The sequence below is a fragment of the Eretmochelys imbricata genome, chromosome 7 (genome assembly GCF_965152235.1).
Source record: "Eretmochelys imbricata isolate rEreImb1 chromosome 7, rEreImb1.hap1, whole genome shotgun sequence".
Taxonomy (NCBI): domain Eukaryota; kingdom Metazoa; phylum Chordata; order Testudines; family Cheloniidae; genus Eretmochelys; species Eretmochelys imbricata.
Window position 1 is genome coordinate 100,015,230 of NC_135578.1, and position 109,130 is coordinate 100,124,359.

Here is a 109,130-nt window from a genome sequence, read left to right on the forward strand (position 1 = left end):
GACATTTTAATGCCTCACGTTTCATAGCCACATTTCTGGAGCTGTGTGCATTACATATACACCAACCTGTGTTTTTTTTAGATCAGTACATGTGTAGGTATTTTTCTCTTTGTTGTTCAGCATGGAGAGGTAGGGCTAAGGAGGTACATCATGGTGCCATGAGGAATGTTGGGGGATGTAGGGAGTGCAACCATGGGGATCTTTGGGCACGTAGGTCAATGACACTCTGCAACATTTGAGTTTATTCCCTGAGCAAAGCCATTAGGTTCTGTTTTATTTCCTGATGCATCTCAGTTCTTTTGCCTCTCCTGCAACAACCATTCTCTCCATTTTTTGGTCCTTCTCCATGGTCATGTTCAGATGGGCTCTCCAAACCCTGCACTTATAGGCTGGAGCTGTAAAGAATTGGAGGATCTTCCAGAACATATCTTCCCTAAACCTCTTATTTCTCCTCCTGATCAGGGTCAGATGTTGAGCAGGCATGGAGAGGGCACCTGACAAGACCATCATGCCAGAGGCTGCTGATTAAAATGTACAGATGCACCATTAGATTTACAATCACAACAATCAAGGAAAGTTAGGTCTCAAAACCCCCAAACATTATTCCCATACATAGGAAATGCTTATTGATGCTTTAGCTTTTGAGCACCTCATTACAGCACCACTCTGCAGCTCAAACTATGGTGAGTATAGCCTAGTGGGGAGGAATGGAGTTGTTCTGTTCCATGAAAGCTATAAACATTGGGTGCCCCTCCCTGCGTATGGGCATAAAGAAAGTGTAATGAATACTGGCATTGTTTTCACAGGCAATGGTGATTTTGATGATATCTCACTCCTGGGGGTGACAAAGTCACAGAGGACCCAGCTGCTACTGGTGTCCCAAAGCCACCTGTGGCCATATACTGCTAACTTGTTTACTGACATGGTGCCAGGCAAACTCATCGTAAAGTGGTCTGGGAAATCTCCAATTGCAGTGAAACAAACAAGGCTGCCATCCCTAGAAATCTTCAGGAGAGGACTGCAGAGAATCTCTATTAAAGTTTCATTGAGATCTGTCAACAGGATAAAATGGACATCTCTATTCAGATAAACAAAGAACTCCACATGCCCTTGCCAAGCCCAGCAAGCCGAGTAAGTGAATAACAGATGCTGACTCTGCTGCTGTTTGTTCTACCTCTGCCCAAGCACAGGACACTAGTCTGATGTGGATTGTGTAATCAGATCACCATACCACTCTTTTTTAATTTATTCCCTAATATTTTATTTTGTAGCATTAGATCTGTAAAGCAACAAAAACTCAATATGTTTGTTTTCTAAAATTACACGTGGGGTGTGTGCTATTTTTAAATGGGGAGAAAAGATGGTGGGAGGGACATGAGGTTTCATGGGGGAAAAAACATTATAAGGAACATTGATGTACACACTTACTCAAGCACCTTTCCCCTACATCAGAGGGCTCATCGGCACTCACCTATCAGGACTTCAGCTCTTTTATGGATTTTTTTAAAGGGGAGAAAAGGTATTTGACTGTGTAGAGTGGCCTGGGACACAATTAAGGCCTTTATAAGACCAAACAAATAAATCTGTTTATTAACAGTAATATATGTCTCTCCCTTTTAATCAAATGGAACCTGACAAAGACTATTTTATCTAGTAATTGGGCCATTTGTGGAAACTATGACATGTTTCAAATTACTGGAAATGAATATGAGTTAGCAGTGAGATTATAAAATGGCATTTAGTCCAATGAACTCTTCGTGTTTACTATACAATCAAGTCCCTCATTCCCAACTACAACTATCATTTGGCTAGTATTCAGTTTACATACTGAATTTAAACAAATCTGTAGAAGATTTCAACCTGAAATAGTGGTCCAATTTAAATCCCCCCAAGATGGAATAAATATTTGAGGGCTAAAGTGATCTTAAACCTAATTCAAAACTGAAAATTAATCCCATGCTATTAAATTTTAGGAATGACTCTCCCCATAACAGTTATAGGAAGGCTGTTGCTTCTCAGAATAAATATCCTCTCTAATCTCCTATGTCTACCACAACTGTTTCAGAGAATTTAAAACCTCATTCTTTAATAAGCTTCACAAGACCTTTTCAAGGTTCATTTGGTAGGCAAAAAACAAGAATTGCTGTTAAAAATGTATAGGCCCATTGAGACATCGGAGAACTAAATCTCCCTAACTTAGGCTATATTTCTGGGCATCCCATATGGAGTCTTTGGCAGCACGATCCCAGGGAAACCCAGGACTTCAATGGCTCCAGATTGAACAACAGGCAGCAGGCCAAATTAATCTGGCAAACCTCCCATCGTTCCCAGCTGATCTACTACTCCCCTCAAGTCACACACAACCCAATTACAGAGTCAGTATCAAACTCAGAGATAAAAAAAATTAAAGATGCAAAATCTCTTAAAATGGGTAGTTACTCTGGACTGTATTACTAATTTTTCTCTGAGCATGAATAACTCAGTCTACAAAGAATTGTTATTGCAAACATTTACTATTAATAATATTATAGTGCCCTTTGAAGCACTGAAACATATTCCTGACAGACACAGGTTTTATTTTATTATATTCAAGCTAGGAATTCCCCATTAAAAATTAACACAATTAGACAGAATCCTAGTTTTATACACAGCAAGGAATCATTTTTATGTGGAGCAGGTAAATATGATGTATTTCTTTTGGCTGTTAGGTCTTGAAACCACTTCCCTGACACAACCTCAGACAAAGACATCACAATGAACAGAGGTAATACGTAATTCCAGTTCACAAAGGAGAAGAAATAAAAATCCGGGGAGAAATTCATAATGTTATGGTTAACAATAACTCAAGGCAGATACGTTATATTGTGCACAGAAATATTACTTCTCAGTACTTGTATGATAAAATATGTAAAATTAAACTATATAGATGTAAGAAGGTCTCCTATGTAACTCCACTTTTTTTTTAATTCTATCATGTTACTTCCTGTTCCAATTCTGGTAAATTATATGAAGCACTAATAGGAACATATTCACTGTCTTACTCCAAAACACCGTTTATTAAGCATTAATCTGGGAACTCATTTATACAAACCTATTAAAAACAGTATTTTTGTTAATGTTTTCAAACACACACAAAAGACATCTTGATTTTCTGAACTAGTGAGACTACCTAACTGTACAAACCTTGATCATGCTTATTACAAAATAATAATCACCTTCCACAGGGTGAAAAGAGTACACACTTTCAAAGACAAACAAGTACTTCTTTATAAAAAAATGCTGACTTTTATTGGCAACTTTATTTCCTTGACTTAGGGTCTTGACCTTATATGATACACGGGGCGGGGGGGGGGGGTGATGAGCATGTAAGGAGCCTTCCCCTCTTGCAAGATCCTCAAGGTAGAACTGCAGTTAGGGGAGTCCATGGGCTGCTCTCTCATTACTTCCCAAAGAAACTTGATACCCCAAAAGGGGCAGAGATGGGTAGGAAAAGGGTGAGACCATGGTCCTGCCCCCTCTCCACAGCGACTCCGGGGTCAGGAACAGTACACAGAATGGTACACAGAGGTTGATAGCAGGGGGCACTCCCCCAGTGTGCTGGGGAATGAACTTGAGGAGGAGGAAAAGGAGAGATGGTGCTGATGGGAGAGGTTCGTGACATGATGGGGATGATGGGCAAAGAGGGTAATCATAGAAGGCACACTATAAATGGACTGGGGTCCGAGTCCACGTGGATGTCAGAGGGTGCCAGGGAGAAGACAGTGGCAATAGTCAAAACGGAGATGACAGCAGAGTGAAGAAATCTTTGTTGACAGATGCTACGGAGGAAGGCCATATTTTGACACAGCCTGGACGTTCAAGGTGAGAGAAAGGGAAGTATCAAAGAGAATATTTGGTTGTCGGTAGAAGCATGGGCTTCAGTGACTTGGGAAATGGTCTTGCAGTGCACATTGACAGAAAAAGAGAAGAGTGGGAAGATTCTGGAAGAGAAGGCAGGATTTCAGCTTTAGACATACCAGATGAAATCCTGACCCCATTAATGTCAATAGGAATGGGGAGTCAATTCCCACTGACTTTACGGAGGTCAGGATTTCACCCATTAAGTTGAAGTTCCTGACAAAGCATACAGGATGAGATGTCAGAGAGACAAGTGAAGAGGTAGGGTTGGGTGGAAGGAGACAAACCAGAAGCAGAGTAGTTCTGTAAGTCAATGGCATAAAATTGGCAACTGAAGCCATGGGTGGATTGGGTAGATGAGTGGATAAGTGGGAAAGGATGTGGAGAGAGATAAGAGGAGTGGACCAAGGATGGATCCCTATGAGACCACCCTGGAAAGTGGGACAGCTGAGTAGGAGAACCCACCAAAGAAGAAGGTGCTGAAGGAATGATCAGAGAAGTATAAGAAAACTAGGAGAGGACAAAGTCATCAACGACAAGAACGAGAAAGGGAGGTGAATACACAAAGGAGGAAAATATGAGTGACAATGTCAAAAGCAGTGGCGAAATCAAAAAGGATGAGAATAGAGGTTCTGAGGTTTAGCCATGCTGCAGTTGTTAGCCGTCCTGATGACAACAGTTTTAGTGGAGTGGAGAGGGTAGAAGCCAGACTGGAGGGGATCAGAGATGTGAATAGAAAAGAAGAACTCAAATAAATAGTTGTAGGTGGAATATTTGACAAGTTTAGAGATGAGGGAAGTAAAGAACTGAGTGGCTGAACAGGCAAGAGGGATCATTGGTGGTTTTTTGAGGTTGGGAGAGAACAGATCGTGCTTGTATTGTGAGGGCAAAGAGCCAGAAGAGAGAGGTTAAGGAAAAGTTGAAGGAGGGAGTAAGAGTAAGTGCAAGGGAGATCATGAGTCAACAGGAAATAGGGTAACTGAGACAGATTGATAGATCAGAGGAGAGCAGGTAAGAAACTTCAAAATTAGTAAGTGAAGAGAAGGAAACGGTTGTTGCCCCTTTGGCTGAGTGGTAACCAAAATTCAGAGCTTTACAGGATGGTTTCCATTTGTATGGGATATCTGTGAGATGTACTCAAGGTATTTGCTTCGTGCAATTTATTTATTTTTTACAAAAATGTACACCAGTCCTGTTTCCTTGAACAGCATCAGGAACAAACTGCATACAGACAGTCCTCTTCTGCAGAAATCCAAGATAAGGCACTCCAGCCCTTCTCCTAAGAAACATCTACCTTTTTGCCTTTTCTCTCCAGAGACCCACAGAGACTCCTTCTGTTTGCTCACTCCAACTGCATTCTTCCAGTCTCCGGCCGCTGTGCTTGGAACCTAGAATACCCCATTAGTTCCAGGCTCTTCCATTGGGGCCCTCTGCCTCCAAAAATGAGACTGGGCCATAAACCTCACAATACCTTCTAACAACACTCTGGGTGGTTACCTGCATTGCATCCACTATTTCTATAGTTTCTCCTTGAGTGGCTACCTCAATGATTCTTAATAAGAAAGGCATTATATAACAAAGTATAATGGGAGAGGAGGAGGATAGAGGTCAGGACAGATCTGGTCAATCACACTGAAAAGGTTAGCAAGATCTTGCACATGTAGTGGAAAATATACTTTCTAACTATAAGGATAGCTAAGCACTGGAATAGTCTTCCAAAGTGGGTTGTGGAATCCCCATCACTGGAGGTTTTTTTTAACGGGTGAGACAAACAACTGTCAGGGATTGTCTAGGTGTATTGGATCCTCCCTCAGCACACTGGGATGGACTAGATGACCTCTCAAAGTCCTGTCCAGGCCTACATCTTTATGGTTCTGTGCAACACAGGAGGGAAGAATTATAGGAGGAAGTCTAAGGTGGCAAACAGGTCCTGAGATTGTGGGTATAGGATTCATGAGGTTTTCAAAAGTAGTGCTGCTTGACCAAGAAAATGGCAAAACTAAGGTCCTGATCCAAAGCCCACTCTTGTCAGTGGTATCAAGCTCTAAACGAAGAGAGAACAAATTTGTAAATCGAGGAAGTCCACATGATCATGGGCGTTTCTCCACAAGCACTCAGCAATGCAGTCGAGGAAACGGATGTTGTGGGTTATTGCAACAGATTTTGTGGTGGAAGGAGTTAAGGGTAGTGGAGAGATTAAAGAACAGGAATTCAATTGACTGAACCAATGAAGGAGAGGGAGAATACTTTTGGAAAGAGGAGGCAGAGAAGTCATCAACATCGATGGATTGGAGGCTATGGAAATGTTAGGTGAGGGATGTGGACCAGGAAACTAGTGTGTAATGATGAAGAAAATTATGTGAGTTGCCAGAGATAGGGAACATGGTGATACAAAGATCAGAGACAGAGCAGTGCTTAATGAAGACAGAGGTTAAACTTACGTTAAAACATATCTCATGTGACAAATTCATCAGGCCACTTCTTTAAATCCAAAACACTGTTGTAAATCCTTCAGTTCCTCGGAAGTGCACAAAACATCCAAATGTGACAAAGCAAATGCTTTTTGAATACAGCGTATTTTTTTTTAAAAGGCAAAAAGAGCACAGTCCTCTGAGTCAGTGTCAGAATAGGTCTCCGAGACAAAGGTCTCTGTATGAGTTTAGAAGCTGTAGAAATAGCTGATAGTCTGTAGGTGGCATCAGCAACCTCTGAAGACTGATGTAAATCTATATCCCTTTGTTGGAATTTTACTTTATTAGAAGCATTATTTAGAATTAGTGCCTGCCTGAGACTGACCAAAATATCTGCCTTGTTCTTTTTCTATCAAAGGAAATTAACATCTGTTTAATGGAATAAAAAAAGAAAAGTCTATACACAGATATGAAATAGTCATTCATGCTAGTAAGGGGCACTGATATAAAAATATAGATTTTTTTTTGTTATACATGGGATATTGTAACTCTGAGCTTTACTGGTGCATTATTCCCTAATGGCACCTGAGCGGCTGGCTAGTATCATTATCACATGTCCTTGTTATTTCTGTCATTATGCAGCATAAGCTTTAAATACTGATTGAGGGGGAAAGAGTACTTGTTTTGGTTAAATACACAACATGTCCTCTGTTGAAAGGACTACATAATATACTTGCAGGGGTATGGACTTAATGATTTAATGGATCTCTTCCATTTCTAACTTCTTTGTTCCTATGATGTACTGTACCATGTTCACATCTATCAATATTTAAATTGTTTATAAGTTATATATCCTCTACATTTGCTACTGAACACTTTAAATCTTACAACTGCAGAGTTTCCATTTATATTTGAGGCAAACAATCCTCTCAGTAGTAGGCAATTAATACTGTGTTATTCATTTTACAGCACTAACATCCTCTGTGGTTGATGCATAAAAACTGCAGGTAGTTTCTGAAACTTTCTGCTGTACTACAAAAAGATTCAATTCTTATCACAACCCCTTTGCAAAATAAACTTCTTTTTGTCTAGTAGAATATCCATGCATGACAAGAAATTACTATTGATTGAATATTTTCAAATAGTTATTGTTTAAGCCACTCTCTACAATTTGTAAGCTAAGTATTTTTCAATGGCTTGGTCTGAAAGAAATATGGAAAAAAGCACCTTTAAACTGAGACCCACAAACCAATCTTGTGGACTTAGGGATGGGATAAAACAAACTAAAGTTGCCATGGCCTTTTGGCTAAGATCAAGTGTAGTATCAGGGAAATGGAATAGGAGCTTGCTCTCACTATACTCTGCACCTGAACATAGCCGTTATATGGTAACTTACCCCCATATCTCAATGTCTGTACTCTGACCGGTTAAACTATTACCCCCTGTCGGGGAGATTGCAGATTATTATGTAATCCTTACTCCAGCAGATTATTATGTAATCCTTACTCCACCAGCTCCTAAACCGAATTTCGCACCCCTTGATAATCTGTACCTTATTCCCCGACAACCAGAAACTTCTATGCTTGAATTCTGTACCGTTTTTTATTTCAACATTATCTTAATAAAATTATTAAATCAGTTCTTATCAGTTTAACATATAGAACTTGAAGCTTTTCATGTACCTTCTTCTGTTTTCTTAATTCCATTGTGGAATGATGTCTGGCTTATTTCTTTGGAATGATAAATAAGAAAATAAAGCCTCTGTGTTACTGAGGGATTTCTTATGGAGTGTGTAATTGAAGAAAGAAACTACTTCATCCATTAGCAATTCCTCATGAGAAGAATCCCTGAAAAAGAAGGGAAATGGCATCAAGGAATGGAATTAAAGAACATATTCTTTGTGAATATTTTGTAGGTCTTATTTGTCAAAAAGCAACTCTACTCCATGCCATAGAGACTATTTCCATATGACAATATGGAGGAGTGGACATCCTCTAGATTTACAGAGAGGCTCACTGATATTACATCAAATTTACTACTCATTAGAAGATGCTCTGGATAAAGCGAAAGATGAGGGCTTTGACTTTTCCATGATTGCCCTTCTGTTTGGAGAAAGGCTGTTTCTTAAGAAGCTGTTGATCCAGACCTCTGCATTGCTGGGAAAAGGACTACCTCTGTTACACCCGAATGGAGTGGATTTCCTCTTCAAGATGGTATGCAAAAGGCTCAAGGACTGAAAGGAGGAGCACATGTCCGTTATCTCAAGAGTGTCTTCTATTTTGACAGTTGTCATAAATATAAAGGGAAGGGTAAACCCCTTTAAAATCCCTCCTGGCCACAGGAAAAATCCTCTCACCTGAAAAAAGGTTAAGAAGCTAAAGGTCACCTCTCTGGCACCTGATCAAAATGACTAATGAGGAGACAAGATACTTTCAAAAGCTGGGAGGAGGGAGAGAAACAAAGGGTCTGTGTCTGTCTGTATGCTGCTTTTGCCGGGGATAGCACAGGAATGGAGTCTTAGAACTTTAGTAAGTAATCTAGCTAGGTATGTGTTAGATTATGATTTCTTTAAATGGCTGAGAAAAGAACTGTGCTGAATAGAATGACTATTCCTGTCTGTGTGTCTTTTTTGTAACTTAAGGTTTTGCCTAGAGGGATTCTCTATGTTTTGAATCTAATTACCCTGTAAGGTATCTACCATCCTGATTTTACAGAGGTGATTCCTTTACTTCTATTAAAAGTCTTCTTGTAAGAAAACTGAATGTTTTTTCATTGTTCTAAGATCCAAGGGTTTGGGTCTGTGGTCACCTATGCAAATTGGTGAGGATTTTTACCAAACCTTCCCCAGGAAGTGGGATGCAAAGGTTGGGAGGATTTTGGGGGGAAAGACGTGTCCAAACTACGTTTTCCAGTAAACCCAGATAAAGTTTGGTGGTGGCAGTGGATCCAGGGGCAAAGGATAAAATTAATTTGTACCTTGGGGAAGTTTTAACCTAAGCTGGTGAAAGTAAGCTTAGGAGGTTTTCATGCAGGTCCCCACATCTGTACCCTAGAGTTCAGAGTGGGGAAGGAACCTTGACAACAATGAACAGGTTTGGGCGTTCAAATACCCATGTCCTCTGTTTTAGCCTTGACCTCAAAAGACAGGGTGGAGTTCTTCAGTCAAAATTAAGAGTGCATTGTAACTATTACAACTGAGTTGACCTCAATGTCATGAGTGAAATACACCACTATGAAGTATATTTTCCCATTCAGAAACTAAGGCTTTGATATTCTCTCTCTCCATCTCTAGAAGGTGCTACAATGATAGGAGAAGCTTGTCTACAAACAGAAGTAATATTTCACCAACAACACCTGAAAATTTGCAATACAGTTGTATAGTTGTTTATGAATATATGCTTCTGAAAGCATCCATACTCTTTGCTTCCTTTTCTTGTGGCATAGATGTTGAAGCTCTCCCAGCTTCTGATCCTCTTGCTAAAAAGTAACACAATGAGTGATTTTGGAGGAGTGCTCATAAAAATGCTTTAACCCATATTGAAGAATCTGATCTATTTATCAGACTAGTGTGGATGCAAGAGTGAGCCAATATCCCTTGCCAGCTGCAGGAGACATTCACTTACTCTCTTTCTTATGTAGCTCTAGGATATAGATTCATAGATTCTAAAGCCAGAATGGACATCCAGTCTTGATTTAAAACTTCTCAGTGGTGGAAAATTCACCACGACACTGAGTAAATTGTTGCAATGATTAATTATCAATAGGCTATCAACTGATGGATCTTTTCCTGAACTACCAAAAATTGGATATCCAGATTTTCCACCACCCTTCTTGGAAGGTCTTAAAAGCTTCCGAAGTCATAGTGGCGAGATCAAAGAAGATCTCATATTAACATGAGTAGAAATAGAAGGAGGACATTCTAGCTGTTCTTGTTCTCCATCCACCAAATGATCTGCATCCCCAGCAGACAATTCTGTTGTGTATAAATGAACCTCAGGTGATGATATCCACACTAAGGCAGCAGATGGTTTCAGTAGATTCTCAGAAGAATGAAAACATTCTCTTTGTGCCTTTCAGAGGAAAGCTAACCTTACATGACTTACTGCTGAGGGTGGAGCCCACATGAGCCAATCTGCCCATGAAGCACAACACCCAAAGGGATGCGGTGGTACCAGATGACAGAACAAGGAGTAATGGCCTCAAGTTGCAGTGGGGGAGGTTTAGTTTAGATATTAGGAAAAACTTTTTCACTAGGAGAGTGGTGAAGTTACCTAGGGAGGTAAACCTTCCTTAGAGGTTTTTAAGGTCAGCTTGACAAAGCCCTGGCTGGGATAATTTAGTTGGGGATTGGTCCTGCTCCTGAGGTCCCTTCCAACACTGATATTCTATGATTCTATGACATACTTTGAAAGTGGTCACAACCATAACACTTCAGAGTAGGAAGAAGGTTACCACAATTCAAGGGCTTTTGAGGAGGGTTCTTGGGTACTCCCACACACCAGTGCATTTAAAAAACAAACAAATAAAAAACTGGTTGTACAGTTGGATGACTTTTTATCTTTTAATAAAAATTATATAGCTGCCTGTGGGTCATAAGTGCTCCTTGTGCATCAAAAAGCATGGAAAAGGCTGAAATGCACAAAAATACTCAAAAACCAGTTATAGGAATAACTACTGCAGCATCCCTCAGATTGTCAGTGAAACCCTTGTGTTGAAAAACACACGAGGACTCTAGCCACATAATACTATTGATCAGAGTCAGGCAGCTACATAGCACCTCATATCAAGATGACGGGTGACAGCACGTACTTAACATGCAACAAAAAAAGGGAAGTGAACTGTGGGTGTTTAAAACCTCTAAATGCCAAATGGTTTATTTGTATGCCTAAATATGGGTTTAGACGCCTGGCTTGAGGCCTCCAGGTTTGAAAATTGTGGTCATTTCCCTTAGTGCTCAGTTTTGTACCACCTGGGATACACATCCTATTTAAATATGTCCCTACTGGAGATAGGTAAAATTGTTCTCAAAAAATAGGAAGCAGACTAAACATTTTCCTTCCTATTCAGTAATGTGTTCTGTAATTACACAGAAGCACAATAGAAAGCTGGACTTTACTCCCTTGCTTTGCTGTTTTATCTCACCATTAACATGTATAATTTTACAATAATCTTTCCATTAACGTTATGTGGAAGTTGGAGTTTACTCCTAGCTTTAGAATACAGGTAATTATAGACTTAGTTTTGTTTAATGATTGAAACAACCTTGGTCTCGTAATTAGATAACTAAACATTTACTGCTAGTGATAAAAATAAGCTAATAAAATACACTTTACAAATAAAAACAAGGTGGATGGTCATATATCTTTTATGGTGCCTTCTTCAGGCTGTGCATAAACAGAACAAACCTTTTTACTTTTTTCCCCCAATAAGTCTTCTTACCTTATTTTCTACACCTAGTGAATCATTTATAATCCTTTCTATTTTCAACCCACAGACTAATGCAGCATCAGTTATACTTCCACATGGATTTTGTTTTTTTTATGTTACAGCATTACCAGAGCTTGAAGGCACAGAAATTAGACCACCGTGTACATTAAACCACACACACACAACCTTTTCAAATAACATTTCCAGTTTGACTTAACACCTTCAAAAGCGAGAAAATTCAAAGTGAAGCCTGAAACTCCATCCTTAATTCAATGTATTGTTCCAAGCTACTGCAGAATTTATGGTATAGTATATAAGATCACACAGTATTTGAAGACCATGCAATGAAATTTCAGGTTCAGCCTTTAATTCCCTTACTTGTACTGGGTTAAGGAAGGCTCTTAATGTTAGGTTAAATTAAAGCACATATATACTTATAGTTTTTTGTTACAAATAAAAAAAATGATCACACTAGGCCTGTCACAGGGTGGCTGGCTCCTGAAACTGAAGTAGATCCAGCAACCTGTGTCAGAACAAGTGCTCCCAGTTGGGCCAGTTAAGGGGGAAGGCTGTACCTGGGGCTATAAAAGGTCAGAGAGAGAGAGAGAAAGAGCTGCTCTACACCTGAAACTTAGCTATGTCACTCTTAGAGACAGAGTTAAGCTGATCTAAGCTGCAGTGTAGACAGCACTAGGTTGACAGAAGAATTCTAGCTACCAGCATTTGGAGAGGTGGATTTATTACAGCAACAGAAGATTCCCTTCCATCACTGTAAGTGTACGCCACTGTAGAATTTCTAGTAGAGACATAGCACCAATGAGGGAGAATTGGCTGAAAGAGGGAGCAAGCTAGTAAATTGCTGAAAGCAGAAGTGCAAGACTGCCAGAGTCCCCTGTGAGAGGAAGTGTGCCACAAGACAGGGTTTCTCTCAACCTTGCTAAGGACTTGCTGCCATACCCACAGTCTCTTTTAGGCAGACTTACTGTCCAAACTTGAACAAACCAGTTCCTCAGCTCACCCTTTACATTTTGGGCTCTCACTGCCTCCTCTCTCATGGGACTTTGGCAGTTCTGCTACCGTAGGGGTGGGCAAACTTTTTGGCCTGAGGGCCACATCTGGGTATGGAAATTGTATTGCGGGCCATGAATTCTCACAAAGTTGGGGTGTGGGCTCCAGCTGGAGGTTTGGGCTCTGAGGTGGGGCCAGGGATGAGGGGCTTGGGGTGGAGGAGGGGGCTGGAGGTGGAGCAGAGGGGTTTGGAGTATAGGAGGGGGCTCTGGGCTGAGGCAGGGGTTGGGGTGGCAGGGGGTTCGGGCTCTGGGCTGGAGGTGTGGATTCCAGGCTGGGGCCAGAAATGAGAGGTTCAGGGTCCGGGAGGAACCTCCGGGCTGGGAGTATGGGGGAGCAGGCTCTGAGGGTTGGGGTATTGGGGAGCAGGCTCTGGGCTGGGGCTGAGGGGTTCAAGCAGGCTTCAGACAGGAGAGGACTCCGGGCTGGTGCAGGGGGTTGAGGTGTGTGTGGGGCGGTGAGGGCTTTCGCTGGGGGTGCAGGCTCTGGGGTGTGGCTGGGAATGAGTGGTTTGGGGGGCAGGAGGGTGCTCTGGGCTGGGACCGAGGGGTTCAGAGGGCGGGAGGGGGATCATGGCTAGGGCAGGGGTTTGGGGTGCAGGAGGAGGTCAGGGGTGCAGGCTCCAGGCAGCTCTGCACTCTGCTCTGTCTGCAGGCATGGCTCCCGCATCTCCCATTGGCCGTGAGACATGCTGGTGCTTCTGGGAGCCGCGCGGCACAGCGGGACCTCAAGGGCTGTGTTAAAGAGTCTGACGGACCAGATGCAGTCCACAGGCCGTACTCTGCCCACCCCTGTGCTACTGCCTGCAGTTTTCTCTCTCCCAGCCAGTCCCCTCTCATTGTGTCTCTCTCTGACCCTTTATAGCCTCAGATGTAGTCCTGCTCCTTAATTGGCCTAACTGGGAATACCTGTTATGGTACAGTAGGCTACTTCAGTGCCCAACCCTCCTATTGCTGAAGACAATGTCAAAACTCCCTTTGACTTCAATGGGAGCAAATTGGATTTCATGTATATGAGGCAACAAAGTAGATCATTTTTGCTGATTTGTGTCCGTTGTAATTCATTACTATAAGCAAACACATAACTATATGTAAGAACATGGAGCTGTTGCCAAGGATTTTGCCACTTGTTTTGTATCATATAGGCCATAATGCAGATGTGTATTAATATTGATATGTGCGTTAAAATATACTTTTAAAAATGAAATCCCTCTACTTGTTCTATATTTTAATAATGTCTAAAAGGCCAGGCCTACATTATAAACCAATTGTGAAAAGGCTCACTGAAACAAAAGCATTTTGAGTTGTAGGAACACCAATGATTTTGAAAATAAAAGAAAAATGGACCTGATGCTGCTTCCATTTAAGTCAATGGTAAGACTCCCATTAGACTTTAGTTTCAGGGTTCAGCAGATCAGTTTGAAGTGCTTAAATTCAAAGCAACACTATATCAACTCCTTTCAGGAATAAAAAACAAACAAACATACAGTAGGAGATGACATGTCACGAGATCAGAACTATGATTCTTGGTAAAACATGCATGCAGTTGAACTCCTGGCAAAGTAAAACTACAGATCTCAATCCATTTAGGATAAAATAAGAAGCTGCATTCACAGTAACATAAGCTTAGAGGTTACACCCTGCTGTAACAACCTTGTGTGTTATAAAATAAAAGGCATAAGCTGAAGGTTAAAGTCCTAGGAGACAGTGTAGGCTGTCTTCAGTGATTTTTTTTTTTACTAGAAAGTCTTTTGTTCTCTGTCTCAAGCTCCAAGGTTTATCATTTTTATTTTTGTAATTCACCAATTTTTTTGCTGTGCTTTAACTACATAATGCAAATTCCTAAATATTCCTCTTTTTAAAGAAATCTCAGTAAGGAGGGAATTAATGTTAATAGGCTACATCATACCTCCTGATCAGAGTGCGGAAGGACCCCCTGTCAGGTGTGGATTGTATCCCTCCTGTGCAGATGGGACAGTCGGATACACATGGCAGCCTGGAAGAGAAAAGGAGGTTCCATGTTGTGGGTTAACACTGGAGGAGGGAAACAGGGCAATATCTGGAAAAAATATTACAATAATGTGAGTCCCAAATCATGTTGCAGCTCCACCAGACGCAACAGCAGCAGGGTCAGTAGTGACCACCCCTCTGCAGAGAGCCTGTTCAAGCAACATCGTGGTTAAAATGCTGGTAGACAGTGATACTTCAACAGCCTGTTGCTACACTGGTACATGCGTACAGAAATCCAGCCTTGGACAACTCTTGTGTAATTTGCCAAAGCGAGAAAGTATTTCTCAGGTTACTTTAAAAGTAACTTTTATGTAGCTGATGCTGGTGGGTCACAGGCACACGAACGAAGGTGTGTGCGTGCGTGCAACGGCAATGCACTTCGAGAAGAAAATGTTTTGGAGAGGGGTTGAGTGAAACAATTATAATGGTTTTGCTTGCACAGCCTGCCCCGGAAACCAGGCACTGTACTGCCCAGAAGGGCAGCTGCTGTGCGGGTGCAGGGTGGTGTTTGTCCATCCGTGTACGTGCATAGCCTGTGCTTGGCCGGCTGCTTGTCTGTGCACGGCCTGTGCCTGGGCTCAATCTGCACCACAACGTTCCCCTGGCCCAGGAGGCGGGGCCGACCCGCCCTGTTTCCGCCCAGCCGCCCGGCCCGGGGGGACTCGCTGCCGGCCCGGGCGTAGACCGCGCGCTTCGAGCGGGATTCTGCGCACTGGCTGCGGACCGAGCGCCGAGCTAGGGAGACCAGCGGCTGGCGCTGGGCCGCATGGAGCTGCTGGCGCTGCACACGCGGCGGCGGCGGGGGGCGCTGGTCCCGCCCGAGCCCGCGGGAGAACCGGAGCGCGTAAGTTCCGCCCGCGGAGGGAGGGGGGAGGAAGGGGCGCTGCGGTTTCTGGCGGCGGGCCGGGGTGGTCCGTGCCCCGGCGCGACTGCGGAAGACTCCTGGCTCCCCGGGCATGTTGCCAGGCCCGGAGCGCTCTGCTGCCACCCGGCAGGTTCCCGAGCGGCGCTCGCAGCCGCTAGCTCCTCGCGAGGGCCCCGTGAGTTCCTAAAACAACTGCAAACCCCGCGCTTCCCCCTTCTGTTTACACTACTCCGAGTTGTGCTGCGCGCTACCGCTCCTTGTCCTTTCCAGGGAGCTCGCTCGGCGTCCACGCAGGTTTGAAGCCCCCGTCACTTTTATTGAGGAAAGATAGTGATGTCAGCTGTATAAGCCTTCTGCTTCACCTTGGGGAAATCACTCCCCCCTTCCCCCCGTACCCTGACTCAGTTTCCCGAGCTGCAAAATGTGGATAATGGTATTGACCTCTTTTTGCTATGGAAATAGGTTACTTACGCTAAAGGGATTAGTCCACCATGGACTTTTAAGTTTCCTGCAAGTTTTGGTCCCTTGTGTTGGACCTTTGCATACATTTCGCCCTTGAGAGCCACTGAGATATGGCCCTATTGAAGACGCTTCATGTAGCTTAAATTGCTATATCCAATATTAACTGTATGTTGTGCCAATTCTTGCAATCTTAGCTGAAGCAAATTTCATAGCTACAGCTCTAGTCCCAGAGACGCTTGTGCTTGTAACTTTACTCACATAGCTTCATGGGACTAAAGTTCCACATCTGCATATTTGCAGGATTGGAGCCCAAATCTACAAGAAGCAGTTTGTTTGTGTAAAAACTGCAGGACTGAGTCCTTAACTCCAGAAAAGCCCTAAAACGAAAGTTTTTGTGATAGTACATGTATAGTAATGGGTGTCTCCTCTAGAAATTAAATGAATATTTGTGTTTATAATACAGTCATGTTCTAATTGTTAGTTGTTGCTTAACCTTGAGTAGATACTGATATGAGAAAGAGATTTAAGGATTGTGGGCATTTTGCTCTCAAGACATTTTCAGGAGGAAAAATGGAAAAGTCTCATTCATTTTGTTGTAAATGAAGTTTTTCATTGTTTAAGTAAAAGTACTATATGGTTTGAGTGATCCATTAAAGTTAATTTGAGGCTTTCCTCCAAATGTAATAGGCTTTGGATAGGTTTCTTGTAAACTACAAAGTTTCTAACAATTAAAAATGTAGTGTCTTAGGTTAAAATGAGTTGTGAACTTTCTGAGCTATATGCCACTAACTCTTGGAATTTGAGTTTATTTGGCTGGAGTTTTGGCTGTTAGCCCCGTAGCGTTAGTACTGAAATATTACTGAACTCTCTAGAGGCCCAACCCTGCATAACCTTCCACACCAGTGCTTTCACGCACATGTGAAAGTGTTTGCAGAATTTAGCCCTAGCTGAAGTATTGATTTATTTGTTTATTGTTAGCAAAATTAAAGTTGTTAAAATTGAAAGAGAACTGCATGTACGCTGATAGTTTGGTCAGACAAACACCAAGTGATGAGGATTTCACAACCTCCCTGGGAGGCCTGTTCCAGTGCTTAACTATTTTAATTAGTAGAAAGTATATTTTCCTCTATATATGCAAGATCTTGCTGACCTTTTCAATAAGAAAACTGGTAAGATCTGTCATGACCTCTGTCCTCCTCCTTTCCCATTACATACAGGCTACCTATCCACCACTTCAGGTTAGTGGAACCTATTCAGTGCAGAAGCAAACATAAAATTAAGCTGGAGGCAAAAATTATATAAGGCATTATGACCCAAAGCCCAACAGCAACTTAATAGGCTCACTGAGAAAATCGTCATTAAGTAAAGAAACAGGACTAACAAACTGATAATTGCTGTTTGGAGGAGTTCTGAACCTCTGCTCATGTCCCAAAGTGTGCAGTCACAGGCAGCAGTCAGTATCGCACAACTCTGCCAAGGGATATACATACACATGAACATTGATAACCATTCTGTGGTGAAGCCAAAAAAGTAAAAAGCTATCAATAAATCACCATATCTAGATGTTGGTTAAGAACTGGCCGTCCCTCCCTCTGCAATACTGACTGAGCCAAGCAGACATTGCACCACTTAACACTGATTAACTAAGACATGGGCCTTGAGCGGGGAAAACTGTACCAGTTGAATCAAAATAGTGGCCCATAGCGTCTGCCTAGAGCCCATACGTTGCCCATAACACTAGCTCATAAATATCCAGCAAATAAACCATCTGAGCCCTGTAGAATGGGAGGGCAGCACACAGGTCAGCCATGAAGACAACGGGGCTTGGGTATGTGTGACTCCCCTGGCTGTGTGGGCAATTAGGTCCCATAGTTCTCACAGTATGCTAGTCAACTGCACAATGGAAATGATACATCATAACCAATTATTGCCTCTTGTACTAGAAATCCATGTGTTATGTCAAGCACCCATGTATCACTGGGAAGGCATGCTACTAGTATTAGAGCAGTACACACAATTGTGCAGACCTGTAGCGCATTACTACCAAGCAGCCAGCATGCAATATTGTTTTCCACAACACTTCTCATGGTGGGAGGAACATGCTATGGTTCTTCTCCTCTTTCTTTTGGTAGTGAAAGTTAGGAGTAGTTAGCTAGGTTAATTTATATTGCAAATGAATGTCAGGATCCATGACTGCTCATCCGCCTAAACATGAGAGAATAATCTTTAGCAGTTAAGAAAAAGGACATAGTTTGACACGCAGACAAAGCATGTTGATGCAGATACATAGCACCCTACAGTCAGAGGAATGCAGCAGGGCATACTGTAGAACAGTAACACTCAGACCTCAGTAATTCAGGAGCCAAATTAGCAATCAGCGTTACCCAAAGGACCACAGTAGTGTGAATTAGTTATTTTATATATATATAAAAATTATTCTCACAGCAAAATGACTGACCAAGCATTATTTTATCAGCTACAATTGATTAATAACATAGTAAAAGCATCCCAATTGGTTAATAATTAACTCACACAGTGTTTTAATATCACGTGCTGCATAGAGCCACAGGAGGTACATTAAAGAGCCACTTGCAGCTCACAAGCCTCAGTCTGAGTATCACTGCTGTAAAACAGAAGTCATCTTCTAAATTACCAGCTGCTACCTCACTAGCACACGTCCCCACATAAGTGCTCATACCATTTTGAGGCTTTCCTTCTTTATGAATCAAGACCCTGGGAAGAACAATTGATACAAGTATTGGCCAGACTTGTATCCCCCACTCAACCATCATTCACAGCTGCACCCACAAACCATGTACCATCCCGTATGTGTTACAGAAGCAGTTGTTAAACCAACAGCATAGGAACCAATGACAAGATGTGATCTGGCTACACATCCCCCAGTCCCAGGTTAACATCTGTCATAAGCCAAGAGTCATAGTGTATTAACCTACATATGACTATGATGTACATTAAAACAGCTGCTTCCACAGTGCTAAAATATCTGGATGTGTGAAACCTTCCAGTCACTAAAACATACACTGAACAGGCACACAGACCATTTAGATTCACACTCTCTGAAAATGTCCATAGGATGATATACTTTTGCAGCCAATGTTGCCCATGGTCAGCACAGAACTGATATGGAGTGCTATTAAGTGGTTCTACGTATATACTATTATTAGCCCTTACATGGCAGACACACATGCTTCTACTCACAAAGCTTTCCTCAGTATTTGTTCTGGCTTTGCAGCTTGCGATGTCCCGTATGTATTAAAAGAGATTGTTGTATCCCATATAGTTATTTTCTGAGTGGGTAAGGTCGGTCTGTAGACCGTTTTACTTCTAAGGGTATGTCTGCACTGCCCCTGTGGCAGCACTATGACATAGACAGTGTAGATGCTTTATTGCTGGGGGGAGAGTTCTCCCAGCGATTTAAAAAAAAAAAAAAAAAAAAAAGGCCATCTTGAATGAGGGGTGGTAGTTTTATCCTGGTGATAAAGTGCTGTCTATACTGGTGCTTTTCAGCACTAAAACTTTGTTGCTCAATAGCCGCACTTTAGTTGGTATTCTGCCTTATTACCAGTTGGCAGTACTAACAGTATTCACTTGCTACTGGCCTAGTTCTGAAATGTCTCACGAGGAGAGTCTGTTAGGAGTTTATTGTTGCTTTCTCAGGATAAAAGTTTTAAGCTTGAGTGAGTTCATTTCTCTAACCAAATTCATTCCAAGAAGGTGTCTCTCACCTCCTAGCTTGTAAGCATTTTTCTTTATAGTGAGTGCCAGGGCATTCACTTCGGGGAAATTAACAGGAGCCTCAAGACAACTTGTGTTGGTGCTCATATGCTCTTACTCCATTGGTTGATGATGCCTGTTCGAGTGTGACATGAGCAAAAACCCATCTAGTTAGAGGCTAACCTTGTCCATCAGAGAAATCCATTTACAGGTAAGAAAGAAAAAAAAATCTGTTAGTGAACTCTTGCTTTCAAGCCCTGTCTGACTATAAGTGAGTAGAACGCATAAGAGAAAAAGGACTTCTCTTTGTTCCTTTTTGAGGTTACACAGCCAGATAATGACTTGTCCTGGCTCAGTCATTGTAGTTTGTCCATGTGTGGTAACAAATAAGTTAGAGAGACCATTTTTCAGAGATGAGATAAAATTATCCTCTCAGATCCACATGCCAGATCCCAACTTGCATATTCTGCTCTCTTTCCTGTGAGAGATCCTTGCATCTAGAAAGCAAATTACTAGACACAATCCGAAAGGAGAATTTTCCTCTGAAGGAGCAAATTAGTAGCCACTCATGACTGCATCACAGGTGTTCTGTGAGCCAAGGAAGTGGAACCTGGTTTCTGTTTTAGACTTAAACTAATAGTAGAAGCCTTAAGATTACCCCTACTATTAATGCTGGGAAACTGGTCTTGTTTTATAATTTGCAGAGCACTGTACATAGCTCTACACTTTGTTTTTAAACAGCAAAACTCTTCCCTTTTAGGTTCCCTCTAACATGGAATCTTTGGGCCTGACTGTGGCTATTAAATTGCTGCCAACAAAGGGTGTAGTGTGCATCTCTACGGTTCGAGCAGGATCTTCTGGAGGCATCATTTTTGTGGCAGTCAGTACCCAGGGGAAACTCGGACACTGACATCCTTTCAAAGGGCATGGTGGGCATTCTGCTGCATGGGGTAAAAGTGCCATAATGTTGTCCTCTCTGGAAAGGCTAGCACCACTTTGGATACTAGACTTCCTCATTCTTTGTACTCTAACTGCAAAAAGCTAGTTGCTAGGTTCCTGTGCAGGGGGAAGATTCCTTGTGTCCTCTCTTCTCTCCCTCTTGTCTTTTCTGAGCCTCCCTCACACTCCTTTTTACATTATTCATCTATATGGTTCCCTTTTCCATATCTGGGTAATTCTTCCTGTATATTATAGGGGCTTGACTTAAGATAGACCTCTAATTTTTGAGAAGTTCCTTATTAACTTTGTATTCATTTCCAGGTACTTTGACTTGAAGGTTAGCAAAGGGCTTAGCATTCTCTAAGACTGCACATTGGGAGCCTGTTTTGTACATACTTGCTGTCATCCAGCTGGAACACAGGCTGAGATATACTATAAACAAAAGATAAAACAAAACTGCCAGTGTGGTTCTTAGTATATACAGGAGAAAAATGTTTGGCAAAGAGAGAACAAAAGAAAATAGGAATAAGCACTTGACATTGAAGCTTCTAAGATGTTATACATCTTTCTGTTTGCGTGTGTGTGTGTATATATATATATTTAAAATTATAAGAAAGCAGTTGACAGTCTCTCAAAACCATCTGCAATTGCATTTAGCTCAGTTAATTTTTCATATTAGTTCTTGCACCGCCTGTATCACCCTTTCATGATCAGTGCGTTCTACAAAGCTAGGAAATAAACTTGTGGCAACTTCACCAGTACTCAAGGGGAAGAGGGATTTATCTGGAAACCTTCCTCTTTCTCCTCCAAACACTCACACCTACTTTGCTCCTAAAAGGATAGGTTGGTGTGTATCTTCTCTGTAGAAGGATCTGTTCTTTTCTGTCTTTCCTAGGATAGAATATGACCTTGTGTTTCTTGTCTTGAGCCCTGGACCCACATTGGATATAGTGCATAAAGCGATCATTAGATTGAGTTTACCATTCCTGGTAAATAAAGGGTCATTCTGATGTAATCTTGCCTAGTGGAAACTAGGCTTTCTGAACAGCTGACCTGTTGGGCCTTATTAATTGTAAACTTAATAGATCTTGCATTATTTGGATTCTGTCCACAGTCAGAATTGATTTATTGGTTTACTGTTCTTCTTCCCTGAGATGATGCTCTGCTTTCATATAATTTCAGTATAGTTTAGTCTTTGCAGCCAACCTCTCTAGAAACTTCAAGTTCTTTTGGCATCAGTATGATAAGATTTTGTCAGCCAACTACTCTGTATGCTAAATTTCCCTCACTGATACTAAGTATCTTAAACCCAAAAAACAATACCTTGAATTTATTTTTGATAAGCCAAATTTCTTACAATGCATAGCAGTAAATCACTTTTTCCTTTTATCCTTCATTTCATACATCTTGTTAGTTACGTTGCTGTACTGATATGCCATAGCCTTTAATAAAGGACAAATTCTACAACAACAAAGGGAAAAGGATGTTTTCCCAGTGGAGGAAAGCCTGTCTTTAGAGGACCTTCTCAGGCTATGTTATTATATTATTCACTTTCTTAGTACAATACATATTTTACTTTTTGATTTACCTCCCTTACAAATATGCTTTATTCCTCAGTAGCGTTCTTGTTTCAACTGTTCTCCACTGAGGTTCCTGGCGTATTGATCCATTTTATTTTTACATAACAGGATTTTTTTATATATATTCAAATTTTAAATTTAGTTTCCATGCTTCAGGAGCCTGGTTAGTTTGCTGGCAAGTCATCTCCTGCCTATGAAGTTCTTATGCTACTGGGAGAGAGAGAATATTTCACTTGGTATTCATTGTGAAGATTGACTCTGTCAATAGACAGTACTGGAATCTGCAAAGCAATCTATGCTAATGGGCCAATATGTAACACTGATCAACACTGGGGTACGGAGAGGAAAATGTAGATTATTGTACCATGATACCACGTATTAAAATGTTGCTATTCCTAAAAACAAAGTTGGTTCAAAAAGATATTGGGGAAAATTTTCAAAGCTATGTTATTTAGAAGCCTAAGTCCTATTTTCAAAGGTAACTTAGAGATTCTGAATAAAGCATGAAAGTCAATGGGACTTAGGATCTGGAATGTCTAAGTCATGTTTGAAAATGGGACTTAGATGCTTTTGAAATTTTTACCCATCCTCATCTTGTTCTGTAAAGCCCCTCAATATAATCGGGCTATGGAAATTTTGCACACTTGAGAATTGAACTCAAGATTCTTATCTGTTACAGGTTTTCAGGATTTTCTTTTTTTAATTGCAGTGGACTCTGCTTTATGACTATAGGTACATATTGCTTTTTATTCTTTTAGAAACGAGTATGCAAGAGTTTAGAGCCCATTCCAAATGAGAGTGATTTTTGCCACCAATTAAATGAATGTGCTATGGATTACTGGACTATGGAGCTGGATTCTATACAGAAAGGTACCACAGAACAATTTATTCCTCAGACCCCTAAGGAAAAGCCAAATTCAATGGTATGTTTACATCACCAACAATAACTATTTATTAGTAGAACATGTTTAAAATACATTTTATAATAAAATTGCAAATAATTGCTTTTTTTGAGAGTTTTGTATATGTTTTTGTTAGATTTTTCAAAATCATGGAAGCAAAGGTACTGCCCAGCCTTGCCCAAGATGTATTGCAGGAGAATCTGTAAGTATATTAACCTTCTTACTGTGACATAAAAGATAGACTTGTTCTTAAATATTAGATCCATAAAACATAAAGTTAATAAAAATCGCAGTTACATTTCTCAGGAATAAAGCATGTAAATAAAAAAGGCAGATTGATTTAGCTTTTCCGAGGTATGCTAGCAGAGTACAAACTAATATGTTTCCACAATCAAGTTGAAAATATAGAGATTGCAAGCATATTTTTCAAATTCACTCTAAAAAGCAGTTTACTGAAGTAACTGAATGCATTTTTAAGTAAAAATAATGCCTCATCTCCTCTTTTTCACTAGTATTTCTCATTAAGATAGTTAAGAAGAGTAGAGTCCCTGAACATTTTATTCAGATTTTTAATAGGTACCTGCTTACTTTTTTTTAGATATTGTGCTGAGTATTCCAGTGATGGTGTGATGCTTTGGGAGTTCATACAGGCCAGTAAGGCATTCTGTCACCTCCTGCCCTGTAACCTTGGGTGCCTCTGTGCTATGCAGCTTTGGCTCAGAGTCCTGATACCTGCAACATGCTCACAGCACCATGGTCTCCCCTGGCCAGCCCAGTTACTCCTTGCAGGATGACCCCCAAAACCCTTGCAGTTCAAGTCTCCCCAAAACCATTTCCCCTGCAGTGTCCGGTCCCTCTTACTGGATATTCGCAGAGGTAACACTGAGTTCGCTGCCTCCAAAGAACCAGTATGCGCAACAGCTTGTTAGGTCAGCTGGAGTTATACCCAAAACCACCGTATCACCCAAACACAGATGGTGTGTAGTAAAACTAAGAAAGAGCATAGGTTTAAGTGATTTCAAGCAAGAGTGAAAGAGATATGAAAGGGTTACTAACAAAAACATCATGCTCTCTAGTGTATAAAACTTAATTCTAGCAAAGTATAGCTTTGTCTAACAAGTTTCAGAGTGGTAGCCGTGTTAGTCTGTATCAGCAAAAAAACCGAGGAGTACTTGTGGCACCTTAAAGACAAAAAATTTATTTGGGCATAAGCTTTCGTGGGCTAAAACCCACTTCATCGGATGCATGCAGTGGAAAATACAGTCGGAAGATATATATACACACAGAGAATATGAAAAAATGAGTGTTGCCGTACCAACTTTAAATGAGACTAATCAATTAAGGTGGGCTATTATCAGCAGGAGAAAAAAAAACTTTTGTAGTGATAATCAGGATGGCCTATTTCAAACAGTTAACAAGAAGGTGTGAGTAATACTAGGGGAAAAAATTAGAAGGGGAAATAGTTTTTACTTTGTGTAATGACCCATCCACTCCCAGTCTTTATTCAAGCCTAATTTAATGGTGTCCAGTTTGCAAATTAATTCAAGTTCTGCAGTTTCTCATTGGAGTCTGTTTTTGAAGTTTTTTTTTGTTGAAGGATTCCAACTTTAATTGAGTGACCAGGGAGGTTTTTTTTAACTCACACCAAGTTTTTTCTAACAGTTTTTTTTAACTCACACCAAGTTGTCAGCATTCTCCAGCCTGTTTAGCAGGACCCATCTTTCATGAATACAAAGTGCTGACTTCTTTGTTCTCTCAGCTGATGGACACCCCAAAGTCTTTCAGCAGTTCCTTATGTCACCAAAGTTTATCTTTGTCTTGGAGGTCAGGAAGCCCTCCGAGGGACTCTAAGGTGCCACAAGGACTCCTCGTTGTTTCAGCTTTCTGTGTCCATCAGGGAGCCTGTGCCATCTTAATTTTGCAGTCCCCTCTGATTTACAGTGCAAATGATCTTCCTGAAATCTGCATTGCAAATGAATAGCCCAGTTGTCCTTGTCTCTGGTCACACCTGGCTTGATTTGCAGTTGAGCTGAAGAGGTGTTTGCAGTTCTTCTTTGCCTGATTTGCCTTTGTCTATTCACAGACTATGAAAAATATAAGATTTTTATTTTAAAAACAGCATTGTAACATGCATTTCACAGTGATATTAATGTCTAGTTTATTAGTTTTCAAATGATATTACAAGACACCTTTTAAATAAATATAGTAGAACCTCAGAGTTATGAACACCAGAGTTAGAAACTGACCGGTCAACCACACAGCTCATTTCAACCCGAAGTATACAATCGGGCAACAACAAAGAGAGACACAAAAAAGGCAAATACATACAGTACTATATTAAACATAAACTACTAAAAAAAATAAAGGCAAAGTTTAAAAAAATATTTGACAAGGTGAAGAAACTGTTTCTGTGCTTGTTTCATTTATATTAAGATGGCTAAAAGCAGCATTTTTCTTGGCCTAGTAAAGTTTCAAGTCAATATTCAGTTGTAAACTTTTGAAGGATCAACCATAATGTTTTGTTCAGACTCATGAACATTTCAGAGTTACAAACAACCTCCATTCCCAAGGTGTTCGTAAGTCTGAGGTTCTACTGTATTATGACAACAGTGTGAGAAATTTACTGTTACATACGAGGGCGGCCGTAGCCATCTAGTATTGGGTGCTTTTCGGGTCCCAGATGGGCAAAAGAGGAAGTGCTGTCTCTACAGTGTCATTTCCTACCAGATCCCACAGAAGATTTACCATCCATTGGACATCCACACACAAAGCTTATAGGGAAGCCCCTAAAAATGTATTACTCTGAGAGTTACTGTTAAATTGTGTTTGCACCCTCTACTGTTGAATCCATCCAAGCAGAGTTCTGCAAGAGCAGCCAGTAGGAGAACGGGAGGGATATGTGAATGAAGTCTCAATCAATCTTGAGGAGAAGGTTGAACATCTAGGGCAGTGATACTCAGGCTGAGGCTCGCAAATGGTTCTTTAATGTGTCTCCTGCAGCTCTTTGCAGCACATGATATTAAAACACTGTGTGATTTAACCAATCAGGATGCTTTTACTATGTTATTAACCAATTGCAGTTGATAAAATAATACTTGATCAGTCATTTTGCTGAGAGAATTATATATATAAATATTTCCCATCATACTGTTTGTTTAAATATGAATAGACCATACTATAGTAAATGAAACAAACAATGAATTCACACTGCTGTGGCTATTTTGGGTAATGTTGATCGCTAACTTGGCACTTGAACCACTGAGGTTCACTGAGTATCACTGATCTAGGGTGAAATCCTGGACTCCGCTAAATCAATGGGCAAACTGCCGTTGACTTCAAGAGGGCTAGGATTCCATGCCTAGAGTCAAATGTTGCAACAAGCATCTCTTGTAAGGCATTGAGGGCCAGATTTTTAAAGGTATGTAGGCACCTAAAGGTGCATCAGATTCCTACTGGGATTTTCAAAAGCACACAGGTATCTAACTTCTGTTGATTTCAATGAGAGTTAAGCAAGTAGGCACCTTTAAAAATCCCAATAGGCACCTCTGCATATCTGTAGACACCTAAATATATTTAAAAATCTGCCCTTGACTATCTTTCCCTCCCACTGAAGTCACTGAAAATTGAAGAATGTGTTCTATTAATCAACTTGAATTATCAAGTTTTATAAGCTTTTGTTGTGAACATATTGCGTATTCTTTCTCCACATGCAAACTGTAAAATGCATCTTTGGATCAAAACCCAAATTGTTTTAGAATGTTACTTCCATTTTAGAGAAGTCACTCTTTGACCTCTAACTTTTTAAAATGGTTTTCAGAATTACAAGTGCCAGCATTAGTGTAAATAAGATTCTTCAGTTTTAATGTGAAACTAATTTTTGATGAATTACACAGTTGCAAATTAGTCCTGGAATACATTATACCCAGCTTTAGGTAATATTTGTGTATACCTCATAATTTCAAATAACTTAATTTCAAATAACATAATTTCTATTTTGGCAGTAGTATTAGAAATGCAATAGTCTTGTGCCTCTCTTCATTAAATTTTACATCAGTAAATGTAAGAACAAATTTATGAGCCAAAAAAAAAACAAAAAACTTGCCAGGTAAAATTCAGCCCTTGTGTAAGTGGTTGCATCTATGAAAGGCTAATACCATGGATGATCTGTTCATGTTGTTCTTAAATTTAGTGCATTCAGTAGACATATCTAATAGTGGAAAAGAGAGTTTTCTTTATCCCAGTCTCTTCTTATAGCTCTAGTTTTCCTATATAGGAACACCACAATTTCAAAACTAAAGATCTATTTCCCACTGTATATTTCAGCTTGCAAAGCATAAGAATTTCAAATTATAGCTTTACGGGGCTTCTCTTTTACTCTTCTAGGTAGGTTTGCCCACCCAAGAATGGATAAATACTTTTCCCAGTTAAAGCAGAGCAACTTTAAAATGTCTGGATCAAGTGAAACTATGTCTTCAATGTGCCATGAGGCGATTAAGAACAAAAGCATTTGTCCATGCTTGATACAGGAGATCATATTGTCAGTGGAGGCAGAGGTCAAGGATTAAAATGTAATGGGGTTGACATGGATCATTTAAAGATCAGCATGTATAGACTCACTCATTACGTTCTGTTTGACTAATCAGCTACTTCTGGCCAATATCATAAGAGAAGAAAATACACATATTTTGATCAATTGATCAGGAACCAAACTGGTACATTATTTTCATTCACAAAACAATTTAAAATTTAGTGTATCAGACTACAGTATAAAGCCTTGCAAAGGTGTTACTAGCTCAGCTAACTAGTAACTTTCTGCAGAGATCAAATTTCACCTTAAAATATTTAAAGGCTTGTCATTCACAGAGATCCAATTCTGATACCTTTCAAAATAATTACCCTGGAAACTATACTCCAATATGGCTTTAACAAGGAGGAGGAGCCCAGATGTGGGAAGAGATAAAGCATGCCTCTATTGATTTTACAAGGAATAACATAAGATATGTTAAAGTCACATAAGAAGCTGTACATTCTACAGTTTATAGTGGAGTACAAATGAATTAAAGTAAAATATGGCAGCTAGATTGAGGTAAATCAGACACAAAGCCTAATGGGCTGAGACAACCCTTTTGTGGTTATTGGTGGGCCTTTTATAAGCACTGTGTTTTGCACTGGGAAATCCTGATTTTATGCAGTGTATGAGGAATGTAAAGAACTTGACTAACATCAGCAATTCCTGAATGCTTCCACTTTTAGGTCTGCACTTAAAAGTGTAGAGAGGACAGGATTCAAGCTTAAACTGGTTAGCTAATATAGGAAGGGGCAAGGTAAAAATTACATTTAAATACTGTGCTGTGAAAAATGCAACTGAATTAAACTAGTACTAGGGGTGGGGTGAGGAGAAGTTTTTATTTCAACAGTTTCTACTTTTAAGCATTCTCTGGATCAGAGTTTGAATGTAAGAGAAACAAAGGGTGGGGGGGGAATGCACAGGTGAAAAGTTTTGGGACAAATTTGTTTGAATTACTTTAAAAAAAATCCTTTATATTAGGCTACACAGTTTGAGAGGGTCATTTTTGTTTGATCTGTGTGTAAAATATATACCCACAAATAGTTTATTTAATCATGTAAAAATGTATACATAAAAATGAACAAGATAATTTAAAATAAGTCCCCAGCCAGAAAATAAAACCTTAACCCATTTGGACTGTGCTAAATTCTTTTATATTTAATCAAAAGAGTATGATTTCTAACATGCTAACAGTTAACAGCAATGGGATGTTAAAATTGTCAATATATTGTATGCAATTCTGTTGTTATGCATACAAAAAAGTATACATTTTAACCAACATATGAAAGTCTTATCCAAAAGAGAACCATATTCCCAATAAAAATGACATTGAAAACTTCCTTGATTATCCAGATTGATTCATTGTCCGCTATGTCATTCAGCTGCTCAAGGTATGATGCTTTTAGTGGTACAGTGTATATTTCTCTTTGACCAAAGAGTTTCACTGCACAATGACAAAAATGCTGCATCAGTTTTGTTTTGTTTTGTGACGTGTGCAACTTTGTCATTTCAGGGACATTTCAACCATATTATGGGCTTCTAGAAGAAGAGAGCCTGCAAAGCAGAAATGTTCGATTTCTGTTTTTAAAACGTAAGAACGTGCATGTGTAAACACCATACAGCTGGATTTCTGTACACACCCATTCAATTAATGTGGATCTAGATTTGTTATACATTATATAAGATTTTGTGCGTTATGTTGTATTTTTAATACAAAATCCATATTCCTTTGTTTTTATAGCTTAAGAAGTTATTAGTGCAAATAACTTCCATCTTGATCCTTCCTTCCTACTCCCTCCCTGAGGCCCTTCACACAGGCTAGTGTTTCATTCAGACATAGGTGTTTTTAGTAATGGGTAAAGAAAGTCATGAAAGTAGGTCTGATTTTGCTTTGTTATAAGAGTTTAGTTAGCCCAGTGTCCAGTCCTGCAAACCCTTAGTTCTCTTGCTCCACTCTCTGTTCCTTTTGGGCACCTGTTGGGGCACTGGTAGTGACCATCCCTGTGCTCAGATGAGAACAGGGACTGCATTTGTAGCCAAGCTTTTTCTAGAAGTTTATACAGATTGACAAAGCAGAGGTTCTCTTTACACACCCACAGCCTCTGTACATTTGCACAGAGGCCAATAACAATCTGCTCCTAAGCTTTCCATTGTTTGTTACTCACCAAAAACATATTCCCCCATCCATTTTAAGAACTTTCTACTTGTTTATAAATGAACACAGTTTTACACACACCCCCATCTCTGAAAAAGCAATACTATTTTTGCAACATTCCAGCATGTGAAATTGAATGGTAGCACCTGTGCTATGCAGTTCCCTGCTCAAAGCTGCCAAGGACGCAACCAGTTTGCCACTGCTTAACTTTAGTAGGGAAGACTCACTTGCTTTCCAGTTGTTGGTTTGGTTGCTGGATCTTGGCCACTGCTGAAATTGTTTGAACGTTATTTTAATCTCTATTTCTTGGCAGTATTCATTATTTATATTTCATTTTTATCATATGTATTATATTAAAGTTTTCAGGCATCCTAACATAGGGCTCGATAATGCTGTCAGAGTGAGGATGAGGGATGGGTGCACTGTCCCAGAGGTTGCTCTGGGAGGAATTCACTGGTGGAAGGTTCTGGAGCAGAGGAGGTATAGCCAGCATATTGGGCAACTGCCTGGGAGACTGATGGCATATGGCCCAAACTCTTTCAACTTTCTTTTGCTGTGTCATACCCCAGAAGGTGCACACAGAGAGAAATCTCTGAGCTACAGTTGTACCTAACTGCTGCTCAAGGGAGGGCTTCCTTTAAGCAGCCAGTCAAATAGGTTAGCCCAAAACAAAGATTATGGGCCAGATCCTTCACTCTAGTTAACCTATGATCAGCACAGGGGCAGCAGGGCAGAGTTGGCATTAGAACAGTATTCTGCCTCCGCAGTTCTAGGAGCATCCAGGGACCAGTTCAACTCCCAGAGCATCTTAGGACTGCAGCCCTGAAGCTGCAAGTACACCAGGCTGGTAATAGCTCTCTAAGGGCTAGTATTCAGACAGGAATTGACAGGGCACAAGACATTCAAGCCAAGTCCCCTTCAAACCGCTAGAATGCCTTTTGTGTTGGGTGGAGGTAGAAGGAGCACGTGGTGTAGGGATGGCTGTTTCTTAAAAATATATGAATCTTAAATAAATTGATACCACATTGATGGACACCATCTAAAGAGCAAAGACAGGCAATAAGCATGAGTAGGTATGAGTTTCTCTGCAGTTATAGTACAAGTAGATGGTCGAAGGTACAACGGCATCTGAAAGTTCAGTTATTGCACAATGACTCAAACGCTCTTTTGTTTTATGAAATAAGGTCTGGTCCACACCTAAAATTTATGTCAATCTAGCTATATCACTCCAGGGGTGTGAAAAATTCTCACCCCTTAGAGATGTAGTTAAGTCTGTTTACGCCCCTGTGTAGAAACCACTAGGTCAATGAAAGAATTCTTCCATCAACCTGGCTGTTGCCTCTCAAGGGGTCGCCTCTCTACAACTACTGAAAAACCTTTTACCTCACTGTAGTAAACGTCTACACTTTCGTGCTACTGCAGCACAGCTGCAGCACGATAGCTGTGCCCCTACAGCACCTATAGTGTAGATGAGCCCTAAATTTAATCATGGGTATAACAATATATAGCTAAAGAAAAGATCGGGCTGAAACAACGTGTAACCAAAGAAGAGATGGGGCAAAAGCAGACTTGACTCTGCTCAGGAATGAGTTTGTGCCAGTACATATTATAGCAATAGTGTGTCACCAGTTTTAAAACATTGGAAGATATGTCTTTATGTATTATCAGTTTGGAGAGATGCTTATTTGTTAACAAAGATATGAATTCTTTCAGTGAATTATTGATAATGTCCATGCATATTTCTTCTGTTTGATCTAAACTGCTGAGCTTTAATTCTGTTATGAGATGTGGCAAAAAATGAGGGTCCAAGTATTGTTCACTGTGCCATTCATAATTTTTATATCATGTTCCCACTAACTCTTCTCCCTTCAGGCTATACAATACTTGGTTTTTGTAATATCTCACCTTACAGAAATCACAAGGATTGGTCCCAGTCCTTGGCGGTATTACAGAGTGTTGATTAAGTTATACTAGTGTTTGATTATAATGGGTTTTTTATCACTGTTGCTGCACAGTGGGAAGGTATTTCATTATGTTAGCCACAATGACTCCCAAGACTTCATCCTTGGACTATACTGTACCTGTTGAGTCCAACAACAAGAGAATTTTAGACTGTTCTTACCACTTTTGCTTGTAACATGAGCATGGGCCTGTTTCACCATTGCCCTGCATCTTGTGTGGTCACTTACCCCAGAGCAGAGGAATAATATGCTAGCAAATCAGACTGGTAGCATTTTACATCTCTTTGCACTGTCTCATCCTTTAATGTTTCAGCGATAGTGTTATTCATTTGAATAGACTTATATGTACTGAACATCTAAACGCTACAGTTCGGAAAGTAAATTGGAAAAAATCATAAAAACTGTACACCAATTTCAGAATAGGTTGTCACAAAAATAGTTAATTTATAGTTATCTTTTGCACTGTATAGCAACAGTATGAGACTTCTTTATTTAGGAACAATACTTGGGCTGTCAATCGCCGTTAACTCATGCGATTAAATCAAATTAATTTTTAATTGTGACTAATCAGTTTTAATCGCATCATTAAACAATAGAATACCAATTGACATTTATTAAATATTTTTGGATGTTTTTCTACATTTTTAAATATATTGATTTAAATTACAACACAGAATACAAAGTATACAGTGCTCACTTTATATTATTTTTATTACAAATATTTGCACTGTAAAATAACAAAAGAAATAGTATTTTTCAATTCACCTCATACAAGTACCGTAGTGCAATCTCTTTATTGTGAAAATGCAACTTACAAATGTCTTGCAGATTTTTTTTGTTACATAACTGCACTCAAAAACAAAACAATGTAAAACTTGAGAGCCTACATGTCCACTCAGTCCTACTTATTCAACCGATTGCTAATACAAACAAGTTTGTTTACTTTTACGGGAGATATTGCTGCCCATTCCGTATTTACAGTGTCACCTGAAAGTGAGAACAGGCATTCACCAGCACTTCTGTAGCGAGAATTGCACGGTATTTACATGCCAGATATGCTAAACATTTGTATGCCCCTTCATGCTTCAGCCACCATTCCAGAGGACATGCTTCCATGCTGATGCCGCTCGTTAAAAAAAATAAATGTGCTAATTAAATTTTGACTGAACTCCTTGGGTGAGAATAGTATGTCTCCTGCTCTGTTTTACCCGCATTCTGCCATGCATTTCATATTATAGCAGTCTCGGATGATGACCCAGCACACGTTCATTTTAAGAACCTTCACTGCAGATTTGAAAAAACCCAAAGAAGGCACCAATGTAAGATTTCTAAAAATAGCTCCAAAATCTGAGAGGGATGAGGTGTGGATCATGCTTTCAGAAGCTTTAAAAGAGCAACACTCCAACATAGAAACTACAGAACCCAAACCACCAAAAAAGAAAATCAATCTTCTGCTGGTGGCATCTGACTCAGATGATGAAAGTGAACATGTGTCAGTCTGCACTGCTTTGGATCATTATCGAACAGAACCTGTTGTCAGCATGGACACATGTCCTCTGGGATGGTGGTTGAAGCATGAAGGGACCATATGAATCTTTAACGCATCTGGCATGTAAATATCTTGTGACACTGGCTACAACAGTGCCATGCGAACGTCTGTTCTCACTTTCAGATGACACTGTAAACAAGAAACGGGCAGCATTATCTCCTGCAAATGTAAACAGACTTGTTTGTCTGAGTGACTGGCTGAATAAGTAGTAGGACTGAATGGACTTAAAGGCTCTAAAGTTTTGCATTGTTTTATTTTTGAATGCAGTTATTGTTTGTACATAATTCTACATTTGTAAGTTCAACTTTCATGGTAAAGAGATTGCATTACAGTACTTGTATGAGGTAAATTGAAAAATACTATTTCTTTTGTTTTTTACAGCCCAAATATTTGTAATAAAAAATAAAGTGAGCATTGTACATTGTGTTCTGTGTTGTAATTGAAATCAATATATTTTAAAATATAGAAAACATCCAAAAATATTTAAATAAATTGTATTCTACTATTGTTTAACTGCAATTAATCGCACGATTAATCGCAATTATTTTTTTTAATCGCTTGACAGCCCTAAACAATACTATAAAACTGTTGGAAGAAAACGCTCACTTAGCTAAGTGATGACGATTATGAATTGATCTAATCTACTGTGCTTTAACAAATTAGAGAATGAAGTCCTTCCAGCCTATTTCAACCCTCACCTGCCACTGTGAGTTTGCAAAAAGTATTAGGTAAACCAGTTGTCTCTGCCAGTTCACATAATACATATGGTTGTTGTAAAATACGGAATAGTTGTATAAAGCAGAATATAGTGTTCCCTTCTGTTCCTCAGAGAAAGACCCATTAAGAGAATTTCTGCTTAGACCTTGCCACACTTCTCCATGAATGAGGAATGTCATTTTAACTTTCGCATCCCCACACTCTTACTTAACAAGCCAATTTTCTCTAGTCCTTTAAACACCATATGTTATTACTGTGCTTTAGTTCTGGATATCACCTAATTCTCTTGCTGCTTAAGTAAACCTTAAGACCTGAGATTACAATTTGCACTGAAATTATAGGTTATTTCAGATCTGCATTTTTAGTCATCTTGTAATTCTGATGCTTCCACCTTTTTTCATAGTCTGCAAAACAAACAGAAAAAATTGGTCAGCTATTCCTCTGATGCTAATCAACAGTCTTGCTACTTTTGATTAGCATTGGTGGCTTTACTGTACAGGTGGCTTTACTGTACTCCTTCACTAATCAAAGTCTTATCAAAATTACTTCTCAGATTAATTCACATTGTGAAAGTACATTCATCCTAACTTCGTAATGGCATCTACTAACAATCCCCTTAATACTTTTTTTCTTAATGTAGTTTACAATAAAATATTGAAAAACTTCTGTGATGTAAAATTATAAGAGGAAGGTATGCAGCGTATTTTTTAAAATCACAACAGTCTAGGATCCACCAATCTAACAATCCACCCATTGTTTTGAACTTGTAGTGTACTGCACATAGCCAGAAGCCCTAAAATTAATTCAGCCAGCCTACTTGTGTTTCTGGGGATGTTGCTAGGTGCTGTTTAATAAAATACTTCTGTGTAGATTCAAATCCAACTTTTATGTATAGTGTCCATAACCATTTGTGAAACACCTAGTATAGTTAAGCATCACTTTCTGGGGCCCTATCATATTCCCAATCAATTCAATAGCAAACTCCTAATTGTTTCATTGGGAGTAAGACATGGCCCTCTAGGTGTCCCTGATGTTCTTCCCTTGGCCTTTTCACAGGACAGTCACTGTTGTTCAGTATCAGATACCAACTTTGGCTGGTTCTTAGTGGAAACAATGTAATTTCTCTTGATTTTCATGAACTAGAAAATATGTAAAATTCCATTGCAGAAATTGAGTGGGTGACTTTTCATTTCCGTATCTGAAGCTTTAGGGCAACTCTGGGCTGCTTTGTAGTATGTTTACATGCTAGAATGGTTTTGAAATTTTTTTTCCCCCAATGGAATATGGAATGTGTGTCTAAACAGGCCAGTATAAAAACCTTTTGAAAGTGAGATCTTTTAATATATTAAAGACATAACAATACTAATTTTTTTAATGTATTGTATTTGTCATCCAGTTCCAGGCTTGCCATCGGTCAGAATGGTAAAGCTGTTGTAATGGGTACAGACAAATACAATACAGATTTGGCGAGGTAAGCATTCTTCAGCGAAGACTTGTCTTAAATCTGCACTAGAACCACAAAATTATTGTTTTGAGAGTTTTCCTTACCATATAATGTAGCACTGTGGTATTTTGATTTTATTGGTAATGTTATATACACTTTATATTTCCTAATGTTTATGCTTTTGTACACAAAATAACCTGTAGGAGGTACATTTGAATGTGTATAGCAATACACAGACTTGTTTCCTGGTTTTAATCCAGATATAACTGATACAATCTAATATTTTTATCTGATCTTTTTTAACTTTGTATTTTGTAAATTGCTGTTCACAAAAGCAGTAAACACCATCTTGGCTTAAAAGTGTGAAAGTGACTGTTTTTCCTTCACAATTCCATTCATAATCAAGTTACACTCTTCAGATGGTTGAAGTATGTAGATAAAAGTACACCATTGTTATTTTGTACACCACTGTAGAGCCAGGTGCCGTTTCCCCATCCCATGCCAGACAGTTCAATCCCTGGTCTAGTGTAATCACATATGAAACTACTAACATTTCAAAACAAACTCACTTCCCTCAAGCTCTGTTTTAGTAAAGTCCTGAACAGCATCACCCTGCCTACACTCTGGGTCAATGGCAAAAGAAAATGTCTCCAGTAAATATACATGAAGCCTTCCATCCTAACTTTCCCCTTACTCTTGGTTTCTTTCAGGACTCTTTCTAGACTGACACCAGTCTTTTAGTCCTCACCTCAAGCTTAATTGCTCAAGATGTTCTATAGTGCCTAGAGAGATCTACAACAGGTCTTCTCCTTCACCAACTGCCATTTTCTTCAGGTCTCCTCAGAGGAGAGACCACAAATCTGTTCGCTCCACGTCTCTCATTACACAATGAAAGGGCTTTATATCCTGCCTCTTTCCCTATCATACAATGCTACAAGTCCTAAAGACCTTGGGAAATTACCAGTTCTAGAATGCCCTGTGCCTTGTTTCCATCCAAAGCAAAGTAGCAGCTGTCTTTGAACCCCTCTTTAGGATGCCAGCGTTATAGAGTTATAAATTAAACTGTAAATCATGTCTTATAAATGAGAAAATATTTTTTAAAAAAACCTGATGTATTGGCTTGCATTCATGCCAGTTATGGTGCAGATTTATTTTAAAAGGAGCCCTAAGAAAGGGAACATTAAAGGAATTACACTTTTCTGATTTTTACTATTGTATATCAGAGTATTATTTATTTGTATTATTGTAGCAACTAGGAGCCCTAATCATGGACCAGAATCCCACACTGCTGTACAAATGCAGAACAAAGTCCTGAAAACTCACATTCCTGAAAAAGGAATAATCTTACTTAAGAAGTTAATATTTGAAGCCAAGATGGGCGATACAAGACCTGATTTTTCCCTGCTTTTCATCTTGTGTAGCCATTTACACCTGTGTACAGTGGGTGTAAAATACTGACATCAGTGCAAGTTAATCATAGAAATGTAGGACTGGAAGGGACTTTGATAGATCATCTAGTCCAGTCCTGACTCAATGCAGGGGACTAAGTATTATATAGACCATCCCTGGCAGTTTGGTTTTGGGGGTGGTTTTGAGGATTGGATGAAGGATTCTGATTTGGTTGTGTTTTACATCCACTCTGCATGGATGAAAATTGACCACACACCATTCAAGAGAAGAGAATCAGGCCTCTACTACCGGCTTGATGTCTGATTTGAGCAAGTAAGAGGGGCTGATCCAATGTGAGAGTGAACATGAAAGGGCCAGGATAAGAATAATACATTTTTATGTTAAAATAGAGTTTACTCAAAAGGTTTCTTTTGTTTCTTGGGACAGGGGATAATTATCAACAAACTGTATTGGCACTCATATTCTACTTGGCTGGATGGTGCTGGCCATTCATGAAACTGCGTCATCAAAACTTAGAGGCATTTTCATAGGCTTATCAATGCCAGCAGGTGAAACTCAGAAATGAATACAAAAAGTTACAGTATATTTGAAACTTGAACAAGAGTCATGCTGTAAATTACCAAGCTGACCTTTTACATGCAAAACCAAAGCAAATCTAATGCTGATAACCCTATCACCATTTGGTAATACTGTAAGAAAACAATGTAATTGAAGTATTTGACCTATATTAAGTCACATTTCAATAATTTTGTTTTTATAGTAATTTCAGATTTAAACGTAAAGTGCACTAATAGCAAGTCTAACATTAGGACTCGTATCTTAACATTAGTCCATGTGGAACGCCCGCTGAAGTTAATGGGAATTTTGTATACAAACTAGTGGCACGATATAGTCCTAATGAGTACAATATCCTGAAGTTTGATTGATGCAGCAGATTTTATTTTACCAGTTATTTCTGAAAAGAAAACTCTAAAAATGTGTACCAGTTGCATTATAGGTGCTATTCATATGCTTAAGTACTTTGCTGAATCGGGGACCGAGTGAACATGCTCAGCCCATGAATTAATTTTTTTGTTTATATCACACTTGAACAAAAGCATAAGTGGCCAATATGAAATCTCAAGAGTTTTGCGGCACCTGCTGAGGTGCTGAGGCACCTCAAGTATTTTCCAAGTCCCAATTTGCTCTTTCACACATTGAGTGAACTTTCCCAGCTTGTCTTCCCAGCTACTAAGGCCACCACAAAAAGGACACGTCTCTGTCAGACACATACATCTAAAAATGAGAGAAGGAAAAGAACAAAAATCTTGTGATGAGGTTCTGCCATCCAGGGTTCTCCACATCTCCTTACCTAACATGTGGGGCTCTAGAGTGCCTACTATGGTTTCTGAGGCCAGTTTCTACAGGTCAAGGGAGTAGGTATGCCAAGGTAATACTAAAGGTCTAGCTTCCCTAGTTCTTTTTGCAATGGTCTTCAGGCCAGAAACGGTCCAAATGGAAAGCAACACATAAAAAGCCAGGTGAAGTTGTTGTTGTTTTTTTTAAAGCAAGTGTTAAAGTTCCTTCCATCCTACCTGTTAAGGTCAAATTAGTTGTTACTGAAGTCACTACTGATGTTTGAGCCTAACCTAGTGTCAAAGCCTGTGTTGGTTTTTCTAGTCAACCTTAGATCTCCTCTGACTTGAATTTATTGTTAGAAGTCGCAGACTTTGTAGATATGCTGTTTCAGAATCTAGTATTGGAAAATAATATTCAAAAGGTGGATAGGAAAAGATCCAGTGTTTGACTTGTGTTAAGAGAACTTCCTGGTTGAGATTTTCAAAGCAGTGCATCATCTTTAAGGGAAGATGTGTGACTAAATCCACTGCACTGCTTTGAAAATCTTAGCTCCCATGGTTATCTTCAGATGACAAATTGTTAAGAGTGAAAAAAAATGTTTAACATGATTTTAAGAACTGCTTATACATCAGGCCAACACAATTGACACTAGCAAATCATCAGAGATTATTTTCGCCCATTAAACTGAAGTTCAGAATATACGAAGATCATTTGATGAGCAAGATCTCTTTAAAAATAAATAGAAAAATCGTCAAGATCATGAATCTATCAAGGGATTAATTAAAGCCCATGAAGAAATGTTCAAGAAAAGGTTTGCTCTCTGAGGTGCTTATTTTTCTTGTCTCAAAGACTTTCTCCTAGACTTGACTTTTTCTCCTGTTAAGCAGATCATCCAGATATAATTAATGTATTTCACATACACTCAGGTTGAACAGTGTAACATAGATGGCATTGAATTTGTAAGCGTATTTTCAAATGGGGCTACATAAGCATTTGCCCAAGTTCAAATCTCTTTGGCAGAGCTGGAGCAGGCAGCTGGGAGGACCTCCACCACCTTCTGCTTGAAATGCAAGAAGCATTTATTTGACCTTACCTTCTCTAACATAAGAGTATGTGTATTAGTGTCGTTTATTTTTAAAAAAAAGAAAAAATCCAAAACAAAATAGTCCCCTGCACACACTTCTCTCCCTTCAGGAGAGGTTGAGAGAACAAATGCATGGCAGATGTTAATCATGTTGTTTCATGCATTACTGGAGAAGGTGCTCAGATACTATAGGGATGAACAGAGTGTAAGAACCTGAGTAGGACAGAACAAAGGGAGAGAGCGAGCCTGTGGCAGCTGGACTTAAAATTGGTAGATCATTATTCAGTGCCTACTTACGGATTAGGGGGCCTAAATTTAGACACCCAAGTTTGAAACTGTTGCTTTGTTCTTTCCTATTCTTAATTAAGCAGTGTTTCTAATTCTGAGTTTTCAAGTTATAGTTGTGGCCTTCTGGAAACCCCAGATAAAGGGTTGTTTGATGTTTGGGGACAACGTGGAGGATGGGACCTGTCAATATAAAGAATTGGCTGTTTTTTGGACCAACCATATATTGAATCAATTAGGTGTTGATACTAATTAATGCCATGTCTTGATATGTATGTGTGATTATGGTGTTGTTACTAAAACAATGTGGGAATCACTGCATGATATTTGCTTGCAACACAAGGCGTCATTCATGAGTTATACATAAATGGCAGCTTTACATATTTAAAGGGAACATGGACTGCTTCATATCTGAAGTACGTTTCCCAGGAGATACCACCACCATTTGATCTATTTTGATTAAAATGTAAAAATTAAAAATTAAATCAAATGGTAGTATAACTCCTTTGGGAAAACATACTTCAGTTATGAAGTATTCCCCATAGTAACCTTGAGAATCTTATACTGTATTCTCAGCTGTAGGTGGTCTTTTTATGTCACATGTAATTAAAATGAGAACCATACAACTGCATACAGATTTATGAATCTTGAGATTCTTCCATTCAGATACAAACAATGATATCAGAAAGTGTGAGCAGATAAGCAGCATGAGGACAGGAAGTGGTAAGTAAGATGTTTGCTAGTTACCTGGGCCCTGAGAGAGTAGACCAGGTACACACTGTAAAACATTAAAGAAACAATGTTTTCTGGAAACAGATAATATTCAGTGTGGTTACATTATACTACATTTTGCTGTAGAGCTACATTTTGCTGTAGAGCATAGTTCTGTCTTCTACAGTTAAAATATTCTAATACCTTTTTATATACTAAGAAATGGCTAATATGTCACCAGAAAAAAAATTGTGGAATCGGATTTACTAGGAAAATGTATTTTACAAAATCTAATGCAACTTGTTTGTATCAGCCTACTTTATCAGACCTTCTCAGAATATGTGAATGTATATTTGATAAGATTCGAGAGTAGCAGGGATCAGAAAATAAGACTACAGAATTTGCATTCACATTTTTACATATCTGAAGGACAAAATGTCATATTTATTTTTATATTTGGTTTTGATTCTGTCACATCAACACTGTCCATAACACTGATTTGTGACTATGCATTCCATTTTACTTTAATTAAGTCTGATGACATATTTCCAAAAATGTGAGCTTCAAGAAAAAGGCCTAATTTGAATAAACATAGCTAAATTCTTTGTTTAATACAAATATATATCATGTAAATTTAATAAAAATTCTATATCATGTAAAACATTTTCTCAAACCTTTGTAATAAGCAGTAGGAAACAATGTAATAAAAAAGTAAAAGAGAATGTCTCTGATCTTTGAGTGTGGGAATGTTTCTTTCTAGCAAGGGTTATTTTTAATGTATAATAAAATATCTGAAGTTACAGACAAAACTGCAGATGGAATATTGACCTACAGAAGCAACGGGGTTTTCTGAATCAATAGAACTACCAGTGAGAAGCCAACCTGAGATTTTCTGGTGCATATGTTCATAATATGCCATACGGCATTGGTGTTGCCACAAGTGATTGCAAATAAAGGCTGCAAATAGATGCGATGGTTAAGCATGAGGGGCAACTCTTAGGAAGCACTCAAAGTATCTGTCAAAAATCTTAGAATGGTAATGCACAACCAACAAGGCCTCTTACTGTTCAAATCATGGTCTATCAAGCTCGTATGTGATGAAACAACACCATGCACTCAGTCATTTGGTAGTCAGCTCCTCGGGCCACAACATCCTGATTGGCCATTCAACTGCAAGGGAATAGTACCCACAAATGGCATAGCCTAACTCTGTGCAGAGCACATCCCTCCATGCTTCTGTGCTCACACCACTTCAGTGACCCACTTACTCTCATTCCTGTGCTTGAGTTTAAGGTGAGCGATGAAGCCAACCAATGCACCATGTTGTCTAGGACTCCTGCTGTACACAGCAAAAAGACACTGTCTCTAATGTTTCTGGACCTGCAGATCACTATCAATGCTTATCCTCGTCCAATGTCAAAAACATTTGAGAATCCAAGCCTCTAGAAACCATCTCCTGTCTAGTCCCCCATGTTTCGAGGTCATGATGACATTGCTCATATCCACTGTGTGCTCATAGTACAGTGATGAATGACCTAGAAATGCCTATGTAAATATATTTACTCTAAAGGTTAAAAAAGTGTCTCTAAAGCATTGCAACTGCATACCCAGCTAAAAATCATCTTGAAGAACAAAAGAACGTAATGTTAAATTTAAGGCTCCAGTTCAGCAAGGTACACTCACGTGCTTCAAGTCAGGTATGTGCTTAAGAACCATGCCAAAGCGGGGCCTTATTTAATAAATAAAGGTGTTTCCATATAAAACAGGAGGGTGGAAACTCTGTAACTCCCTCACAATCTGCCCCTTCCTCTATAAGACCTCAACCCGATTAGACCAAGGGGAAAATGAAGAAAAACCACTAGTGAAATATAGACACACGTGCATGCATCTCACTGCAGACAGAAAGTCATCTGTGCATTATAAAATGCCACTATCTAGAAGACCCACCTACAGCCAACATCCCATTATGATGTTTTAATTCACACAAAATCAAGTTCCTCTTTCCCAGCAGAATATCCCCCCACACTATCACACTTTCCCTCAGTCTCACTCATCTCCATGCCCATAACATCCAATTAATACAAAATCCACTGCATCTGCTAAAATAAGAATATAATCCTTTAAACCGAAATTTGAAACAAAGGAAGTGACATACACACTGGGCCAAGACAGTGCCTGACAGAGTCTTGAGGCTTGGTTTGGTTTTGTACCATCATTGTAAACACAGACATTATAGAATTGTGCTGGTGCAACTGAGCAGAATTTGGTTATTAGAGTCTCCCACACTTTTTGACATTATAAACGGCAAAACCAGCTTCCCCCTAAAATGTTAGATAAAGAAGCCCCACTTCCCTCTCCACCTCCATGTCCTATGGGTTTGTGCATGTGTTATTTTTATTCACTCACTTCCACCTATCCTCAGCAGTAGCAGGCACCCTCATAGATGAGTACCTCTGATGAGTCGTCTACTGTCTAGTAAGACCCATCCTATTAATCTCTCCTCTATCTGGATGGTGAACAGCGGTCAGGAGTTGTCCATGTTAACAAATACTGGTTTTAGTGACTCCTACCTGGACGATGCTCACAGCAGTAGTCTGAGCTTTGGATGGTGAGCAGCTCTAGTTATTTGTGTTGTACTTTTAGTTTTAAAATTATATACACCACTGGGAAAGACGCAGGAAAAGAGTATAGAGCAGTACTCACTGTGAGTTGACTGTAATCTGTAATGAAAATACATAAACTTGCTAGGCCAGATGCTCATCTGGTGTAAATTCACATAGCTCCATTAATAGCTTTTCTGTATATCTTAAGTTTGTAAGGTTACTTGTATCAGGCTATTGCTTTTCCTAGGAGAAGGGTTTGGGGCTATGAGAATGACTTTGTACTCAAGTATCTACGCATTCAGAGCATCACAGTCTAGTGAGTCTATGAAATTAGTGGGAATAAATGCAGTGTGCATTTTCAGTGTGCCATCTGAAAAAAACCCATATGAGTTTATGTCTAAATTAAATTTCTTCAAACATGTCAAAAGTATTAGTTCTCATTCAGGACTCCATAATTTAATCTGATGAAAATAAAGCCACTGTGAGCTATCCGAACTCAAAAAATTTGTCTGAAAAATGTCTGACCAGGTGAAAGATTTTTATTTCATGACTGGATAACTCAGAAAGGCTTAACTGATTTTATGAGATTGTCCAAAAATATTCACTTCTGAGCTAAAACCAAGTATGAAAAACTTCAGACAAAGGATTGGATTATTTTTAGATAAGGACTCTGAAGAGAGGCCTTGAGTGTAATTTTAACCTTAGTTATAATGGGCAAAAATTGTTGTTACTATAATATTACAATGATTGCTAGTCAAAAATAGGTAGGAAATTCTGCTTAATCAAACATCACATGTATTTTTATTTAACTAACCATAACATTTACCTAAAAGGGAAGTTGTTATAATTCAATTTTTGTAAAGATCATGAGAGCACATTAAAAAAACAGGTTTCAGAGTAACAGCCGTGTTAGTCTGTATTCGCAAAAAGAAAAGGAGTCCTTGTGGCACCTTAGAGACTAACCAATTTATTTGAGCATGAGCTTTCGTGAGCTACAGCTCACTCCACGGTATGCATCTGATGAAGTGAGCTGTAGCTCACGAAAGCTCATGCTCAAATAAATTGGTTAGTCTCTAAGGTGCCACAAGGACTCCTTTTCTTTTTATTAAAAAAACACTAATCTTTCACTGTAACCAGTCTATGACTTTTCTTTAAGAAAAGCGGGAAAAAGTTGTTCTCTAACAATTTTATAACCTAAGTGTTGATATGCAGTGTCAGGTAATTCAGTTAAGATTTTAACCTTTAAACACACTTCACTATTATGGCGAGGTATTTAAGATTTTTATTAGATAATGTTTTAGTCATAGCTGCCAACTACCTCTTTCTGAAATAGTTTGTGGATTATAGCCCTGGTTTACTTCAGCAGATCCTTCTGAGCCATCACTATCTATTGAGTGCCAAACATATGCAGGATGCTTGTATGCTAAAAATACCTTTGGAATTTTGTGGGAATAAAAAATTAATCCACAGGCCAAATGCTAATTTGCTTTAAATACAATTGTGATAATTCTCAAAATAAGCAAAGCAATTAGTTCACATTGATAACAGATTCTTGATAATAATGTTACAAATACAATATTGTAAAATGATCTGATGCATTATTTTACATTAAAAATAGCAAGTGTCTGTTTTTGTCATCATTCACTCTTCTTTAATAATTCAGAGCCTTTAATGGCATCATGTTCCACCTGCCCAAGTGTTTTTGCACCAAAAAATTAAAATAAAATGGAAAGCCAGACATTGGGGATTTTATGGAATTTAAGAATAATCAGGTCAAAGTAAAATCATTTGTTTGGATTTCATCTCCTGTTGCAATTCAGATACAGAATTTCATTTAGCATTCTCTTAGAATAGCATCAATGGTTAAAGCAAACAGTGACAATCATCAGTAGAACGCTAAGTTGATAGTCATAAGAAATGAAGCAAAAACGAGGAGTCCTTGTGCACCTTAGATGCTAGAGGGCTTATTCCTTCACCCACTTACTTCCCTGGTCCTTCTCGCATGAACAGAGAGCAACAATACCCGAAGTCCAAAGGTGCAAACAATTCGATGTTTATTGGAGTGAACTTCCAGCAAGCATGATTCCAGTTTCCTTCCTTAGTATCCTCCTTCCCAGCTCTGACACCACAGAGCCTTACACCTGTGTCCCTGTTCCCATTCCTACCCTTAGCCAAACATGATTCCAACTTCCTTACTCCCATTCCCTGTTCCCATTTCCCCCTTTAGCAAAGCATGATTCCAATTTTCTTACCCCCATTCCCTGTTCCCATCTCCCCCTTTAGCAAAACATGATTCCAATTTTCTTACCCCCATTCCCTGTTCCTATCTCACATGCTCATGCCCACCCCCAGTCACTTCCTCATTGACTACAGATTATATAGTAAAACTTGAGTTCTGCTTAGCTATACCTTAACCAATCATTTTCCTGAAATTTAACTAACCAATCCTAACATATTGTAACATGATTATGTAACCAATTATATCCCACCACCTTAATTAGTTTACACCCAGCAAAATTAATTATACAGCAGACAGGAACAATCACAAAACCAGACAGAGATTATACAGACAAACAGCAGGAAAGTGGGAACTATAATGACAAGACAATACAGAAGTGAGGATTTCACATCCCAGCTATTGATAAGTGAGTTCTTGCCAGACAGGATGCTATCAAACTAAGTTTCCTTTTACATTTTCTAGGCACTTCCCTTTCTCTGGAGGTGATAGGAACCATCAGGACAGGATTGTATTCCTAACAGCCGAATAGCACCTTATTTCAGTGTGACTAGTTTGGAATGTGAGGATGTGACTGTTTGCTTCCCAGCTTATGGCTGCCTCTGCTGCTTAGCCAAAGGCCTTAGCCTAAGAACAGGGCCTCAGACTGTCACAGTAAGAGAAGGCCCTTACACCAGCAGACAGTGATTTTGATTCTTTCTTTTATACCTCTATCACTAGCCAAGTGATAAGAATACACCTAAATTCTTAGAGTACAGGCCTTTGCAGACAGGCCTGAATATCTATATCCTAACATTAGAGACAAACAAATTTATTTGGGCATAAGCTTTCATGGGGTAGAACCCACTTCATCAGGTGCATGGAGTGGAAAATACAGGAGCGGGTATAAATACTCAGCACATGAACAGATGGGAGTTGCCTTACCAAGTAGGAGGTCACTCTAACAAGGCAATTCAATTAACAGTAGGATACCAAGGGAGAGAAAATTACTTTTGAAGTGGTAATGAGAGTGGCCCATTTCAAACACTTGAAAAGAAGGTGTGAGTAACAGTCGGGGGAAATTACTATGGGGGAAATTAGTTTTGTAATGACCCAACCACGCCCAGTCTTTATTCAGGCCTAATTTGATGGTATTCAGTTTGCAAATTAATTCCAGTTCTGCAGTTTCACGTTGGAGTCTGTTTTTGACGGTTTTCTGTTGAAGAATTGCCAGTTTTAGGTCTCTTATTGAGTGACCAGGGAGATTGAAGTGTTCTCCTACTGGTTTTTGAATGTTATAATTCTTGACGTCTGATTTGTGTCCATTTATTCTTTTGCATAGAGACTGTCCGGTTTGGACAATTGGCAGAGGGGCATTGCTGGCACATGATGGCATATATCACATTGGTAGATGTGCAGGTGGACGAGCCCCTGATGGCATGGCTGATGTGATTAGGTCCTATGATGGTGTCACTTGAATAGATATGTGGACAGAGTTGGCATTGGGCTTTGTTGGAACGATAGGTTCCTGGGTTAGTGTTTTTGTTGTGTGGTGTATGGTTGCTGGTTGGTATTTGCTTCAGGTTGGGGGGCTGTCTGTAAGCGAAGACTGGTCTGTCTCCCAAGATCCGTGAGAGTGAGGGATAGTCTTTCAGGATAGGTAGTAGATCTTTGATGATGCGATGGAGAGGTTTTAGTTGGGGGTTGAAGGTGACATCTGACATCAGGAATCATAACTTTCAAAAACCAGTAGGAGAACACTTCAACCTCTCTGGTCACTCAATAACAGACAAAGGTGGCAATTTTGCAGCAGAAAAGCTTCAAGAACAGACTCCAACGAGAAGCTGCTGAACTAGAATTAATTTGCAAACTAGATACCATTAACTTGGGCTTGAATAGAGACTGGGAGTGGCTGGGTCATTACACAAATTTAATCTATTTCCCCATGTTAAGTATCCTCACACCTTCCTGTCAACTGTCTGAAATGGAACATCTTGATAATCACTACAAAAGTTTTTTTTTCTCCTGCTGATAATAGCTCATCTTAACTAATTAGCCTCTTAGAGTTGGTATGGCAACTTCCACCTTTTCATGTTCTCGGTATGTGTATATATATATCTTCTTACTATATGTTCCATTCTATGCATCTGATGAAGTGTACTGTAGCCCACGAAAGCTTATGCTCAAATAAATTTGTTAGTCTCTAAGGTGCCACAAGTACATCTGTTGGACAGTAGAATACCAGCAGATCAGAATTTACTCATGGAGGCTACTAACAGTCCTTAACTCACATAATATATTAGCATGTGATAGGTCTTACCCTCATAAGTCAGACATGCCATTGATATAAGCACAGTAGCAGGAGAGCTGCTGAACAGCAGATAGGAGAGGGAGATTATATGTAAGCTTGTTTTGAAGGGAGAGCAAATGGAAAGAAGAAAATGTAGCTGAAAAACAGAAAGAGGTAGAAAAAATAATAACGGCATATAACTTAACAAGGAAATATGTAAGACAGACATTCCAGATTGTACCTAATCAAAGTTTAGTTTTTTTGTATATTTAAAAGCAAAGATTGGGCACCACTACACTGCAGCAATAATGTCCGCTTCCAATTAGAGATGGAGGAAGCGTCAATAAAGAACATGATTGCTATCTTTGAGCACTTTTCCTTTAGGCCACCATTCCCAAGTTGTCTAATTGTCCTTGATGGGTTTTCTTTCCCCCCAGCAACCCCATCCAGTATCTAGCCGTTCTGGGCACCTGTGCAGAGACTAGGCATACAAATTCCCGCTATTGCCTCTTATTTTTCCTGCAAAGGAGCTGAAGCTTAGAAAGAACATTACTTTAACAGGACAAGAACCTGTTAAAGTTTGGTTTGTATTTAAAACTTTTTAACCTCTCTAGACATGGCACAAACATTGGCTATTGCATTTCATAAATCCATTAAACTGCTTGTTGGAGGGAGGATGACATGGGCTAAATCTTTTGGTAAAAAGAAGGTAAAAAGTTGGAAGGGGAATTAAATGTGATGGGATTACTGATTAAAACTTGCCTGGGTAACTTACAGTTGAGTGCAAATAGGTACTATCGGTGTCTTCCTTCTAAATGTTCATTTCAAATACTTCCAAATTCAGGAATTTTTTCTCCACAGCGGGCCACTGGTTAGTTTTTACCCCATTAATTTATTTACATGTCAGAACAATCCTGCACTGGCTTTTCCAGTATTAAATGTGATGATTTTAGAACTCCATGGTGTAGAGACTTTGGAATAGAGAATTAGGTCCTATCGTGATAAAAATGAAGAAAATGCAGAGTTACAGATGAAGCACCTGCATTAAAAAAAGTATTAAGGAAGTAGTCCACTGTTCCTATAGTTTGGGTTTTCCCCAGGACTCTTCTTTGCTCTTTTTGTTCTGAGTTGTATACATGGGTAAAATATTTTTAGTGCATAGACTAAAATGTAATGTGCACACTAAAAATCTCTGTAGAGCCCATATTCAGTGGATCCACATACTTAAAACAAATTAATGTTTAGATTTACTAGTTGTACATGCTCATTAATGAAGTCAAATATGTCCACAATTTTAAAAGTGACCTGTAGAAAAAATTGTCAGAATGGAGGATCCCAATACTAAAAGGCTACCCAAATTAAAACTGCTCTTTCAATTGAATACAGTATTATTCACTTACCTCCTTTCATTTGGACATACTGTTGTTTTATGCTGATAAACAGCTGCTGTGTTCCACACATTTCAGCAGTGGCTGAAGTAATTTTTCAAAACAATATATTGGAACACCTAATTCTTTCTGTCATTCTTTTTCTCAACCATAGTATCTAGGCACTGACTCCAATGGAGACTGACAATTCAGACACTGTGTAGTGTGGTGCGTGTATGTATCTATGTGTGTGTAAGCGTATAGTTTTATAAATATATATTATAATATTTTGGAAGCAGATTTTCTTGAAACAATAAACGTTTAACTTGCTGTGTATGACCTGTGTTTTGTTCTTTCTTCTCTCCTCTTCTGTCTCTCTTCTTCAGCCTCTGTGTCTATTTTCCCATTTCCCAACTGCTATTTCTCTGCCACCCTGGCCCTCCCTTAACCCTCCTCAAGCAGCTACTATTTTAACCCCAGTTCTTTCCCAGCCCCTCTATAGCTTTCTCTGCACTGTGGAAATGACATTGTCAATAAATGCTGACAATGGATGCAGCTGAATGGTTCTGAACACAGTTAAACTGCAAGTACAGTCAGGGACAAACCATGCTCAGCACAGTCTGAGCACCTGTTGTCAGCAAGGGGTAGACACACCCATGGAATCCTTGATCTCCTTCCAGCTCCTGGCAGACCAGCAAGGAGAAGGATTCCTTGCACAGCGAGTATTCATCACAGAGTTGGCTTGGAGCATTTACAGACTGAGGCAGGGAGTGCCATGCAGAATGGTGTGTTGTGAAGGGGGCTGTTTGATCAGCAGGCCTAGTGATCAGGGCTTGCTGGTCCATTCACTGTGTCCCCTGAATCCCCTGAATGGGGTTCAGCTAGGTCAGCTTCCTTGTAAGTAACCCTGCAGTCCTGCCCATGTGCTAGATGCCTTAGAAACAGAATACGTATCACTGAGCCTACCTTTCTACTCTCCCAAAACAGTCCCCTTCTGACTATAAAAAGAATAAAAGAAACAGTCCTGACAATGATAATAAATCAACTTTGGATTTTGAAGCAATTGTTTATTTACCTCTTAACAGAAATTCCTGGGTCCTGAAAAACTCTAAGATCAGCTCTCTCATCCTATGCTTGAAATACTTACAATGGTCTCCATCTGATCATGGCCCCTTCCTATGCTGGTGGAGCTACAGGCCAATCAGAACCAGTGGAGTAGCCTCCTGAGACTGACAAAAGAGACCCAGCTCAGGCAGCTACTTCCCTACTAGCAGCTACTTTCCCACTGCTGAGCCTGGAGCCACCCATTGCTGGGGAGCTGCAGAAGCCACCGATGCCACCAGAGTCCCATCTCTAAAGGTGTAAGGGTAGCAACAGGAGCAACTCAAAGGAGGTATTGTTACTGACATATTCCTGCTGCCTGCCTGCATCTGGGAAAAGAAGCAGCTACCCAGAAAGAAGAATCTGCCCCATCCCAAATCAATGCAGGACCCCAGTGCCCAAGCAAGGAGTTCTAGTACACCTCAGTACTAGAAGAGAGACCCCAGTGCAGGACTCCAGACCTGGTCCCTAGCACATGCCAGTAATTTCAGTGCAGGGCCACAAGCCCCAGCAGAGGACTCTAGCACACTCCAGTGAGAAACTCCTGAGCAGGTCTCCAGCACACTCCAGCGTGGGACTCCAGAGAGAGACACCTGAAGCCCAGTGGGAAACCCCAGTATCCTGTCACTGGTATCTGCACTCTGCAATGTCTAGGTGTTTAGACTGTACTCACGATACCATTAGGAAAGTTGCAGAAGACTGAAAGAAAGCTAGTGTTGTGCCAATATTTAAAAAGGGTAAATGGGATGACCCGGGTAGTTATAGACCTGTGAGTTTGACATCGATCCTAGGAAAGATAATGGAGCTGCTTAGGTGGGACTCAATTAATAAAGACTTAAAGGAGGGCAATATAACTCATATCAATCAACATGGGTTTATGAAAAATAGATCCTGTCAAACTAACTGGATATCTTTCTTTGATGAGACTACAAGTTTGGTTGATGAAGATAATGATATTGATGTAATATACTTAGACTTCTGTAAGGCTTGGTACCACACAACATTTTGATTAAAAAACTAGAATGATAAAAAGTTAACATGGCAGCCATTAAATGGATTAAAAGCTAGCTAATGGGTAGGTTGCAAAATGTAATCGTAGTTGGAGAATCATCAGACCGATGTGTTTCTAATGGGGTCCTGCAGGGACTGGTTCTTGGTCCTATGCTACTTAACATTTTTGTTAATGAGCTGGAAGACAATATAAAATACTAATTTATAAAGTTTACAGATGACACAAAAATTGGGTAAGTGGTAAATAATGAAAAAGACAGGTCACTGATACAGAGCAATCTGGATCACTTCGTAAACTGGGCACAAGAAAACAATATGCATTTTAAATATGGTTAAATGTAGGCCACACTTACAGGATGAGGTAGACTATCCTGGGAAGAGTGACTCTGAAAAAGATTTGGGGGTCATGGTGGAGAGTCAGCTGAACATGAGTTCTCAGTGCAACACTGTGGCCAAAAGGGCTAATCCAATCTTTGGATGCACAGACAAGAGAATCCTAAGTAGGAGTAGAGAGGTTAATTTACCTCTGTACTTGGCACTGGTGTGACCACTTCTGAAATTCTGTGGATGTCCACAGTTGAAGAAGGATGTTGATATATTGGAAAGGTTCAGAGAAGAGCCACAAGAATGATTAAAGGATTAGAAAACCTGCCTTATAGTGATAAAATGGATAGACTGAGCTCCTTGAGTCTAACAAAGAGAAGGTTAAGGAGTGACTTGTTTACAGTCTATAAATACCTACATGCGGAACAAATATTTAATAATGGGCTTTTCAGTCAATCAAGCAGAGAAGGTATAATTTGATCCAATGGCTGGAAGTTGAAGCTAGACAAATTTAGATGGGAAATAAGATGTAAATTTTTAACAGTGACAGTAATGAACCATTGGAACAACTTACCAAGAGTCATGGCAGATTCTGCACACTGACAATTTTTAAATCACGATTAGATGTTTTTCGAAAAGATATTGTCTAGGAATTATTTTGAGGATGTTCTATGGCCTGTGTTATACAGGAGGTCAGACTAGATGATCACAGTGGGCCCTTCTGATCTTGGAATCTATGAATTTGTCCACCACCATGTTGCTCATAAGCATGTTGGCAATGAGTGGGAAGACGTTCTATTGTCAGCAGACCCTCTTTTTTCTCAGGGTGATCCCTGATCTAGGCTGTACTCTGGATGTTTGGTGAGCTTTAAAATGATCTTTGGAAAGAACTATGGTTCTTCAGTCTTTTGAAGGATGAAAGGCTTGGGATGGACCTAGTGAACATTTCACTGATTTAAGGCTGAGTGCCTGGGAAGCTGTCACAGTTCTCAGGTTGCTGATGGGTGCTTCTTACTAGACAGGCATTAGGAAGTCCTTCGAGCACCTCCATCTACCTAAGTAGGAGTCTCTATGACACAAATTGAGGTAGTCTTTTTATGTGACAGGGGATGAGGCGCTGGTTCCCACTCCCCTCGTCTCTATTCTCAGATTCTATAACCCAGAAAGGGGAAGAGGGTAGCGACCTCAACTGCCTAGCCTTGATGTTTACGAGAGCTATCTTACTCAGCCAGTATACCAGAGTCACTGTTTCCCTGTAAGGAGGCGAGGGAAGGGCACGTTGGTAAATGGCCTTCCTGGGGCAGTTCCTTGCAGGCTTCCAGGAGTCTCCTCTGGAAGTGGTAGAGCCACGGTCTGCTCTTTCCTAGAGCTGTCCAGCAACTGCTGGGAACTTTCTGTTTTTAGCCCTTGTTCCACTCTTGACATGATTGACAGGACCAGAGGGATAAAGCCAGTCTTGCTCATAACAACTATTTAACCCGTCCGTAACAGACGCTTACTAGTCTGAAGGGGCTACAGGTTCCCTGAGTGTGGGAACATTGCTCTCTTTCTATGGCCACTTACAGGGCAAAGAGAGAGGAAGCCTTGGTGGCAGACACAGACAAGGCCTTCTTAATCTAGTCTGGTCTTTCCTCCTTTCCTTTACCAAACATACTCCTCAGTACATGTAGCTCTCACCTGTAGAGTATTGAATGCCCTTGTCTCTGCTAATCTTCTTCATCATCACCACACCACCAACCTGTTTAAAAAGCTGCTAGACATCTGCATTTCTGACTGGTGTAGCAAAGACCAAGTGAAATCTAGGGGCCAAATTCATCTTTACTAACACAGTGAGATGCATTAGTAGCTCCTTTCACCATCCTGGTTTCTCACCACAGTAAAGGAGTATTCCACCATTGACCTTCCCTTGTTTCATCCAGTAGGATGCAGTTTTAATCCCAGTGAGTCAGATCCAACTGGTTCAAGTCAGGAAGTGCAGGTGAGAGTTGCCAGTGACCATGGGACTGCAGAGTCCTGCACTTAGGACGGAAGAATGCCATGCACCGCTACAGACTAGGGACCGAATGGCTCGGCAGCAGTGCTGCAGAAAAGGACCTAGGGGTTACAGTGGACGAGAAGCTGGATATGAGTCAACAGTGTGCCCTTGTTGCCAAGAAGGCCAATTGCATTTTGGGATTTATATGTAGGGGCATTGCCAGCAGATCAAGGGATGTGATCGTTCCCCTCTATTAGACTTTGATGAGGCCTCATCTGGAGTACTGTGTCCAGTTTTGGGCTCCACACTACAAGAAGGATGTGGAAAAGAGTCCAGCGGAGGGCAACAAAAATGATTAGGGGACTGGAACACATGACTTATGAGGAGAGGCTGAGGGAACTGGGATTGTTTAGTCTGCAGAAGAGAAGAATGAGGGGGGATTTGATAGCTGCTTTCAACTACCTGAAAGGGGGTTCCAAAGAGGATGGATCTAGACTGTTCTCAGTGGTAGCTGATGATAGAACAAGGAATAAATGGTCTCAAGTTGCAGTGGGGGAGGTTGAGGTTGGATATTAGGAAAAACCTTTTTCACTAGGAGGGTGGTGAAACAATGGAATGCGTTACCTAGGGAGGTGGTGGAATCTCCTTCCTTAGAAGTTTTTAAGGTCAGGCTTGACAAAGCCCTGGCTGGGATGCTTTAGTTGGGGATTGGTCCTGCTTTGAGCAGGGGGTTGGACTAGATGACCTCCTGAGGTCCCTTCCAAACCTGATATTCTATGAATCTATGATTCTATGACTGGAGGAGTCCCAGAAGGAAGCGGAAGGCAAGAGAGTAACAAGAGGGATTTGCTAGCTGGTGTCCCCAGGCCAGAGCTAGGGCCAGAAGGCCAAAGGCTTGGGGGCTTACCTACTGAAATCTGTGGCCCAGAGAGCTGGACCTGAGGAACTGTGAGAGGGCCAGGAGAGTGAGGAATGCTCCCATGGCAAGGAAGTTCCCAGAAGAGAGACTATGGGAGTGCCCACTGGGGAAAGGGTGGGTGCACCCCAATTGGAAGGGCTAGGGTGGCTGCTCTAGTACAAGGACAGGAGATGACTGACAGTGTCCGGGCATGGTTGGAGGCATCAGTGCGTGGTATTTGGGGAATGGAATGATGAGTTGTCTTGAGTTTTAATGATTGCTTGCACTGGTGTGAAAATGGACTACATGTCTGACACTTTTGTTATGGACTATGTTCTTATAATAAACTACCCCTGGTAGTAGTGCAACAAGAAAGCCTGAAGTTATTGAAGTCTCTGAAGTAGGAAAACTGAGACAATCACATACTAATACATCCCTGAAAGTTGTAACAGTAATAATTAATACTTTGTCCTTCCATAGCACTCTCCCTTTGAGGCTCTCAAAGTGCTTTCAAACAGGAACAATTTAAGTGCTATGTCACCCCTGCAGGATAGCTAAGTATTATTGGCCCCACATTATGCAAAAGAAAACTGACCAAGAGAGAGAGATTGACTTTCTTAAAAGTACACAGGAAGGATTTGCTTCACGCACAGCTTGCAAAGTGGGGTGCAAATCACCCAGATCTCCTGACACAGAATCCTGCATGTCAAAAATAAGACCATCCATACGAACATTTCTCTCACCCTTTCTCTCAAATGAGTATTTAAAATGGAAGCAACAACACAACCCTTGTATAGTATCATCAGTGAACATGCTGGGATAAAATAGCAGACTCCTGAATTATAACCTACATGAAAAGGGTGTGCATAACGTTACAGTAAAAACCACTACACATTTGGATCAAATAGCTTTTATGTCAGACATCTGATTATCTAGTTAAAAATCTATTCCTCGTGCACAGATGTATAACACCAGCTTTGCACATGAGATTTAAATATCTATTTCTAACAAACAAATGAATCATTCTTAAGTGAAAATAAACTGAAAATGGAAAAGTAAATGTATAAATTTGCTATTTTCACCACTGTCTTTTCTGTTGCATTTTGTATGGCTCAGGTGTGTGCTGAATATATATACCTGTTGGATGACTAGGATCACTCTTTCTTCTTACTGCCATGAAAGAATTAAATACAAAATCTTCTGTAGGAAGCAATTGTGAAGTGTGGAAGTTTCTAGTCAGGCAAATAAATTGGATTTAAGTATATTACAGTCATAATCTTTTCTGCCTCTCTCCAGACAGCCTTTGTACATGGAGAAATGAGAATGTATTCTCAGACAAATCTTGACCTGAGGGAGAAGGCTGCGGGAATCTGGATTTTCAATAACATAAGACAATAAAGCTCAGACTTCTAACCTGCCGCAATATGGTAAAAGTATAAAGAGCTTAGCAACTAATAAAAGAAAAGGGTCTTCCAACTCATATTTGAAGATCTAGACCCCCAAAAGGACACTTCATAAAGATCATAATGGGTTAGTCAGTATCTAACAGATACAATGTACCTTGTTGACCAATTGTCTGACAGTTGTCTTCTACAGGTCTGGATATTAATAAAGTCTTGTGTTGATTTCCTTTGGGTATTTTGTCCTCATAATTGTACATCTACTTGTTGTGACATTGCAGCTTGCTATATACTTATTTAATGTGAGTTTTATAGCAAAATGTATGTATGCTATTGTTTCCTTAGATGATATGCACATATTGAAAATTTTATCTCCCTCTAAGGTACACTGAATCAAAGTAGTTACAGTGCAAGGGAGAGTACATGATCTTAGGGCAAAGAGGAAATCCACATGTGTTTTCCCCTTAGGTCTGAACACTGTCTTACTCTCCTTACATTATATAGAGAATATAAAGGGATTCAATTATCCCTGCATTTTTATTGTTAATAATAATAAAAATGTGCTCTAGATAGTATATTCCAGTTAATATTTTGACAGATAATGCTAGTGTAAAGTAAATGTCACTCACACAGTAAGATCAAGGGAAAATAGATGCATAAGAAAGATCATAGAGTGGCTTATGTAGTGAAAATGAAGCCTGTTAAAAACTGCTCTTCCTAACAAAACAAAGAACCTATCTTCAGCTTGATCCTGCTCTCTCCATTTTCTGTAGATATAGTCACTTTATAAAATGCAAATATTTAGAGATTACACATTTATATATAAAATTGCAGTTTTCCATGTAATCCCAAAGACAAGCACTGTATTTTAAAAATATATTATGTCAACATAATTCTACCAGTGTCATTGACAATGACATCACAGCCACGTGATATCAAAATAGGGAAGATACAAATGTCAGCATTTAGTCATGCCATGATTCATCCTGGATCAACCCCACAATGATATGGGGTAATGCAGCAAGATGCACACTATTTAGGTGAAAGAACACTGTTAGCCTGGCTAGTGTGTGTGTGTGTGTGTGTGTGTAAAATAGGAGTGTAAATCTTCATTGACCTGTGCATGCTAAAGGGCAAATCCTGCTCTACTTCCATAAGTGCAGAAGATTCTGGATGAAGTGGAATTGATGTGGCCTCACTGTTCATAGGAAGCAGGATTTGGAGTGCCCATGCAGGGGGTCTGCACAGCACAGTTCCTCAGGAGATCCCAACATAACACTACGGAGGAAAGATTTGGGGTAAGAAAAGAGGGAGGTTGCAACTACTCAGCTCCATCAGCCTCATCTCATTGAAACTAGTGAAAGTCTTTCCACTTTGATTTGCTTTGGATTGGTCCCATAGAGGGGAATCACCTGAAAGTTGCAATAGCAACAACAGGGCTTGCCTAGTGTTACTCCATGCCCTACACAGAATTCTCTGTATCTTATCTCACCCTACCGACTTCCCAAACATACAACCCAGTTGTTTCCTAGGGACAAAATTTCCCTCATAACACTTAAAATACCTCATTCCCTTTTCATTCAAATTTGAATGTTATATATCTGGAACATGGAGGAATAATATCAGAAGACATAGGAAAGATTAGCTAAATTTTTTCCCAGGTTGAATTTCATATAACTAATACAGCAGAGGAAAAACCACCCAAAACAATGGGAAGGAAAATCTTAGGAAGTGAAAAGAAAAGGAGTACTTGTGGCACCTTAGAGACTAACCAATTTATTTGAGCATGAGCTTTCGTGAGCTACAGCTCACTTCATCGGATGCATACCGTGGAAACTGCAGCAGACTTTATATATACACAGAGAATATGAAACAATACCTCCTCCCACCCCACTGTCCTGCTGGTAATAGCTTATCTAAAGTGATCATCAGGTTAGGCCATTTCCAGCACAAATCCAGGTTTTCTCACCCTCCACCCCCCCACACAAATTCACTCTCCTGCTGGTGATAGCCCATCCAAAGTGACAACTCTTTACACAAGTGGTAATGCTGAAAGAGACCGAGGGGTAATAGAATCATAGAATATCAGGGTTGGAAGGGACCCCAGAAGGTTATCTAGCCCAACCCCCTGCTCGAAGCAGGACCAATTCCCAGTTAAATCATCCCAGCCAGGGCTTTGTCAAGCCTGACCTTAAAAACCTCTAAGGAAGGAGATTCTACCACCTCCCTAGGTAACGCATTCCAGTGTTTCACCACCCTCCTAGTGAAAAAGTTTTTCCTAATATCCAATCTAAACCTCCCCCACTGCAACTTGAGACCATTACTCCTCGTTCTGTCATCTGCTACCATTGAGAACAGTCTAGAGCCATCCTCTTTGGAACCCCCTTTCAGGTAGCTGAAAGCAGCTATCAAATCCCCCCTCATTCTTCTCTTCTGCAGATTAAACAATCCCCGCTCCCTCAGCCTCTCCTCATAAGTCATGTGTTCTAGACCCCTAATCATTTTTGTTGCCCTTCGCTGGACTCTCTCCAATTTATCCACATCCTTCTTGTAGTGTGGGGCCCAAAACTGGACACAGTACTCCAGATGAGGCCTCACCAGTGTCGAATAGAGGGGAACGATCACGTCCCTCGATCTGCTCGCTATGCCCCTACTTATACATCCCAAAATGCCATTGGCCTTCTTGGCAACAAGGGCACACTGCTAACTCATATCCAGCTTCTCGTCCACTGTCACCCCTAGGTCCTTTTCCGCAGAACTGCTGCCTAGCCATTCGGTCCCTAGTCTGTAGCAGTGCATTGGATTCTTCCGTCCTAAGTGCAGGACCCTGCACTTATCCTTATTGAACCTCATCAGATTTCTTTTGGCCCAATCCTCCAATTTGTCTAGGTCCTTCTGTATCCTATCCCTCCCCTCCAGCGTATCTATCACTCCTCCCAGTTTAGTATCATCCGCAAATTTGCTGAGAGTGCAATCTACACCATCCTCCAGATCAATTATGAAGATATTGAACAAAACCGGCCCCAGGACCGACCCCTGGGGCACTCCACTTGACACTGGCTGCCAACTAGACATGGAGCCATTGATCACTACCCGTTGAGCCCGACAATCTAGCCAGCTTTCTACCCACCTTATAGTGCATTCATCCAGCAATAGTGGACAGTATAGTAAACTTGAGCATCCCGTATGATATGGCAGCATAAAAAAGCCAATGCCAATGGTGAGTTGCATCAACAGAAGCATGCGTCAGTGGGGAAAGGAGGTAATAGGCCCTCTCTGTGTAGCTCTGCACCAGTGGCACCAATTAAGGGATGGGAGGGAGGGGCGCAATGACCCCTCCATCCCCTCCAAGGTTTTTGTACTTGCTCAAATTTCATCCAGAGCTGAGGGGACCATGATCTGACCACTTTTAAGCAGTGGTCCCATACTAAATCAGTACAGCTGCTTGCCAGAACATAGCTCTGGCTATGTGGTCACAACACCACTGAAATTTTACCCAGTCTGCACAGTTGGAAGGGTGGCCAGACCAAATGTTGGTGTAACCTGCTGCAGGGGGAGTCTGTTCCTATGTGATGGAACACAGAGGAGTCCTCTGAGAACTCTACTCTTGGTGGCACCAGCTCGTGCACTGCATGGGTGAGAGAGACCCAGAGTCCCTTTGGGAGAGAATGGAGTGGAACAAGCAGGGGCTGGAATGAGTAATGGGATAAAAGGAATAAAGTAAAAATCTGTCTGAATAGCAGGAAGAAGTTCCTGTCAAGGAGATGTATTCAGCTACAGAAAAGTCTCTCAAGGTAAGTGGTGAGCACTCAACCACTGGTATTTTTAAAACTGGACAAATACTAGAAAGTATTCTGGATGAAACAATTCTGTACTGGGAGGGGTTTGGACCGGTTGAACCAGTAAATCTTCTCCACTTTTAACTTCTGTTAATCTAGAAATTTTTGTACCATTCAAGTTCAGTTTCCTTACAGGAACCATACAAAGTAGAACAATAAGAGTTGATCTCAGAACAGCAGTATTTAGACAATGAAATTCCCCACTGGCAACTGAGCTCATTACTTATTTTTATATAGCCTAAGAAAGTCTACACATGCACCAGATTTACAAACCTAGGGTGAGTTTAATTAATGGACTACAAATATTAAAGCCAAAATTCTAATCTCAAACCAACATGTTGGCCCTCAACCTGTAAGGAGTTTGATTCTGTGTGCAGTGGGAGAGAACATTAGAACTGAGATCTATATGGAACTGAGAACAGAATTTAGCCCAAAGCATTATTACGAGTTTAATGCGACTTTTATGAATGTTTATTCCTTAAGTCACCTTTCTTGACTTTTTTGGTGTGGGTTAGTGCTGAGAAGTGTTGGGGTTTGTTTCTCTTCCTATCTAATGTTCTTTAAAGAAACAGAACTGTACGAATAGCTTTGTCCTAAAAGCAAACCTAACAAATTTTAGCTTTTTTGAAACTGATGAAAAGTTGAGAAACAATCCACTCTGTATTAACATATTATATCTGAAGCACCCACTATGTAATACCTATAGTGTATTTGTGTACTAAATCAGAGATTACATGTATATTACATCACATTAAAAATAATTTCAAAAGGAAAAATAATGTAGTCTTGCTTTTTTTCTGTCTAAATGTATATATATCTATATATAAAATTTTATATATATATAGCCCCACTAGTATCTGAAATGCCTCTCGGTAATTTAAAAATAGAACAATAATAATTTCTGTGTATGTGTCCCTTCCCAGCCTGTAAGAAATACCTTAATTCAGAAGTTGTTTTTTGGTGTGTTATTACTGAGAGTTTGGTGTTTGGTTTTTTTTCCCCCCACCTGCTTATGCGCTGTGTGTGGCCTTATTCTGTGTCTTTACGTATGAACATATTACTGGAGGAAAGTTAAGATGGAATTATTTTTGCATTTAGTCTGAAATTAATTCCAAGATCATTCTGATCTTTTGCAGGAGTGAGTTCCATAGCCTTGGTCTAGTTCTTATGAAAGCCCAGTCTCTGATGCTCACATACTTCCTCCCATTGATCTGGGGTTACAAAGCCATTTTATGGTTCAGAAAAGTTCTTTGGGGCATGACTTTGCTACTTTTGTGGCCTAGGACAGGTCAGCTCTCCTTTGAGCCTGACTCTGTCTGCACCAGACTATGTTTTCTGTTACCAATGCTCCAAATTGTTTCCCCGCTTCCCCCACATCCAAGATAATCTGAGAATCACAGTAGTCTGCATGGGCAATGGAGTGTCACAGGTTACATTGTTGCTAAACCATATATAGCAACAGTCAGGGACTTTGCAGTGCCTCAGGTATGTCAATAATACAGTGGTACAGCTGTGCCGCTGCAGTGCTTCAGTGTAGACACTAGTTATGCCAATGGGAAGGGTTCTCCAGTCACCAGAAGTAATCCACCTCACCAAGATCAATGGAAGAATTCTTCCGTTGACCTAGCGCCATCTACATGGTGGCTTAGGTTGTTGTAACAATGCCACTCAGGAGAGTAGATTTTTCATACCCCTGAGTTAAACCGACCTAATTTTTTAGTGTAGATCAGGTGTTAGTCATTCTATTGCTTGGTCTTTTAGTTGGATGGAGTTTTCTATAATTAAGTTTTGGAACGTGGTAAAGTCCAGGAGTTCCTGGGAGGTCAGCCAGAGTGGTTTCTTCTTGCCTTGCAATGGAGTTGTTTTTTATTTCCTGGTCTGAGCAGGCAAGGGGGGGGGGGGGGAGGGTGGTGTAGCCAGACAGCCAACCCCCTCCCCCCCCCCTTCAGACCAGCATTGCTGGAAACACAGGAGGAAGCCAGAACAGGGCACTTAACATATATTCCAGCACAGCCTTTGAAGCTGTGAAAGCACAGGTGTGCTGCTACAATGTGCCTCTGGGAACAGATACGACGATTAAGCTCACAGCAGGCAGAGGCCCTGTGACAGACATGGCTCTTAGCCCCTACTAAATAGCGTGATGCACACACACCAACATCCTAGGTGGGAAAATATTTACCCTGATAAAAGAAATGTCCAGTAGTCGAAACTTATTGTTTCTCTTCTTTGCAAGTGTAAACTACTCTTGCGAAAGCTGGCGTCACCCAGACAGACCAGCCTCAATTTGGCATAAGAAAGGAGAAAGAGAATAAAGGAGTACAGAGGTATAAGTAGGGGACCTACAGCACCATGATTTTTGAGTGCTTTTCACTATCTATCTGCTGGTCAGATAAGTGACAGCCTCCCAAGGCTTCTGCAGCTAAGAGGGTCCCTAAGCCTTGTCCCTTATTCGTCTTTCCACGGAATTGAGTGACCGATCCTGGCTTGGCACCGCTGGAATCGAGAGATGCAAGGAGGGTAAGAAGCACCCACACCTGATCTCCTATCTTTAGTGTACACATTTTGAAATAGAGCTCTATACTTTGTTTTCTTTCTTTGGGATTGTGGCTTCAGTTTTGTAACTTGTTTGTGTGTGTAACATCTCTACATTTAAATAAGTAGGCACTAGCAATTTTGTAACCACATGATTAGAATCTTGCATAATAAATTTTGGTAACCATTTATGCATAAGCCTGACTTGTTTTCTCTGGTTTACTGTAAAGCAGCCAACACAATTAAAGAACCTCAGCCGTTTTGGCTCTAAAGCCTGGCCATTAGGTGAGAGTACTAAGAGCCTAGCGTTGAGTTGTGCCGCCTCCACGGGGCAAACTCTTGGGGCACCTGTCAGTCAATCCTGGCTGCCCGCTGCGAAGGAGCTCTGAGCTCTAGCAGTTAAAGTCACGGGTGGTTAGGACCTTGGGGCATCCGTCAGCCTAGCCCGGGCTGCCCGCCACAAAGGGACAGTGCGTCCTAGTGGTTAAAGTCACAGATGGTATAAACGGGCATAGCTGGCACCTCACCAAACATCCTTGGCCGTCAGCTAACAGGTGGCCCTTGCATTTCTTACATCCACATCCACTCCACAGATTCAATCTGGGGTATGGCTGGTTCCATAGGTGGGGCTGGATAGAGATGGCCAGTGAGAAACATAAAAAACAGAGTTTTTTATGTTTTGGACTGTCCTCTCAAAGGCATTGCCCATGTGGATATTGAAGACTTCCAAACCAGTGAGTTGGTGAACTTCAGAGAGCATGTCTATCAGCTCCTTAGGAAATCTTCAGGTGTCTGGATCTTTATCCTGGGCACCTTCCTAATCTATAATCTAGACTCAAGAGCTCAGATTCCAAATTAAGTGGGTGCACTCACAGGACTTTGATTTAAATAAGTTTTTCCATGTGGGATCACATGGATACCTGGTCTGTGCTAGCGAGAGTCTCATGGACGGCAGTAGGAATCTGCCTGGGCACAAGGCTGGCTTCATAGTGGTTGGCCACATTTGCAAAATCAGGGCCTTAGCCAGGAATGCACTTCATGCTCTTTTAGCTGTAAAAACCAGGCTGTTGATAGTGGAAGAATTGACTGAAGCCTTTTATGTTTTTTAACTGGATTCTTGCCTTCAAATTTGTGAAAGGGAACCAGTGTGAACATCTAGTCTGAACTCCTGCACAACTCACAGCATAGGATTTTACCCAGTTATTTCTGCGTAAATAGAGCATCTCATTTAGAAAGAAATCCAGTCTTGATAACGTAGTAATGCAGATTACCACAATCAATAATCTCATCTACATTAAGTAGATTTCTATTCATATAGCTTTTGTAACTATGATATGCAGACCGCTCAGAAGGCTAAAACAAGACACATATATGCAAACATACACATCAGCCCGTGATCACTGTTGCTAACACATGCTGTATTTTAAGTAAACTGTCCCATGAGGGTTGCTATCTATAGCACCCTGCCACAACTGGCACTAGAGTGTGTGACATTCTTTACAATGTTTATCTCCTGTCATTTCAGGTCTGCAGCTGAGCGCCTACATTTGTCTCTTACAGCCAGACCATATAGAAAAGTCTCATTGTTGTTGTTCACATCTGCTTTGGAGAGATTATACTGCAGGTAAATATAATCCTTAGTCAATAATTACTGGTTTTGCTGGCATTTTCTCAATGCTTTATTCCCCCAAAATGCTGTCTAGATTTCTATTTTCAAGCCCAAACACTTTCTGCTGTTTTATAGAAATTAAAATATTGTTTCCAATATATTTCAGGCAATATAAAGTAGAGCAGAAACAAGTTATCACTTGTTCATCTTTTTAACCTTTCCATTGAATTGGAACTTTGGTGTGTATATTTTCCTGTGATAACGTTCAGTATTTTTTTACTTCAATGCTAAAAAGGGCTATGTTTTTACAAGTTTTTTCTAATAATGAATTATGTGAAAACAGAAAATATAACTACATAAAAATTGCTGACAAGGCAAGTTGGAAGTCTGGTGCCTTTTTTCTTTTATATTTAGTAATTACAGGTACAGCTGATAACCAAATGCAAAGAGATGTGTGGTCCAGGATCTAATAATACATGGGCACTTTGCTAGAGCGGCCCTTGTAAAACTGTCTAATGTGAACTTGCCATGTGGTAATTTTCCAGATAAATGGACAGTTGCTTCAGCAGTTCCACTGTTGAAGGTCAATGATCCATATGATACGGGCAATTACAAAAGTATTTCCATTGCAGACTCAATGACAAATTTTAAGTGCTAGACAACAAATAAGCTATAGTAAATGTGTAAAGATCACTTAGGTAAATTTGAAAGCCTGTGCCCTTCTCCACCCCTTTTATCACCCTCTGATAACTTACAGCTATGAAAGTAGGTTGTCCCTTTCTCTATCCCTATTCCACACTCCTATTGCAGGCCTCTACAGTAAAATGTGTACTTGCTTCTGATACTGCTGTTGCTATTTCCTTTCTTATTTATTTTGATAATTTTTAATCTCCTTTTAATATTGTGTCTAAATTAAGAACTCGTTGCCTTCACGCAATTAGTTATTTCCTTGAATTCTAGTTCAAAGTTAAACACTTGGCTATTTTATAAAGATTCTCTTGGGCTGTCAAAGGAAAAAAAATTCAAATAAGGGAAAACTCTTTGGTAATTGGAAAAACATAGAATCCCAATAGAATTACAAACATAAGCATGTCTAATTGCATTTCAAAGAAAAGGAGAGACGTGTTTTCAGTGTGTATGTGTTGCTGATACACTTATAAGGGCTGTAAAAAGAGCTGGTTTTAAACACGGCTAACATGTTAAAAGTTTATTTATTGGAAAGAGGATTCTAAGAAATACATGGATTGAAATAAATAATTGGTTTTGTGTAATGAAGTGTTCATGAAGAAATAAACATACTGCCCCTTCTACTATGGTACATAGCATTTTATCATTACTTAAATGTACTCGAAGCAAAAATAATTGCTATACAATATACTGATACTTTAGTCATTAACAATACAAATCAATACAAAAGTCTGTCAGCATAATTAAGAATATCCCAAAGTTACTCTCCACTAATATTTATATTTTTTTACTCTGACCTTGTAAAAACAAAGAATAGTTACTTTAAATTTCTGCATTCACTTATAAAATGTCTACATGCAACAAGTTTCAGAGTAACAGCCGTGTTAGTCTGTATTCGCAAAAAGAAAAGGAGTACTCGTGGCACCTTAGAGACTAACCAATTTATTTGAGCATGAGCTTTCGTGAGCTACAGCATGCATCCGATGAAGTGAGCTGTAGCTCACAAAAGCTCATGCTCAAATAAATTGGTTAGTCTCTAAAGTGCCACAAGTACTCCTTTTCTTTTTACATGCAACAACAAAATGTAAAATATACAAGTGCCTTTAGTCACATAAATGTTGTAGAACTTTAACAATAAACACAAGACTCTGAAAGACTTTTGTGATTTCTGATGGGAATACATTAAACCTGTAGTAGAACTTCCCTTGTGGATTGTACCACTGTTCAGTTTCAGTTTACTGCTGCTTTTACCCACCATGTAAGAGACGGGATGCCATTTCATTCCACTGAAATGAACGGGAAACATCAGTAAAGAGCAACCTTAATGGTGGTGAAATTCACCAGGGAAGATCTTTTGACTTGTTCAAGAATCTATTTCAAAATTTAAGCAGATTTTTGTTAAAAAGAAAAATGAAAGAAAAAAGTTGAGATGTTGCAGTCTAACCTTCACATATGAATGAAAACTGCATTTTCTATGACCTTAGGCTTCTGTCTTTTACTGATTGGAATACAAATAGCCTACTAACCTCACTTTGGGCAAACGTTCTCAGATTATTTTCAGGAGCCAGAAGTTTTGGAGACAAAAAAAAACACTGGATTGCTTTAAAGTAAGTGTGATACTGCACCCCATACTCTTCATAGTGATATTATGATATGATTATAGCATAATTATGATGTATTTTATGGCAGATGGGTCATGTAAGGAGTCATTGGAAAAGTTATGATTTGCTGAATATGATTATCCTATTTGTATGCATGTATCATTTTTGTATCTGAAGTTATAAACACTGACTATCTGTACTTCAAATGTAGTTACACCTGTGTAATGGTCACGAGACAAGATGTTTTGACTCTAGATAGCTGGTTGGGAAGGGCCTATTCAGGGTAATGAACCATTAGGGAAAACAATAAGCCTTAGGAGAAGCTAATCTCCCACCTGGTGAGCCTTCCTGAGAACACTCCAGACAGTCTGTACGTAATGGCTGCTATGACTCTACAAGGACATGTGACCAGGTCACATGATTCTGTACTCCATCTTGGGATGTCAGTATTTTTCCACAAACTGGTATAGGAACCAAATTTTGAAACAAAGGGTTCCTGCCATATGCTAAAACTATATAAGACAGGGAGTTACATCTGTTGTTCTTCAGAAGAGGACACCTGGAAACACCTGATGAACAAAGACTGAACTAGGGGAAGTGCTGGACACAGACTAAGGGGATTTCTAGCCGGTGTATGAAGACCTGAGAAACCCAAGCTGTAAAGCTAATGCAGCTTGAGCCTTAAGAATCTACAAGTCTGCCTGTACCATCAGTTAGGGTGAGAATCTGCTAATTCATATCCAATTTATCTAGTAGATTACCTAGCAAATAAACAAAACAAACTAAGCTTAATCTGCTTTGATCTGTTTGCTGTGCTTTATAATCACTTTAAATCTTTGTTTTTATTTTAATCTAAGCCAATGAGTTTGGAGTGAAGTGCCTTGAAATCTTAGCTCAAGGGGCAAAGGCTGTTGCATATTCCTCTCCACACTGGGGGGTGGGGCAAACTCTATGAGTTTACACTGTACAGTTCCCTGTGCAGCACAAGATGGTATAATTCTGGGTTTATACTCCAGAGGGGGTACTAAACTGGAAAGCTGGGGGTTATTTTGGCTGTAGCCTCTCTATTGTTGGTCCACATGCAGTGGCTGGTCAGAAAGCCTGCACGTAACTGCAGCTGGTTGTGTCCCTACTTATATGTATGCTGGTGGAACTGTAAGACTGGGAGCATGTCTGCAGCTTGTCACAGCAGCACAGTGTGAGAGGGAGCCCAGGCTGGTGGGTGAGAGGGCTCAGTGGCAACCCAGGGGGAAACCCGTCACAGTAAGTATAACAGAATTTTACACAACAGACTTTTATTAGAAGACTGATGCCTTTCAGTAAATAAACGGATGTATATACTATGGTTTATTGTTAAAATATATATTTAAATATAAGATATTATAAACAGTGATGCCACATACATCAGTTTATTTCAGAGAGTCTTATGAAGTAATACAGTAAAAATTATGGTATCTTCTCAATCAGATCATTGCATGAGTAAGCAGACTTTGCACAGGATATCTCTGTGGAAGCTGAAGGAAAGAATTACTCCAAGCAACTTTTGGCAAGAGTGAAGGGCACCTGTAGTGGGTAGGCCTCAGCAACTGCTACAGACCATAGATTCTGTCAGTAGTATCACCCTGCTATCTGAGGTTTTACAGCCTGCAGGTGTGTGCAGGGTTAGACCCACAGCCAGCCACTCTCAGTAAAGGTCTCCTGAATTTAGAACTCTTCAATTAATTGCATCTCAGTTAAGACTTTGTTAAGACTCTTGATTAGGCTCCATTGATATTTTTTTCTTAAAAAAAAAAAAAAAAACAAGGAAGGAAATTAAATTTAAGAGCTACATATGATCCAACAGGATGGTTTAGAAATTATTTACTCATGTGTCAGAATTCCAGAAGCTAAGGTTTCTGCCACAATGTAGGGGTGTTTTTTTATGCCTGTTTTCTTTATTAAATGTACATTTTAATATTTGTTATTTGATCTATATCAAAATAGGGAAGAGGTGCAATATAGGCAAATTAACTTTGTAGGTTTTGAAAATCCCTATTTTAAAGTGCTTGATATCTTGACCTTAAGTTTGCATTCATGCTAGATTTTGCATGTAATATTGTTAAGCATTTGAACATGGAAAGCCAGTTATAATGCAAGGCTAGGAGGAGGTTTTATGCGTGAGAATCTATTATTCTGAATAGTGTGAATTTAAAATTTTGTAAAATGAATTTGGAGCTCATGAAAGGAGATTCATGATCTTTGTTTATCTACAGAATAGCTCCAGCACAGGCAGAACAGTAAAGGCCCGGTCTGTGTACCTCAACCCTTTCTAGAATCATCCAGGCCAATGGCACAGAATTCCTTCTCCTTGTCCTTGGTTTCTCTGTTGAGATTTCCAATCAGTCCTAAATGTAATGGTGTTTTGTGATTTAGACAATTGCCCACTCTGAAGTAGACTGATACCCCCCAACTCCTTCTATAAATTGGTAGACCACTAAACAACCAGCAAATAGTAGTAACTTTGGATCACAATCTCTATCTAAGTACTTATATAGCACTCATCACCATAATATTTGAGTGCCTCACAATCTTTAATGGATTTTATCCTGCAATTACCCGAAAAGGTGAGGAAGCATTAGGCACAGGGTACATTGAGAGACATATCCAAGGTCAAAACAGGAAATCTATGGCTAAGCCAGGAATTAAACCAAGGATTCCTGAGCCCCAGTCTAGCACTCTATCCACTAGACCATCCTTCACCATTACAAATCCAATTCAGTCAGCCTCGCCCCCACCAAAATATATTCTGAATTTAAAAACATTTCAAAAACTTAATTATTCATTATAATCAATACTCACATACAAATAAAATAAACTGCTGTCTTGTCTTCCTACAGCTGGATCTTCAACTTGAAAATTATTAATTTTTGTCATTACCTCACTGTATGACAACTTGCAAAAAAGCTCCATAACTGAGGCTATACCCATGTATCTTTACATACCATTGGGGTGCTATAGCAACTGAGCAGCTTGTTTTCTCATACCAGAACCAAGCACCAGAGAACTCGAAGAATACTTGTCTTTATACCTATAGAAAAACAGTACAACAGCTTTTTATTTAAAATCCACCCCAAATCACATCCAACATGTTTTCTCTTGTAATAATTATGCAATCATGTGTTACTTCAGAAAACTGCATATAAAGTAAGTTCTATTATGCTTAATTGTCCCAGTGGTTTATGGTAAAATTTTCAAAGTTCCAGCTGGTCACGCAGGGTTTAGTTTAAAAGAGTGTTGCACATTATTAGATTTTCTGATAGTGTGCTCTTTTGTGATTCAGCAAACCTCTTCCTCTCCACACAACTGGCATCCTGTTATACACCCAAGAGGTACGCAAGTCAAAATGGAGTGCACTCAGATGAAAAAAAAAAAAAAAAAAAAAAAAAAGTATTCCCAGTCAGACATGCAGATTATAAATTCCTTATGCAGTATAAAAAAAACACTGAGAATTACAAAAGTTGCAGTGTGAGAGCTATGCCTATGACACATGCAAGCTGAAATAGACACTGGCAATTTCTGTATGGTTTTGCTATCCTTCCCATAACCCACAGTAGAAGACTCCCTGTAGGAACATACTCCAATGTTAGCCAAACTAAAGCCCCACTCCTGTAATCTCATGGAAGTAAAACTCCCATTAATATCCCCTTACATTTAGTCTGATAATATTGATCACTAAAGGCAAGATATCAGACAAGATGTATGCCGCATTCTGTACAGTAATTTTTACTCTTCCAGAAGCAAGCATCACTCTTCAAGCCCTGCTGATTACATCCCTCCATACTATCTTATTTCTCACTCCCAGAACATTTACTCCAGAATTGATTTACCCAGCCCCCAAACTATGTAATCCCAATGTGAACTGCGTAAGGGATTGTAAAACTACATTTTCTGAGAGACAGTGGAAACAAATCTTCTGCATGTTGTCTCCATAGGAATGAGAAGGAGAAAACATAACAAGAGTTAATACTTAACAGCTGGAAGAGAGGGAGAGGTAGCAAACAGAAGCCACTTGCAAAATTAACACTTTAGGACTGCAGCTGCTTGACTTTATCATAAGTAAAGGGCCAGTTCCAGAAAGACATGCTTGGAAAAAAAGGTTTATAGAAGACACCGCTACACTACAGAGAGTTAATAATGACAAGGCACTTACAAAGGAAAATGCTCCTAGGAATATGGGCTGGTTCTGTGTGTTGCCTATTATCCCCATGGTTCAGGAACAGAAACTAAGCTATTCCTCATCCAGTTCAAAATTCTGCATCTGGTGCACCAGTCCCCTGCCCGGCCAATAGGTTTTGGGTAAATGACCTCCCTTATGGGAGATATCATGGTGGCGACTTTTACTTCAGTCATCTATTAGGAGATTCCCCACATACATATAAACATGGCAACTAGTGTTGATTCAAGTTCTCTGAAGTCTGCAAATCACACTGGGGGGGGATATTTACCCCAACTGCCCCATATTCATCTTATTGCTGACCTCCAGCTCAGACTTTTCTAACCTGTCTTTCCCCTGAAAAACAATGGAGAACTACCACATTAATACACAAAACGCACTTTGCTCTACAAATGGACCAGCCCACTCCTACCTACAATAAAAATTGGCTTATCTGTATGAGAGATTTTTCTGGTCCCTTGGGAAACTCATACACCAGTTAATTAACATTTTATCCAAGTACATGGGGAATGACATTCTGAGCAAGAGGACAGAACACACTAGTGTAAAACTGAAGTATAGAAATAACACTAATGGAACAATATGAGTTAGTACCCTTTTACCCTTGGGGTACTAGAGGCATAGTTTAAATTTGTTGTAGACTTCCAGTCATAGATCTTCACCTTGGCTGATAGAGCTATTTATAAAATGAACTCACCAAAGCCCCATTCTCAGTTCATATTTAGTTATACCCAGCCCATTTTAGATCCCAAAGAATGTAGGATTAGAGGGGGCTTTTGAAATCCAGGCAACCAATCAATAGCTTGCTAGTCACCACCTCCTTTCTGATGCAGATTTTGCAGACAAACAAGAAAATTGTTATGGGCTAGATTATGCCTTTAGGCACAGCCCTGAGCAAGAGGTGGCATGTAAACTGTATCATCCCAGGAAGCACTGTAGCTTAGATACAGTTCCACCTGGATGTATTAATTTACTGCTTCTGTCTTACTCTAACAGCAAACCACTACCTCCCTTCCCTCCAGGCTAGCTACACTGTGCTGGTCAATGAGTGAGGGGCAAAGCCAAGGCTCTGCCCATTCCCTGCTTCTCCTAATCCCTCTTGCTTTGAAGAGGAGTAAGACCCATTTGATCCTGCCTGTCCAGATCCAAGATCCAGGTAGCTTGTATAGAGGGGTTCTTACTCCCTAAAACAGGCAAATAGGCCTTTTGCTCAGCCTAGCCCAAACTGTGGGGTGCACTCCCCCAGGGGGCATGGAGGAATGTTTGCAGGTGCAGCAGGGCCCAAGCCAGTCCCTGGGGGGGAGGGGGGGGCAGGGAGGGAGCACCACCCAGCCCCGCTCCGCTCCCAGCTCTGCTCTGGCCTTGCCCCCAGTCGTGGCCCCAGCTCCACACCTGGCCCCACCCCCAGCCAGTCTGTGGCTCCGCACCCGGCCCTGATCCCAGACTCACCCCCAGCTGTGGCCCCTGCCTGCACCACCTCCCCCCGTCCCTCTGGGAGCTGCGGCCCTGGTCCCAGCTCCAGGGGCATTGGCAGGGGTTGGGGGGGTGCAACCCTTAAAAGTTCAGGGACCACTGGTCTAGCCCTTTGGAATTTGTTTGCAATTCTTCACAGGAAAACACACACCCCCAAAGCTTGCCAGTTCAGGACAAAAGTTACATCAGTTTTTCCAGTGACCCTACTATTTACCAGAACCGGTATCACAAAGCCATTTTCTTTTGTTTCCTGATTTGACTAAAATGCCCTCTTTACTGTCATTTTTTAAATCTGTTCTTTCACAGCCATCTTTCAGAACACTGATTTCACTCATTGCACTCAAACAACATGTACTGAAGTCACCCTGAAAAACCTCCCAATTTTCTTAAGTAACTAGATGTTAACTCAGTACTTACTTTATCCCTGTACTTATTACAGGGATACCTACTGAGTAATGTAAACACTGAGGTAACGTATGTAGTTAACTAAGGCAACTATAGAGTTTAAGAGGAAACACTATCAATGAGCCATTTTTTCCATCTGCTAACAGACATCACCATCAAAACACACACACACACACACACACACACACCCCCCGAGGTGGTTAAAAAGTTTTTACTCTTAGTACCACCACTGTTCTTGGGGATGCTAATCAAAGGATCCGAATCCCCCCTTCTCCCATTACACATACTCCCTGCTTTATTTTCCTTTTCTATTGTGTAACACAGAGACAAATACACTGCTAGAAAGGCATATTTTGAATATTATAAAGAAGTATTGTCACAATGAGGCTAATGACAATAGGATTTCAATAGTATCAAAGAGCCAACATGCAGCTGCTTTATAGTATGGACAGATATAGCATAGAGCTTCATAATGAGAGTAGAGAGTTGTTGGGTTATGCACTTCAATTCATTTTGTATTAAACAAACTGTACTACAGAAGCTGTAGTTTGCATTTCACATTGCTATATAGATAGAAGGCATCGTTAACACTTAATACGTTGAAAAAGAAAAATTAACCTGACATTTTGGATTTAAAATAAAAGATAATATACAGGCAGTTGTGTAGAGGTTTTTGTGGTTTAAGAACAGGAAAGTATGTTATTCAAGCCTTTGGCAGAGAAAACACAGGAATAGAACACTCATGTTTCTTTTGACCTGTAAAAGAAACAGCAATAACTGTTTCTTGTCTGTATGTGGCACAGTCCTCATTAGATGTCTCTGTTGCTTTCTAAATACCACCTATAATCAGTTTTCCCCGTACAGCTTTGAATCAACATCCGTGCTCCTTCTGAAGCACCATATTCAATAAGCATAAAGGCAAACTGATTTTGTGATAGCTGCATATTGATATACCTTATCAGTGAGAATTTGTCCTCAGCACAGACCCCAGCAGTCATCCTCAGATCTTTCAATTCTTTTTTCTCCTTCTCATACTAATCGCTTCAGTTTTATATTGTTCAGACAATGAGTCTAGAAGTTAAAAAAAGAGTGAAAATATTAGGAATGCAGCATATATATATTATACTGTATACTGTGCTCTATGGAACACTGTATTATGCTTATTACAGTTCATTTGATAAACAGATGTACCCTAAGAACAATGTATTCATATATTAATGTCCCATATGGGATACATAATCAGCTTTATTAGAAGACATTATTATGGTAAATCCCTGCAAAAACATCTTGCATAACAAGAAAACAAGATCAGTTTTAAAAACCCAGCATACGTGAACAACACTGATAAAAGATAAAAGGGTTTACAAATATTATTGCTAAGTTCTTTGAGGTCATGCACACAAACTGCAGCATTATTCTACTGTGTTTCACAAAATCATAGAAATGTAGGGCTGAAAGGGACCTCAGGAGGTCATCTCATACATCCACTGTGCTGAGGCAGGACCAAATATACATAGATCATCCCTGATAGATGTTTATCTAACCTGTTCTTAAAACCCTCCAATGATGGGGATTCCACAGCCTCCCTTGGTAACATATTCCAGTACTTAGCAATCATTATAGTTAGAAAGGATTTCCTAATATCTAATATAAATTTTCCTTGCTACAGAGTAAGCCCATTACTTATTTGTCCTGCCTTCAGTGGACATGGAGAACGATTGATCACCTTCATCTTTATAAGAGTCTTTAACATTTGAAGATTTACCAAATCTCTCCTCAGGTGTCTTTTCTCAAGACTAAACATGCCCAGGTTTTTTTTTTTTTTTTTTTTTTTTTAAATGATTCCTCATAAGTCAGGTTTTCTAAGCTGTGTGTTGCTCTCCTCATGACTCTCTCCAGTTTGTCCACATGTTTCTTACAGTGTGGCTTCCTTAACTTCACACAGTACTCCAGAAGAGGCCTCCGCAGAGCAGAGTGAGACTATTACTTCCCATATCTTACATATGGTACTCCTGATAATATACCCCAGAATGATATTAGCCTTTTTTTGCAACTTCATTGCATAGTTGGCTCATAATCAATTTGTGATCCACAACAACCCACAGATCCTCTTCTACAAAAATGGAGAATAACTGGCTGGGCAGTAGTATTACAGTTGTACATTTGATTTGTCCTTCCAAGGTGTAGTACTTTGCATTTGTCTTTACTGGATTTCATCTTGTTGAATTCAGACCAATTATCCAATTTATCGAGATCATTTTTAATTCTAAACCTGTCCTCTAAAGTGCTTGCAATCCCTCTCATCTTGGTGTTTTCTCTCCATTCTATTATCCAAGACATTAAATGAAAATATTGACTAGTAGCAGACCCAGGACAGGATTCCACTTGATACACCCTCACAGTTTGACAGGAAACCTCAGACTTGTAACTAACTGCCCTTTCGTTACAGCCTTTCCATTAAAAAATTATTCTGTAGCATCCACTTCAGGCAGAAAGCACATGGTGTCAACTCCATGCCTTTTTTAACTCTGGTAGTTGATAAGTTTTCTAGTCTTCTTTGGCTATGTTACATAATATGCAGTGCACTCTAAATATACTAATACTATACTATACTATTAGTATACTATACTATTGTATATTATATTAGTATATAGTATATACTAATAGTATATAATATACTATTATATAGTAATATAATATACTATAATAGTATATAGTATACTAATAGTATATAATATACTATTAGTATATTATATAGTATACTGTATAATATACTATACTATTAGTATACTATAGTATTAGTATACTAATAGTCTAGACAATGCAATTTATTGGAGAAAATTTGTTTTCCAAACACATTGTAGGTATGTTGTGGGATCAGTTAAAACAGACAAACCACTTTTCCCCAGGATGCATTCCCTTAACATTTTTTCACCTTTTTCTTCTCCATGTCCATCCAAACATCATGGGAGTTTTGCCATTGACTTGAGTGGGACCAGAATTTCACCCTAAATGTCTCTCTAATATCCCCAACTCCTCTCTTCCCAGTTCCTTCACTGACCACATAAAGCAGACATGAACATAAAGATGTACCACAACTAATACTTTTGTAATGTGGTGTTCTCATTTCTCAGTGTATACTTATTGGTATATCTACCTCTTCAAATGATGAAGTGACTATGCAGGAAAAGATGTGTGAGGAAACTATTTTCAAATCAGCTACATCATAAATTTTGTTTCAGGTAACATCGACTGCAAAAGATTATACAAATTACGAAGTACTGAGTTTCTGATTTAAGTACTATGGTTAAAGTCCTGAAAAATGCATGCCTGATCCAACACCCACTGAATTCAGTGGCCAAATTGCTGTTGATTTCAGTAGGCCTCAGACTGGCCCTTTGGAATATGTATACCGCATCTCTTTACAATTTAACTAAATATCTAAATGAAAACCTGAGTCCCTATTTATTTTGCACCTTTCAGTACATTTGGGTATGTTTTCACACAGAGTCAGACTAAGGAAACAACTGTTGCCAACGAGATGGCTACAAACAACCCATCCTCACCACTACCGTCCCTTAACAAAGAAAACACCCTTGAAGCTGCCAGACTACAGGAAACGTAAGATTGAACAGATGCATATTGCATTAAGCCTTAAAAACCTTTATCAAGGAAAGGATTACATTCATTGGCTGAGATCCTGCCCTGGCTAATTGAGCCACAAGAGGATTCTCCCAGTGTAAGGAGATCTTCAGGTGTAGAGCCATCATAAATCCCACACCAGCACTCCTCCTGGCAGCAGTGGTAGGGAGCCTGGTTTAGGGAAAGGAGGCAGCCAGGGCATCCCTATGCTCAGAATGCCAAAAAACAGTCTCTCAGGTTGTTGACAATTAGCATAAATTAGAGCAGTTTTCAGGCTGTGATCTACATCAAATACCAGACCAACAGCCAGGTGGCCCCAGGGTCAGAGCTGCCTTTGCATTTGTCCATGCTGAGCTCTGCTTACTCACACTTTAGGATCTGGAAAACTATGTTTAGAGTCTGGTGAAATGGCGGATATATCACTCACACTAAACAAATGTTTGTCTTTCCTTCACAGTATTCTCACAGGGTCAGAATCTGCCTTTCCAAACATGTACACAACTCACTTGGGCTTCAGCTGGCGTTTTGGATAGGTGTCTGAAGGCAGAATTTGGCAGACAGAAAGTTTGAATAGCAAGAATTTGTCCAGGGCAGGAATTAAGGTTGCAGCAGCTCTTTGTGTATTCATCATGGATTCTTTACACCAGTTCAAGTTTTGAAGTCTGTGGCAAAACTCCCATTTACTTCACTGGGGCCACAATTTCACTCTAGGAATTTCACACTCTTTTTTCAGTAAGGATAACACTATTTGAAATATGCTGGTTCTAACAGTTCTCTAACTAAGCCTTCCTCTCTAGAGCCAAACCAAGACCTATTTAAGACAAAAAGAGAGGACTTGAACAATCTTTATTTTATTATTTGTTATTTAGGCCTTTTAATTCTTTGTTCCAATTCCTGAACAGGTTTTTCCACAAACAAGCATTTAGCAGCAAAAAAAAAAAAACAAAACACACACCTGTCACATAGCACGCAACTAACTAAAATTAACAAAAGCCTTGGGGGGGGGGGGGAACAGAACTAAAGGATAACAAAGCTGTTCCCAACATAACTACTATTTCAGTTTGTAATTTAGACAGGAGAAAGTCTGACCCCGAAGTATAATGATTTGTACAGTAAGCTGAGTTCACTTTTGAGTGGTAAAAGTTTTCACTAATAGGAGTTGATCTTTCAAACATTTGTACATGTGAGTGTGCTCATTTATGTTAATGGAAGTACTCACATACATGGATAAGTGTTTGCAGAATCAAGGCCATCAACAAAAAAAGCGCACATTGCGGTATCGTTAACATACTCTCTAATTTTATTTTCCTGAGATCTAGAATGCTTGAGAATTTTAAAACTTTAAAGTTGTATTCATAACATTTGAGAAAGGAATAATTAAAGGATAAATGAACATTCATAGCCCTAGAACACACATAGCAATGAACAGTTTCAATGGCTGATCTCCCCTATCCTGAAGCCCTTTTCATGTAAAGCTCAACTTTTTTCCTAACTGGAGTTATTATGCATAAGAGCTGTTTTGGTGCAGCAAGGTTGAGGTATTAGATCACTCAAAAAGTCACATATAGCAAGCCTATAGGAAAATCCTGCCCTGTGCTTTTTCTGGTGTACAATGGGAGAATACTTAGGGAGTTTTATTCTACTTTCCCCTTTGTGAGTAAGGGTAGGGTCCTGCCAAAGTCCACTCATGCACTCTGGGAATTATGCACACTTTACAGCAAGGCTTACACCACATCTCCCCAGAGGAATGATCTCTAGTAAGAAGAGCATGTCCAGCTGTTAAGCCCATTGTCATCAGGCACAAGCACTAGCCAACAGCAGTAAGAACACACCCATTGCTCTTGCTTAAAAAAAAAAAAAAAAAAAGTGTGTCATGCTGGCTTTCTGTGAAACATTCATCCCTATACCAATAGTATGTCTCCGATGATGGCTGAAGTCCACCTCCCCATTAATTCCCCCCACACACACACACACAGATGTTTGACTTCAAGGCAGCATTTGACTCAACCTCTTATGCATGAATGTTGTTTCTGTTGTAATTAACTTGTTTATGTGTACAGTACTGTCATCTGCTGGATAGAATCAAAACAGCTTAACTATATTTCATAGACCCTGTACTGAAACCAGAAAGCGATGTTTTCATTTAGTGCAAGAGATAATAGCTTTAGTTTTTGCAGCAGTAAGACAGGCGTTCTAGCTCTGCTACTGGTGTAGTGTGCAGCATAATCCTCACAGTGTTCACTCGGTACTCACAGATCTATTAGCTATATGCTCAAATACAGGAATCCATTAATGTTGTTATTTTTTGCATCTTTAAAGAAAGAAGCATTGCGCCCTTCATTAGTAAGGGCTTCATGCATTAAGCCACCTGTTTCTTGAATACAGCCATGTTTTCTCACCAAAAATGAATAACTGAGCAGGAACAAGTTTTAAAAATGGGCAACAATTGTTCAAGAAGAGAGCCTGAGTAGGTGATTTTGCAGAATGTCATTAAGGGAGGAGATCCTTTAGGTTTTCCTGGACCTTGAAATTCTCTTATCGTATAATCCAATTACAGAAATCCTGCAGTCCTAACATGATCTATATTTTGACCAAGTATCCATTAATTTCACTAGGATTTAGGAAGAACTGCAGACGGGGCCCATAAAAGAGGAACCTGGGGAAGAAGATTGGAGTTCCCAAATCCTTAGGTGAAAAGCAGATAATGAAGGGGAAATATCAGTTATTATCTAATAAACTATCAATATATTTAGAAATATAACCTTTACTGTTTCAGAGTAGCAGCCGTGTTAGTCTGTATCTGCAAAAGAAAGGAGGACTTGTGGCACCTTAGAGACGAACAAAATTTATTTGAGCATAAGCTTTTTGTGAGCTACAGCTCACTTCATCTGTTTTATTCCTAGAGCTGAGTGTGTTTGGATATTATCTGTCACTAGTAAATTTTAACATATGGATCAGTTGTGAATGAAAAGCAAATATGTTGTTGAGATCTAAAGTGACATTCATTAAGCCCACTACATGCATAATTTAAAAATAGTCAAACACAGCCACTGTGCTATGCTGCTTCACAAGAGGGAGGGGGAAGCTGACCTTGATCAAAAGTGGATCTGGAACCAGGTATTTTTTCTGTTGCTATTATGAAAGTTTTGATCCATAGATGAATGTATGCTATTTACACAGTTAAAATTATGTGCAATCTAAAAAGAGAAATAAGCCCAAAAGCTTATCAAGTATGATTCTTCCATTCTGGTCTTCTGTTAGTTTTAGGTATAAATTTATGCCTGTCATGTACATATGCTGCCCAATACAGCAGAATACGTTCTCCCTAGTCTCATCTCCCGTAGCTCTGTAAAGTTTGAGACATTTCCATGGAGGCTTACATTTTAGTCACCATGACTGCCTGTTGGTTAAAAAAAATTAAAAGTAACCAGTAGATGGCAGGCCTGCAAAGCCTGATAAGATCATTCAAAATCATTTTAGTAAGAGAGACAGAACAATATTTTCCTTCAAAATTCTTTCATTTTAAAGCCAATTGTTTTTGTATTTTAACTATCCTAGCAGGATCTGTTAGTACACATTTAGGGACAATTTAAAGAGTTATGGATGCAAAAAACACAGTTAGTGTCTCAAACAACCCAGATCAGATTCATTCAAGCCAAAGGCTCTGTTTTTCAAAAGTGAGCAAAGCAGGACAAAAAAGTACAGATAAATTTACACTATAACAATATTCATCTTGTCTAAGACATTCATTACTACCACCATATTCTTTACAAGGTAAGAAATGTACCCTCAAGAAAACCATGTACTGTATCTAAGTTTGGCTTGCAAGAAAAATAAACTCTGCAGTTTATCTAATCCTTTGATTATTCTTCGAGAAGTTGGAATTATATACAGTATACGCAAATGTAATACACCATTGTAACATTTTATTGATTATACGTAGTATGACTAGGTCACAGTGCTTTGTAATACAGGAAATGGTGAAGAAAATGTCCAATGTAAAAATCCATAATGTGATCTGAAATATCAATTTCTACATGGAACAAACAGAACTTAATGTTATTTGTGGACCAAATCCTGCTCATCTTCATTATGTGATTAGATCTATGAAACAGTTGTGTGAGTAAGGCAAGTAAAATTTATCCCTGTCTTTATCAGTGGAACATATTATGATGAGGGGAAAATTCTATTTAACATGTACTAATAGAGAAGGAAACTTATAAGCACTTTTCCTTTAGGACTTTAGTGAAACATTTTAATCATAAAGCGTGCATCTCCATGTTTATTTCCATATTTTACACTTAAAGCTGTATTTTGAGATCTCTGTAAGATAATGCATTTTGAATGGTAGTGGAATGACACTAAGAATAATAACAGCTATATTTAAATCAATGTGTATTGACTTTTATGTTTATATCAATATGAAATCATGTTGGGGGGGTAAATGCCACTGCTAAGTATTTCATTTTTAAATCACATTTTAGCCCCTTATCCTGTATTGTTCAGTGTGCCAGATAGAAATATCTTACTTTCTTAGTAAGAAAGTAAGAAAAGCTTTGTAGGTAGTTTGAGAGAATTATGATGAAGGAGGCTGGGATAGATTATGACATCAGTGGTTACATGAGGTCATTTGCATACCAGAATTCTACTAGCTGAGACACCATAATAGTTGGTCTGGGTTTTCTTACTCTGCATAAAGGTCGTACTTCATGGTTATGGCCTCACAAGCATTAAATTATAGCCCTATAATTACATATTTGAGGCATTTCAACTGTAATGACCATATTCCAGTCTGTGGTTGTGGATACAAAATAGAACAATGCAATAAAAAACACTATCATTAGATTGGAACACTTTCCTGATTATATAAATAAGCATTGCTATGAAATACTACTTTTGGCCAGCTAGCAATAAGATTTCTGCTCATCTATTCCATATATTTATTGCAATAGTTTAAGATTGCGTGAACCTAAAACTTAAACATACCCTCTCTTCTTTTTGAAAATTTAATAACATTATTAGAGCCTTTCTATGGGGCTCTGGTCAATGCCCACAAATATCACTTATCCAGCATCCTATAGCCAAGGAAGAGTTTGGGCTCCCAGACTTACAAAATTACTATTATGCTTTTATCAAGCCACAGTTGTCAAATTGGTTCCGGCATGCTAATACCTTTTTTGCCCACACAGATAGCAATCAAATGGGTATTAATGCATCCAATTCTCCCTGCAGGTCTCCTTGGTTCCTCTTTTAGTCTGATGGAGAAAAATAAGGTGCCTGCAGTGGTGGCTGCGTGAAGGGTCTGGGCTATCCTTGCTGAGAGGTACCAATTTCATCCTCACCATCAGGCAAAACCGCCTATCTGGGGTAATCCAGACTTACAAATGGGAGGAAAAAACTATAATTTGGAAGAGCAAGGGCATCATACGGGTTTCCCAATTAGTCAAGGAAAAGGGCTTTAATCTCTTTTCTAACACTAAAGTAACTATATGACCTGCCACCTTCAGCGGAGTGGCAATATTTACAACTAAAAACATTTGCTAATGTATCAGTTTGGTCCAGATGTCCGAGGACTGTCAGGTCCCAGAACTACTGGGAACCTTGTAAATGACTCAAATTCCCTAAACCCATGTCCATTATGCATGCTTTAGTGATAAAGAAGAACTTCACTGGTTTGGAGTTCTTTGCGAAAGCATGGGAAGGGGAGTTATCACAGCTCATAAAAGAACCCAGTGGCAGGGCATATTATGGAATATTAAAAATGCTTCTGTGGGTGTCAGGCTATATCTGATACTGCAAAAGATTCTATTCAGAATTTGTTGGAAGCCACAGAGCTGTGCAAGAAGAGGGGCCTGGATCCTTGTTGGTGCTGTCATAAAGAAGAGGAGCCCTATACATATGCTGTGAGACTGTCCAACCTTCAGGCAGCTGAGAAAAGAGGCTGACACAAGAGCGGCTGAGAAAAGAGGTGGACACAAGTACTTGGCGTCAGCAACCAAAACTCAGCTGAAAATTATATCTTAGGTTATGTACTTATTACTCTGCCACGTTTATTCTTGAGGGCCACAATGATCACCAAGTGTATGAGTCAACAAAAATGTAGAAGTAGGCTTATGTCCAGAATAGAGCAGTGGTATTTGGACCTGCCTGAGTTAGCAGCCAAAGAAAGAACAGCTTATCAATGTAGAGAGTAATAATATTAATTGAGAAAAATTTGGCCCCCGTTTCTTGATGCATTGGATAAAAAATGCTGAGATGGGTGAAGGAGGGAATGGTGGAAGAGGGAGGGAAAAAGCAGAAGTTAGTTGAAATGGAGGTCAGGCATTTTGAACTATTTGTTTATTGCTTAATTAATTATTATTGTTTTCCCCCTGTAAAATGTTATATCTATGTAATATTGTCAGATTTTGTATTGTCTGGTCTTGCAGCTCTGACAAGTTGTAAAGTTGTGTAATTACATAATCCTGTGAAATGTGCAGTATTTTAGGTAACCTATACAAGTTATCAATCATTTACCTTTTGTAGATTTGTTTCTTTATGAAAATTAATAAAAACTTAATCACAAAAAACATAGGCATGGATTGTATTATTTTAAAAAAACCTAAAAGTTGACAGCATACACTCTGGGTAATCCTCACTTTTTGTTTTTCTTGATGGCAATCACTTTAATATTAACTAAATCTTTACATTATTACATGATGTTGTCAGGCCACAAGAGCTGATTCCACAACCCTAGTAGCCAGCCTTGCTCACATGAGTAGTCCCTATTAACTTCAATGGGACTACTTGCTGGGCAAGTGCTACTTTGTGTGATTAAGGGTTTCAAAATCAGGCTAAAATCACAAAAGCACCATGTTCCATTTTAAAAGTACACTATTCTTAGCCTGGGAAGGAAAGGGATGATTCTTCCCTTGAACAACCCTTGAGCACCCCACCAGACACAATCATACAGCAAGGAGGCAAGGCCATTAGCTTATGGGACAGGAAGACTGCACAGTCTTAAGGAATGGTGCAGCTTGCACATCTGCCATGCACTGGGGAGCTCAGGAAGGAATTACACTTCCCTAATCTCCCTGCATGATATATGGCTCCATACTGCCCTTTATTGCCGAGATATGTCCAAGAGACTCAATTTATCCTTAAGGTAAACTGCAACCTCTCTTTCCCCCCTCTACGTGCCAGCTTCTCATCTCAGTTACACAGGTACAAATCAGAGTAATATCACTGAAGTAATAATTTATTATATATATTTCCCAAAGTGTATAGTCATCCCTGTCCATACAACAGGTTACAGTCCTATAAAGAGTTTGCATTATAAGAGCTAGTTGTGACATCTAGCCCATAAGGAATACTGGGGAGCTGCACTGGAAGCATTTCCCTTCTCCCCACCAAGAGGTAGGATGCCTCTAAGAGCACCTCAGCGACATTTAGGGGAGAGCATTTGGCAAGTATGCACGCATCTGTGCATGGAAGAGGCGGAGTCATGGCTCCACCTACCCCATGGTGCTCCTAGCAAGAGAATTGAATGGGTGAGGTTGGAAAAAGCATCCCAGTAGCATTCCCTGCATTTCTCCATATGCAAGGACTGCAATGCAGGCTAGCCCTTACATGGGTAACAAGAGAGTTGGGCACAGATGGGCTGGAGAGGAAGTTGCTTGTTGCTTATACCCCCTAGCCCGCTCCCCACTGCGGAGCCACATAAGGAGTATTTACAACCTATCCCTAGATAACTTATCCTTGGGTCTTGTAAACATGTTTTTCTTGTCCCACATCCGGTCACCTATGCCTCAGTTTCTTTTCACTCTCAAATAGTTGGGTGTTCCCTTGAGTTGGTGGTTTGGCTCTCTAGGCAAGGCAAAAGGCTTCTTCTTCCTGGCAAAAGAAGATATCCCAAACTAATCAGAGACAACCCTTAATCAGCCTATTCTGGATTCAATATTCCTTTCCCCCTCAACACAGGTGTTGCCAGTTCTCTCATGGCACCATGTAGAGGTAAGTCCTGGGGCTGCCTGCCCTACCTCTGCTACAAGCCTCTAAACTGTGAGCAGCATTCTACCTTAAATTGCTTTGTTGTTTGTCAGGGCCACTTCCTGTGGTACCCAAGCCCATGGCTTATCAGGCCTTCACCTTTGGCTCCCATAGTTCAAAAACCCTTCTCCAAGGTCCTTCTGTAACCCACCTTCTAGGCCTCCTCCCTAGGCTGCTTCTTCACCAGCTCCCTTTCAGCAGGGAGATACCAATAGACAGTACCCCATTGCTGCAGTGCCTTTCAAAAGTGTTACTCCCAACCCTCCTGGCTGCAAGCTACTCCTTATACTGCTCACAGTCACCTGATTTCTGTCACCAGGCATAGGTCAGAATTAGTGTTTGAACCCCTTAAAAAGACAGATTGTCAAGGTTCCTCCCCCACTCTGAACGCTAGGGTACAGATGTGGGGACCTTCATGAAAACCTCCTAAGCTTATCTTTACCAGCTTAAGTCAAAAAGTTTCCCAAGGTACAAAATATTCCACCCTTTGTCCTTGGATTGGCCGCTACCACCACCAAACAAATACTGGTTACTGTGGAAAAGCTGTTTGGAAACATCTTTCCCCCCCAAATACTTCTCAAAACCTTGCACCCCACTTCCTGGACAAGGTTTGGTAAAAAGCCTCACCAATTTGCCTGGGTGACTACAGACCCAGACCCTTGGATCTGAGAACAATGAAAAAGCATTCAGTTTTCTTACAAGAAGACTTTTAATAGAAATAGGAGTAAATAGAAGTAAAGGAATCCCCTCTGTAAAATCAGAATAGTAGATACCTTACAGGGTAATTAGATTCAAAACATAGAGAATCCCTCTAGGCAAAAAGTTAAGTTACAAAAAAGATACACAGACAGAAATAGTTATTCTATTCAGCACAATTCTTTTCTCAGCCATTTAAAGAAATCATAATCTAACACGTACCTAGCTAGATTACTTACTAAAAGTTCTAAGACTCCATTCCTGGTCTATCCCCAGCAAAGGCAGCATAAAGACAGACATATAGACCCTTTGTTTCTCTCCCTCCTCCCAGCTTTTGAAAGTATCTTGTCTCCTCATTGGTCATTTTGGTCAGGTGCCAGCGAGGTTACCTTTAGCTTCTTAACCCTTTACAGGTGAGAGGAGTTTCCTCTGGCCAGGAGGGATTTCAAAGGGGTTTACCCTTCCCTTTATATTTATGACACAGGTTATGCAGCATTAGCACTTTTCATCTGTAGGGTTCAATGTGTTTTACAAAATTGGGTAGGGATTTTTTTCAGGTAGAGAAACAAATGCAGAGATGTAAAACATAGAGCTAGTTAGTGGCAGAGACAAGCAGTCCTGGCTCCCTGTCCTGTGATTTGTGCCTAAACGAAAACTGCAAACCTTCAGGTGATAAATATTACCCACTTCACATAGACACACTTTCAAATAAAATCACCATCTCGCCTGGTCTGGGACGTCAGTTGCTAAAGCTCAACCAATCAGAACCAAAACTTACAGCAAGCAAGAAAAGTTGATAATAAGCATTTAGACCGAGCCCCAGAGTATATCAAAAAACAAACTAGCTACTAATCAAGGCCAAATTCCAAAATCTGGTCTCACACAGCAGCTATTGCAATTGCTGGCTACTGCTAAGCTATTTCCTAATCTGCTTAGAGATAGTTAGCAACGTTCTTTCCTTCTTGTGCTCACAGACCAAAAGCCACACTTAACTTCAGTGTTAACCCAACTGAAAATAGTTTGGCTCAGCACTTCAGAAGATGCAAGGAGCTTGCAAACACAGCCTGCTGCTTCTTTTCTCTCCATGAGGAGATGGATAGTGATGGTGAGACTTGCCCATGTGTACTTTTTAATATGAAGCTGTCAGCACAATGACTCAGCAACCATGAATAACCAGTCATATGTGGCAGAAAAACAGCTTTAAAACAACTTGTGCATTAGTTGTTCTAATCCATACAGAAGAAATTAAGACACAAAACCCTTTAGATGCTGGTTATATATTGCCAGGATTTTTTATCCAGGTTTTCTAGTTCCCTCCCTTTTTGCTAATACTCTGTGCATTATCACGTAGAGATATTAAGTCCCAATTCCTTAACCCAGTGGCCATGGAGCTTGTAAACAATGACAACAGTCAAGTTTTCCTAATCCAAAACATAAACCTTGAAGCTACACAGAACAACAGATGCCAAACCTTCCTGTGGACTGCAGCTAATTTGTGTGTTAATCTGTGCTGCTAGTGGTCAAAAAATGTCCTTATATTTAAAACCAACCAGGGCTCCCAGCATAGCCCCAGGACAATGCCTCTCTTTCCTCCTCTTGTGTATCACATCCTCCTTTAAGTCTCTTCATTCAGTCTCACCACTGTTAGTATGAGAACCTTCTTCTCTGCACCTTCTGCCATTTGAACAGGTGCTTCTTTGCTTCATGCCAAGAAGTATCTGGCATTAAAAAAATACTTGCAAGTATGCCATTTATTAGTACCCAAAATGTCCTGTAGCTGGGACACAGTCTGTATTTAGATGGAAGACCATGATTATATTTATTCTTGGTGTAAATATTTTCTGAAATTTTATTAAAATGTCTCAGCCTTGAAGTTGGTGAGGAGTTGCTTTCCCTGTAGATGCTATTTTTCATTCATCCATCCAAAGAAAAGTATTTTTCCAAGAGACATGCAAAACTTTTTACAACTCAGTTAAAAAATACAGCAATATTGGTGATTTTTGAAAACTTGTTTTGCACATGCAGAGTAACAGCTTTAATAAGTACAATTGGCCAAATCTTGAGAAGTGTTTAACACCTGCAACTTTCATTGTTTTCTATGGAAGTTTCACATGGTCATCTCCCTTAGGCATGCGGTCCACTGGGTATTATGGATTATCCATGCTATGGATTTATGTGGGATTCTGAGGGTGTACAAAGGTAGCATAATGCTCACATTTGCATTCTTGCAATTCCAAGATTACCAGTCCCCTGGTCTCCCTGGCAGCAGGCATGGTGTAAGTCTAGTCTAGTCTAGGCAGTTCCTTCTTTACTGGATAATCACCCTTGTGCTGGAGTGAATCATAGAATAGAATCATAGAATATCAGGGTTGGAAGGGACCTTGGGAGGTCATCTAGTCCAACCCCCTGCTCAAAGCAGGGCCAATCCCCAATTTTTGCCCCGGATCCCTAAATATTGATCTTCCCAGAGCCAAATACACCAGCTCTGTAGCCAGATTCTTCTGTTGGTGCAGTACAAAGTAACCACACCAGAAAGTCTGGCCCATTTGCTGACTAAACAAATATACATATATAGTCCAGTCTGAGGTCAGAGAAGGTATGTCTACACTGCAATTAAAAACCCACAACTGGTCCAAGTCAGCTGGCATCAGGCCAGCTGCAGGTTTTTAATTGTAAACATACCGTCAGATTTTTCCATATGGGGATTTCAGGGTCTAGCACAATCACAGAGTGCTTCACTAGCCCATTGTCAGTGTATGGCTGTTGCCTCGCATTCCACCGTTCCGTACAATCATGCACACATAAACCCCACATTTTACATTTCAAACCAAAGTCTCCACAGCTGGGTGTCATTTATCTTGCAAAGGAGATGTTCTCATTTTGAGGATCCTTCCCTTCAGATCAGTCTGTTCCCAGAGTCTCAAGCCTTCCCCTCAGGCTTCCCAAACCTTTCCACAAAGTCAGTAGATATTCTTGCCTGTATCCAACTGCATGCAACAGTTCCTCAAGCTCCACCCCAGCTAGGGGAGCTCTCCACTGTTTCACTCAAATGGCCCCGGGCCCACTCACTGATTCCCAGCCATACCCTCTTAGGCTCTTTGGCCTGCCCTTATCTGGAGAGACCTGATGGTTGCAGTCCTCTTGGCTCTCAAGCAGGTCATTCACAGATTAAGCAACAGCACCTGCCTTTTACTTTTTGCTTTGCATTCAGCCTGGTCACATGATCATACTGGAATACTGAGCCCACACTTCAAGAAAGATGTTGAAAAATTGAAAAGAATTCAGAGAAGAGCCCTGAGACTGATTAAAGGCTTGGAAAACATGCCTTATAGGGAAAGACTCAAGAAGTGCAATCTCTTAATCCTAACAAAGAGAAAATTAAGGCATGACTTGATGATGAACTATCTACATGAGGAACAGAAATTTGATATTAGAGGGCTCTTCAATCTAGTAAACAAAGGTGTAACAAGACCCAATGACTAGGAGTTGAAGCTATAAAATTTAGACTAGAAATAAGGTGCAAATTTTAAACAGTGAGGTTAATTAACCATTGGAAGTACTTATCAAAGGCTGTTGTGGATTCTCCCTCACCGTCAAGTTAAAATGTATCTGCATTTTTAAAAATACATATGCATGTATTTATACACTAGTCAAAAGAGTGTTAATCACTACTAAAAGAATGGTATTTCCTATCATTATAAAATATAACTTCTCTAAGCTCTGCCCTGGTTTCTTTCATATACATAGAATCATAGAATCATAGAATATCAGGGTTGGAAGGGACCTCAGGAGGTCATCTAGTCCAACCCCCTGCTCAAAAGCAGGACCAATCCCCAATTAAATCATCCCAGCCAGGGCTTTGTCAAGCCTGACCTTAAAAACTTCTAAGGAAGGAGATTCCACCACCTCCCTAGGCAACGCATTCCAGTGTTTCACCACCCTCCTAGTGAAAAAGTTTTTCCTAATATCCAACCTAAACCTCCCCCACTGCAACTTGAGACCATTACTCCTTGTCCTGTCCTCTTCTACCACTGAGAATAGTCTAGAACCATCCTCTCTGGAACCACCTCTTAGGTAGTTGAAAGCAGCTATCAACTCACCCCTCATTCTTCTCTTCTGCAGACTAAACAATCCCAGTTCCCTCAGCCTCTCCTCATAACTCATGTGTTCCAGACCCCTAATCATTTTTGTTGCCCTTCGCTGGACTCTTTCCAATTTATCCACATCCTTCTTGTAGTGTGGGGCCCAAAACTGGACACAGTACTCCAGATGAGGCCTCACCAGTGTCGAATAGAGGGGAACGATCACGTCCCTCGATCTGCTCGCTATGCCCCTACTTATACATCCCAAAATGCCATTGGCCTTCTTGGCAACAAGGGCACACTGCTGACTCATATCCAGCTTCTCGTCCACTGTCACCCCTAGGTCCTTTTCCGCAGAACTGCTGCCTAGCCATTCGGTCCCTAGTCTGTAGCTGTGCATTGGGTTCTTCCGTCCTAAGTGCAGGACCCTGCACTTATCCTTATTGAACCTCATCAGATTTCTTTTGGCCCAATCCTCCAATTTGTCTAGGTCCCTCTGTATCCTATCCCTGCCCTCCAGCGTATCTACCACTCCTCCCAGTTTAGTATCATCCGCAAATCTGCTGAGAGTTCAATCCACACCATCCTCCAGATCATTTATGAAGATATTGAACAAAACCGGCCCCAGGACCAACCCCTGGTGCACTCCACTTGACACCGGCTGCCAACTAGACATGGAGCCATTGATCACTACCCGTTGAGCCCGACAATCTCCCCAGCTTTCTACCCACCTTATAGTGCATTCATCCAGCCTGTACTTCTTTAACTTGCTGACAAGAATACTGTGGGAGACCGTGTCAAAAGCTTTGCTAAAGTCAAGAAACAATACATCCACTGCTTTCCCTTCATCCACAGAACCAGTAATCTCATCATAGAAGGCGATTAGATTAGTCAGGCATGACCTTCCCTTGGTGAATCCATGCTGACTGTTCCTGATCACTTTCCTCTCATGTAAGTGCTTCAGGATTGATTCTTTGAAGACTTGCTCCATGATTTTTCCGGGGACTGAGGTGAGGCTGACTGGCCTGTAGTTCCCAGGATCTTCCTTCTTCCCTTTTTTAAAGATTGGCACTACATTAGCCTTTTTCCAGTCATCCGGGACTTCCCCCGTTCGCCACGAGTTTTCAAAGATAATGGCCAATGGCTCTGCAATCACAGCCGCCAGTTCCTTTAGCACTCTCGGATGCAACTTGACCGGCCCCATGGACTTGTGCATGTCCAGCTTTTCTAAATAGTCCCTAACCACCTCTTTCTCCACAGAGGGCTGGCCATCTATTCCCCATGTTGTGATGCCCAGCGAAGCAGTCTGGGAGCTGACCTTGTTAGTGAAGACCGAGGCAAAAAAAGCATTGAGTACATTAGCTTTTTCCACATCCTCTGTCACTAGGTTGCCTCCCTCAATCATTAAGGCGCCCACACTTTCCTTGGCTTTCTTCTTGTTGCCAACATACCTGAAGAAACCTTTCTTGTTACTCTTAACATCTCTCGCTAGCTGCAGCTCCAGGTGCGATTTGGCCCTCCTGATTTCATTCCTACATGCCCGAGCAATATTTTTATACTCTTCCCTGGTCATATGTCCAACCTTCCACTTCTTGTAATACAGGGAGACATAGGGAGACAATTACAAAACCTCAAGGGTGATTATTCCTCCCAGCATCCCACAACCAGCACCTGGGGATGGCTTAGAATCATAGAATCATAGAATATCAGGGTTGGAAAGGACCTCAGGAGGTCATCTAGTCCAACCCCCTGCTCAAAGCAGGACCAATCCCCAATTAAATCATCCCAGCCAGGGCTTTGTCAAGCCTGACCTTAAAAACTTCTAAGGAAGGAGATTCTACCACCTCCCTAGGTAACGCATTCCAGTGTTTCACCACCCTCCTAGTGAAAAAGTTTTTCCTAATATCCAACCTAAACCTCCCGCACTGTAACTTGAGACCATTACTCCTTGTCCTGTTCTCTTCTACCACTGAGAATAGTCTAGAAACATCCTCTCTGGAAACACCTCTCAGGTAGTTGAAGGCTTCTCCTGCTGTGCTTTAATTATAAGAAAGTGAATGTCAATAAAGTTTGTTAGAGAAGTAGAGTATATAATGGGTAAAAGCCCCTCCAATCTCAAAGCAGCAGAGGAAGGGTGTGCTGAAACCATGGAAGAAATGAGGGTTGCATGAAGAGTTTCTACACCTAAATAATATTGCTTCCTTGGAATTAATGGCAAGAGAATAAACTGAAACAGGAATTTAAGAAGAATCTGAGGTTAGGAGTCTAGACCCATTGAACACTTGAAGATTTAATTACAGGGTAAATTGTGTTCTGAAACAGAATATTTAGAATAGAGGGAAGGTTCATATTTTTAAAATTACATATTATTCCCTCACAATAATATTTGTAAGTTACATAGATGGAGGCAGGATGTAAATTGTAACAGGTTTGTGTTTATATTATAAAGACTGAATAAAAGAACTATTAATAAATTCTAACCAATTTCCTCCTTTTCTTTTTGTACATGAGGAGTTTGAAACAAATTGCATAGCAATGTATTCTGTTCTTGAATAATGTCAGGTCAACTTTACAGGTGCAATTAACAACTAAATTGCCCAGGAGTTTTACAGAGGAGTATGAAACAATAGCACAATCAGGAAATTTATCAACTGGAAATTTTCATTTTCCAAAAACATTTTTGATATTGTATAGAGCAATTCTATTTTAATATATAGAGAAATAGAATTAATACCCACATAAAATTAATGCCTGCAGATGTTTCTGTTGAAAGTGGGAGAAGAAAGTACTGAATCCCTCTAGCAGCAAGAGTGAGAGACGTTCTGCAAATAAATTATTGTAATCATTTTTGAAACTTTCTTTTTTTAAGCTCCATGATGGCCAGCTCTGGTGCTGCTTTGATATCCTAGAAACAGAACAGGGCATGATTTTGTAAAATATATTTTGTTCTTTATTTCACAGTGTAAAATTATTACTATAAAAGAAGATCTTTTCTAAACTAGAGCATAAAATTAGAGGTGGGGCTTGAAGTGGGTCTGCAAATTTATCTTAATTGTGAGCTCAACTGTGAGAAAGTTTTATATAGCGTCACAATAACATATAAGAATAAATGTTGATGGGGAAAAGATGCAAAAGAAGCTGAAAGACTGAATTAGTACAAACAAAAAGGCCTACTGAAATAATTCAAGGACTGTGTTAAGATCATGCCTGGTAAACAGGGAAAGTATGGGACTGGAGATCAATGGACCAACACTGGTGATGCCTATGTCCTGTTTATATGTGGGATCAGTTGCTTTGCTTAAAGTGAAAAAAGATCCTTCAAGCATTTCATTTTTCTCACATCCTACTTCGCTGGCTGGCTTGCTTACACCCAGCAAATATTCATTCCTCAAACTGGAGGTGTGTCAGTTTTCTTAATGTATGGTGTAGACAAAATATCCTTTGAACAAAAGTGCATATCTAACCTGTTCTAGTAGTAAAACTTGAGGTGAGGGGTGTCATTTTCATTTATTATGTTCCAAGAGTGAAACCTGTATGTACTTACTATTTCAAGTTAATCAGAATCCAGTACTTATGGTGGCTTTTACAGTTAGAACTATTTTAATCCAATATGTCTAATGCATAACAGAAACTGTCACTCTCTGCCTTTAGAACTGAATATTAAAAAAAATTAAATATCCAATTCAAGTAGTTAATTGATTATGCTTACTAGCAGTAATCATGCCAACAGTATTCTAGTAGATGCCTTGCCAGGTGGATATAAACATGGAAGGTTGTCTGGGGAATGGATACTGCTATGCAGCAGATTCTTTTAGACACGATTGTATTCAATATTGCCTGTGGAATGCTCCCTCAGTAACCAAATAATGCCACTGAAAATTGTACATTTAATGGTCTCCATCAATTGGATTTTTCAACAATATTTTCCATGGAGCATCCTGTTATACAAGAGCCAATGCCAGTGAACATCTTCCATATCCATGGCTGGAGCATCAAGTTTGTAAGGTCTGGTCACACCCTCTTAACTCTCCAGAAGTTTTCAGCACTTTAGCTCTTGTACTTTTGTGTTAAATGCCCTTACTACTCTGTTTAGCACAATGGAACCCACTAGCATTCCACCTACGGAATGGAATAATCTATAAGATTCCATGACAGTCCCATCATTCATAACTATTGTTGTAGTGACATGCAGTGTACAAGTTCTGAAGTATCTAACTGCTCAGAATCTTTTCTAGTTTTTCTTTTCATATGCCAACAGACAGGAACATTACTCCCAGGCCTATCGTGTCATTGTCTGGAAGCTTGTTATTAGTTGGGAACCTGAAACAATGTGCCAGAATCTCTTCTATCTCACAGGGACAGGCATATGCAGAAGTCCTTTTGTATGTCTGTGTGAAAGTTGCTGCTTGATGGAAGCATTGCCGAGTGGTTAGGGAGTCAGTTCCTTCTTAATGTGGAGGAGGATTGAAAGGGGAGCCAGGGTCCTCACAGTCCACAGGCTCCAGCCCATGCACCTGTGAGGATCACCAAAGGTCAGGCACCCAAGAGCGCTGTAAGGCTGCCCACCCTGGAGCACTTCCTACCCTCATCTCTTTGGTCCAAGCTTTGCAGTCCACAACAAAAGGTAAATAAGAAAAGGTACAAACTGCACCTTTAACATGTGTGGGCTCAGCAGGTAGGCTTCTCATTCCTCAGAGAAGCTGCTGCAGTGTGCCTTCTCCGGAGCTCCCAGAGCAGGTTCTTCTCCCTGTCTTTTTAGCCCCCTTCTGAGCTTTCTGGCTTCTTTTTAAGTTTCACCTCCATTTGGAGCATGATCTTCATGTGCAGTTGGGCGAGATCATCTTTAACCCCTTTAGTCCCAGTGCTGGGTTTATATACTTCATCACACCAAGAAAATATATAATGTAGCTGATCAGTCAAACATTCACAATATCTTATTTTATAATTTCTTATTCTTCATATTTTACATGCACCAAAAAAGTTAACTCTAAATGTTGGCTAAAAGCTGAAAATTACATACTAAATTCAGATGTGATTTAAAGAATACTTATTTTATATCTATTATACATTCTGTGTATTGGAAATAAAATATACACTATTAACACTTTTATTAGTCCATAATCATGTAAATATGTTCTGATTATAATGGTTTTTATTTAAAAATGCTTTTTTCACATTATGGGATCCTCTACTAGTAATTAAATTCTATTAGCTCACTGTTATTTTTTATAAAACCATACACATTTTCCTTCATCATCCCAACAGTCTCCATCAGCTGGTGATAAGACTTTCCCCCTAGCAAACAAGCCTAGAGGCAAACATTTACTATAGCTCCCATTTTTGTTTTAATTTTTGATACACAAAGAGAACAGATTTTATTTTCTGTATGCCTGACAGGACTCTGACTGTTGGTGAAGTTTTTGTGATTTTGGCTTGCTCTGTCCCTGATGAATGCTGCTGCCATATTTTAACTTGAACTCTTGGTCACCTGGTACATGACCTCTCACCTCATGACCTCATTTCCAATAGGTCTTTAAACTAGGGGATTCAAGACTGTGGCACAAAGACAGTTACTTAAGAAAGTGGGTCACTGTTTCAGTCAATGTCCTCTTACATCCCTGACACTTTTCACTAAAATATTTAACCTTCAACACTAGAGGAGATGACGTTACTTTTTTTTAAGGTTTTGAGATTATGACCTTTTCTATCATGGTGCTTTACTCACTTTCTATTCTGCAGAAAAAGAAGAGCTGTAAAATATTTCACCAAATAAAGAAAATAATTTCATGATTAACTAAAAACAAAGAATTGTATGCAGTTTTTTTAATCATTAATTATGATTCAGTAGTAGTCTGGTTTTTTAACCAAGTATCCTTACAAATCTATTGCAAGTCCTGTATAAAGGACTGTTCAATAAGATCAGAAATGCATTTTATAAAATCATTTAAAAATAGGCACTATAATTAAACCTTTATCATTATAAATTAATCCCAATAATGTATTAGTTGTAAACAAACACTTATTCTATATACTTCTAGTCACAAATTGATATGAGTTAATACAGAATATGCAGAATGACTAGTGTAGGATGGTTCATTTAATTATAAATGCTTATTTTTCACAGAAAATGCAAGACCCTTTATCCTAGATTTCAAACTCCCACATAACAGATGGAATTTGAAAATTTAAAGTATTAACAATATATTTCACATATGCTGAAACATGTTTGCCACATGCCCACTAGTAAAAGAGCAGCAAATATGTGCTGTCATGAGGAAAACCCTGATTTGGAGTGGACAAGATGCTCCAGGCTGATGGAAGAGTGAAACTGCAAAGGTAACATGCTGATACCATGGGGAAACTTACCTCCTCACTTCTATAGCATCCCTGCAGAGCTGAAATGTGGAGTGTCACTGCCTCAGCACTGAAAGACGCACTGCAAGCTAGAGCTAAGATTAAAGAATGAAGAATGGAAACTGCTGATAGAGGGCGAGGTGCACTAAAAATGAGCAAATAATAAATGGACGGGGAACATCAATGTGTTCCTTTAGACCCATTCTCATATCTTAACTGACTACCTTTAGAAAGAAGTCCCAAAGCAAGATAATTTAACTTCTGAATGGGAGAGGCCAGGAGGACATATACAGTACCAGTTGATTTTTAAAAATAAAGGAGACAATTTTATCCCGCATGCAACTCTTCTGACTTCAACAACGCTACAGATTAATTGGGCCCAAAGAATTTAGAAATTATGATACTGATATTCTTTCTTAGCATCTAGGACTATTCAGACATCTGCCTGTACGTTATCATTCTGGTGTGTTTAAAAGCCTTGAGTACAACTAGAAATTCTTTTCTGAGCAACATGAGTGTGTGAAAAATAAAGGGTTTGCATTTAAAATTTAAAAAATGTATTTGCAATTCTACAGACAGCATAAAAATATTTGCACAATTAATTTTAAAATGTGTTGAAAGGCTTTTTCATGGTCAGCAACTAAATGCAACATTGTGTGTTACAGTTCAAAAGTGAAAGTGTGAGGGAGAACTCACTCCATCGAACCTCTGGGCAAAGGAATACAGAATAGTTTGCAGGAGTGTTGAATACAATCTCTTGAGAATGATTTGCTATGCTGGGTATGATGTATTCCTGTAAGTCAGTCAAAAAATCTTCTATTTATTTATTTTAATATAACTATCCCAAGCTCTAGCTGCTTGTACAAAACATTAAAATATATAACATTACAAATTGATATCAGAGTTCGAGCCGATTGAAGTTTTCCAAGGAAACTTTTTCTGTCAAAATCAAAATGGTTTATGAAAACATATTGTTGAACATTTTATCAAGAAGATTTCTCAAGTCCAGGCTTTCATTTTTGCTCAGAATGAGAGAGTCAGAGCAGAATTTTTCACACCAAATCAGACAGCACAAGGACTTGAATCTAAGACTCCCACAGCCCAGGCCAGAGCCCAACACACCAGGCAAATAAGTGTGTGTGTGTCATTCACTCTTCTCCCCATCCAACCCTATCTCACAAAAGATTCTGAAAGGCCTCATTTTCATTCCAGTGTGGAACAAAATCAGATTTCAAAACTTTGAAATGTTTCACAAACTGGAATTGTTGTTTGCTGGCCAGCCCTAATAAAAGTATATAAACTTAACCACTTTCTATACAGACCACTCACATTTCTAACAATAGACTATCCTTGAAATCAATTCATCATAAATTAATAACTTCCCCCTACCCAATCAGTCCTTCCAAATCCCTCATCCCACCTGTTCTGGAACATCCTAATAATCCTATTAGGGTCAAATGGCAGCTCTGAGCTCTAGCTTCTATAACCTCTCATGGAAAACGCCCTGCCTCCAGCATCTTTTTAAAACAGGGAACTATTAGCCAAAGTCCTTCTACTGATCACAACTACAGAGCTATCACAGGTAGCCAGATCCCAACCCATGTAGGACCTTTATAGGTCAAAACCAACACTTCACCTGGAGATTAACCAGGGCGTTGAGCACAGATGCAATGGCTATTTTTTATGCATTCTATGTTAGTTTAAGTTTCTGAATGGTCCCAAGAAGTAGCCCTGTGCACAGAACATTGCAAGAGTCTAATTCTAACATGGCAAAGGTATACAAAACTTGTGTGGCACACATTAGGAGAAAACATTGCACCCTTGTTACTGAGCACAGATTTAAAGAGCAATATTGGTTATAGCTATGGCTGAGCATTCAGCCACAGCTGAGGATTTAACACGTTCCCCAAACTGTGAAGCTCAGTAACAAGGAGCAGGTGTACTCCCTTAATCAAAGAGGCTTGTAAAGCCTCACCATTTCTCTTGGCTGCTGGTTATGTCTTTAAGAGAAGAAAATGTGCTGGACAGCATACTGAGAAAGGAAAACGTATTTAGGGAAATGGTAATTAAAAGTCAATTCATTATGTTCCTCCACCCTGCTCAGAACTACCAATATGCATCCAAAATGCAGATAACTAAAGACTTATTGGCAAGCTATTTTCATGTGCAAATATCATGGCACTACCAAGGTTACCTTTAACATCTTTGCACAAGTCCATTTTCAATGCTACAGCAAGGACACTTATAGGTTACTAGTACTAAGACCTTCTTAGTGTATGTGCAAAGTCCTTCAAATGGCATGTGACCAGGATTCATCACCAAATTTAGTCTGTTAGTTGAATCATGAGCTTCCCCAGTTTGGGCCAGGTACTGATGGGGAGTGCAACATGAATGCTGATCCATGCCCCCCAGTACCAAGAACTGATCTGATTCACTGGAAATTTCATTCAAACAAAATGCAGTGGTAGACACATCCAGCAATGTCTTAAAAGACTGTAGTTCTCCTCCTGCAGAGTCTGGATTGCTGCAAAGCCAACCCAGGACAGCCTTAATACAAAAGTCAATATCCTCTGAAGGCTGTTCAGTGGGCTATCTGAAATGAGCGGATGGCTGTTTAGTCAGTAATGGAGAGAACAACATCCCAACTGGAATTAACTGGTGTCCTTAGCAGAAAGACAAAGAAACAACTCATTTTATTATACATAAAGGTCCCTGTCAGAATCAGGACCTCGTATTACAGTATTAGGTGCTGCACAAATGTGCAGGAGGGCACAGATCCTGTCCTGACAAATTTACAGTCTAAGCTGAATTACCTTTCTCACTGCACAGATGGTCCCTTCAGGTCAGATTTGAGCTACACTAGTGGAACAATCTTGTTTTGCAGCTCCCCTTGCAATACCTTCTGTGCTGCAAACAGATATCTTCTGTTTCCAAGGCTGCCAACCTGATACTTTCTATGATCATTAAATTAAATAAATGTTTGAAATTTAAAAACAAAACAAATATTGGCATTAGAATAATGAAAAACATAGGCGATGTTATTTGAATTTATGACAGGGGTTAACATTAAAAGTTTTAATTTCTTAAATCTAACTGCATTCCAAAACTGTGCCTTTTCCATTATTTAAATAATCAGTCTGATTTTGTAACTATAATTTTGTTCCAAATATCTTCAAACTAAATAATTGTGCATCACTTCCAGACATGTAATAGTAGTTTAAGATATCTGTCATAGTAGAGCTTGCTAAAAGATCACAACAGGAATTCCATCCTAAAAGAATAACCAATACCAATAAAGATCTTCAACCAACCGAAGAAAAAACAAATAAATGAACAGTATCAGTCAAAGTTTGCTCTAGCTAGTCATGCTCTTTATACACTGCATACACCCTCATATGTTTCAGTATCAAATATTAACTTATGGAAGAAGTCTGGGAAACCCAGTACTTGTGAAGGTCATCCTATTTTATGAAAGGGAAAAGTGGGATGAGGTGATAAGTTTTTATCGGACCAACTTTTGTTGGTGAAAAAGGCAAACTTTCAAGCTCCTCACTGCTTTTCTTCATTTTCATGACCAAAAAAATTCAGTTTCAACTCCACTTGAAATAGGTAAACTAAATAGTTAAAACAGAGCTCTACCAATAGCTACCTATTGGTGGTAATGTTTTGTTTTGCTTTCTCCTATGTTTTTTGTTGAAAGTTAAGATGGGTAAATTTATGTGTTTAATATTACTGGAAGCTGAAAACACACTAACTGACTAAAGAAAAAGTTGTAAAAGAAACTTGCTGTTCATTAAAATATTTTGAATACAAGAATTCATCACCTTTAATATTTACTTTGGGAAGAAAATTTACATCTGGAAAACCACTATGTTTACAACAAGGAAAATAGTTGTCTTTATGCATTTTTCTTAAACACTGAATAATTAAAATGGAGTTAAACGGTTTAAAATAGTAATTAATAAACCTATTACAAGATAAATATACTCATTGAGCATTTGAGTAGCAAGGGTAAATAGATTTTTTTCCTGGTTTAAGGAGATGAAAAGCATTATCTCTCCATGTTGTATGCAGTGTAGTTGTATCCTTGTGGGTGCCAGGTTATAACAGAGAGACGGTGGCTTAAGTAATATCTTTTATTGGACCAACTTCTGTTGGTGAGAGAAACAAGCTTGCGAGCCACACAGAGATCTTCTTTCCCAGACCTGAAGAAGATCTCTATGTATCTAGGAAGCTTGTCTCTCCCACCAACAAAAGTTGGTCCAGTAAAAGATATTACCTCACCCACCTTGTCTCTCTAATTGTGTCAAGTCATAGAGATGAATTTTACTAAAGCATGACAGTAATAGTATGGTAAAGTCTCAAGGATCGATCCCTTTTAGTTCTAAACACTACTGTTTTCTTTGCAGATGAAGAACAAGAAATGTGACTTTTTTTAAACTTTCCATACCGATGCATACTTCATTTATCCTACAGAGTTTCATTACAAGCTCCAAAACAGAACCACAGTCTGAACAGGTGAAGCAAATGCTCTTCAGGTTGGAGGTCTTCTAAAGTACAGAGACAGATTAAATAGAATCTAATCCATAAAAAGGTAATATTGTATCTAGAGACTTATCACCATTTATTCAGAAAATATAACACAAACTTCTTGTCAAAACAATGAGTGCTTCTAGTTCTGCACAGACTCCTTCTCCTCACTGGCATGCAACTAGTTCAAATGTAAACAAACTATGTAGAGGGCAACAAAAGAAAGGTAAGTCGCAGGAGTGCGCAAATCCTGGGTACCAATGATTAGCATGATTTTTTTTAACCTTCCCATGGTTTCATATAATGGTTATTAAGCACAAATAACTAACATATCTACTCTCAGGTCACATTTGTGTTACATATGATAATACAGTAACTAATTCATTGCCATAACGCCATGGTTCCACTTTCTTTTTACAATCGTTTCAGGTATTTTGTCTTAACCTTATTGTTAATAAAACAGTTTGGCTGCACCGGAGGACTGAGAATATTTGAAGCGAGAGGCAGTTGAAAATGGTGTGATACAGCAGGTTCCTTGTATGGCACCATTATGCTTCTGTGGGCTAAACAATATGGGGGCTAGTAAAATGTTAATGATTAACCATATGTAAATTCCACTAGTTGATTATTCAAGCAGGCCAATATTGGTAAAAACAGTTTTAGTCTGTGTGCATTCCTATAAAACTTCAATTGCTCTTTCTGATCTAATCCTGCAATGCAACGACCCAATTTACGTTCCTAGAAATGTCTCCTAATGCTTTTCTTTAAAGTGTCTAGCGGTAACCTGGGATAACTCTGTGTGCCCAATGCAAACTTGCTGGGAGAATACATTTTCTTCAGGGATTATGTAAACGTAATCTAAGCATCAGTGCAGATGTGTGAAAATGGGAATGAGTTAGCACGCGTGTTACATGCTATTATTCCGCAAACGTTGTCCTTAAATTGAAGCGCTCATCCATCAGCTCCTAGTAGCGGAATACACTTGGTAGGGAAGCACCACGCCAAGGCCGTGTGACCGAGACGTGTGTTCTATAACTAGTACTCAAACCAAGTTTAGAGCACAGCATTCAAACAAGTCCGGCTGAGAAATCTACCAAAGGGAACCAGATGTATAGGCGTGTCGAGCTTTACTCCTCTTGGGGGAGGCAGACCAGACTTCCTCCGTTTCTATTCATTTTAGACCGTTTTTAAAGTCTCTACCTCTGGTGCTGAAGGATTTTGCAATGTGTTTCAGGGAAGCCATTTAAAATCTCCCTCTCTTCCTCATTCAAATGGTCACATCTTGAGACAGAGCTGGTAACGGCCGAACGCTGCTGGCCCTAACCCAACAGACGGACAACCAGATTTGCCCCTTTGGTCTGAATGTTTTAAGTAGGAAACTTGTGAACGGGCATTTCCTGCCAGCCAAGTCACGCTTTGCGCCCTACTTGCGGCTCTCTGCTGTGCACCTTGTATGTCCCCTGGCTGATCTTCCACAAGGGAGGTCTGCGCGTTGCCTGCTAAATGCTGCTCATCAGCGGTCCCCCTAGCTAATTCGCAGCAGCCCGTTCCCATTGGGGAGAGTGGGCGAAAGTCTCTCCCCGGGGAAGTGGCACAAATCAGAGGCACAAGTCCTGCTGTCACATCCCTCAAACCTGCTGTCCTGGTGCTGATTTCTCTCCCAGCTGACCCAAGCTCAAGGGCGGGAATCGCAAGGCACTTCTCTCCCCTTACAGGGCAGGCTCCCCAAAACTTTTCTCGGGCGGTGTGTTGCCTTTCCTAACCTCCTGCCTCCCCACCCCCATTTCTGCCCAGTCCCTCTAGCCTCCTGCTCCCGCCTCCCTCCTGTTTAAACCGGGGGGGCGCTTGCGCACTGCTGCGCGCCGCACATCACTTTGCCCCACAGAGCTTTCCCGAGATTGTCGTAGGGTAAGTAATGTATTAAATAGCACCGATCACACACACTCCTCAGCCCAGCTTTCCTCCACAATAAACACTATCCTCCTTTCTGAGTTTGGGGCGTTCAGTAGGAAAACCTGTCTGTTGCCTAATTACCCGTGAAAGGTAAGCGATTGGGTTTCCAAGTCCCATTTGTGTGTGTGTGTGTGTGTGTGTGTGTGTGTGTGTCACCGCGGCGTGGTCTGATTCTGCATAAATGATAGGGAAAGTTGCACAAGACTGTGCGTGTGGATGAGTAAAAGGATACGTAAAATCCGAACTGCAAGGAGTGACTCTCGCTCCATTCCTTGGGCTGCACTGCCAACAATTAGGCTGGGACAGATTGATCAAACAGGGCAGCAGAGTTATGCTACTTACTGTCAATTTGCTACATACATCAAACAGGTTATAAGTAAATGTGTATATTATATATCTTACCTCGCAGTTACTTTCCAATAATTTTAAGTGTCTATTTCTATGTGGATGTCTTTGCGCTATTCGTCCTTTGCGCACTAGTATGTTACCCAGACTTACTTTGTTTAGACGATTTAAGAGGATAGGTGGGAGCTAATGAATCAAAGCGGGTTTGAATCCTGTGTACAAAATCGGGAATGCTGCTATGTTGATCATTGATGTTGATTATTTAACCGAATAATCTGGCTTCCCCTCACCACCACCACCACCACCCCCACCCCCAATACAAAAGCAAAGAACACAGTCAAGTACTGAAGGGGCTGAAACGCCAGGGTGCCTGAACTAAAACGCAAGAAGCAATTAAAACTCCTCCTTTCGGATTAACAACCAAAAATTGATCGATCTGTCAGGAATACTGTTGATTTATGAAAGGTGCTTATTTCCTTGGTATGGAGAATTTTATGTTCTCTAGGTGAAACTGAGTTCACCCAGCTCCAGAGTAGATTGATGTTTTAATAAAAATAAATAAAGGGAAAAAGCTAGCCTGGTCTTTGGGGACATCAACTCTCAAATCGCAGAGTTAGACTAACAAATCAAATTGCATTATCTTTACATTTCATATCTTTTAATCTAATGTCTAAAAATTGCAGGCAGTGCTAAAGCCTTTATTATTTTTAAAGTTTTAATATAGTGTTTAAAAGTTCAAATAACAAGTAATCAATGTTTCATAACCAAAATGGCACAAAGAAACGTTCAAGTTATTTTTATAAGTGACTTAAACAGCAATCAAAATATAAGAAGAGTGTTATGTGAAAAATCCGGGTTTTGCCATTCCTGCTGTAAATGCAAATGAAAGTGTCCTGTAGATGGCACACCGTCCCCACACTAGAGTTTAGCAAACTCCTTTCTCTGCTACAAGAGGGAAATTTGGTAGAGAGAAATGTCGATCTCAGCACTTGTTGTTTATCTAAACTAGAATGTATTTATTTCCCAACAACTACTAAATTGATTTAAAAATAAACTTCAAAAACAAGTTACACGTTTAGCAATCAGAACTGAATTGAAAACTAACTGTTCAGCTAGTCACCAAGTGTGTGATCTGTGCTTCTGAACATTTACAGTGGAATTAGAAGTCCGTTTTGAAACGAAAGATACCAGAACAACACAAGGTGATCATGTATACGCAAATAAATGGCCAGCCTAGCCTTGTGCAGCTGGATCTGCCTAACGGTTGTAAGGACTGAAAGTTCAAGCGTTCTCATAAATCAGCTTTGTGGTAAAATGTGTCTATCCACCACACAGGCTGGACAGCGCTGACAGAACTCAAACAGCAGACGAACGCTTGGACACGTTTTTCTTTGCAATGTAAATTTCAGCGGGACAAATTGCTTATTAATAGTCTAGAAGAGAAGCCAGTTTCTTTCTTTCTTCTTTTCTTTATCTGTTTTTATTTCTGCATGGCCCCCAGCTATGCTCTGGGCAGCCTAACCGCCCAGCAGTTATCTCTTCATTTCAATATCCTAAAGAAAATGCAAATCACCACAGTGTGGCCTTTTAAAAAAAGTTAAATTAGCAACAGCTTTAAGTGACTCCATTAGTATGGAAACCATACAAATGTTTAATGCTGGACTAGCTTTCTTTTTTAGCAGTATTTATTCTGGTCTGTACATTTAGCAAAGGTTCTGATTTAATTAAAAAAAAAAATTCTTCATCTTGGAAGAACCCGGAGTAAAACAAGTAAGTGACATTTACCAAGGTAAACTATCCAATAGCCATTAAATTGTATCTCTAATAGGCTTTGCAGAGAGAGACTATCGTGTAACTTTGCAGATCATGGACCTGCTTTTAAGGCTTTAATTATTTAAAAGACAGTTATTGCTCACAAAGAAAGTCTAAGTATATGGAAAGCTCTGGGGCTAAAAGAAGGGGGCCCTTGTGCGCATTCTTTTTCAAGGGCAGGAGTACTATCTTCATTCTTTGACTTACTGTCATATCACTTTCGTGTCCCCTATCAGTTTATTTCATTACTGGAGCTGGCTGACCTATCCAAAGGGCCGGGCGTTTGCCCACTGCACGACTTCCTTTATGTTGACGGAAAAGGAAATATACATCCTCCATAATGGTCTGAAACAGCTATTGGACATTTGGCTTTGGCTGCAAAGTAGTTATTCATAGCTGAAACTTTTGTTAACCTATTGTCCAAAAATTACGCTGCCAGGAGATGCAGGACTTTCATTTCTGAATTAAACGGACACACTTTTTATTAAACGTTATCATTGTGCCATGAAGATTTTACTGTATATTGGGGGTATTATGTTACTAATCCCCTTTAGGTCAGAGCATGAGCTAGAGAAAATCCTCGACCAGGAAAGAGTTAAGGTTTATATTATTCAGGAGAGGTCTTATTAGGATGTAATCTAACTACTGCATAATAAAAAGTGAGAAGTTTTGAGACACCTTTCTTGATTATACCTTTGGCGATACTTTAGGTTTTACATTTAATTTGCATTTTGTTCTTAGTGAATACTGAAGTCTTGAGTGGAGGATTGAATTTTATTAGGACATCTGGACTGACAATATCAAATCAGACACCAACGTCCCAAAGCATGCTAAAATTTCAGAGTTAATTAGAACGAAGTGTGTTTAATTAAAGCCAATTATAATATCTGAAATTATCTGATCGATGCTTGTTTGTTCAGTTTGCGTCAGTTTATATTTTCATCGTAGCATAAAGGAAAACTGATCGATTTGCAAACTTCTTTTATGAAAGTTTTTTTTGGTTTACAAATAAATAGGTATGTACGGTACAGTGCTCAAATGGTGAGAATGACAAATCGTCATTAAAATAAATACAGATGAACTGCCTCTGTGCAGTTTCTTTCAGGGTCAGAGCAGTGTGTTGAGCAAGGAAATGTTTCTCACTTCCTAAAACGCTGCGAAACTTTATTATAAGCACGAATGAAACAATCTTTCCATTCTCAGCAAGGTCCTTCCTAGCTCGGCAGTTTTCATCTCCGTTTCTATATTTGATTTCTGTTTTTCAGTCTTTATTGTGACAAACAGTTTTAAAGGCTGCGGACCTCTGTGCCAATGTGCCTCCATACTGCTTTTGATTTGCAATCCACGCACATGGATAGGTTTATCTTTAAGGAAAGCCCTCGTTCCTTGACACACAACCGCCAGGGTCACCTACACGTTGTAGCTATAGAAAAAGTTTACGTCTAAAAAAAACGGGGTGGGTTTTTAAGTTTAAAAACGTTCGGGTTTCAGAGAATCTAATCGTGGCACCAGAAGCCCACTTCTAAACGTTTTTTGGTGTAAAATATCATTGCATAGTTTAACAGATTGTTTATTCATAAATAACGGTATTCTCATACTATGCATGTTATTTGCCAAATAAAATGACTTTTTATATATTTTGAAGTTAGTCGTACGTCAGTGGAAAGATGTAAACTATACTTTAAAAACCGAACTAGACACTTACAATATGAAAAAAATCATATTGCTGGCAAAAGTGTTTATGCAATATAAGAACATATAAGAATATTACAATTACTTTAGATATCTTGCTCAGACAGCCCTCTCAGACGTCCCGTTTGTTAAGTAGGGTTAAATGATCAGCAAGACCTGTTAAAAAGAAAGCCAAAACTGCAGGCCAGTAAAGATGAGGTTTTTTTCTGAAATAGTGGTAGATAAATATATAATTTCCTTATCCCCAATAAGACAATATGAAGTATGATAGTTTTTTCTTGCGATCTAGATCTGATTTGAGATGAAAATCTCTTCTCTCCACCCCAGGAGGCGCTGTTTATCAAACTTCATCGCCTTCGCACGATTCCTCTACACTAGAAATTCTTCACTTATAGAATTAAACATCCTTGCTCAGACTTTTTGTTGTTGTTGTTTAATGAAACTCATCTAATATTTTAAAAGGTGCCTTTCTTTCTTTACCTTTCGCTGATATCCCATCATGACAATTAACCCGAGACCCCCTTTTTTTTCGGACCCAAGAGGAGGTGGGGAAGGGGAGGGACAAACAAACAAACAAACGTGTGTTCTTATAGATCCTAAACATCTTGAGCATAACATTTACGTTACAAATAATTAAACTAGTTACAGAAAAGGACTATTTTATCTCCCTGGGGCACCAAAAAGAAAGGACAAATGTTTGGCACTCAGAACACACACATAGAGTATATCTATATAAACCTACTTTTGTCTCTTATTATTATTATTATATTATTCTTTCCAGACATTATAGGGCAAGGCTTATGTGATTAAGTATATATAGTCCGTACCTATTTTCATTCGACTCTGGATGTTTAAGAATCTGAATCCAAGTCAAGTATCTGAACAACTAAGACAAACAAACAAATAAATCGCGAGGCTAGTAAGAGAAAATATAGTGAGAGTTTCTTAAATCCGTGATGAAGTTTAACCTGCCCAGCACATAGCTTTGTGTGGACGATTTAGCATACGGATCTTTTTTTTTAAATCCCCCACGTCCACTCTAAACCGTCCTCCTTGTTTGTCCCTGTAACTTTGCCCTTTGTGTTGGGGTTGTTGTGAGCTGTTTGGAAGGAAGTGGTGGGTTTGATTTAGTGAAGAAACACAGACAGGTAGGTCGGCTGCAGTTCCAGCTCTTGAAACCTTTTCAGCATCTCTGTGCTTGTCGCTTCTCCCGGAGAGGAGATGGCAACTGTGAACAGGGGCCGCCAAACCTCTGCGCCCACAGCCAGGGAATACATGTCCTGTGCAGCCCCGGAGCCCAAAACTCCAGCCCTGGATGCTGGGGGATGATCCCCGCTGCCTAATCCCGTTGCTTGCTGCATTAACACCTTGTGCCGGAGCTGCCGGAGTGTTATTAGTTCAGACTTTCTCTGCAATATCGATTTCTTAAAAACTGCACCATGTTATACTAATTAAAACCTTAGCTAAGTCTTTCCCCCTCGAATTTACACAGCGAACTGTATTCTGAAATATCAGTCAGCGGTCAACCCCCCTAAATGGGGAATCTACTTTACCTGGGAATTCCATTGCTATATTAAAAATACCTGAAACGCGAATTTATAACTCCTCTGAAACACAGGAAACAAGAGTTAGAGATGCGTTTCGGTTAAATCAGGCATAAATTACACCTACTGTAACCAAACACGTTAATAATGAAGGCGCCTTAAAACAATAAAATTGAAGAATGTATGCTGGCAAGTTTGATTCTCATCCTGTACTTGCCCCTCTAAGAAAGCAATCGTAAATTAGCGAAGGACAAGATTGAAACTAGTGTAGTCATCACTTCTGCAGTTTCCCAGCTGAACTTTCAACTGAAAAAGTTTCTTTGGTAAACGAAGCTCTCACACACTGGTAGAAGGAAAGGAGCAGCACTGGATGCGAGCACCATGCAGACCAGTGTTGCAATTTACTGAAAAGTGCATACGTGTGAAAAGTGGTATGGTTTAAAACATCGGAATGTAACGTTTTCTTTCAGGACAAAAATTTGAAATGATTAAGATAATAGTCCCAAGAGAATTGTCCTGAGGAAAAAATAATAAAGTTGAGGAGAATCCTATAACGGCATTGGAAATGAGGCTATCAATTTTAATCTGTGAGAGCCATGTACAGTATGTGATTATGTGTTATTACGCTGTGTGTTGTTAGAACACTGGGAGAAGGAGGAAAGGAATCTTACACTTGATTTATTGTAGATGTTGAGATTTCCTTTTCAAGCTTTTACAAGGTGATGTCTGTACATTGGGATATGCTGAAGGAATAAACCGAAAGCCGGGAGAGTGGAAAAGCAAGGGAGGGCTCTGTCCCTTTAAGGTCACTGCATGCTCTGGTATGATGTTTAGGAGGACAGCTGGGCAATGGCCATCTGACTGACTTCGGCTTGACATCTGGGAGCCCACTGGTGTGTGGCACGCGAATCGCTTGATGTCGCTATTTAAATGCAAATTTGTGGGGGATCATTGAAGCCTCACCCCGTAAATTCACACAAAAGGAATACTTCACACTCTGTAAGGAGGAGGGTCGTTACTTCGGGAGGTCTTGGCTGCAGCATGCAAATCTCATTCAAATCCACACACCTTCTGCATGACTAACTTTTCTAAGGTCAAGATTTGGTAACTACCAAGCTTCCCAGAATGATCCCAGGCAGAATTTAGACGTGTCATGTACCTGCTCAGACAAGATACACTCATTTCGGAGCCTCTCCTTAAGACAAGCTGTTTCCAAGGAAAATGTGTTTCTTTCCAGACCTATTTTGTTTGCTAAGGACGCTACTGGCCTCTCTGATCCGCCTGAGATTTCAAAAGTTAAAAACATTAAATACAAGTTAAGCATCAAATGAGCAGAACGCGTGCACCCATTACACTCTGCACTCTTCCACACTGCAAACTACACAGAGCTAGGTTTCTAATCTGGCAACTATCTTTTCTGTCACAATGTGTGCATTACACGGACGGAGGGACAATTTGTCCCTCTTTAAATGTGAACTTTGATTATTTTATTCAGACTCCAAACTACGGTATGGGCGCTTTTGAGCATGCTTGCCCTCCATGCTAAACATAAATCTAGATTTTAAGAATATCACACACAAACTACTCCTTGCCTCACATCAATCTGGAAAACTCAGATTTTGTGGGAGGTTGCTTCTTGACAATACGCACCCTACAAGCAAGCTCGGTTATTATGGTACAAATACAGAGACATCCTATGTGAGTTTCTTACTGCATGTAGCTTGTAGCCAGCAGTATAGTGACAACAAAGATAAAGTTGGTGAATGATAAAGACCGTATTTTCCACGCTTTGGGTGCAGGACCAGATGATCTAGAAAATGAGCTGAAATAGATTCAGCCTCAGAGCCTGTTGTGAAGAGCAGCTGATTCCCCTATTTCTGGCCAGATGGCTTCTGAACACAGATTTGCATTCATTTTCGCTTAATATCGTCCAAAATAGTGGGGCAGCTGCATTTGTTGTCAAAAAGGTTTAAAACTCTCTTTCTTTCTGGGGCAGGATCGTTACCTTATGTGACGGGCTTATGGAACTTTTTTTCTCTCTCTCTCTCTCTTTAGTCAACAGTATCAGATTTAAAAGGATTTGTTTTAAAACCTTCTAATTTGGTAATCAGATTTAAATCGCCTTGGCGCGTGTAATCTGAATTAAAGATACTGTAAATGATTTTAAGCATTATGCTTTCGTTAGCACAGGAAAGAAACAACTTCAGCATTGGTTTGTATATTTTAGAAAATATGTTACAATTAAAGCATTGTTCAATATTTTCAACTTATTTTTAAGATAATGTATTTTGCATATTATGAGACCAGAAGCCTTAATTCATTTAGTGCACTGCACAAATCCAAAGCCTCTAAACACACACATGCAAACAAATACCATTTTTTAAACCAGAGCC

General features: G+C 39.8%; 1 protein-coding gene across 5 annotated transcripts; it reads left to right on the forward strand.

Annotated features, from left to right (window-relative positions):
• Positions 1-15,421: 15,421 nt before the first annotated feature.
• C7H10orf143 (chromosome 7 C10orf143 homolog) lies at positions 15,422-63,639 on the forward strand. 5 transcript variants are annotated; one of them, XM_077822754.1, is made up of 5 exons: positions 15,422-15,656; positions 23,152-23,316; positions 23,432-23,497; positions 29,376-29,453; positions 63,597-63,639. In XM_077822754.1, the coding sequence occupies exons 1-4, from the start codon at positions 15,579-15,581 to the stop codon at positions 29,403-29,405; spliced, it is 339 nt and encodes a 112-aa protein (XP_077678880.1). In that variant the 5' UTR covers positions 15,422-15,578; the 3' UTR covers positions 29,406-29,453; positions 63,597-63,639. The 5 variants fall into 5 exon arrangements, with proteins under 5 accessions (XP_077678880.1, XP_077678878.1, XP_077678879.1 ...); XM_077822752.1 differs by lacking the exon at positions 63,597-63,639 and adding an exon at positions 55,597-55,912; XM_077822753.1 differs by lacking the exon at positions 63,597-63,639 and adding an exon at positions 55,601-55,912.
• Positions 63,640-109,130: the final 45,491 nt, after the last annotated feature.

Bases quoted from the DNA above. Each gene is read 5' to 3' on its own strand.
- C7H10orf143 (XM_077822754.1), top strand. From the start codon at position 15,579: ATGGAGCTGCTGGCGCTGCACACGCGGCGGCGGCGGGGGGCGCTGGTC. The intron at 15,657-23,151 runs GTAAGTTCCGCC...TTATTCTTTTAG, and splicing joins CCGCGGGAGAACCGGAGCGC to AAACGAGTATGCAAGAGTTT. The intron at 23,498-29,375 runs GTAAGTATATTA...TTGTCATTTCAG, and splicing joins GATGTATTGCAGGAGAATCT to GGACATTTCAACCATATTAT.